At 47.4% G+C, this 142,847-nt stretch overlaps 3 protein-coding genes and 1 long non-coding RNA gene across 5 annotated transcripts in view; 2 read left to right on the top strand and 2 right to left on the bottom strand.

The window, feature by feature from the left end:
• Nucleotides 1-23,428, top strand: part of SCP2 (sterol carrier protein 2) — a 190,413-nt gene extending 166,985 nt beyond the window's left edge. The window contains exon 15 of the mRNA XM_040231168.1: nucleotides 23,358-23,428. Within this exon, the coding sequence (XP_040087102.1) occupies nucleotides 23,358-23,407 (50 nt within the window). The 3' untranslated portion in view covers nucleotides 23,408-23,428. The remainder of the gene's footprint in view (nucleotides 1-23,357) is intronic.
• Nucleotides 23,429-26,915: 3,487 nt separating this feature from the next.
• LOC120856156 lies at nucleotides 26,916-46,076 on the bottom strand. The gene is made up of 4 exons (XR_005719398.1): nucleotides 46,066-46,076; nucleotides 42,288-42,292; nucleotides 36,894-36,900; nucleotides 26,916-26,993 (listed from the first exon to the last, which is right to left on the bottom strand). It is a non-coding gene; the product is annotated as an uncharacterized LOC120856156 (long non-coding RNA).
• Nucleotides 40,789-65,953, top strand: PODN (podocan). Of its 2 annotated transcripts, none has more exons than XM_040231163.1 (11): nucleotides 40,789-40,907; nucleotides 48,155-48,465; nucleotides 49,857-49,950; nucleotides 51,476-51,540; nucleotides 53,034-53,143; nucleotides 54,240-54,396; nucleotides 54,687-54,802; nucleotides 55,344-56,001; nucleotides 59,282-59,430; nucleotides 60,515-60,722; nucleotides 63,196-65,953. In XM_040231163.1, exons 2-10 carry the CDS (start codon nucleotides 48,160-48,162, stop codon nucleotides 60,693-60,695), a joined length of 1,836 nt encoding a protein of 611 aa, XP_040087097.1. In that variant the 5' UTR covers nucleotides 40,789-40,907; nucleotides 48,155-48,159; the 3' UTR covers nucleotides 60,696-60,722; nucleotides 63,196-65,953. The 2 variants fall into 2 exon arrangements, with proteins under 2 accessions (XP_040087097.1, XP_040087098.1); XM_040231164.1 differs by lacking the exon at nucleotides 40,789-40,907 and adding an exon at nucleotides 41,266-41,417.
• Nucleotides 64,035-116,659, bottom strand: SLC1A7 (solute carrier family 1 member 7). The gene is made up of 11 exons (XM_040231169.1): nucleotides 116,510-116,659; nucleotides 108,831-108,910; nucleotides 92,335-92,550; nucleotides 79,630-79,672; nucleotides 76,211-76,433; nucleotides 72,673-72,772; nucleotides 71,782-72,015; nucleotides 69,262-69,456; nucleotides 68,305-68,439; nucleotides 67,743-67,845; nucleotides 64,035-67,142 (listed from the first exon to the last, which is right to left on the bottom strand). The coding sequence occupies exons 1-11, from the start codon at nucleotides 116,642-116,644 to the stop codon at nucleotides 66,924-66,926; spliced, it is 1,683 nt and encodes a 560-aa protein (XP_040087103.1). The 5' UTR covers nucleotides 116,645-116,659; the 3' UTR covers nucleotides 64,035-66,923.
• Nucleotides 116,660-142,847: the final 26,188 nt, after the last annotated feature.

Below are 142,847 nucleotides of genomic sequence, written 5' to 3'. Positions count from 1 at the left end.
AAATCAAAAGCCTCTTGATGAAAGAGGAGAGTGAAAAAGTTGGCTTAAAGCTCAACATTCAGAAAACTAAGACCATGGCATCCGGTCCTATCACTTCATGGGAAATAGATGGGAAACAGTGGAAACAGTGAGAGACTTTATTTTGGGGGGCTCCAAAATCACTGCAGATGGTGAATGCAGCCATGAAATTAAAAGACACTTACTTCTTGGAAGAAAAGTTATGACCAACCTAGACAGCATATTCAAAAGCAGAGACATTACTTTGCCAACAAAGTCCGTCTAGTCAAGGCTATGGTTTTTCCTGTGGTCATGTATGGATGTGAGAGTTGGACTGTGAAGAAGGCTGAGCACTGAAGAATTGATGCTTTTGAATTGTGGTGTTGGAGAAGACTCTGGAGAGTCCCTTGGACTGCAAGGAGATCCAACCAGTTCATTCTGAAGGAGATCAGCTCTGGGTATTCTTTGGAAGGAATGATGCTAAAGCTGAAACTCCAGTACTTTGGCCACCTCATGCGAAGAGTTGATTCATTGGAAAAAAGACTTTGATGCTGGGAGGGATTGGGGGCAGGAGGAGAAGGGGATGACCGAGGATGAGATGGCTGGATGGCATCACTGACTCGATGGACGGGAGTCTAAGTGAACTCTGGGAGTTGGTGATAGATAGGGAGGCCTGGCGTGCTGCGATTCATGGGGTCACAAAGAGTCGGACATGACTGAGTGACTGCACTGAGCTGAACTGAACTGTGTGGGTAAGAGATGTTTAGTGCTGCAACAGGGACCATGAAAATGAATAGGAGAGGTCATATTTAAGAGCTGTGACCAATTTAATTTAATTTACAGTTTTAATTAATTGTGCATTTAATTACAGCTAAACTTTTCTTTCCTTTAGACCACTTCTGAATGTATTAACTTTGTATTATAACATCATATTCACATTATGCAAGACACAGCCTGAGAATAGATTTGCTGCCTTCTTGTCTCACAAGCATCACATGCTGACTGTACCTGAGATGGAACTTTGCTTTCTCTTCACTCCCACTGCATTCTTCCTTTTGGCACCACCATCCCCCCAGTTATTCAGGCCAAACACCTACATCATCCTTGGTCTTCCCCCTCCCCCTTAGATCTCCCTCATTCCCAGCAGCTAGGCGTATGGATCCTATGTCCAAAATATATTTTGAATCCACTTCCTTCTCTTCATCTCCCCAGGCAGACTGCCTCCACTGTAGTCCAGACCACCACCATTTCCTATCTGGACCTCTTCAGCAGCCTCATAATTCTCTCCCCACCTAAGTTCTTGCATCCCAGCCTGGCCACTGCACACTGTTGTAAGAATAATCACAACTATTACACTTTCCTGTTGAATCATTTCAGCGGGTTCCCGAATTCCCTACTTTGGCCTGCATGGTCTTGTCCCTGACCAGTTCTCCAATTTCGTTTCATGCCATTCTCCCCCCATTAACTGTACTCTAGTAACTGGTACTGTTTTACTTTCTTTTAACATAGCAAACTGTTTTCTCCCTTAGGATCTTTGCAGTTTCTTCTTTGAATGGCTAGCTCTTTTTCTTCCATTCATTGAGTCTTAGCTTAAATTCACTTGCTCAGAGACATCATTCCTTGACTGTTTTACCTACAGTAGGCTTCTCTTTTTGTTTGTTTTCTAATACTTGCAATTATTTTTGTGTGTTTACTTCTTTTTCTCCTGGAAAAATATAAACTCAGTGAGGGACTGGGTCTCACTTGTTCACTGTTAGACTTCCAGTACCTCGAACAAGGCTTGGCATGTGGCAAGCAGTCATTAAACATGTATGAAATGATAGAAGGGAAGGTCAAAGAAGGGAGAAATGGATGGAATGTGTGGGGAGAGAGAAAGAGAAAAGGAAGGAGAGGGGGTAGGGAAAGAGGAAAGAAAGGCTTTGCTTACTGAGCAGCTGCTAGGCTCTTAACTCCATCAAGAGTGTATCCATTTGGTGTTTGTTGTTCCAAATCTGGGCCAACCACTACCAGCAAGCTTGTATTATTTCAGAAGAATTACAAATCCTAAGGTGCCTTCATCTTTCACAAATCTTTGAGTCATCTAACATCTGATCCTCTGCAGCTTGTGATAGTCATGGTCGTCATTTTTTACCATGGTCTAGGGTCTCTGCTAGGTACCTTCTCCAGGGGAACTTCCCAACCCAGGGATCAAGCCCAGGTCTCCTGCATGGCAGGCAGGTTTTTTTACCAGCTGAGCCACAAGGGAAGCCCATCTGACTGACTAGGCTATCTAAAATAATCCACCCAACACACAAATATGCTTTCTTTATATTCCCTTAACCTGCTTTATTTTCTTTATAGTAACTATATTCTTCATTTTTTTTGCATATTCATTGTCTCCCCCACTGGCACAGAGGCTTCATGAGGGTGAATTTGTTGGTTTTTCATATTTTTTAAGACAATACCTACTGCCCAGTAAGCACCGAGTATTTGTTGAAAAAAAAGAAAAAAAAATTTTTTTTTTTTTTTTAAGCTTTTTTGGACAATACCAGTTTCCTTTGGGTAAGAGTCACAACATCTCTCAGGGTTTCTGAAAGTTACTACATTTATACAACATTTACTGTATAAGTGTTAAAAAACCTAGTACCTGTGTGAGTCCATGGATTGAAATCGATTATTTTCCACAGTTCTTTTAGAGCTCATCAAATTGAGGCTGCTCCAAACAGTTCTGCAGTTGATTAAGGTAGATCTTGTCTTTATGGAGATTGAGAAGAAGATTGAAGACGTGATTTATGTAAAATACTACCAGGAGGGCCCTGGGCTAGAGGAAGCAGATATAGATTTTGGGTATATCCATGAAGTGGTATAAGTTGAAAATTTATGTCATATTGTCAAGTATTGAGTGTATTTTACATTTCTCAGTGTCTCTTATAGCTTCCTTGTAATTCTGGTAAGAGTGTATTTCAGAAATTTATAAATCTCCAGGTTTCAATTATGTAAAGTGATTCTAATTTATTTTGGTGCAATTTCTTTCTGAATAAAAAGATCTTACCTAGAACTATTCAAAAGAATAATAATTAAAGGAGCCTTAAAAGTGCCTAATGGGTCTTCCCATGTGACTCAGTGGTAAAGAATCCACCTGCCAAACAGGAGATGCAAATTTGATCCCTGGGTTGGGAAGACCCCCTGGAGGAGGAAATGGCAACTCACTCCAATATTCTTAGCTGGATAATCCCATGAACAGAGGAGCCTGGTGGGCTACAGTCCACAAGGTCACAAAGAGTCAGGCAGGACTGAGCACATGTGTATGCAAAGGTACCTAATATCAAAAGTCCTTTTAAAAATAATTTTTTTGTGCTTGAGTCTCAAAGTTTTAAAATCTGTTTTTCTTGTTTTAAAAATGAGCTGATTAAAAGAATTCTACAGAAACATACAAAGAAAAGAAATTTTTAATCTCCTGAAATGCCATTACTAAGAGCTCCCTAAAGTGTTAACAGTGACTGATGTTCTTTCAGACAGCTCTCTGTGTATATGAACATACAATTTCCTGATAACTAGGATCATACAATACATTAGTTTTTAAATTTATATTACATCTGTGGACCTGTGTTTACGTACAGTAATTAGTTCTTGGTAGATAATAATCATACTCGAGCAATCTAACAGTAACTCTTTCTCCAAAAAGAGAGTTGTCCTCTTCAGGCAAAATTAGAGATCTACTTCATTGTTTCAAACTTAAAGGCATCTTGGAATTTCATAATTGAGTTTAATTTTGCGGCCAACAAGGCAGTTACCCAAGAGTCATGTAATTCCAGTTACCCATCTATGAAGCTAACTAGTGGGGTGAAATAAAGAAGATGATTCAAAACATTTAAGGTGTGCATTTCACTTATGTTAGGGGAGCATCGTGAAGACAACCATTGTGCCATGTCTCAAAACTCCCTTATTGTAGCACAAAGGATTTCTTAACATCTTAAATGATTGTGCTGTGGGTGTCATTGTACTGAATAGCTAATGTGACTGACGTGTCTTGACAAAGTACCCTGCATTTCTAGAATTTTCATAATGATCACCAGTCTTCCTCAGGTAGAGAGGGCCAGGGCTGATTGTTCCCAGCAGGCAGGCACGGGCTCAGCAGCTTGCAGACTTATTCTGCCACCATCTTGCCAGGATACACCTGCATTGGTCTACCTGTTGTTTTAGAAAGAAAGAAAGTGAAGTCGCTCAGTCGTGTCTGACTCTGCGACCCCATGGACTGTAGCCTACCAGGCTCCTCTGTCCATGGGATTCTCCAGGCAATAGTACTGGAGTGGATTGTCATTCCCTTCTCCAGGGGATCTTCCCAACCCAGGGATCGAACCCGGGTCTCCCACATTGTAGACAGGCGCTTTACCATCTGAGCCACCAGGGAAGTCTAGAACTTGTTTTAGAACCAGCTTTTATTTCTTCATAGTATATTCCTTGCCCATGAATGTAAAACCTTACCATTGGTTTTAATGACCCCATAGTCCCGAAGAAAGGCAATGCGAAAGAATGCTCAAACTACTGCACAACTGCACTCATCTCACATGCTAGTAAAGTAATGCTTAAAATTCTCCAAGCCAGGCTTCAGCAATACGTGAACCGTGAACTTCCAGATGTTCAAGCTGGTTTTAGAAAATGCAGAGGAACCAGAGATCAAATTGCCAACATCCACTGGATCATGGAAAAAGCAAGAGAGTTCCATAAAAACATCTATTTCTGCCTTATTGACTATGCCAAAGCCTTTGACTGTGTGGATCACAAGAAACTGTGGAAAATTCTGAAAGAGATGGGACTACCAGACCACCTGACCTGCCTCTTGAGAAATCTGTATGCAGGTCAGGAAGCAACAGTTAAACTGGACATGGAACAACAGACTGGTTCCAAATAGGAAAAGGAGTACGTCAAGGCTGTATATTGTCACCCTGCTTATTTAACTTCTATGCAGAGTACATCATGAGAAACTCTGGGCTGGAGGAAGCACAAGCTGGAATCAAGATTGCCAGGAGAAATATCAATAACCTCAGGTATGCAGATGACACCACCCTGATGGCAGAAAGTGAAGAAGAACTAAAGAGCCTCTTGATGAAAGTGAAAGAGGAGAGTGAAAAAGTTGGCTTAAAGCTCAACATTCAGGAAACGAAGATCATGGCATCTGGTCCCATCACTTCATGGCAGATATATGGGGAAACAGTGGAAACAGTGGCTGACTTTATTTTTCTGGGCTCCAAAATCACTGCAGATGGTGATTGCAGCCATGAAAATAAAAGACGCTTACTCCTTGGAAGGAAAGTTATGACCAGCCTAGACAGCATATTAAAAAGCAGAGACATTACTTTGCCAACAAAGGTCCATCTAGTCAAGGCTATGGTTTTTCCAGTGGTCGTGTATGGATGTGAGAGTTAGACTGTGAAGAGGGCTGAGCGCCAAAGAGTTGATGCTTTTGAACTGTAATGTTGGAGAAGACTCTTGAGAGTCCCTTGGACTGCAAGGGGATCCAGCCAGTCCATCCTAAAGGAGATCAGTCCTGGGTGTTCATTGGAAGGACTGATGTTGAAGCTGAAACTCCAATATTTTGGCCACCTGATGCGAAGAACTGACTCATTTGAAAAAACTGTGATGCTGGGAAAGATTGAGGGCAGGAGGAGAAGGGGACGACAGAGGATGAGATGGTTGGATGGCATCATCATCAACTCGATGAACGTGGGTTTGGGTAGACTCCGGGAGCTGGTGGTGGACAGGGAGGCCTGGCATGCTGAGGTTCATCGGGTTGTAAAGAGTCGGACATGACTGAGCAACTGAACTGAGCTGAACTGAAGTACACGTTTGAATATAGGTATCGTAAGCTATTTAACTAGCCTCCTCTGATGAACATCGGGTTGTATTTAAGTCTTGCAAAAAATAAAGGTATAATAAATTTCCTTTTGCACTCATCTTTAAGTACTTAATGCCCTGATCAGCTTAGCACAAACAATTAGAAGGGGGAATTGTTGGGTTGTGAGATATGTATGTCTAGCTTTTTGATACAAATTGCCAGTATATCCACCCAAAAAAAAGGGGTACTAATTTACCAACTCAATGACAATTCATGAGCGTTAGTAGGATATTATATCTCCTTATTGTTGTTTAAATTTCTTTCATTACAAGTGTCCATTAAAATGCAGTTGGACTCTCTAAGGCCTGAAAAAAGTTTTTTCATGCCACCAATATTTGCCTGCAGAATAACCCATAGAATAGTTACTTCTGCCAGGTTGTCCCAGTTTTTCAACATTATCGTGTCCAAAAAAACAGTTTAGAGAGTATCTGATATGGCTGTATGTCAATGATTGAATACTTCATTACTAGAATTAACAGCACAGTGTTGTTTTTATTTCACAGTCTTTTTTAGATTTGCAAATGTATGCCTCTTGCTCCCATTTGAATTCTTCTCCCTCTATACCCTCTCTTGTGTGGACCTTGTCCCCTTATTTTTTCTCTCCTTCCCACGATTGTCAGTTTCCTAAATGTTTGCAGCACTAGAAAGTGAAAGTATTGGAATCTTTTGTCAATTCATACATTTTCTGCTTTAACAAAAGAAGCCTGGCAAGAGATTTTATTTCCACTTTTGTCTTCATTAGCAGTACTCCATTGCCCTTCTTTGAATTCTGTCTTAATTTTTTGTTCCCATTAAGTTTTAGTACAAGACCTACTCCTTGACCTTTAGCTACTCAGAAAGAAGTGCTTTTCTTCAAGCAAGGAGGCACTTAGAACTTTCTTAGTATTTGTGATCTCCAGTTTCGCAAGAGATGTGTAGTTTCTTTATGCTTTTAACTTTGTCCTCCTTGTCCTTTTCCTTACCCTCTCTCAGTTCCTCTTCAAATGAAAATGTTTTATTGACCAAAGGATATGATTTTTTAAGAGGATCTGTTGGTTTTCAAAAAGTAACAGCAACTGCAAAATTAATCGACATCCATCTTAAGGAAGTGGGAGGAATTTCCAAATATTCAGGTAGAATTCCTAAATGTTTGCTGTGTTCTCCTGCTCTAATTTGTTGGTGTCTGCCATAACTATTCCTGAGGCATTGTGCAAACAGATGGCATAGATGCAGCTGGAAGTTCATGGGTCCTTGTCTTCCAGAGGAGGTCTGGCTCTTTGGGTGGTCCAGCACACCATTATTACTAATCTACTTTTCTAGATTACCTCCACAGAACCTTGAAGGATAAAGGATTTCAATGAATGTAGAAAAGACTTTGAACTTTCTTTTAATTTATGTATGGTGACAGAAACTACTTTTATAGGCTAACGTTTGGAAGTATTGATGTAACCTAATTTGCCTTTGGTATGAAAAAATAGAAAGAGCATTGGATTTGGAGTTAAACCAACCTAAGATTGAGTTCTGGTTGTATTGCTTTACTTGTCATATGTCCCTGTCTCTCAGGGAATGTAGAGTTAAATGGGAAAGCAGACAAGAAAAAATTTTCCCAGAAAAAAAACACAAACTGTTTTAACAAGAAACTTGCACATGGGTGTATGTGCAAAGAGCTCTTAAAGTGTCCAGTAGAGACAGAAAAGCCTTTCCAGAGGACTTAGCATGTGAACTGAGACTTGAGTTTATGAAGCTGGGTGGGAATGGAGAATATTAATACCTATCCAACTACTTACAGGGTTTCATGAAAAGTAAAGAAATAATGTTTATAAATAAGTGCTTGTAAACTTTATAGCCCCCCAAAGATTATTACTGTTATTAATTTTTCTTAATGTTAACTTAAAATAATTTGAGTGAGATCTTTTAAGGGAAGCCAAAATAAGAGAATTTCTCTTCTTCACTTTAAAAATCTGACAGTCATTTTGGTTTCTTGATTTAACTAGGAAATGTTGGTAGTTGATTTCAGAACATTCACTTGTAAGATTTGCCTCAATGGCTGTTGAGATAAGAAGGCCTACACTAAATATTTTTATAATAGCTTCTTTGAAGACCTATGACTCAGGGTTGATTCTAGACAGGTTCAGGAGTGTTATCTATGTAGAAGAAAAAGATTTACACACCCACTAAGATGACTAAAATAAAAGAGACATTCATAAATATTGGTAAGAATGTAGAGAAACTGGAACCTTCATTGATTGCTGGTAGGATTGTAATGTGGCGCAACCACTTTAGAAAACAGTTTGATAGTTCCTCAAAAAGTTAAACATCACCTTATGATCCAAATTTCACTTCTAAATATATGCCCTAGAGGAATTAGAGCTTATGTCCATGTCAAAACTTACACACAAAAGTCCATAGCAGTATTATTTATAATAGCTAAAAAGGGGAAACAGCCATCAAAGATGAAAGGCTAAACAAAATGTACTGTGTCCATACAATGGAATATTCTTTGGTCATGAAAAGTAATTAATTACTGGTACATGCTTCAGTGTGGATGAACCTTCAAAGCATTATGCTAAGTGAAAGAAGCCAGTCACAAAAGAATATATATGTTTGATTGCATTTGTGTGAAATATCCAGAATAAGCAAATCAATGAAGACAGAAAGTAGATTAGTGGTTGCCAGGGGCTAGAAGGAGGAGAGAATGGCAAGGGTAGAGGGTGACTGTTAATGGATATGGGTTTTTTGGGGGGGCTGATAAGTATGTTCTAAAATTAGATAGTGATGTTGGAAGGAGAAGGAAGGAAAAAGGAAACCACCCTACAGAGATATGGATCTGAGGTTATTTTTCCAGCCTCATTTCCCAAGATCCAAAAGTAGTTGATGGATGGGATATTACTTGTATAATTCTTCATACAAAACCAGGAAATCCGTTAAACCACTTATCTTTAAATTCTGATTGTGAAACACCAAGAATATATGTGAAATTTACTTGCACACACACACACAAATAGAAGAGTTAGGGTTCCTACATTTTGAGAGGCCGGAGTGAATTTTTCAGACGTTATTGAGACAAACGAAGCCTATTTCAATAGAAAGTGCTGCTGTGCCACCCACTGCCCCATTCCCCTGCCCTTCTACTGGTTGTATCCAGAAAGCCATTTTCATCAGAAGATCTGGCAGATGAAGGATTTGCTGCCTAGTTGCCTTTTGGATGTTTCTGGGTGAAAAATCCTAAGGGAGCCTGGGGACTGCATGCTGATCCAGCCGCTCACGTCATGTGTCTATTTAAACATTTAATTTGGGGAGAAAGCCAGAGGAATGAACTTAATATAACTCTGTGTTGTTTTTCTTTCTGGGAAGGAGAGCAGTTTGTGAAGAAAATCGGTGGTATTTTTGCCTTCAAGGTGAAAGATGGCCCTGGGGGTAAAGAAGCCACTGGGTGGTGGACGTGACGACCAAAAGGATCAGTGCTCCCTTACTCAGGTCAGTGCAGTAATGACTTCATTGATAGGAGCACTGACAAGTTCACAGAGGAAATGGGGGCCTGCCTTGGTGTCCCCAGAGGGCTGGCTTTAGAGTTATAGAACCTTGTCAAAGAACTGGGGAATCTTTGGGAATAGGACTAGGTCCCAGCTGCTTCTTCCCAAAGATTGAGAGGCTCCATCACTGTGGCTAGCCTTATGCTTTGGAATTACACAGACTTGGGTTTAGAGTCCTGGTCCTGTCACTCACAGATTTTGGCCTTAAAAATTATTTCCCTTCTCTGAGCTTTGTTTTTTACATTTGTAAATGGAAATAATAAATGGTACCTATTTCATAGGATTCATCTGTAGATTAAGAGAAATAAGGATCTCCTAACTAACCTGTGAAGTGCATGGTTCAGTGTATGGCTATATGTCCTCAGAAGACCTAACTGTACCCACTGTCTCCACTTCATCTCATCCCAGGCTTTCTTGAACCTACTCCAGTCAGCTTTTGTCAGCTCATCATTATCCCATAACTGTTCTTGTCAAGGTCACAAGTAATCACTGTGCTGCTAACTTCAGTGGTTAATTCCCAGCCCTTATAATATTACTCTTCTAGGCTTTCTTCCTACCTATTGGCTGTTCCTTCTTGGCCTCTCTTCCCATTTTTTTTTTTCTCTTCTCTAAGTATGTAAATATTGGTGTGCTCTATGGCTCAGTTCTGTCTATATTCACTCCTTGGGGCTCTCATCTAATTTCATGCTTTTCAAACCATGTCTACACTGATGACTCCTTCGTATCTTCAGTGTGAACTCAAACACTGAACTCCAGGCATATATTCAGCTGCTTAATGAATGAGTTTACCTGTATACTTAATAGGTTTCTCAAAGCTAATATGTCTGAAACCAAACTGTTGCTCTTCCTCCCACTCCGCTTTAATTGTGTTCTCCTTCCACTGTCTTCTCCATGTTGGTAAATTGCTCTTCTGTCTTACCAGTTCCTCAGTCTAAAATCCTTGAGGTCATGCTTGGCTCTTCTTCTTTTTGTTTTTTGAAATTGAAGTATAGTTGATTCACAATGTTGTGCCAATCTCTGCTATATAGCAAAGTGACTCATTTTACACATATACACCTTTGAATGTTCTTTTCCATTACAGTTTATCCCAGAGATTGGATGTTATTCTCTGTGCTATACAGTTGGACCTTGTTGGTTATCTATTCTAAATGTAATAGTTTACATCTGTGTTGACCTTTCTTTTTCTCACACTCCACAGTCTAATCCACCAGCAAATTCTTTCCTCTGCTACTGCCACTTTGGTCCTCCATCATTTTTGCCTGATCTCCATTTCTAACTTTGCCCCCTATAGGTTCTTCTTCACACACACCAGCTGGAGCGATCATTTAAAAACTCGGATTCTCACCCTTCTCGGCTCAAAACAATTCAGTGACTTTCAGCTCACAGAGTTGAAGTTAGAGTTCTTACTATCACGCTACATAATTGACCCTAGTCTTCTCTTTCTTACTACCTCTTCCTCACTTTGCTCCAGTCACACTGTCCTCCTTGCTATTGCTTGAACATGGGGTGTTCCCAGTTCAGGAGCTTTCTACTGCCTGGGATTATCATCCCTCAGATATCCTCATGGCTGTCCTTTTATTTCCTTTGGATTTTTGCCCAAATGTCACCTCAGTGAGACTTTCCCCGGCCACACTTCTAAATCACACCTCATTACCATTCCCTGTTGTCCTTTTCTGACATATTTGTCTTTTTAGCACTTACCTCCATCTGATATACCATATCTTATCTATTTGCTTTTTGTCTATCCCCCACTAGAGTTGTAAACTGCATGAATGCAGAACATTTGCCTCTTAGGTTCACTGCTGTATTCACAGTACCTAGAATAATACCTGATACCTGGTAGGCCTTCAATAAAATAGATAATAAAAATGAACAGCAGAATGAATGAGTGATGCTTAGGAAGCATTCAGTAAATGGTAGCTATATTGTGTGCTATGTTTCTGTTCTTGGAGAGAGCCTGTTACAGTTAAGAGATGTGAGGGATAAGAACTAGCTTTTTAGAGGGCTACACTATGAACTTTGAAAGTGATTTGGTATATAATCTATCCATTAAAACTTTTCGAGCAGAAAAGAAAAGTCAGAACTGCATTTTAGAGGATGCAGTTGCTGCATTAGACCTGATGAATTAGAAAGGAAGAAATCAGAGGCAGAGAGAGCAATTAGGAGGATGGAAGATACCACCATCTAAGTTAAGTAAAAGGATAGCCCAAGTGTTGGCAGTGAGAAAAAAGGACGTTGTTACATGGCAGTTGCCAGGAGTGTTTGGAGTGAAATTGATGCTACCTGGAAGCTATAAAGTAGGAGGTCTGTCAAAGATGGTAGGGTTCATTGGTGGTGGTGGTTTAGACCCCATGAACCATATCCCACCAGGCTCCTCTGTACATGGGATCTCCCAAGCAAGAATACTGGAGTGGGTTGCCATTTCCTTCTCCAGGGGATATTCCTGACCCAGGGATGGAACCCGGGTCTCCCGCATTGCAGGTAGTCTTCTGCATTTCAGACAGATTTTTTACCGAGTGAACCCCCAGGGAAGCTCAGAGTTCATTACCACAACATAATTGAAGAAGGTCCCGGAGGAGAGGATGACATCACAAACACAGGTGGAGGGAGGGTTAGCCTTAGCAAGGAGGGAGGGATACTTCTTTCTTTGAGAGGGTAGATAAATACTCAGGGGCATTTTGAGGTACAAAGGAGGTTGAAAGAGTTCTTAAACTCGAGTTCAGAGCTTGGAGAAAATATTAAGAGCAGTGTTATGTGCACTGTTGAATAAGGAATTAATTAGAAAAAAATAAGGAATTAACTAGAGAGAATGAAGGAAAAGCTGAGCGGCAGTGAGGGCACCTGGTGTGGGCAGCATTTTTTTTTTCTCAAAATGAGTGGGCAGAAAAATAATTATGCTTGCATTCTATGAGCTTCCATCTAACATAATGTAGGAAGGAAAACTAATGTTTCATCTAGATTTTAGCTTCAAGAACTAACAAGAACTTTGGGGAAATAATGCCGAGTTTTTAAATGACTGACATTTAATGGTTACTTCAGGATTATAAATTGATATGTCTAGACAGATGTAGTTTTTAGAGAAAATTTTTCTTATTTTCTTATTAGTGTTTGTTTGTTTTGAAAGGTTATATGCTTATGGAAACATACTAAAAATTTCAGAAAAACCATGTTCTCTGTATATGGACTCTGGCAGTGAACTCTCCCCACTTTAGGTGCCCCATCCCAAACCTGCAGGAATTTTACTCTGAATTTCTGCTGAAACTGATACTTGTTGGCAGCCGGGAGTGGTGTTGAAATATGGACTTACCAGTAAAAGCTGCCACGGGAAATTGCCAGCTCTTTTCACATCATCCAACAAATGACCATTTGTTAGAGATCAGCTATGTTAAAGCATTAATAACCTGTCCTAGTTTGAACTGACATCTGAAAGAGAATTGTTAATTCTTTTGACATGTACATACTGTTGAGAGGTTTACTTTCTGCAAACATAGTAAGATTTGCTTAAATGTATTTCACTTGCCTATATTCTAAGAGTTTGGTAATGATACAGATGGTTGTATCAAGGACTTTTAGATTTTGTACATTTTCCATACTCTTCTTGCTGCCTGGGTGCTTCTCTATCAGTTCCGCCCCTCCCTCCTCTCCTTTGAAACAATTCACATTGCATGTCTCCAGGAAGCCAACATTGATTAATTTAACATGACATATTATTCTTTCATTCCTACAGTCTGCCCCCTCAGCACCTACTTGCGTTCTCAACCCTGCCCCTTTGTGGGGAACATGATATAGAGAGCCTCAGAGTCTCCCATCCCCAAGGTACAGGAGAAAGAGCATAGTCTTTGGAGATACCCAAACCTGGGTTCAGACCTTGGCTTTGTCACTTATTAGATATAAACTTTTCCTGAGTCCAATTGTCTCACCTACAAAATGGTGAGAATACTGTCTGTCTGTGGAGCAGTTGTGGGGATTAAATGAGATAAGGTATGTAAAGCCCCTAGCATAGTAAGTGCTCAGTAAATCATTACTTCCTTCCCAACCTATAAATTAAACACTAATTTTGCTTAAATGCATTGGAATTGCCTGTGATTCTTTAAAAGGACATAGGGAGCTGAGGAAGCATCTGGGATGCATCAGATGCTGATGAATTGGTGAAGGCCCAGTGAAAACTGAGCTGTTGAATGTTTGTATTTTTCCTGTAACAAGAGGAGCCATATAACTTAGGAGCTGGGAGTGTAGGCTTTGGCAGCAGGAATCTGCTTCCCTACCTAGCTCAGCCACTTACTAGCTGTGTGACCTTGAGCAAGTTGTTTGACCTCACTTACCCTTATAGGGTTATTATTAAGATCAAATGAGTCCAAGTATGTGAAGTTCTCAGCATAGTAAGAGCTCCGTAAGTGCTGGTATAGTAACAGCAGCAGCAACACTTTATTTCCTAAAGTCACTAGGAGTTCTTTCTTGGAATATTAAAATCTAATCCAACTGTAAATCAAGTCCAGCTATCTCAATTTGCTAGCTTTTTTTTTTTTTTTCCTCCTCCCTGCTCTTTGATGTTATATATCTACCAGGGAACTGGTTTTTCCAGACTGGAAATACTTGAATTTTTAAGACTTCAGACCTTTTTTTCAAGTAATAAGAGAAAATTTAGATAGAGGCAGAGATGGAATGACCATTGAGACACAGTCTTTTTAGGGGTTATTTCTGCGTCCTAAGATGTAAAAGAAAAATGTTTAGTTTTGAATCATGTTTTAGTTACTTAATAAAAGGACATGCTATGCTTTAATAGTTTGCCCCCATCCCAGTCTGTTTGTACTGCTGTTTGAACATACCACACCTGGGTGACTCAAAAACAACAGGAATTTATTTGTCATAGTTCTGGGGACTGGAAACCCAAGATCAAGGCATCAGCATGGTCACCTTTTTTGAGTATTCTCTGCCTGGTTCATAGCCAGTGCTTTCTTGCTGTGGACCCACATCATGGAAGGGCTCAGGGTCTCTCGGGAGCTTCTCTATAAGGCATAAATCCCATTCATAAAGGCTCTACCCTTATGACACCCGAAGGCCCTCCCTGCTAATACTATCACATTGTTGTTGTTCAGTCACTAAGTTGTGTCTGATTCTTTGTTACCCCATGGACTGCAGCATGCCAGGCCTCCCTGTCTCCTGGAGTTTACCCAAGTTCATGTTCATTGAATCCATGGTGCTATCTAACCATCTCATCTTCTGCCACTCTCTTCTACTTTTGCTTTCAATCTTTCCCAGAGTCTTTTCCAGTGAGTCGGCTCTTTGCATCAGGTGGCCAAAAGTACTGTAGCTTCAGATTCAGCTTGAGTCCTTCCTGTGAATATTCAGAGTTGATTTCCTTCCAGATTGACTGGTTTGATCTCCTTGCTGTCCAAGGGACTCTCAAAATTCTTCTCCAGCATCACAATTTGAAAGCATCCATTCTTGGCTCTCAGCCTTCTTTATGGTTCAACACTCACATCTGTACATCACCATAGCTTTGACTATACGGACCTTTGTTGGCAAAGTGATATGTTTTAATATGCTGTCTAGGTTTGTCATAGTTTTCCTTCCATGAAGCAAATGTCTTCTAATTTCATGGCTGCAGTCACCATCCACAGTGATTTTGGAGCCCAAGAAGAAAAAAATTTGTCACAGCTTCCACTTTTTCCCATTCTATTTGCCATAAAGTGATGGGACTGGATATCATGAACTTCATTTTTTGAATGTTGAGTTTTAAGCCAGCTTTTTCACTTTCTTTCACACTCATCAGGTGACTCTTTAGTTCCTCTTTACTTTCTACCATTGGGGTGGTATCATCTGCATATCTGAGGTAGCTGCTATTTCTCCCAACAATTTTAATTTCAGTTTGTGCATCCAGTCCAGCATTTTGCATGATGTACTCTGCATATAAGTTAAATAAACAGGGTGACAGTATACAGCCTTATTGTACTCCTTTCCCAATTTTGATGCAGTCAGTTGTTACAGATAAGGTTCTAACTATTATTTTTGGCCCACATACGGGTTTCTCAGGAGACAGGTAAGATGGTCTGGTATTCCCATCTCTTTAAGAAATTTCCACCGTTTGTTGTGATCTACAGTCAAAGGCTTTCACGTAGTCAATGAAACAGAAGCAGATGTTTTTTGTGAAATTCCCTTGCTGTCTCTATGATCCAACAAATGTTGGCAATTTGGTCTCTGGTTCTTCTGCCTTTTCTAAACTCAGCTTATACATCTGGAAGTTCTCGATTCAAATACTTGTGAACCTTACCTTGAAGGATTTTGAGCGTAACCTTCTAGCATGGGAAGTTAGTGCAATTGTCCAGTAGCTGGGACATTCTTTAGCACTGCCCTTGTTTGGAATTGGGATATAAACTAATCTTTTCCAGTCCTTTGGCCACTGCTGGGTTTTCCAAATTTGCTGACATCTTGAGTATAACACTTTAACATCATCCTTTAAGATTTGAAATAGCTCAGCTGGAATTCCATCCTCCACTAAATTTGTTGGTAGTAATGCTTCCTAAGGCCCACTTGGCTTCACACTCCTGGATGTCAGGCTCTAGGTGAGTGACCACACCATTATGGTTATATGAGTCATTAAGACCTTTTTTGTACTCTTGCCACCTCTTCTTAATTTCTTCTGCATCTGTTGTGTCCTTACTGTTTCTGTCCTTTATCGTGCCGTCCTTGCATGACATGTTCCTTTGATATCTCCAATTTTCTTGAAGAGAGCCCTAGTCTTACCCATTGTATGGTTTTCCTCCATTTCTTTGCATTGTTTATTGAAGAAGACCTTCTTATCTCTTCTTACTTTTCTCTGGATCTCTCCATTCACTTGGTTATATCTTTCCCTTCCTCCTTTGCCTTTTGCTTCTCTTCTTTCCTCAGCTATTTGTAAAGCCTCCTCAGACAACCACTTTACTTTCTTGCATCTCTTTGACTTAGGGATGGTTTTGGTCACCACCTCCTGTACAATGTTATGAAACTCTTTCCATAGTTCTCCAGACACTTTGTCTCCCAGATCTAATCCCTTGATTCTTTTTATCACCTCCATTGTATAACCATAAGGGATTTGATTTAGGTCATACCTGAGTGGCTTAGTGGTTTTTCCCACTTTTTAAAAGTTAAGCCTGAATTTTGCTATAAGGAGCTAATGATCTGAGCCACAGTCATCTCCAGGTCTTGTTTTTGCTGACTGTATAGAGCTTCTCCATCTTTAGCTGCAAAAAGAGCAATCAATCTGATTTTGGTTAGGGCATAGGCTTGGGTTACTGTGATGTTGAATGGCTTTCTTTGGAAATAAACCAAGATCATTCTGCTGTTTTTGAGATTGCACCCGTGTGTCCCATTTCAGACTCTTTTGTTGGTTATGAGGGCTACTCCATTTCTTCTAAGGGATCCTTGCCCACAGTGAAAGAAAAGAAAGAAAGAAAGTCTTAGTCATGTCTGGTTCTTTGTGACCCCATGGACTGTAGCCTGCCAGGCTTCTCTGTCCATGGAATTCTCCAAGCAAAAAAACTGGAGTGGGTTGCCATTTCCTTCTCCAGGGGATCTTCCTGACCCAGGGATCAAACCCAGGTCTCTTGCATTGCAGGCAGTTTCTTTACCATCTGAGCTACCAGGAGTAGATATAATGGTCATCTAAGTTAAATTGGCCTAAAAACGGACTCCAGTCCATTTTAGTTCACTGATTCCTGAGATGTCAATGTTTACTCTTTCCATCTCCTGTCTGACTACTTCCAATTTACCTTGATTCATGGACCTAACATTCCAGGTTCCTATGCAATATTTTTCTTTACAGCATCGGATTTTACTTTCACCACTAGACATATCCACAACTGAGCATCTTTTCCACTTTGGCCCAGCTGCTTCATTCTTTCTGGAGCTGTTAGTAATTGCCCTCCACTCTTCCGCAGTAGCATATTGGACACCTATCCTCGGGGGAAGGGGGGAGCTCATCTTCTGATGTAATATCTTTTTCTTTTTCTTTTTATTGTTCATGAGGTTCTCCTGGCAAGAGTGGTTTGGCATTCCTTCCTCCAGTGGACCACGTTTTGTCAGATCTATGATCCATCTGTCTTGGGTGGCCCTGCCTGGCATGGCTCATAACTCCATTGAGTTATGCAAGACCTTCACCTCAACAAGGCATTGATCCATGAAGGGGACTATCACACTAGGTATTAGAATTTCAAAATAAGAGTTTTGGGGTATACAAGCATTCAGACCATATATGGCAAGTCCTATCTTTTTTTTTTTTTAATTAAGGCACAGATTAACTATTGTGCCATGATTTGATATTATTACAATTATTAGTAGTAATACTATTAGAGTATTATTTTTATATAGATTACCCAAAGAACTGACTGCTGAAAATTCTGATTTCTTGGTGAAAATTTCCTTTTGCATTTGAAACTTCTTTTTTGTCCAAGGAAGAAATGGCTGGTTTAGCAATGAGAGTCTTTGTGGTATGGCCTTTTTTCTTTGATTATACTATTAAAATTGATATTTTTAAAACTTTGTTTTTATATAAGTAATATATACTCAAGTGTAAACAAATGAAAAATTACTCTCCTATAATCCCACCCGTCTGTATCATGACTTCACAAATGATGGCCTATGTGCCAGATTCATCCCACCACCTGTTTTTTTTAATTTTGTTTTGTGTAAAAATTTTCTGAAGTTTAGCCCATAAGGAAGGGTATAAATCTGAGTGTTTAGCCTGATAAATGTTAACAAATGAATATATCTCCCAGCTCAAGATGCAGAATGTTGCCAGCACTCTAGAAACCTCCTCACACCACCTCCCATTACTGCTGCTGCTGCTGCTAAGTCGCTTCAGTCGTGTCCAACTCTGTGCGACCCCACAGACGGCAGCCCACCAGGCTCCCCCGTCCCTGGGATTCTCCAGGCAAGAACACTGGAGCGGGTTGCCATTTCCTTCTCCAATGCATGAAAGTGAAACGTGAAAGTGCAGTCGCTCAGTCGTGTCCGACTCTTAGCAACCCCATGGACTGCAGCCCACCAGGCTCCTCTATCCATGGGATTTTCCAGGCAAGAGTACTGGAGTGGGGTGCCATTGGCTTCTCTGACCTCCCATTACTATTCACTCCCAAAAGGAAACACTATTCCAAATTCTACTACCATTGGTTGATTTTATTTTAGAAATTCATATAGATGGAGCCATGCAATATTTACTGTTTGAGGTGTGGCTTCTTTTGCTCATCATTGTAAGATTCATTATCTTTTTGCATGTAGCATTAGTTTATTTTTACTATGTGAATGCACCAGAATTTATTTATTCAGTTAATGGTTGATATATCTTTGCAGTGTTTCCATTATGGGGCCTTATAAATAATGCTGCTGTGAACTTTCTCTTATGCGTCCGTTAGTAGACGTACATACTTATCTCCATTTGTTATATAACCTGGAGTAGAAATACTAAGGGCTTCCCTCATAGCTCAGTTGGTAAAGAATCTGCCTGCAATACAGGAGACCTGGGTTTGATTCCTGGGTCAGGAAGATCACGTGGAGAAGGAACTGGCAACCACTCCAGTTTTCTTGCCTAGAGAATCCCCATGGACTGAGGAGGCTGGCAGGCTACAGTCCATGGGGTTGCAAGAGTTGGACATGACTTAGTGACTAAACCACCACCACCACCACCAGAAATACTAAGTCATGAGCTACCATATAGCCAGGTTTTTGATATGGATATACTATTTACATTCTCCTCCATAATATATGAGAGTTTCATTTGTTCTATATTTTTGACAGTACTTGGTAATGTCATTTTTTTGGTTTGTTTTTAACTCAGGTACACTGAGGAATTATTTATATACAATAGACTCTACCTTTGTAGGAGGTATAATTATATGAATTCAGACAAATGCATACAGTATTATAGTCAGTACCAAAAATCAAGATACAGAAGATTTCCAAAAAATATCCTTGCGTCCTTTTGTTCTCAGTCCCCTACTCTCACCTTAGGTGCTGGCAACCACTGAGCTGATTTCTGTCCCTATAGTTTCACTTTTCCCAGGATGTCATAAGCTTCCAATGGAATCATACTCTTTGTGCCTTTTTGAGCCTGCTTCTTTCATGTATTATCAATAGTTTCTTCCTTTTTGTTGCTAACTAGTTTATCCACTCACCAGCTGGAGTATATTTAGTTTTTTTTCCCAGGTTTTGGCAATTTGAGGAAAGCCCCTAATGAACATTCACGAATAGGTGTGGGTTTATATTTTCATTTCTCTTGGGTAAACACCTATGAATGGCATGTGTGTGTTTAGCTTTCTAAGAAACTTCCAGACTGTTTTCTAAGGTGATTGTATCATTTTAAAGTCCTTCCAGCATTGTGTTGACTTTTCAACTGCTCATCCTCACCAGCACTGGGTATTATATTTCTGAAGCCATTCATGGTAGTAGGTATGTTGTATCTCATCTATACTTTCAACTTGCATTTTCCTGATGACTAATGGAATTGAACACCATTTCATGTGCTTTTTTTGGCTATTTGGAGATCTTTTATATGTGCCTGTTTGCTTGCCCATTTTTTGTAGTGGACTATCCAGCCTTTTCTAATTGAGTGATAGGAGTTTTTTTATATTTTCTGGCTACAAGTTCTTTGTTAGATATATAAGTGGCAAATATCTTCTTGCTCTTGGTCTGCTACTGTTTTGAAAATAGTTTTATTGGAATATGGCTGCATGCATTTGTTTATGTATTTTCTATAGCTGTTCTTGTGCTACAAGTACAGGGTGAGTCACTGCATTAGAGGTCTAGTAGTTTACAACACCTAAAATATTTAGTGTCTGATCATTTACAAGAAAGTTTGCTAAGCCCTGCTATAGATAGCTATTCATCGTCTATTACCACAAATTTAATGATTTAAAACAACACACACATTTATTACCTCACAGCTTCCATAGATAAATTGGCTGAGGACAGCTTAGCTGAGTTCTCTGCATAAGGTCTCGCAGGTTGCAGTCAGGGTGTTATCCAGGGCTGGACTGTCATCTGGAGACTTGGCTAGGAAAGGGGTTTATGTCCAAGCTCAATCATGTTGCTGCAAAAGTAACTTCCTTGGCTCTATGAGAATGATAGCTTAGTTTCTCTGGTTACAGGCCAGAGTCTGCCCTGAGCTCCTACAGGCCAGTACCCTGCCAGGCAGTCCTCTGCATATGCAGTGTGCAACTCACAGGATGAAGCTAGCTTGAAATCAAGGCCAGCAGGAGAGTGAGACAAAAGACACACCCTCAACTTTCTCACATTGTGCAGGCTAGAAGCAAGTCACAGGTCCTGACCACACTCTAGGGTAGGGGATTATCCGTTTAGCTCAGTCATACAGTCGTGTCCGACTATTTGCAATCCCATGGACTGCAGCATGCCAGGCTTCCCTGTGCATCACCAACTCCCAGAGCTTGCTCAAACACATGTCCATCGAATCAGTGATGTGATCCAACCATCTCATCCTCTGTCGTCCCCTTCTCCTCCTGCCTTCAACCTTTCCCAGCATCAGGGTCTTTTCTAAGGAGTCAGTTCTTTGCATCAGGTGGCTGAAGTATTGGAGTTTCAGCTTCAGCATGAGTCCCTCCAATCAACACCCAGGACTGATTTCCTTTAGGATGGACTGGTTGGATCTCCTTGCAGTCCAAGGGACTCCCAGGAGTCTTCTCCAACATCATAGTTCAAAAGCATCAGTTCTTCGTTGCTCAGCTTTCTTTATAGTCCAACTCTCACATCCATACATGACTACTGGAAAAACCATAACTTTGACTAGACAGACCTTTGTCAGCAAAGTAATGTCTCTGCTTTTTAATATGCTGTCTAGGTTTGTCATAGCTTTTCTTCCAAGGAGCAAATGTCTTTTAATTTCATGGCTGTAGTCACTATCTGTAGTGATTTTGGAACCCAAGAAAATAAAGTCTGTCACTATTTCCGTTGTTTCCCCATCTATTTGCCACGAAGTGATGAGACCAGAAGCCATGATCTTTGTTATTTGAATGTTGAATTTTAAGCCAGCTTTTTCACTGTCCTTCCTAGGGGAATATACAAAGGCATTAATGAATACCAGAAAGCAGCAATCACAGGGATCACCTTAGAGCCTGTGTGCCACAGTAGCTATTATTAATATATTGGTCTCCAAGTTTGCAAGTTGGAATCTACAAGTTTATAAGCTTCTTCCTATATATCTATCAGGGCTTCCCTGATAGCTCAGTTGGTAAAGAATCCACCTGCAATGCAGGAGACCCCAGTTCGATTCCTGGGTCAGGAAGATCCACTGGAGAAGGGATAGGCTACCCACTCCAGTATTCTTGGGCTTCCCTTGGGGCTCACCTGGTAAAGAATCCTCCTGCAATGTGGGAGACATGGGTTCTATCCCTGGGTTGGGAAGATCTCCTAGAGAAGGGAAAGGCTACCCACTCCAGTATTCTGGCCTGGAGAATTCCATGGACTGCATAGTCCATGGATTGCAAAGAGTCAGACATGACTGAATGACTTTCACTTTCACTTTATACATATATAATTGAATATCTGTTTTTAAATAAAACATGGGTTCATGCCTACAGTTTGTTTTGAAACTGGTTTATATAACAATCTCTTCAAGAGTTTCCCATCTCTTTAAGAATTCTTAAAGAGATGGGAATGCCAGACCACCTTACCTGCCTCCTGAGAAATCTGTATGCAGGTCAAGAAGCAATAGTTAGAACTGGACATGGAACAACAGACTGGTTCCAAATAGGGAAAGGAGTACGTCGAGGCAGTATATTGTCACCCTGCTTATTTAACTTATATGCAGAGTACATCATGAGAAATGCTGGCCTGGATGAAGCACAAGCTGGAATCAAGATTGCCGGGAGAAGTATCAATAACCTCAAATACACAGATGACACCACCCTTATGGCAAAAAGTGAAGAAGAACTAAACAGCTTCTTGATGAAAATGAAAGAGGAGAGTGAAAAAGCTGGCTTAAAATTCAGTATTCAGAAAACTAAGATTATGGCATCTGGTCCCATCATTTCATGGGAAATAGATGGGGAAACAACGGAAACAGTGACAGACTTTATTTTCTTGGGCTCCAAAATCACTACAGATGGTGACTACAGCCATGAAATTAAGACACTTGCTCCTTGGAAGGAAAGCTATGACCAGCCTAGACAGTATATTGAAAAGCAGAGACATTACTTTGCTGACAAAGGTCCATCTAGTGAAAGCTATGCTTTTTCCAGTAGTCATGTATGGATGTGAGAGTTGGACTATAAAGAAGGCTGAGCACTGAAGAATTGATGCTTTTGAACTGTGGTGTTGGAGAAGACTCTTGAGAGTCCCTTGGACTGCAAGGAGATCCAACCAGTCCATCCTAAAGGAAATCAGTCCTGAATATTCATTGGAAGGACTGATGCTGAAGCTGAAACTGCAATACTTTGGCCACCTGACGTGAAGAACTGACTAGAAAAGACCCTGATGCTGGGAAAGATTGAAGTCAGGAGAATAAGGGGACAACAGAAGATGAGAAGGCTGGACAGCATCACCGACTCAATGGACATGAGTTTGAGCAAGCTCCCAGAGCTGGTGATAGACAGGGAAGCCTGGCATGCTATAGTCCATGGGATTGCAAATAGTCAGACATGACTGAGCAACTGAACTGAACTGAACTATATAACAATATCATGAACTGTATAATGTGAATGTGTCTTTTCAGGTCGTGAAATGTAGATCCTTATCATCTAATGGCTGCATTGTACCCCTCTATATGAATATACCATGATTATTTAATGAATTCCCTCTTCTTAAATATTGCAGTTGCTAGTGATTTATGCCATATTTTAGCAACTGCTGTAGAGTGTATGTGAGTGCCCATGTGCCCACACTAACACTGGGTGTGATTCTATTATAGTCAGTGGCTTTTGATTAAAATATACACATGAAACTGAACACTCCCTTTTTCTTCTTCCTTCTGCACGTCTCCACTTTAGATAAGAAGGCTGACTGCACAATCACAATGACTCAGACTTACTGGCTCTGATGACTGGTAAAATGAATCCTCAGATGGTAAGTATGGCGGTACATATGTCCTTGTATTAGGTGGATTTTAACCTGTTTCACTTCATCACCTATTTCAGCCTCAACCCATAAAGTGTAAAGTGGTCAGACCCACAAAACTCAGTGTTCCCCAAATATTCACTTAATGCATGACAAATAGTTGTGGAGCTAGCCCTGCTGAAAATTCCCAGATGAATAAGAAATAGTTCACATGCTCTGGGCATCCACAGTTTGGTATGAGACAGGTCTGCAGAAGAATAAGTGCAACCAAATATCTGTGGTGCCTTGTCTGGCTTGTGGTTGGGGAGTATGGAAGAAGGAGAAGCCATATCTTCCTGGGCTGTCAGAGAAGGCTTCACAGAGGGAATAATGCTTGGCTTTGTCCTGGGGGTGGTCAGGAGTCATCAGTGCACAGATGGAGAGTAAGAGCCACCCAAATAGAAGAAAGGACTAGTGGTCACAGAGGCAAGACGTTTTACCTTTCGTATCTTTGCCTGTGCTCCTTTTTTGTCTGAGCTGTGATTTCCTTGACAAACTTCTTATCTTTTAAAATGACCTTAGGGGCTTCCCTGGTGGTCCAGTGGCTAAGACTGTGCTCCCAAGTAATGGGGCTTGTGTTCGATCCTTGGTCAGGGAACTAGATCTCACATGCTACAACTAAGAGTTTGCATTCTGCAATTAAAGACCCCTTATGCTGCAGGTAAGACTCAGCACAGCCAAATAAAATAAATGAATACTAATTTAACAAAACAGAATGAACTTAGTTGTTATGTTCAAAGACCTCCTACCACACTGTTGGGGAGCTATCATCAGTACCTCTTCTGGGCCGCTTACTGGACTGCTAGCCTAGCACTTGTCTCATTACACTAGTTGTGATATGCCTGTCTCTTCTGCCAGTAGAGTGTGCATGTCTCAAGGGAACCAACCACGTCTTGTTCATCTTTGTGTCTCCAGAACTTAGCATGATGCCTGGCATTTTTAAACTTTGACAATCACTGGATTAATTTGTATTTCTCTAAAATGTATTCATGGCTTGTATAGATTTTTCAGGCCCCCAGATTGTCAAGGGTCTTCTTATATTCTTCACTGGCACAATGTTGAGCAGACTTGCTATACGTTATCGTAAATAACACAGAGGAAGCTAAGATGCTGCTTCCCATTGTAGCCTTATTTTTTTGTTGTTGCCTCAGCCTTATTTGGGCTTCCCTGATGGCTCAGATGGTACAGAATCTGCCTATAATTTGGGAGACCCGGATTCAATCCCTGGGTCAGAAAGATCCCTGGAGAAGGGAACGGCTACCCACTCCAGTATTCTTTCCTGGAGAATCCCATGGACAGAGGAGCCTGGCAGGCTACAGTCCATGAGATCACAAGGAGTCAGACAGAACTGAAGAGACTAACACTTTCAGCCTTATTTGTTTTAGGTATTGTTCCTGTGGTGAACCCACTCAGTCGTATCCGACTCTTTGCAAACACATGGACACCAGGCTCCTCTGTCCATGGGATTTTCTAGGCAAGAGTACTGGAATGGGTTGCCATTTCTTTCTCCAGGGAATCTTCCCGACCCAGGGATCAAACTCAGGTCTCCCGTATTGTAGACAGGCGCTTTACCGTCTGAGCCACCAGGGTCCCCTCATAATTTTAAAGATTGGATAAAACAACTAAATCTGACTCCTACTTGTATTCCTTTTAAAAATGCTTATCCTAAGCAACTAAGCACATTTCAGCTGACGCATTGACAAGGGAGAGACTTGCATCTATGATGTTTCAGTCGAATAAATACCATGGACACTGACATTTGCACCCACTGCGCCCTCTTCAAAATCTGGACAGAACAGAGGCCACCAGTCCCAGAGCTGGCACGTCCCCCTTCCCACCCACTGCAGCTCAGCCACTGTGCACTCCATACACTTCCTTGGTAGCGTGGTCCGGCTTCACACTCAGCTGCCCTCGTTCTCTCAGTTTATCTGTTTACCACCCATTTGGAGAGTAAAGTGTCAGCTTACTTTTCCTGAACACCTGTTAGCACCCAGAGGAATTAAAGATAAAAATGGGAGACCTTTATGTTAATGTGCTAATGGTCTTCCCTTATGCTCAGAAGAGGATTTGACTGGAAACCGTTAAATGCAGTGGAAATTATAATTTATATGTTTGGCTACAGTTGAAGCAAAGCAATACGCTCTCTAGCAGAAAGCACATATGAAGAGCACCTTAGGGCCCAGATTTAAATGATTCTTTTGTTTGGAGTCTCTAAAAGGTGAAGACTCATTTTTCTCTGTCATCATTAGTAAATAAAATGTAATTTCTTCTTTTAATTAAGAAAAGGGAAATATGGTGAGTTTCTCTGGTAGGAACTACTGGTCCATATTTTTAAAAGACATATGTTAAATATATTGTGTTCTGAGACACTTGACCTTTAAGTCATCAGACAGAAGGCTGTGTGCCATATAGAAAGGAAATATTTAGTTTGTCCAGACAGAAAAGGGGGGAAAAAAAGGAATTAGTCACCCTCACCAGAAGGTGTAGAGAAAGCAGAGCTCTGCGCTTTCCTACTAGTGTGGCAGAAGAGCTCCTCACTTCTTAATATACTTGTTAGGAAGTGAAGGCTACCAGCAACTTTTCCTCTATTTTAAGAATTGAGTAAGAAGACTGAGATCATAGCAGAGAAATCATGCTATGTTCCCAATTTTGCTATTTCTTTAAAGTTTTCCTGGGATTTTGTTACATGATAAATTTAGCAAACATCATGTGATCTAATCCCAGGCAGTTGTTAAGTGGAACAAATTGTGGCTCTGCACTTGGGACTGGTTTGAGTCTCCTTATTGAGCCAAAGATTAACACAGGCACCTCAGCAGGCTGCCTGGCCTCCCCCTGTAGGGAATACATCTTTATCATGTAGACCAAAAAAGGGAGAAAAATGGTGACATTTCATTGCCTAGATGCATCTGTAATCGAATCCCAAGTTTCTAAGTGTGTTACACATGTGCTTTTCCTCCCTGCTGGCAGACCCACTGAATGTGTAATGTTTTTAAACAAAATCAGTCTAGTATGAACCCCCTCTGCCTAATATTTGAGGAAGACAGGTAATGGCAGACTCAATTTCTAAGAGAACAGATTTGGGGAAGCTATGTCTTTTGACTGCTCTGTGTAAAGCGTGACTTTTACAAATTTACCCTTGTGAGGAATCTGGTGCTAAATCTATTCCCGAAAGCCAAGTTTCATATTTTGAAGAAAGTTTAAGAGACTTGGATAAATAAATTATCTTGGGGCTGGACAGTCTAGAAATATTAACAATCTCAAAACAACAAATAATAAATTTTCTTTCTTCTTCCTCACGGGCCTTTTTTCAAGGCAAATTGAAAATCACTGGCAATGTGAGTCTGGCTATGAAATGACAAAGTCTCCAGCTTCAGCCGCAGGCAAAGCTAAGCTGTAAAGAACTCCCTTTGCCTACCTTTGAAAATCAAGTTGAGATATATAGATATACATATATTTCATTGTTAGAACTTAGATTGAAACTACATATTGGGAAATAGCATGAAATTTGTTTTTAAATGGGTGTGACCAATCTCATTTTTCCTAAACCTTGGGTGAATAGAACCTGATGGTTTACTACTGCTTTGCTGAATTGCATACAACTGTGCATTGCAAAGTTAATACGGTAATTATGGTTTGGGGTAAAATTGAATTTTAGAATAAAATTAGGAATAGCAAAATCCAAAAACTATGTAAACAAAAGCTCTCATTTTGGTTATAAAGTACATTTGAGGATTCTTGTGCTGAAGATTCAATTTAAGTTTTCTTTGGGAGAACTAGGGAAGAAACAGAACACCAGTAGCTGGCCATATTTAGTGTTGTGCACTTAATGGCCTCAACCTATTTCCCAGTGACAATTTTTTAAATTCTGTATTGGAATTTTAAAAAAATCTTTAAAATTTTGCATTTCATGCCATCAAAGCAGTATTTTCTTCCCATATTAAAGAAATATGATCAAAGTTTGGGAGTAAATATCTATTTTTAAATGAATTTCTTTCTTGAAAAAATTCAGTGTATTAGAATCATAAAATGCTGCTGTGAAAAATAATTGAAGAAATGAGTTTGCTTTGACATGCACAATTTTCAAAGTATACTCTTGTATTACTTTAATTAAATTTGTAAAACTCTCTTTTCTTTGTTATAATTTTCCTTTTCCATATGTTTAGTTTATAGCCACATTTATCTTCCTAGATTTTCTAATGCTAATGCTGTTTCTATAATTCAGTAAGATATGGGGTAAAATAATGCTTTCAGAAGAATATTTAATAGAAAATTGCTCTTCCTCATCTCCTTTTTTAAAAAATTGTGTATCTTCTTTTTGTTCAGAGTTCTCTAAATGATAGAGAGTAAGAGAAACATTGGGGATTTACAATCTGAGTTATCTAGACTACTATTTACTGCTGCTGCTGCTGCTAAGTCGCTTCAGTCGTGTCCAACTCTGTGTGACCCCATAGAGGGCAGCCCACCAGGCTCCCCCATCCCTGGGATTCTCCAGGCAAGAACACTGGAGTGGGTTGCCATTTCCTTCTCCAGTGCATTGAAGTGAAAAGTCAAAGTGAAGTCACTCAGTCATGTCCGACTCTTAGCGACCCCATGGACTGCAGCCCACCAGGCTCCTCTGTCCATGGGATTTTCCAGGCAAGAGTGCTGAAGTGGGGTGCCATTGCCTTCTCTGACTATTTACTGCTACTTTCCCCTAATCAGTCACTACTAGTTCTTGGTTAGGGACGTGCTGTGTTGTGGTGGAAAGGGACTTGACTAGGAGTCAGGAGTCTTGTTTCTCTTAGGCAAATAAGTAAAGTCTGACAGTTTCTAACCTGTTAAAATAGGGCATTTATGATGGTCCCTAAGGCTCCTCTGCTCTGATAATCCTGTGAGTCTACTCAGAGCCCAGCAGAACTGTTTAGGAGTTATTCAGGCCACGCCTTTCTGCTGTAACACAATTACTTTACCCAAAGATGGGTCAGAGACAAAAAGCTGGGTGGTTTCAGTTGTTTGTTTAGATGTGCAGCATCTCTACTAATCAGATCAGCACTGTGGATCCCATAGCCCTTGGCCATTTAACTTTGCATGTTCTGCAACAAGCAGAACAGTATCTGGGAATGGGGCAATATGGTAAGTTAAGCCAGTATAAGTTGATTTCAGGTTTCCCAGGTGGCTAGGCAGTAAAGAATTCACCTGCCAATGCCAGAGCTGCAGGAGATGCGGGTTCGATCCCCGGGCCAGGAAGATCCGCTGGAAGAGGAAATGGCAACCAACTCCAGTATTCTTGCCTGAAGAATCCCATGGACAGAGGAGCCTGGCGGGCTACAGTCCATGAGGTCTCAAAGACTCATACATGACTGAAAATTTGGACAGGAGCACAAGTTGATCTCAAGTCCTGAAAATGAATTCAGAACACAGACTTACTTCCTAATCATGTTGGCTTTTTATTCTGTGAAGAAAAAAATACTTCAAGAAAAAAGTTCCGACAAAATGTCTGATTTACTTGTAGTTTGGATCTGCTGCATTATTCTGCTTCCTGTTGTTCAGGATAATAGGAGATATTTGTTATAGGCTTTAGGATGAACCTGAAAAAAAAAAAATGAAAAGAAAGGCCAAAACTGGTTCTTGGAGTAGAGATGTATCTATATTTAAGTGCAATTTATATTATTAAAAAAACTAAGATCATGGCATCCAGTCCCATCACTTCACGGCAAATAGATGGGGAAACAATGGAAACAGTGACAGACTATTTTCTTGGGCTCCAAAATCACTGCAGATGGTGACTGCAGCCATGAAATTAAAAGACTCTTGCTCCTTGGAAGAAAAGCTATCACAAACCTAGACAGCATATTAAAAAGCAGAGACATCACTTTGCCAACAAATGTCTGTCTAGTCAAAGTTTTTCCAGTAGTCATGTATGGATATGAAAATTGGACCATAAAGAAAGCTGAGTGCCAAAGAATTGATGTTTTTGAATTGTGGTGTTGGAGAAGACTCTTGAGAGTCCTTTGGATTGTAAGGAGATTCAACCAGTCCATCCTAAAGAAAATCAGTCCTGAATATTCACTGGAAGGACTGATGCTGAAGCTGAAGCTCCAATAATTTGGCCACCTGATGCAAAGAGCTGACTTATTGGAAAAGACCCTGATGCTGGGAAAGATAGAGGGCAGGAGGAGAAGGGGACAACAGAGGATGAGATGGTTGGATGGCATCACCAACTTGATGGACATGAGTTTGAGCAAGCTCTGGGAGTTGGTGATGGACAGGGAACCTTGGCATGCTGCAGTCCATGGGGTCACAAAGAGTCAGACACAACTGAGCGACTGAAAGCCTGCATGCCCTAGAGCCCATGCTCTGCAACAAAAGAAGTCACAGCAATGAGAAGCCCGTGTACTGCAACTAGAAATTAGCCCCCGCTGGTCACCATTAGAGGAAAATGCCCAGGCAGCAGCAAAGACCCAGCACAGCCAAAAACTGAACTGAACTGAACTGATATTATAATAAAAAAGTACTTGATAAAAATGTAGTAACAGTTTAATTTCTAGAGAAGCATCATTGCTTGGAGGAGAGAGGTTAACTGGCCTGAGTTAAAACTAATGCCATTACTGGTTTCGTTACTTGAGCAAGTTGAGCTTCAGTTACCTGACTTAGAAAGTGGAGATACTAATATTGACCTCCTAGGATTATTGAGAATCTAGAGAGATAACACGTAAAGTACCTAAATGAACGTTAGCTATACATCCTCAGTTCAGTTCAGTTCAGTCCCTCAGTCATGTCCGACTCTTTGCGGCCCCATGAATCACAGCACGCCACGCCTCCCTGTCCATCACCATCTCCCGGAGTTCACTCAGACTCATGTCCATCAAGTCAGTGATGCCATCCAGCCATCTTATCCTCTTTCGTCCCCTTCTCCCAATCCCTCCCAGCATCAGAGTCTTTTCCAATGAGTCAACTCTTCGCATGAGGTGGCCAAAGTACTGGAGTTTCAGCTTTAGCATCATTCCTTCCAAAGATATCCCAGGGCTGATCTCCTTTAGAATGGACTGGTTGGATCTCCTTGCAGTCCAAGGGACCCTCAAGAGTCTTCTCCAACGCCACAGTTCAAAAGCATCAGTTCTTTGGTGCTCAGCTTTCTTCACAGTCCAACTCTCACATCCATACATGACCACAGGAAAAACCATAGCCTTGACTAGACAGACCTTAGTCGGCTCTAGATTAGTGATCACACCATCATGATTACCTGAGCCGTGAAGATCTTTTTTGTACAGTTAGCTATACATCCTAGCCATTCTTAATTCCCTTACTGTAACTGCAAGTTCTCTTTTTCTCCCCTCCTTTTGCCTGTGATGTGCAATATGATGCCTATAGTTTTTTTCTTTTTTAATAATTTTATTTATTTATTTTTGGCTGTGCTGGGTCTTTGCTGCTGCCTGGGCTTTCTCTCTAGTAGTGGTGAGTGGGGCTACTTTCTAGTTGCAGTACATGGGTTTCTCATTGCCGTGGCTTCTCTTATTGCAGAGCATGGGCTCTAGGGCATACAGCTTTCAGTAGTTATGGTGTGTGGGCTCAGTGGCTGTGGTTCACAAGCTCGAGGGCACAGACTCAGTAGTTGTGCATGGGCTTAGTTGCTCTGAGGCATGTGGGATCTTCCTGAACCAGGGATCTAACCATGTCTCCTGCATAGGCAGGTGGGCTCTTTAGCACTGAGTCACCAAGGAAAGTCACTGTAGTTTTTTTGAATCTTTTCTCATTTGTTCATTCACTGAACAAATCTATCTTGAGTGCCTACTGTCTATAGAGTACCATATTAAGGGTAATGCTAGGCACTGGAGATAGCAGTGAGCTCCTCCCCTAATAGTGCTTACAGCCTAGTGGGAGAGACAGTCAGTCAAAGAATCATTATTACAGACTGATGTATTTTTCAGGAGATGATCAGGGTGCTGTGATGTAGAGTCACAGTGAGGGGCCACCTTTGAGACAGTGGTTGAGGGAGACATCTCTGAAGAGGTAATATTTAAGCTGAGATCTACAGGGTGAGGAATGAACCATGCAAAGAACCATTCAGGAAAGGATGGAAGATGCTTGGCTTGTTCTAGACATTGCAAGAGGGCCAATGTGAGTGGACTATAGTGACCTGGAAGGACAGCTCCAAGATGATGTTAGATAGACACACAGGAGCCAGTTATACTGGCATTTGTTCATTAAGGTAAGCCATTTGTGTTTCATTCTTTGTGCGTTTGGAAGCTTTTGAAGGTGTAGCACTACATATATTTATTTCTCACTCACGCTATATATCTGCTTTGCCATCATATCTTGTCTAGAACCCAGTCCGATGGAGCAGCAGCTTCTGTCTGGAGCACTGGGATTGTCAGGACCAAGTATGTTAAACAGCTGAAGTACGTGTTGACTCTTAAAATTACCTATAAGTGATGCTTATCACTTTTGCTCCCATTTAATTGTCCAAATAATGTCACAGGCCTCCTAACTTCACAATCTTACCATGTGCCAGAAGAAGGGCATGGAGTTGAACTATTTCTGAAGGAACTGATGACCGTAACCCAAGGGCTCTCAGCAGGGGAATGAAATGATTTAAACTGTCACCGTACCTGCTGTGAGGAGAATGCACTGGGCTACTGGGTTGGAGAATGGAAAGTGGCAGAAGACAGTGTCCTGGACTGGGGTGTCAGTGGTGGAGGTGCTGGTAGACGTGCAAATGCAGGCAGAGGTCGAGCTGACGGAACTTGGTGACCAGATGCAGGGGGCAGAATGATTTCCAGTGACTGGCCAGGTGAATGGTGGGTCATGACTGGAATGACGAAGGGACAGCAGATTTTAGGAGAGTGGTTGAAATAATAAGCTCCAGTTTTGAACTTGTTGTTAACTTTGAGGTGCCTGGAAATATTTCTTGGTAGAGACACCAAGGAGGCAGCTGGATTTATGAGACTGGAGCTCAGAGGCGAGGTCAGCTTGTAGATGTACATTTGGAGGTCTTGAGCAGGGGGTGGTGTGTAAAGCCACAGGAATGGATGGTATTGCCTGGGAAGGGGAGAGAGATCAGGTGGAGGAGGAGGATCTGTCAAGGGGAATGAGAACGAGGGATTAAAGAGGTGGAGGAAAATTTCGCGGGAAGAGAGTATAGCCTAAAAGTGGCAATTGTCGACTGTGTCCTATGCAGGTCGATCAGGACGCTATCTAAAATGTGTCTGCTGGATTAAACTTGGCAACATGGAAGTCACTGGTGATTACTGCAAAATTAGTTTCAGTGCTAGATTAGAACTGGTTTCATAAAGAGCTATGAATAATAAGGACAAAAAGTTCCATTGGGTAGTGATATGTTTGGTTTCCAAGTGATTAATAAAGAGCAAGTGCATTAGCTAATACTCTTAGTTCTAGATTAGGTCATCTTGCACATGCTGCTTCCTGTGCCCACCCTCACCATTCTCTCCCTCTTGTCCCCCGCCTGATCCACTTGGCCAATTCCTTTTCATTCTTCTCGTGTCTTAGCTTTCCTGAAGTTGTCCCTCTTTGCCACACACACACAAACCCACAAAGCAAGCAAGCAAACAGAAAAACTCCCAGGGCTGTAATCATTCCTTTGTAGTAATTTGTTTCCCACTGAACAGAGAGTTACTTAAGGGCAGAGACTGCATTTCATATATCCATTTGACACTTCAGCACAAAGTCTTGGCTTACTGTCATAAAGCGAATGAATGAGATAAGCTGAATAACAATTTTATATTCACAGGGGGCATTTTTGAAGATAAGAACCTCATCATAGAAGTGCATTCTCTATGACAATGACCTTCCGCTGTCCCGATGATGACAGAGAACATTAAAAATTCTTCAGCCGGACTTATCCGGCTCTTTCTTTGAAGATACTTCTAGCTTCTCAGGATAGCCTTTCAATTTAAGATTGAAGCAGCCTGAAGTAATCAGAAAAGTCAGTTTATCTGTAGTTTTAGTACATGTTTATAAAACAAAGTGGCTCAGTGGGTTCTGTGTACATTGAAATCTTAAGTCTTGTTGCCATACCTGTTCAGATGAATTCAAGATCTCAGATTTCTGTAACCCTTGCTGCATATGCAGAAGGACAATATTAGGAAGTTGAATGTGGAGGTGAGGGTGGAGGAGTCACAGAGGTGTGATCAGAAGAATCTCAGATCAGATTCTGTCTGTCTCCTGGAAGCTAAGCTGCTGGTGGTAGTGGTTTAGTTGCTAAATCATGTCTGACTCTTGTGACCCCATAGACTGTAGCCCACCAGGCTGCTCTGTCTATGGGATTTTCCAAGCAAGATACTGGAGTGGGTTGCCATTTCCTTCTCTAGGAAGCTAAGTTAGCTCAAGGCTTTAAGCCTTGCCAGACTCAAGTTTCCTCTTCTGCACAAGGTGGGCAATGCTCATATTTTTTTTTTAAATAGTCTGTGAATACCTTGAAGGTAGAAACTCTGTTATTCATCTCTGCCTCTAGTATTAATACTATGTCTACCAGAGGAAGCATCAGTAAAGGTTGCTCGAACAAATGAAGAGCAGACAACAATCCATTAAAGTTCTTTTAAAATTGTAATATACCTTGTAAAAGGTTCAGTCACATATAAACATAAAATCCTTCTGTTTTCTTCATGTGTTACCTTAGAAAAAAGAAATATGAAATTAAATCCTGTAATTAACTTTAGCAATTAAACTTCAGAAATTATTTCAATTATTTCAGAAAATAATACATCTAGAGCAGCCTGGTATGGTGGGAAAACTTGAGGCCTATCTGATGAGTGTTTTGGTCCTAACTCTGACATGGTGGCTCAGCGGTAAAGAATCTGCCTGCAATACAGGAGACAGGAGACATGGGTTCGATCCCTGGGTCAGGAAGATCCCCTGGAGGAAGGCATGGCAACCCTCCCCCTGGCCTCGCCCCGAGTATTCTTGCTGAGAGAATCCCATGGACAGTGGAACCTAGCGGGCTATATAGTCTATAGCATCACAGAGTCCGGCATGTCTGTGACTGAGCCTGCAGGCACTGGCGCGTGAACATTGGGACCTTCCCTGCGGTGATAATGATTCTGAGCGTGTGTCTCCCTCTCTAAAACAGGAATAATAATGCCTGCCTTGCTGATTGTGAGGATTAGCAATTGTCGCTGTAAAATGTCAGGTAACTCAGTGGATGGTGCCTAATGTTATTTGAAAAATTTTTTTAACATGAAGGAATTTATTCATTGGAACCTTTTATGATAATCCTTTGAGTTCAGATAATCAGCTGACTTCAAGATTGGGGAAAGTTTTCATTTCTCATCTTTACATTTTCAAACTTCATGAAAATTTAATAGTCTTTGTAACTCAGTGAATGAATATAGAATTATTTAGACTTTCAGAAGGTTTTCATTTCAGCCAAAGATTATGGTTCTAGCTGTCCGTGGCATGGTTGCTTTTTGAACACAAAGAAGTTGCTTGATCTTATTGACTAGGGAGAAGAAGGTAATCAGCCAGATTGTAACTCTGTGTAACTTACTCTGTGGGATTGAGTTTGTTTAGAGACCGCACTGATATCAATTAGGAATTTGGGGTATACTACTACATAGCTAATAAGGGTCCTCAAAGATTTATGTGCTATCAGGAACCACAGCCATGTCTGGCCAAATTTTAGAGTTTTTCTCAATAAAGAGTTACAAAATCTATTGGAAGGGTCCAGTATTAATATCTATCTGGAGACTGCTGCAAACAAATGGCTCTTTAGTTCTTGGTAAGAACAGAGAATATTGGGCCAGATTTCTGGCCCTTAAGAAATGTGGCGTCTGATTCCATTTGGCAGGAAGTTTAATCTGGTATGGAACTTTAGCCAGACTTCTTGGAGAAATATTTTTTTTTAATGTAACACATCCAAAACTTATTGCAAGAAGTGGTGTCCATTTAGTCTATCTACGCTATTAATAGTCATTTAAATACTTCGTAAATATTCACAGTGCTGTTTTCAGCAGCGTGTAATAAATGCTTGACCTTTTGGTTCCTGGATTTGTGGCCATAATCTTTTATGTAAAATAGGGGGAAATTCATTGTAGTCTGTTGTTCATTTAAATTGCAAGCAGAGAAGCAGTAAGTGCTACAGTTTCCTAACCAGCTACCAAACAGTAAGTTTTCTTTTTCCTTACAAGTTATTGTATAATTTGCCTTTAAGAATATGGCACCTTCTATAGTATATAGAACACTTGGTTCAAGATGAAACACCTCATTTAGAACAGGAATATATGGAAAAGAATTTCAGACAGGAAGGCAGAGCCATATAAGAGAAAGGTTGACTTAGGCAGACTGAAAGGAGCCTTCCACTTGGCAAAATGATACCCAAAGGCAGGGCGTGATAACAGTTCACAAATATTTGAAAGATGGAAAGACCAAAGGGGAGGAGATTATTTTGCTTACTTTTAGAAATAATGGGAAGAAATATAGAAGGGAAATTTCAGACAGAATCAGTTGAATCTCCTGCCAGTAAAAACTGGTCACGAAAGGACTGAAAGCTCCAACCACAGAGAAGTTCCTAAACAAATCTGGCAAATCAGAGCATTTCATTAGAAGATGTACCTTAACAGTGGCAGAAAAAGCATCTGAATGGGAGATAATATTTTATTGACAGTCACTCTTTTGAGGATTTCTCCTCTTCCCATTTATCAAAATATTTCTTCTATGTATCATAAAGAAGACTTTGACATGTTTTTATATTTACTTGCATATACCCTGACTTAGAGTATATAAAGTCTGTATATTGTCACCCTGCTTATTTAACTTATATGCAGAGTACATCATGAGAAACGCTGGGCTAGAAGAAGCACAAGCTGGAATCAAGATTGCCGGGAGAAATATCAATAACCTCAGATATGAAGATGGCACCACCCTTATGGCAGAAAGTGAAGAGGAACTAAAAAGCCTCTTGATGAAAGTGAAAGAGGAGAGTGAAAAAGTTGGCTTAAAGCTCAACATTCAGAAAACTAAGATCATGGCATCTGGTCCCATCACTTCATGGGAAATAGATGGGGAAACAGTGGAAACAGTGTCAGACTTTATTTTGGGGGGGCTCCAAAATCACTGCAGATGGTGACTGCAGCCATGAAATTAAAAGATGCTTGCTCCTTGGAAGGAAAGTTATGACCAACCTAGATAGCATATTCAAAAGCAGAGACATTACTTTGCTGACTAAGGTCCGTCTAGTCAAGGCTATGGTTTTTCCTGTGGTCATGTATGGATGTGAGAGTTGGACTGTGAAGAAGGCTGAGCGCTGAAGAATTGATGCTTTTGAACTGTGGTGTTAGAGAAGACTCTTGAGAGACTCTTGAAGTCCCTTGGACTGCAAGGAGATCCAACTAGTCCATTCTAAAAGAGATCAATCCTGGGTATTCTTTGGAAGGACTGATGCTAAAACTCCAATACTTTGGCCACCTCATGTGAAGAGTTGACTCATTGGGAAAGACTCTGATGCTGGGAGGGATTGGGAGCAGGAGGAGAAGGGGATGACAGAGGATGAGATGGCTGGATGGCATCACTGAATCAATGGACATGAGTTTGGGTGGACTCTGGGAGTTGGTGATGGACAGGGAGGCCTGGCGTGCTGCGACTCATGGGGTTGCAAAGAGTCGGACATGACTGAGTGACTGAACTTAACTGAACTGAACCCTGACTTATTAGATATCTTCAGAAGAAACAGAAAGAAATGAGTATTTAGAAGCTTTTAAGTTTCCACAGTGTAAAAGTAGCCTCACTTTTTGTTTGTTTTTAGTTTGCATTTTATTTAGCTTAAGTTAGTAGAATCTGAAAGCCACCAAATGGTAGCTGCAATATAAGAGACAACTCTCACTGGATTTGGGACCTGAAAGCCCAAGTTTGAATTCTGGATCAAGTACATACTTATTAGCTGATCACCTGAGCAAGTTAGTTATCCCCGCTGAGCATCAATTTCCTAAAAATTGGGGAATTTTAGGAATAAAGGGGGACAATAATCCCATCATGCTTGGGAAGATTAAGTGAAATGATGTGTGGGAGAATGCTGTGTAGTATGAACCAGTTTTAGTTTTCTGTTTGTGTTTTTTTTTATTGCTACTGTGACACATTACCACTAATTTAGTGGCTTAACTTGACACATATTTATTATCCCACAATTCTGTAGCTCAGAAGTCTGGGTGGGTTCAGCTGGTTTCTCTGCTCCAGTTCTCATCAGGCAGAAGCCAAGGTGTTGGCTCCCCTGAGCTTTCATCTGGAGGTTCTGGGAGAGGATCTGCTTCCATGCTCATTCAGGATGTTGGCAGAATTTGGCTGCCTGTTGCTGTGGAACTGAAGTATCTGTATCTGTGCTGGCAGCCTGGGATTGTTCTCAGCTTCTAGAGGCTGCCTACATTCCCTTCATCTCTAAAGCTAGTCAAGTCCTTGCATTTCAGGTCTCTCTGATCTCCCCTTCTGCCTCACCTCCTACCTCCAGCCAGGAAAAGTTCTCTGCTTTTAAGAGCTCATGTGATTAGGTTTGAATCATCTGGCCAATCCAGGATAATCTCCTTATTTTAAGGTCTATAACTTTAAAACATATCTGCAAAGTCCTTTTTGTCATATAATGTAACTAGGGATTAGTGTATGGACATCGTTGTGGTTCATTCTGCCTACTACAATGATGCTATTTTAGGGCTAGAAAGGGGCCTTACAGAACATGAGATGAGGTTCTTGCCCTGGAGGGTTTACAATCCAGGGGGAAAGAGATGAGAAACATAATATTCAGCAAGAAAAGTCCAATAATAAAGAGTTTGCATGGAATGTTATAGGAGCCCAGAAGACTTTTTCTGTACCTGACTTGGCCTGTGGTTTTTTTCATCATTCCTTGCTTATCTTTTGATGTTTTTTTATCACGATCCTTCAGATGGAATCCATATATACAGAAACCACCATGCAATTTAATTTCTAAATGTCCAGAAAATTAAGCTGCTGCCATAGATCAGTCTTTACTCTGCTATTTAATAAGGAAAGATCTTGAGGTTTTGAGTAAGAGGAGTTATTTTCTTCTCTGATGATGAAGTAATATAACACCACTTTATCTTCCCTTACCTTGGTCCTGATTGCTTCTTTGTCCTCATCAGCTCCATCTTGAGTGCCTTCTAGTCCTTCATTCCCAGCTCTCTCTGCCCCTGTGTACATCTTACTCCTCCCCTCTTTCGAGTTTTCTTGTTTTGTATTGTTTTGAATTAGAAGACACCCAGGGCCATGTGGAGGTTTCTGTTTAATTCTCGCTACTTGTCCTTCCTGCTTTAACAACATTTCCTGGATGTTTAGTTGGATCTCAGTGATAGTTTTTTAATAATATCAGCTGCTGTTTATGGAATGCTGACCATGTGCCAAAGGCTGTGCAGAGTCCTGTACTTCTATCTTCTCATCTAATTTAAACATTCTGTGAGGTATAGGCAATATCTTTATTTGAACCCAGATCTAAATCCAAAGCCTGTACTTGACACCAGGCACTCTAGGAATAGCAGTAGCTGAAAAGGAGGGGCAGCAGGAAGGCACCAAAGCCGCACAAGCAGATTCAGAAACCTCAAGTCTCAAATTCCGCTCTGTCTTTACGGCCCTTGTGCAGGTTAGAGGATCTGCTTCTAGAACACCAGGATTGTCTCCATTTTCCACTGGAAACACTCAGAGTGGTTCAGACAGATGATCTGAGCGTGTGCCTACAGCACTGGGCCGCCACAGAGCCTGTGTGAGCCCCAGCTTGGCATCCCACTGAAGAGCCTACTTCTCTGAGGGGAGGGGAGGGGGTAGGCGGGGCATGCAGTGTGCCCTGTGGCTGGAGAATACCTTCCCTACCAGGCTGCAGTGATTAAAATCTCCATAAATTTAACACACTCGGTGCTCAGCATATGTGCTGATTCAAGAAGGCAGTCTTTAGTTGCTGTGTATTCCCACAGCAGAATCTGCTGTTCTAGCTCCACTGAACTAGGCTTAATGTTGAGAAGACATGAGATGCAGCTCTGGGTTGGCTCCTGCCCAAGCCTGTGAATCATACCAACTCTCTTAAGTTTAAGCTCAGAGAGAACTGGAATTTGAGGCCAAAGAAGGCAAAAATATTTCCCTTTCCCATTCTTGAGTTCTTGATGTAATGGAAACAGACAGTCCTGGGTTCAAATCCAGGCTCTGCACTTGCCTGCTTAAGTTACCTGCTGATCTCCATCATGGAAAGAACTTCAGTTGTGGAGGAAAGGACACCTGGCCATTTTATGCAGTCATTTATCCTTTCTAAGGATGTCTCTGTATCTGTAAACAGAGGCAGTAGCAGTTCTTACCTTACGGGGTTGTAAAGGTTAGAGAGTAACGCCTGTGGTGCAATCAGGATCCAGTAGCAGCTGCAGTGAAAGGTCTGGAGCCTTTACATGAGCTGTTCATTCATTCAGGGCTCTGGCAATTGAAGTTGAACAAGTAGTCCCAAGTTTGAGTTACTTATCCTTTCCCCTCTGCAGCAGGAGGGCAGCCAGGTAAGGTAGCTGTGAGTGCTCTGCCACAGGCCAGGGCAGGTATGGGGGAGAGCCTTGTTAGGCAGTGGAAGTGCCAAGTACCACCTAACCTAGCCTGATCGTGTTCCACCGCCAAAGACCCTGGCGCCAAACAATGTTGCTTCAGCTGCTAGTAGTTAATACTCCTTGACTTGGAAACGTCTTCAGCTCCTGGGAGCAGTATGGTGCCACGATGGCTCACGGCTCACCCCCTTAGTCTCTCTGCGACTGGGATTCCTATGCACCCTACTCTCAGCCCAATTTACCGTCCTTCAAGGCTCACCAGGCTGTGGGCGCAGGGCCAAGGTGTAGGGAGGAGGCTTGTGGGGGGGAACTCTTCCGGGAAGGGGCACAGCAGTGTGTTGGCTCGCTGCCCAGTTAGCCACGGCCCAAGACCCCAAGGTAGGAGAGTGAACGGAAAGGTACTCTTGCCTGGAGCGGTTGCAAAATCCTCTCCCCGGAGGGAGGTAGAGCTCAGACGCGCTTGGTGGAAGGGGCCCGCTCTCCCGCCCGCCCTTCAGGTGCTGGGGCCTGGAGGGGGTCCGGTTCCACGTGGGAAAGCTGGGAACTAGGAAGCGTCGCAGGCTAGGCACCCCGCCTTCCCAGTCTCCTAGAGAGGGGTGGGGGCGTGGTACGGCGGCCCCGCCAGGGCGGAGAAGGGTGAGGGGTCTGTGCGGCGCCTCTTCCTCCGGGGGAAGTGGGGCTCAGCCCGGTCCAACGCCGGGAGGGGCAGGCCCTCCCCTGCCCGCGCCTGCCGGGACCCTACGCCTGTGTCCGGAGGAGGCCGGCGTCCAGCAGATGCACGCGGGGGGGTGGGGCCGGGGGAGAGGCGGGGAGGAGAGAATCCACAACAAAACTTGCGTCGGTCGCCGAGCGCACGGCTCGACTTGAATGGAAGGAGCCCACGCCCGCGGAGCGCAGCCGAGACTCGGGAGAGCGCGGTCGGCCGGCGGGGCGCAGCAGGTACCGGGCGCAGGCGGCCGGGTGGGCCGAGGGCCGGGACCTGGCTGGGCAGCGGACTCGAACTTCCAGCCCTGGTACGACGGCCCCAGCAGCTGGCCCGGAGGGGCCGCGCATCTCGCCCCCTCAGTCAGAGCCCTACCCGGAGGGCGCAGCCGAAGAGATCTGCCTCAGGGGGCGCGACCCTCCGCGATCCCGACCTGGCAGGGGCCTGTTCTCATCTCCGGCGGGAGGCTGGTCCCAGCCCCGGCCCCTCCCGCTGCGCACATCTGGAAAGAATCTGCGGGCGGATGGGAGGGGGGAGTGGAAGGACGCGCGCAGGCGACAGGGAACGCAGGGGGCAGGTGGAACCGGGGAGGGTAGAGGAGCCCTGTACTTGGAGCCTGGTCGCTGAGTATGCCCGTGTCTTTTCACGTCAGATCATCCCAGGTAGCCCACTCTTCGACCCCTTTACAGACAGAGAAACTGAGGCCTGAAGCGGGGCAGAGATCTGCTCCCAGAACGCGCGGACAGGTGAGGCGGAGCCGCGCGTCCCTGTGCCAAGCCGCTCTGGGCTTGGCTTCTCAGCCCCGCGCCGCGCAGTCGCTGAGCCAGAGCTCTCAGCTGGGGCCCTGGTGTCTGTCCGTCTATCCGGCTGCCTCCCCGCTGGGACAGCGGGACTGAGAAGGGGGTTGAGAGATGGCGGCGGAGTGCAGGGTCCGGGGCGAGGCCGGCGCGCCGCGGCGAAGGCGCTCAAAGCTCCCAGGCTGCAGGTCCTTAAACCTCCAGGCTGGCCTGGGCGGGGGATGCGATCCGGCATTAGAATACCTGATGCGCCGTCAGGTGGAAGAGGGGGCGGCGGCGAGCTGCTGGTGGCCTCCGGGCCTGGGGCTGAGGCTGGGGGTGGGCGGTAGCTGCAGCCTGAAGTTCAGGAGAGGAGCAGACGCAAGCGTGCTTGCGGCAATGATCGTCCGGATCCGAGTCCGGGATGCCCAGAAGGATGCGCACCCTGCACCTTGCAGAGCATCATGGAAAGATGGAGGGCCACACAAACTGGAGCGTCTACCCTTGGACTTCAAGCTGGTCCGGGAAAGTGATGCTGTGGTCAACCCAGCTACAGAAGGCCCCACTGGGAGCCCCTGGAAGGTCATATCCCCTTTTAGGGTCCAGGGCCAGCCTATTCAAGTTAAGAAATGTCAGATTCACATGAATGCTTTCATGAAATCTTGAGGGAGCATCTTTGTCCCTTCTATCTGAATCTTGGGACAGGGGTGACTTAATGGTTGCACCTTTAGGCCTGGTAAAGTCCTGCATAAGAGCTCTGACCATGATCTGCTTAGAACCCTTGATAGCTCCCTATCAGCAACCCCTTAGCAGAGTGCCTGATGCCCTTGGAAACTTGACTTTTCCTTCCCTGTTTACCCTTCCTTAAACACACCTCCCTCTTTACCCTCCCCACATTGTGCCTTTGCTCATGGCTTGCCCTCTGCCTTGAGTGCTTTTTCCTCCCCTTTGTCCACCAGGAGAATCTCTGCTCAGTCTTCAGGACCGGCCCAAGGCTCTGAGCAGGAATCAGAAGACACAAAATCTAATCCTGGCCTTGCCTTTAAAATACTAATGAGTAAACTGAGGAAATCAGACCAGATAATAATAATGTAGATCTTTCCAAGTCTGCCTTTTACAAATACATTCCTTCATTCAGCAGACATTTCCTGAGCACCTGCTCCTTGCCTAGGGAGTCAGGGAAAGCTCAGCTGAGCCCTGAAGGGTGCTGTGGGAACGTCACGGAACTCCCTAACCCAGCAGGAGCGGCTTCCCAAGGCAAAAGCATTAGAGTAGCTGCTTGCTGGGAATGGACAACAGTGGGAGCCTCTTTGTGCTTTAGTTTTCTCCTCTGCAAAGTAGGAAGACTAATTCTTAGTCTTGGGATTTCTGTTGTAGTCAGTAAGATACAGCTTTGGGGGCTCATCACAGGGCAGATTCTCAGCAAATCTACACTGAATTTGAGTGGAGGAGGGAGGTGGTGCTGGGGGCTGAGGATTGACCTCCTGATTTGGATCTCCCTTCACTCTCCTTCTTCTAGTCCTGCCTTAACCCCTGATTTAAGCAGTTCTGGGCCTTAAGGTTTGGTTCCCAGGGGGTAGGGGTAGGTGGGTGACAGTGGGTTCCAGCTATTTCCACAGTAACAGTAACCCCAAGTATGTTGCTCTTGCTGGGTTCCAGCATCAGCTGGCCACGTCTTTTCATTGACTCCTTATGAGGAGCTCTTGTCTCATTGCCTAGACTAGTAAACAGAGGCTCAGAGCACTGAAGCGACTCATCCAGGTTCACACAGCAATTCAAATTGGAACAACTCCCACAGACTGAACTGTCCCTCTCGCCCAACAGTGGGAGCTCTGCTCATCAGGACTGCTCACTCTGGGGACTTCCAAAGCCTCGAAAAACTGTTTTTCCACACACAGGTCCAACATGGCTCAGCACAAAGAAGGGACTTGGGGGCTTATCTTGGTCCACGTTCTTAGAGAAACAAAACAAAAAAATTGAGACTCAGATGGGTCGATGATGTCACCAAAGTCACAAGCAAATGAGGTGATGGAACTGGAGCTACCCAGGATCCCAAGGCCCTCAGGGTGGCTGGCCAAGCTGGAAGAAGGGGGACAGAGAACCGGGGCCACCACTCTCCAAGCCCTGTCTGTTACTCCTCCCACTCCCTTGAAACCACCTCTTCCTCTCCATCCTGCAGCTCAGCAGCTCCCTCCGCCTAGACTAGTCTTATTATCCCTTGCATGCAGCACTGCACAGCCTCTATGAGCTCCCCGCTGGTCCCTCCGTAAGCCTGCCTATGCCACACTCCAGTTCTTCAATAACCTCTCATCTCTCCAAAGATAAGGCTTTCGACTTTTTTCTTGGCTTGGACCATGGCCACTGCTCCGTCCTCCAACCCCCACAGATACTCTAGTGAGCTTTGTAGAGGTCACGTGAGTGCTCTTGCCCCAGGGCCTTTGCACAGACTGACCCCCTTGCTTGTATCACCCATTTCCTTTTGCCTGATAGTCATCCTTCGTGGCTAGATAAAGCATTGCTTTTTCTTGAAGTCTTCTTGGCTTTGGATGTACTTAGGCCTCCTCTGGGCCCCTGTGGACTCTAGGTTCCCTCTATCACACCTCTGATGACACTGGTATTATAATACTCAATTTACACAAAATGTCTAGACCACCACTGACCAACAGAAATATGAGAACCATCAATGTAAGCCATGTGAGTGACATAAAATTTTCTAGAAGTCATGTTAAAAAGAGTAAAATGAAACAGGTAAAGCATTTTTTAAAAAATTAATTTATTTTTAACTGGAGGATAATTGCTTTACAATATTGTATTAGTTTCTGCCATATATCAACATAGTTATAAATATGCCATAGTTATAACATAAATCAGCCATAGTTATAAATATGTGCCCTCCTTGAACCTCCCTCCCACCTTCCACCGTGTCCCACCCCTCTAGGTAGTCACAGAGCACTGGGTTTGAGCTCTCTGTGTCATATAGCAAATTCCCACCCAGCTATCTATTTTACATACGATATTGTATATGTTTCAACGCTACTCTCTCTATTCATCCCATCCTCTCCTTCCCCCACAGTGTCCACAAGTGTGTTCTCTATGTCTGCATCTCCATTCAGTTCAGTTCAGTTCAGTTGCTCAGTCGTGTCCGACTCTTTGCAACCCCATGAACCGCAGCGTGTCAGGCCTCCCTGTCCATCACCAACTCCTGGAGCACACCCAAACCCATGTCCATTGAGTCAGTGATGCCATCCAATCATCTCATCCTCTGTCGTCCCCTTCTCCTCCTGCCCTCAATCTTTCCCAGCATCAGGGTCTTTTCCAACGAGTCAGCTCTTTGCATCAGGTGGCCAAAGTATTGGAGTTTCAGCTTCAACATCAGTCCTTCCAACGAACACCCAGGACTGATCTCCTTCAGGATGGACTGGTTGGATCTCTTTGCAGTCCAAGGGACTCTCCACTACTATCCTATAAATAGGTTCATCAGTACCATCTTTCTAGATTCCATATATATATGCATTAATATATGATAGAAACAGGCAAATTTTTAATAATTTAGCTCAAATATGCAAATATTGTCATATAATACTATAAAAAATAAATGAGATATTTTATGTTATTAATATTAATGAGATATTTTACATTTTTTGTACTATTTGGAATCTATATACACTACATTTTATACTTATAGCACCTCTCAGTTTAGTGTGGCCACATTTCAAGTGCTGATAGCCACATGCAGCCACCATATTGAGCAGTAGCTATGTGAGGATTTTAAGGGCAGCAGCCATACCTGAGTCACTTGTTTGGGTCCTGCGTGCCCAGCTGTGCTTGGCCCAGGGAAAGGCTCCATGGTTTTGTGGTTAAGACCCAGGCTGGGAACTTGGCCTTGCCACTTAACAGCTGTGTTGTATTGGCCAACCCCATTGGGCCTCAGCTGCTTATCTATAGTGTAGTGGTGATAACATTTTCAATCTGGTTTGTATGTTAATATAAATTAAATATTTGTATAGATACAGTGTACAGATCCTTACAGATGCAAAACTGAAGGTGAAGGAGGAGAACTAGTTGGTCTAGTGAGTGTATAAGATTTGTGGGGAGGATCCTTCTTGGCCTCCTGCCTTGATTGAGTCTGGGGCCTGTGCCTGTGCCCATACTTCACCTCCCAGAGTTTGGATCTACAGTGGGGTCCAACAGGCGGACAGGCAGGCTAGGGAGACTCAGGTGGCTCCAGGGGCTGGAAGTTTTGAGATAGCTGGAGGGTTATAACGTGCCCTGGGAATAACGGTCAGTAGGCTGGCCAAGGATTTATTGCCAATTTGGTCAGGGCATGAGGCAGAGGGATGTGGTAGGGCAGGCAGGGCCAGGCTGTAGCATGCATCCATCACTGCTGCTGATGGAGCCTGGGAGCCGTGTGTGCTTGGGCCCCCTGGTTCTCTGCTGCCTCAGGGGCCTGAGTCTGCCGAGGCCTTGTGGACCTACCTATGGGGTCAAGCTAGTCTGGCTGCCAGCTCTCTTCTCCCTCTTCACAGCTTTCTTTCTGGGGCCTTATGCCCCTTTTACAGGGCTCATGTAGGCTGGTGGGCAGTGGTTATTTTACTGGGGTCTGCTGCCTCTTGGAGACTAAGGGCAGGGACCTTATCTACTTTACCTGTATCCCCCAGGCCTAGCACAGGGCTAGATGGGGCCTCACCTTCGAGAGCTGGCTGAGCCAACGAGTGAGGTAAAGCAGTATCTGAAATACCGCAGCAGCCATGGGGCAGCAGAATTTGCTGAAGAATAGAATGTGCAAATCTTCAGTGAGGAGGTGGGCCTAGCACTGGACCAGAAAGGCGCAGTCAGGAGCTATGCACTGGAAGGGGAAGAAGCAGGGGGGTTCTGAAGCCGACAGTGTTGTGGTTGGGACATCAAAGGTGCCCGTGGATTGGATATTAGTGGTGGAGCTAACCAGCAGGGAGCTAACATTTATTGAGCACTTACTGTGTGCAGTACATGCATCCCACTGATTCTCACAGTCTCCGCAACAGGAGAGCTCTGTGCCACCCAGTTGGATGGGGAGGAATGTGAGATTTAGAGGGTGGCAAAGCTTGCCCAGAGTCACAGGACTGATGAGGACCAGAGCAGAGCTCACAGCCCCGTCTCTCTGGCTCAGAGCATGCCTGCTTAACCAGACATCAGTATCATCATCAAGTTCCCCGTTTGCTCAACCCTCCCAGACCCAGCATCTCATCAGAGCTTTCTAACCAATGGGCTGTGATCCCTGGGCTCATGGTGGGAAGAGATGCTCAGGCTGCAGAGTGGGTGCACCCAGGCTTGGACGCCTGTCATGTACCTGCGTTGGTAAGCATCACAATAGTGAGAGCAGCCTCATCATCCAGTGGGTGCTGGGGGCTTTGCATCTGCTCTCTTGCTGACTCCCTCCAGGAGTTCTGAGGTTAGATCTGTTATCTGCATTGTAAGATGAGGAAACAGGCTCAGCAAGGTCAGTGCCACCAAGCAGCAAAAGGGACCTAACCCCAGAGTCTGTGTACCAGAGCTACCACTTGTCCCAACTTACCACACGCCAGAGATGTTTGCTAAGTGAGGCTCTTAAAGGGAACTCCAGGGACCAGCCCAGAGCTAAGCCATGCCCATGGCTGCCTTGATGATGGAACCCCAGCATCTTCCTCAATGGCCCAAGGCCATCCCTCTACCTGCTCCTTGCTGCCTGAAGGGACCATGCTGGGGAGAGGTCTCTTGCAGGTGGCAGTTGATCACGTGAGCACCGCAGGTGCTGGTGAGGGCAGCTGAGGGTGCAAACACCAGAGACAGGACTTGAGGGTTTTTCAGGCAGTAGCGGCTCCATTCACTAATGACTACTCTGTGCACAGCATGCAGGGACAGAGAATGGCTCACAGCCCTGTGTGGAAGAAACACAAAACATCACATTTTCAACTCATGCCAAGCCCTGGGGGAATGAAGTAATACAGAGGCCTGCGGCATCTCATATGCCAGGAGACCTAACACTGGCGTTAGTTCTTGGAGAAACTGCCGATTGCACAAGAGGCAAGGGGGCGGTTCTGGGCAGAAGGAACAGCACATGCAAAGGCCTGGAGGGAGGAACACGAAACAGACAATAAGCAGGGCAGGTGAGTGTGGGAGCTGGAGGAGAGGCAGGGCCATGTCCTGAAGATCCTGGAATGGCAATCTGAGGTGCTAGGACACCTCAGACCTGTGGTGTCCCAGACCTGTTGCTGGCCCACCGTGACCTGTGGCTGCTCAACCAAGGACAGGCCCCTCCCAGCACTGCCTGTGCCAGGATAGCGAAAGCTCAGCCAAGTCCAAGCCAAGCCCTGCAAGTCCGAGCTCTTCCCAGGCCTCAGCTTTCCTTTCTGTGAAATGAGGGTACAGATCTCTTGAGGCCAGGCCCAGAGAGGGTTCTGGGAGGTTTTGCAGATCTGCTTAAGGACAGGGATTCAGCTCACCTGCCCCCAACTCCCAAACCTGCATCCCCCTCCCCAGCCGCCAGAGGGCAACGCTGATAAGGGGGTGTGGATGGGAGGGCTGCAGCCACCAGAGCTGGTGTGTGCAGAGGACAGGGTCCAGAGGGGCTCTGCCCTGTGGCGTGGAAGGCCCCAGCATGACTTCCATGGGCCCTAGTCCCTTGGCTGCGCTACCTGATGGGTTAAGTCAGCCCCGGCCTCTGGGTAAGTCTGAATTGACCCCTCCTGCAGGTACCATGGCCCAGGGCTGGGCGCTGCTGCTCCTGCTGCTGTTGCCGCGGCAGCTGGGAGTGTTGCTCGCCGTGAGGGCCCCAGGGTTTGGCCGAGGCGGCGCTCGCAGCCTGAGCCCCGAAGAGAATGAATTCTCGGAGGAGGGGCCGGTGCTAGTCCTGAGCCCTGAGGAGCCGGGGCGCGGCCCAGCCACCATCGGCTGCCCTCGAGACTGCGCCTGCTCCCAGGAGGGGGTCGTGGACTGCGGCGGCATCGACCTGCGCGAGTTCCCGGGGGACCTGCCTGAGCACACCAACCACCTGTCCTTGCAGGTGAGATTGGGACGCTGTGCCGATGGTCAGGGTCACCGGGGGCTGCCCCGCACATGGTGGCTCCCATCCTGGAACCACACCACCCCCACCACAGTCCTTGCCCGTGGCCTCCCACCCTCCGGACGCAGGGCGCTAGGGCAGGTCAGACAAAAGGATGGCTCCACCAGGGGCATCCCGGCTCTGACATCCCGGGCACAGAGCGCTGTGATGTTATGACCTGCTTTGTCTCGTGGGAGGAGTCTGGGCTGAGGCTGTCTGTAGAGTCCGGACCTGTCTGAGCTCCGACACAGACCTGCCCTCAGCTGACCCTCTGGGAAGACAGGGTACCTCAGACACCGTTACAGACCAGGAAAGTGAACACACAGCAGACCCCCGAGGAGGACCCTGGGGGCTCGAGGAGTCCAGCGCTGTCCCCAGCTGAGGCCCAGTCTAGATTTTAGAACCTCCCGAAGTGGGACACAGCATTCCAGATGAGAACTCTGGGGGCACTGATGTGACCGTAATCACCTTCATGTTGCCCTGAGGAACAGGGAGGGGCTGCCGCACCTGTTTCCAAAGGAGACCAGGCCCAGAGGAGGACAGTGACCGGCCCATGGTCACACCACCCCCGTGGGTCTGCACTGGCGGTGGTGGGAGCCCAAGAGCAAGGGACCCTGAGGGAAAGAGACACGCTGAGGACAGGCCTCACTGTAGGTTCATCCACCAAGAAGCTCCTGTGAACCAGCGCTATGCTTCTGGTCCTGTGTGGGCTGCTGGGCAAGCAGGGCGGTCTTGGACATGTATTGCCTGTGAGGTGCTCACTGTCTACCTGGGAGACAGAGACCTAAACAGGTAGAAAGAGCAGACAGAGGCTGAAGGACTGGTGCTGTGAGGCCAGAGCAGCTCCTAGTCCAGCCCCCAGTCCAACCCAGGAAAGCTTCTGGAGGAGGTGCTACCTGACCCAGGTATTAAAGCATCCCAAGGGGAAGTGGGGTCCCCTGGGCCGGGAACCAAAGGTGGGATTCTGGCTTGGGGAAGGGGAGAATGGGCTGGGGACACTTGTCACTAAGTGGGAACAGTTCTGGAGGGAAGACAGCATTCTAAGTTTGAACTGCCTGTGGATATCTGTGTGTGTGTGTGTGTGTGTGTGTGTGTGTGTGTACGCCTGCACTCTTAGACGGGGGGCCACACCTCTGCTGTGGTTACTGCTGTGCCTGCAACACTCGCACCTGGGCCTGGCTCAGAGCCAGTCCCCAGGGTCTGTCCACCGTGGGGCAGAATCCCAACGGAGGGGCCCAATAGAGGAACTGGCTCCTGGGAACGTACTGCGGTGGGTGCAGGCCTCTAATGGGGCAGGAGCCCTGGGCGCCCTCTTGTGTTGCCTCCTCACCGTCCCCACATCTCCCCCCTAGAACAACCAGCTGGAGAAGATCTACCCCAGAGAGCTCTCCCGACTGCATCGGCTGGAGACACTGAACCTCCAGAACAACCGCCTGACTTCCCGAGGTGAGGGATCGCCCAGGGCTGGGGGCTGGGACCCCAGGCAGGAACCTAGGTGCCTATGGGGAAAGGCCCGCCCTGCAGACCCTGGCATGTGGGAAAGAGCAGGCCTGGGGTGGTCTGCCCTCCAGATCCATGGCAGATGCTCCCTGTGGTTGCCTAACAGCCACCGCTGGGTGTTTCTGAGACCGGGTGGTCTGATCAAAGGAGAGGCTTCAGAGCAGCTCAGACTCCAGTGTCTGAGGAATCACAGAAGGCCTTTAGAATCAAAGCGTGTAGAATCCTGAAATTTTAAAAGTTTTTTTTTTTTCTGGTGATGAAAATAGTTTTTAATTATAGTAGAAAATTTGGAAATATAGAAATTAGAATACAAAAAAACCCACTCATTATCCTGCCACTGCCACCTGAAAAGTGAAAGTGAAGGTCGCTCAGTCGTGTCTGACTCTGCAACTCCATGGACTATACAGTCCATGGAATTCTCCAGACCAGAATACTGGAGTGGGTAGCCTTTCCCTTCTCCAGGGGATCTTCTCTACCCAGGGATTGAACCCAGGTCTCCTGCATTTCAGGTGGATTCTTTATCAGCTGAGCCACATGAAGTTCATCACTATTGACATTTTGGTTTATTTCTTTCCATTAAAAAAGCATAATTTATACACCATAAAGTTTATCCAACTTAAAGGTATAATCTGATGAGTTTTTATAAGTTTATATGTTGTACAGCCATCACCACAATCCAATCCAGTCCTTTTGGTTTGTGTTTTTAATTCATAGCTGTACTTATAGTATCGATACTATAACTGTTATAATTGCTTTGTTTCACTAAGCAGTTAGCTCAGCAGCATTTTTCATGTTGCTGAAAACTCTCCACAGCCATTATTTGACACAGGGTATTCCACAGAGGGATGCCGCGCAGTTTATGTAACTGTTCCCTCTTGTTAGATACTTGGGTGAGTCCCAGCATCTGAGGGTCTGGGAGCTCAGAACCGAGTGTCAGAGGCCGACCTCAGGACTGGAGAAGGGCCATCCTGGCTGGGCTCCCGGTGACAGCCGGCTTCTGACAGCACATCTGCCAGATGGGGCAGGAGAGGGCCAGGTGCAGGGCGGGGGTGAGAGGGGGCTCAGAAGCCATCGCCCTGCCCTACCCTGCCTGGGGCTGGGTGTGAAGATTCTCTCTGACCCTCTGGAGCTGTCCCCAGGGGCACACTCCTTCTTGGCAGCTCCTCTGCCCTGTGGCCTGATCTTTTGGGTGCCCATGCCTACCCAGGCTGCCCTGAGAAGGTGAAGGATCAGCCATCTCTCAGCGGACGCTTGCCATCTGCTCCTCTGAGCCTGAGCCTCTGAGAGCAGGGCTGGGGGTGGGGTGGCACTGGGCAGGCCTGTCGGGACTGGCTGTGTAGGGCCAGAGCCACGTGTGCCCCGGTAGGGCCGCCCTGGCCTGGCAGGCGGGGTGGGTGTGGGGTGGTCAGTGCTCAGTGCTCCCCTAGCGTCTCCTTCACCCAGGGCTCTGACCGATGCCTGTCCTTTGAAGGGCTCCCGGAGGAGGCATTTGAGCACCTGACCAACCTCAATTACCTGTACCTGGCCAATAACAAGGTGAGGGGCCCGCAGCAGGGCAGGGCGTCTGGGGCTGAGCTCAGGGGACTTTCACCAGGGCCTCTTTTGGGCCAGCTGCTGGGTTCCTACTGGTGCTCGGACACAGTCCAGACCCCGCACTTTAACACAGGGCTTCAGAGTGGTCAGATGATGACTGAGGCCAAGGCCTGCATCGGTGTAGTGGGCTGAGAGCTCATCCCCACGGGGAGGGGGCATTGGAGGGCTTCCTGGAGGGACCGCACTTGGAGGGCCATGAAGGGTAACGGGATTGCAACCAGAGGCCTCAAGGGGGAGGGCGCTGCCGTAAAAGGGACAGCATGAGTGAAGGTACAAAGGCACTCAGCCTCGCAATATTCGAGCCATCCCAGGGCTCTGTCCTGGCCCTTCTGTCTACACTCCTAAGGTGACTATCTCCTCCTTGGTCTATAACACCCATCTACATCAAGGCCATGTCCAGAGGTAGTCTCCAGGCTTTCCTCTACTCCCATGGGAGACTCAAAGATCCAGCTGCCTCCTCAGCATCTTCCCTGGATGTTTGATGGAAATAGAACTACCCGCGCCCCATCTCTGGAAGGGGCATCTCCAACCACCTGCAACGCCACTGGTCAGAGCCATGGGTCCAGGAGCACTCAGCCACGTCTGCTCTCTCTACAGCTCCCCAACTTCCTGTGCTGCCCACCAGCACAGGACAACCCACCTTCTCCTCTGTGGCCCTTCTCCTCAGAGCAGCCAGAGGGGCTTTTCAAAATCTTGCCCCACCCTAGCTCTATACTGTCCCCTCCCCACTTAAAACCCTCCCAACGGCTTCACCCTCTGCCCAGGAAGACACCCACACGTCTCCTTGAGGCCTGCTGACCTGTGTCCCCGGCCCTCCTGGCTTTCTTAACTCATCTCCCCACTGGCTCCCACCCCCAGAACCTGGCGGATCCCCCCAACATGGGCCTCTACTCACTGTCCTTTAGACGTTCATCGTCTCCAGTCTGTTTGAATTCCCAGCACAGCAGTGATCACTCTTGAAGCTTTTATTCCTTGTGTATCATCTTCTCCACTAGGATGTAAGCTTCTGGTGTGGGTGGTGTGGGCAGGGATCTGTGTCTTGTTCCCTAGGACATGTCCAGGGCCTGGAACTCTGCCTGTATATTGCGGATTTCAGGGAGTACTGTCGAATAAATGAAGGGTGGATACCGTGGACTGGGGCTGAAGAAACATGGGTGCTCACTGTGCCTGCACAGAGGGCCAGTGTCAGGGGGCAGTGAGGGATGAGGCCAGGAGAATGGGCAGGGCAGGGGACAAGATGGAGAGATTTAAATGGCAAGCTCAGGACTATGGGGAGCCATGGAGGTTCTGGTTTTTTTATTGGGAACTTTAGAAAGATGGCTCTAGTCACGGAGAGGAGACAAACTGAAGGGGCTCAGATGAGCAGCAGGCAGTGTGACTCCATGCTGGCCTCTCACCCTCCACTGGTCTTTCTACCCCAACTCTTCCCTTTCCAGCTGACCTTGGCACCCCGCTTCCTGCCAAATGCCCTGATCAGTGTGGACTTCGCTGCCAACTATCTCACTAAGATCTACGGGCTCACCTTTGGTCAGAAGCCAAACTTGAGGTCAGAGGTCAGAGGGGGACCCTGGGCTTAGGTTGGGGAAAGGGGAGGAAGCTGAGGCAGAGGCTGCAGGCCCAGAGTGGGGTACAGGCAACCCAGAGAAGAGGGACGGACAGTGCATGATGCCCCATGCTCAGGGCTGAGGTGACAGACACCCAGGGCTGCAGGGGCACAGGGTCTGGAGGGCTGACCCCTAAAGGAGGAGAAGCAGTCAGTCCAGAGGTGAGGACAGAGGGTGGTGTCTGGGGAACTGTGGGGAGCAGGTGAGGGTATTTCCCTCCTTGCCTAGCCCCCGGGAAGGAAAGCCTCTTCCAATAGGCAGAGCTGCTCTGGGTGAGGCCCCACAGCACAGGTATGTGAGCGGGGGTGGGGGTGGGGTGCTGGGGAGGAGAAGGTGCTGACAGCCTCAGATGCCACTCTGTCCCTGAATCTGTCACCTCGATTCTCTCCATTCCCCAGAGAAGCCAGTGCTGCTGTGTATGGCTCTGTCCCACAGATGAGGAGACTGAGGCCCAAGAGAGGCCATACAGCAAGGATGAACTGCATTGCCTATGAACTTCTCTTATTCGTTGTCTTCTCTCCTTGTAGTATGTTAGCTCCACGAGGGCAGGGACTTGTTGGTTCTGTCCACTGCTGTATCTTTAGAATCTGGAACAGTCCTGGCACATAGGGACACTTACTGTATGCTTGCTGAATGAATGAGGGGTCATCTCCTCTGAACCCAGATTCTGTGCTGGGCACTGGGGACAAAGAGGTGACAGGGACAGGCTCCATTCTCGAGCGGTCCCACAGAGCTCAGAGCCAGCTGTGTGGACAGGCAGGGACTCCAGGGCTGCAACACTTGGGGAACAAGTGAGAACCGTGAAGGTTATGGAGAAGCAGGGACTGGGGATCGGGAAGTCTTTTTCTTCCACTAACTTGTGGGGTGGTTCCTTCATCCCCTCGGCTATGTAGGGGGAACTGGATTTGGTGGAGTCTGAGGTTGTTGAGATGGGAAGAGGGTGCCCTGGGCCACAGGCCCAACCTGAGCAAGGTCTGGAGGCTCACCAGGTGAGCTGGTGTGGGGATGGTTGAGGGACAACCTGAGCCTCGCCCCCAGGTCTGTGTATCTGCACAACAACAAGCTGGCGGACGCCGGGCTGCCGGACAACATGTTCAATGGCTCCAGCAATGTTGAGATCCTCATCCTGTCCAGCAACTTCCTGCGCCATGTACCCAAGCACTTGCCACCCGCCCTCTACAAACTGCACCTCAAGGTGGGAGGGAGAGGGCAGGGAGGAGCACTACCCGAGCAGGGGGAGAGCCCAGGCCCACATGGGCACAGCCGTGAGGCTGCGGGCCCTGGCACGAGCTGGGGGGCACAGAATCCACTGCAGAGAAGCAGATAAAGACCCAGACACCTGGCCGTCAGCCCCACACTGAGTCCTTTAGGCCTGGGCCCTCTCCCCATGGCTCCCCCAGACCCCTCTCCATATCTCATCTCAAGGCTGTGTCCTTGCCCCTTGGCCATCCCTCATGCCCCCTTTCCCACTCTCCCATCTCTCAGAACAACAAGCTGGAGAAGATCCCACCAGGTGCCTTCAGCGAGCTGAGCAACCTGCGTGAGCTGTACCTGCAGAACAACCACCTGACTGATGAGGGCCTAGACAATGAGACCTTCTGGTGAGCCCCTTCCTGGCCTCCGTATGAGCTCTGTGCTCAGGAGGCCCCTACCAGGGCTCACCTGGCCAGGTCCTTGCCCACCTGCCCCTGGCCAGTTTTCTCGGAGAAGGAACTTTAAGGCTTATGCCTTTGCTGACACTTCTGTCGCAAAGAATAGCGCTGTGTAAGTCCTGCCCAAATTCTAGTAAGGCAAGGAAGTGTTTGCAGAGGCTGGCTTCTTGGTGCAAAGTAGAAACTCAAGCATTCTTGTTGAAGGCAGATCTATTTTCAAGCCCAGGGTAGCCTAAAAGGACAAAAGGCTTTAAACAGTCAGTCTTCAAACAAATCCTGTGTCAGAAACCATGCTAGATCCTTCTTTCATCAGTGTATCATTGAGTCAAGCCACTGAGAGGCTGGGGGAGGACTGAGTTCCCCAGTCAGCTAGTGGCAGAGCTGGGATGAGTTAGAGGGAAGTCTCCTGCCACCTCCCTTGGGAGTAATGTTGGAAACAAGTGCCACGTGGGCTCCTGCCCACCGACTTAACCCCCCCACTTCCCTCCAGGAAGCTCTCCAGCCTGGAGTACCTGGATCTGTCCAGCAACAACCTGTCGCGGGTCCCGGCGGGGCTGCCGCGCAGCCTGGTGCTGCTGCACCTGGAGAAGAACGCCATCCGGAGTGTGGGCGCAGGCGTGCTGACTCCCATCCGCAGCCTCGAGTACCTGCTGCTGCACAGCAACCGGCTGCGCGCGCAGGGCATCCACCCGCGGGCCTTCCAGGGCCTCAAGCGGCTGCACACGGTGCACCTGTACAACAACGCGCTGGAGCGCGTGCCCAGCGGCCTGCCCCGCCGCGTGCGCACCCTCATGATCCTGCACAACCAGATCACCGGCATCGGCCGCGACGACTTTGCCACCACCTACTACCTGGAGGAGCTCAACCTCAGCTACAACCGCATCACCAGCCCGCAGGTGCACCGCGACGCCTTCCGCAAGCTGCGTCTGCTGCGCTCGCTGGACCTTTCCGGCAACCGGCTGCACACCCTGCCGCCTGGGCTGCCACGCAACGTGCACGTGCTGAAGATCAAGCGCAATGAGCTGGTCGCCCTGGCGCGTGGGGCGCTGGCCGGTATGGCCCAGCTGCGAGAGCTCTACCTCACCAGCAACCGGCTGCGCAACCGGGCCCTGGGACCCCGTGCCTGGACCGACCTCTCGGGTCTGCAGGTAAGGGGCCAGGGCCGTGCCCATACAGGGTACTACTGGTCGGGCTCCCCTGAGCCCACCCATCTGCTGGGCCCGGGTGAGCGGGGAGCAGGCAGGCAGGGCCTCTAGAGAAGGGCCTGCTGGGCAGCCTGGGCATTAGGGTATGGAGCCTGGGCCATGCCAAGTGTCTAGGCTCATGGTACAGCAGTGCAGGGCAGAGTTCAGCTGGCAGGCAAGGCAGAGCTTTCCACCTGCAGGGACAGGCTTGAGGAACCCCATAGGGACAAGGGGAGGTCATGGCTGCAGGTGGGGGCTCATTGTCCAGGAGGACTGAAGGACAGGGACAGTTCAGGTAGCATGAGAAAGCAGAGCTCACCCACCTGTGGGCATAGGATAGGTGCCTGGAGAAGGCTGAGCTTGGGGGAGGGGAGGCTGGCAGGTGCCCGAGGTGGGCTAACCTCACCAGGCTGCAGAGTCTAGAGGAGTGAACTTGGGGCTTCTGGGACTGAGACAGGAGGGCTGTGTGGCCATGCGAACTGAGCCTCCTTGGTTACAAGCGAAGCCTCCTGACCCAGTGTAGGGCTGAAAGGGAACTTCATTAAGGAACCTGGGAGGCTCTGCTGTTTTACCAGGCCCCCTCTCCCAAATGTCCTCAGGCCTTGCTCTGCCCTTTTTCGCAAGGCTCTGCTCAAATATCTCCTCTTTGGGAGGTCTTCCTTCACTGCCTGCCACCTTCCTCTGCTTTGTTTTTCTTCATAACCTCTTCCCTCCGACAGTAGGTCATCTGTTTACTTGTTTGTTTTCCGCTCTTCCTGCTAGAACAAGGCGCAGGCGTTTTAGTCTGTTGTGTTCACTGCTGGACCAGGGCCCTGGTTGTGGGAGGCACACAGTACATGCTTGTCAGGGGAGCTGTCAGGGTGGGGATGTCTGAGGGGAGTGCAGGGGAGAGGCCCTGAGGGTGGGAGGCAGGGAGGTGGGGCTGAGCCCCGAGGGTGAGTGGTGGGAGGCGGCTGGTCCTCCAGGAGCAGCCAGGGTCTCCCCCACCCAGAGAGCCCAGCTGCGCGTCAGACACCAGGGTCCAGCCACCTGTGCCAGTCTCTCTTGTGCCACTTCTTAAGGGGCCCCAGCCCCATTGCCCTCTCCTCCACACCGGCTCCTCCTGCTGCATTGGCTAACTTGCTGAAGGGGGTGACACCCACCTGGGTGTCCACAGGAAATGTGGATGCTGCCCTGCCACCCCTTTTTCCATACCGTCTGACCCCCACTGCCCATTGTTACTGAACCTGCCCACTCTATCATGACATCTCCCCATCTCTCCACTTCTCTCCATCCTACTGGTCATATCAGAAGATCAAGTCACCCCCATTTCTTCCTGGACCTCAGCTTCCTAGGAGCGTTTCACTCCTATATTCCACATGCAATCAGCAGGTATCTTGAAAACAAACAAACAAACAAACATGCTCACTGTATACCCACCCAGAACCCTTCTGTGGCTCCCCTTTAGAACCCAGACGAGAATCCTGGCTGTGACCTTCAGCGCCTGGTCTGCCTCTGCTCCCAGCTGAGCTTCTTGGTTTCCCAGATGCCCTGGACTTTGTTTTCACTGTCCCTTCTGCCGGAAGGCCAGTGACACCTACTCACTCATTCATTCTACAAGCTGATACCGAACCCTCACCACATGCAGACCCAGTTCTAGAAATGAGGACCTAGAGGGGAATAAGACAGATCCAGAGTCACTGCTGCTGCTGCTGCTGCTAAGTCGCTTCAGTCGTGTCCGGCTCTGTGTGACCCCATAGACGGCAGCCCACCAGGCTCCCCCGTCCCTGGGATTCTCCAGGCAAGAATACTGGAGTGGGTTGCCATTTCCTTCTCCAATGCATGCAAGTGAAAAGTGAAAGTGAAGTTGCTCAGTCATGTCCGACTTCATGACCCCATTTTCTGCAGCCCACCAGGCTCCTCTACCCATGGGATTTTCCAGGCAAGAGTACTGGAGTGGGGTGCCATTGCCTTCTCCGCACTGCCCTCCTAGAGCTTATCATATACCTAGGACTCAGCTCAGTTGTCACCTCCTCCAGGAAGCCACCAACGATGGGCAGGTTAAATGGCTGTCTGGGTGAGTCCAGTCAGGAGTTGGGTATTTGGTGAAGACCTTCCTCAGCCTGTGGGATCTTTGTTCAAGCAGCTGCTCTCACTGCTCCAGAGCGCCCACCTGTGTTGGCTGCTCCCCCGACCCTGACTGGGCTGGGTTGGGCCCCTCCCCAGCCTCCTTATCTCAGCCCCCTTCCGCTGCCGTCATTGCCAGTGTTGGGACCATCTCCCCTGCCAGCCTGGCTTCCCAGCACAGAGGAAGTGTCTCGGGGATTCCACGTCCCCGTTGGCCACGGGCACTGAGGAGGTCTAGAATGAATGAGGAAGGCCTGGATCCATGTGGAAGGAACCCAATGGGGAGCAGGGAGCCCTGCTGGTAGAGAAGGTAACAGGGAGGCTCCCTAGGGTGCCTGAATCGTGTGCTTCCCTGAATCTGGAATCTGGATTTATGGCCCCCCGTTCCCTGGCCCTGAGCCCCAGCCTGTCAGCGTAAGGAGGGGGCTTGAGATGATGGAAGCCCACCCGTGGCTACACAGGTGTGTATCAGGTTAAGGGTGCTGACAGCCCGAGGTGCAGGCAGTGAGCCAGGCCCGGGCACGTCCAGGTCTCCTTCCTGTGGCAGCTGTGCTCTGCTCCCTGGGAAAACCACCCCATTTCCCTGGCCACGTGCTTCCTGGACTCTAGGCCTGTGGTGGGTCTGACACTGACCAGCCTGGGGCCTGGTTGCCACGCCAGGGTCACCGTGGCCCTTGGATCCTGGCCCTTGGCCCCTGTCCACATGTCCCTGAGGTCCACAAAGGGGCAGCCCCGCCCCCATCCTCATCTGACAAAGCTGGGTTGCGATTTAGACTGGAGGACACCTAGTCCTTGCCCTTCTGGGTCTTTAGTCTCAGGGAGGTGACAGGTATGTTAAGGAGGACGGCCTTTAGCACCCAGACACTGTGGCCGTGAATTCATATGGCCGGGTGGAAGGAGCAAGGTAGGCTAGACGCCAATTAGAACAAGGATTCGGAGTCACAAGCCCCGGCTTCCAGCCTCTGCGGGCCCTATGGCCTGCAATGGATCTCTGAACCTCTCCGAGCCTCTGTTTTCCCGTCTGGAAATGGGGATAGTTATAGAGCCCGCCTCATGGGATTATGAGATTTGAATGCTCCGGGTCAGTGGGAGCTTGGCAAGCTGTCAAGTGTTGTATCTGCCCTGCTCACCCCTGCAGCTGCTCGACATTGCTGGGAATCAGCTCACAGAGATCCCCGGGGGGCTCCCAGAGTCGCTGGAGTACCTGTACCTGCAGAATAACAAGATTAGTGCCGTGCCCGCCAATGCCTTTGACGCCACACCCAACCTCAAAGGGATTTTTCTCAGGTAGGAGGCCCTGCCCCTGCCCCTCAGGGGGCTGCCCAGCTCCAGCAGAGGGGTCAGGGCCCATGGGAACCACTCACAGGTAGAGGTCAGTGCTTGAAGCAGTGCTTCCATTGAGCAGAGCCCTGGTTACATCACAGAGCCCCAGTGAGCTCCTGTTCCCTTAGCTCTCAAGGGTAGAGACAGTCCTGGTCAGGCCTGGTGAGGTTCACTGGTTTGTGAAAGGGCTTTGGAAACTTTAAAAAGCAGAACTTGTGGGCATTCCTGATGTTCCTATGGCAGGAAGGGACCACAGAGAGCATCTCCCCAATTTACAGCTGGGAAAGCTGAGGCCCAGAAAGCACAGGTGACTGCTATGTCCACAGCCAGACAGGCTGGGCCTGGGCCTCAGACCCAGGATAGCAGATGATCAGGTCATCGCTGGGTTCTGGGGGTTTAGGATGATTCAGGGGACCCAGCTCCCCAAGGAGAGCAGAACCAGAGTGGTTCTTCCCACCATCCCCCCTCCAAGCCAGACAGATCAGAGAAAGGCAGCATGTGCACTCCCAGGGGCTTTGTGGCCCAGAAGGCTCAGGCTGGGTGACATCAGGGTGCAGTGTGACCTATGCCTCGGCTCCTGCAGGAGACTAAGGTACAGAGAGTTGAGGGGGCCTGAGATCAGAGCCCAGCCTTCCTCTTCCCAAACATGTGTCCCCAACCCACTGTGGCCCTGGCCTTTCCTGTGCCCCTCTACACCCAGCACCAAGGTGACTTCAGGCTGGCCACAGAGCATCCTCAGACCTCCAGGTTAATGCCAATGGGCAGGCAGGGAGGACTTACCTGTGTCTGCCACCCACCCTCAGATCATAGTAAGAGCATGTACGGTGGAGGCCTTCTCTCCTCTGTACAGGGTCACCCTTCCCTGCTGCAGTAGCCACACAGAATACCTTGAGCTCCCTGTGATGGCCTGGACTCCTAAGCCCCCTTCTTTTGTGCTTGCTGCCTGTCTTCCTGGATGGCCTGTCCCTTCCACCCCCCTTCTGGACTGGGTCACTGTGGGGACACTGTTCAGCTAATGGCACAGACTTCACGTGGGTGCCCTGCACAGGTTTAACAAGCTGGCCGTGGGCTCCGTGGTGGAGAGTGCCTTCCGGAAGCTGAAGCACCTGCAGGTCTTGGACATAGAGGGCAACTTTGAGTTTGGTGACGTTTCCAAGGACCGGGGCCGGTTGGAGAAGGAAGAGGAGGAGGAGGAGGATGACGACGAGGAGGAAGAGGAACGGCGATAGTGACTGGGTGGACGGGATCTGACACAGGTGGGTGGTCTGTGTGGGCTCCCTAGCCTGCTGCACCACATTCCTGCCCCTGACCCCAGTCTAGAGTCTTTCTGCCCATTCTCCACCCTCTGTACCCTGCTTCATTGTTCATTTTGCAAATCTGTTAGAGCTCTCAGTGTGCTCAGGCCCTGGGTGTGAGGTTGGGGATGACAGCATGCCAGCGGGAGGCTGGGCCCGTGCCAGGGCCTCCATCCACAGCGATGCGTCCCTGATGGGACACACCCAGGGACTGGGACGGAGGAAGCAGGGGATGGATATGGGGGCCCACAAGGAGGCTACTGCTGCAACCCAAGCCAGAGATGCTGGAGATGGGGAGTGAGGATGCAGACAAACAGATGGGCCAAAAGGAGGTCTGGAGGTGCAGACTTGAGGGGCCCAGCTAGTCCTTCTGGACATTGGGTGAGGGAGAAGACAAGATCCCAGTTCTAGCCTGGAATTCCAGGTGAATGATAATACTAGGAGGAACAGGTCTGGTGAGGGGAATGGTGAGTTTGGAGGGCACTGGGGAGCTGCCCAGGGTGGACTGGCTATTTGGATCTGGGGCTCCAGAGTGAGATCTGGCTGGAGAGGGAGGTCCAGGAATCATAGGCCTTGAAACAGTCCCTGAGGTCTCAAGAGGCTGGAGGAACTCTCCAGGGAGAGAGGAGGGCAGGGGATTGCCAGCTGGAGGGGAGCGGCGGGAGGAAGGGGACAGAGCACCAGGGGACGGAGGCAGAGCTGCAGATAGCCCAGGACAGAGAGCCATCACACACGCACACAGTGCCCCACGTGCACACACTCACACTCACCTAAGCATGCACACAGATGCACAAAACAGACACTCAAACACACACCGCACATGTGCACACACAGACACACTGGCATGTACTTTATTGTGTATTCACAGATGCAGGACAAGCACACCATTATATATACTCATGTGTGCATGCCTGTGAGTATACATACACACATGCTGCCCCAGGCACATATGACCTTGTGTGCACATGTGCACACACATATATACACATGCATGCCTGTTATGCATCCATGCACAGGAAGTGGAAGGAATCAGCTGTGTGAGCACAACTGAGAGACTTATGGAGCTGAGCATGGCCACGGACCCACTGGACTTATCTACAGGGAGGTCACCGTGACCTTGTAGGGAGCAGTTTCAGGGGCAAAGAGGGTGGAGAAAGTGGCTGGAAAGGAGAGGGTTCAGGGATTATAGACAAGTCTGTCGAGAAGTTTGATTGTGAAGAGATGAGTGAGGCTGGTGGTGGGAAGGATGCATGAAGCTCAGGCAGGATTCTGTTCACTCTGGGCCCTTTTTAGGCAACAGAGCTGGTCTGAATGCCAATGGAGAGGGGCCCATGTTGAGGGAGGAGTTAAAGGCATAGGAGAGGAGAGCTGGGTGTAGCCACACCTGTGCAAGCAGGAGGAAGGACTGGCTTGGGCAGGAGGGTCAGTTCTCCAGAGGCTACAGTCACATGCAGGTCAGCGGCTTCGTGGCTGGATGTGAAGTCACACCTGCCCGATGCCTTCTGGTTTCTGTGTGCAACAGATACTCAGCAGACCAGGGTGGGTGTGGAGACGATGGCCAGTTGGATCCATCCATGGCTGAAGTTTTGACCAGAAGTGTGAGACAGGAAGGCAAGGAACAAGGAAACTGAGGGTGCTGGCAAGAGAGAGGCTGCCTTGCAGATGCTGGGGCTCAGGCTGGAAAGGGAAGGGGTGCAGATGGGAGGGGTTGGTCTCCTGGGGGAGGAGGTTGGAGGGTGGGCATGGTGGTGGGGAGTAGCCAGGAGGGGAGGTGTGGTCAGGAGAGATATCAGAGTAAGCTGAGCTGGGGGTCCAGGGGCCACTGGTCACTATTAGGATGTTGAATTGAAGTAAGGTCTGAGACAGAGAGGGGTCTGAGTGGGGTTGAGGATCCTGCGGAGAACATAGGGAGGAGGGAACAGGGGTCTAGCTGATGGCAGAGAGAGGGGTGAGTGTGCTGGGCTTGCTACCTGATTGTGGAGGGTGACCCCAGAGGCAGTGCTTGGGAGTCACCTTTCTTGACTCCTGGGCCCAGGGGCATGAAGACAGAGCCCCTTATCTCCGTGCATTGTCCTTGGGCAGAGCCAGGGGTCAGTGACTGGGGTCACTAGCCATTCAGTGGGGGTGCTGGGGCTCTCGGGAAGGCACTGTGGGTCCCAGGGTAGAGAGAATCTGCCCCTCTGGAGGACATTGGCCACAGTCAGCAGCCCCAAGAGAGGCCAAAGGGGTCCAGAGGTTTCCAGTCCATACCAGGCCCCCAGGAGCACCTCCCAGTGGGCGCCCCCCAACTGGCTCTGGACTCCCAGGGCAACTTTCCCCTGGGCCTGCAGTTGCTTGACCCTGCCAGGGCCCCAGCCCTAATCCCCTTGGCCCCAGCTGGGCTTGGTGGGCAGGTCTGCCTTGGCCTCCCCTGACTTGCCCGCATGTTCTGCAGGACGACAGACCGCTGGAGCCTTTCTACAGCACATGCCTGAGCCCTGCGTGCCCCCACTCTGCCTTGCTCACAGACACTTCCAGCGCAGCGCCCACCAGGCCCCACTCCACACATAGGCTGGACGCAGTCTCCCCTCCCCACCCCTTCCTGCAGTCCATCCACAGCCAGACACCCACACATAGCCAGCTGCACAGCGTCTTCCAAACTTTCCCCTGTCGGCCCCACACTCAATGCTGCCCTCAGTCCCTGGGTCCTACAGATGAGGCAAAGGGTCTGACCAGCCCCAGCACTCATGGGTACCTGCTCCCTGCCCTGTGGACACATGTACACACACACACACACACACACACACACACACACACATCACATGCAAATAGCTCTTCTTGGCCTCTGCCACCAACAGCTCTTGCCCCAGCCAGAAATGGCCAGCTCGCCGTCTGTCTGTCTGCCCCTTCCGTCTGTCCCCTGGAGAAGACACAGAGTTATCTCCATGCTGTCTGCGGCCAGGTGCCTGCACCCTCTGGAACTCAGACTGGGTTTTCTTCCTTTCTCTCCATTTGGGGAAAAGAACCTTCAGGACTGCTGCCTTGGCCCACCGGTCATGCTCCCCAAGGCCGGGGCAGTCATTCCCTGCCAGGCCCTGGCTGGGCCCAGACACAGCTTTGCTGGATGAGCCCCACTGAGGCCAGAGGGAAGGTCTGAGGCTGCTGAAGTCTTGGGCTGGAGCTCGGCAGAGGTGGCGGGGCTAGGTGGAGCAAGAGCGAAGGGCCCAGCTGCACCGATGAGAGAACTTTTTTATTCTTTGGGCCTGAGGGGGGTTCTGGGTGCCTTTTTTTTAAAATTCTTTTTTAAGGAAAAAAAATGATAAAAACTTCAAAGCTGATTTTTCTTGTTACAGAAAAACTAATATAAAAGCATTACCCCTGTCTGGCAGCCTGTGGCCATGTCTGTGTGTGCTTCCTGCCAGGTGCTGGGCTCAGGCCTGGCCGCCGGGCAGGACCCAAGCACTTCAGCACCTTCTGACCAGCAGGAGTCAGCGCAGAGTTCAGTTCTGGGGGCCCACAGAGTCATCACATAGAAAGAAGTCCAGTGACGCAGGGTTTAGGTGAAGGTGAGGTGGCCTGGAGGCACGTGCAGCCCCTCAACTTGGTGGGGGTCAACAGCTTGGGCCGGGACCACCACACAGAGCCTGTGAGCCCACTCTGTGCTCCCGAGGGGCTGAGCATCCAGGTAGAGGACCTGCAGGCTTTGGGCTGCTCAGAGCTCCTGGGCACTGTGTGGGCATGACTGATGGGGTCCGTCCCATAGCAGACGCTGGGATGTGAAGAGGGCTGGAGGCAGGCCTGGGAGCTGGAGCAGAACCCACCTCAGGGCCTTGGTCCCTTCAGGCTTGCCCAGAGGTGGCAGACTAGCCCAGTGTGTCACCATCACCAGTGGGGCCAGAGCTGGGCCAGAAGACAGCCCCCAGCTCAGAGCAAAGAAGAACATCTGCCAGGCAGAGCTGCCCCACAGTGGATCACATGCCCCGGAAGGGGTGGCCCCCCACCACTAGAGGTGTGTAAGCATGCTGCTGTTGAGCCCAGTAAAGAGCAGCTTCCTGACCCGTATGGAGCAGACACCATTGCTCAAAGAGATGTGCCACAGGAAGGGGGCCAGTAAGGCAAGCCACACCATGCAAAGAGTTAGCTGGACATTTGATCTGTCATAGGTGATTAGGCCTTAAGGAAGGAAGGATGCTCCCAAGGTGGATTCTACAGCCTCTAGCCCTATAGTGAGAAGGAGAGCCTAGGGCCCTTCCTGGACTCTTCAGACTATGACTCTGGGAGGAAGATGGAGGTAGTTCAGGAGTGGGGCCTGGGAGGCAGGTGGCTGTTTTTGTTCAGCCGACTCTGGGCGACCCCATGGACTGCAACATGCCAGGCCTCCCCATCCTTCACTGTCTCCTGGAGTTTGCTCAAACTCATGTCTATTGAGTCAGTGATGCCGTCCTACCATCTCATTCTCTGTTGCCCCCTTCTCCTCCTGCCTTCAATCTTTCCCAGCATCAGGGTCTTTTCCAATGAGTCGGCTCTTCGCACCAGGTGGCCAAAGTATTTGGAGCTTCAGCTTCAGCATCAGTCCTTCCACTGAATATTTAAGACTTGATTACCCTCCTGATTCTCCCATCCCCTCCCCCAGCTTCATGGGCTCCATGGTGCAAAACCCTGGGGCTGTATCTTCTCCCCAAAGTGCATCCAGAGCAGGCTGTGGGTCTTCTGTGTCCCCTGCGAGCCTCCTGGAGACACTGTGAGGCTGAAGAGAGCAAGGGAAGGAGAGTCTGAAAACTTCTTGGGCACATCCCCTGCTTAAAGCAAAGCATTCACAGATGGGAGCCAGGCTGGCTGAAGAAGTGTGTTTCTTTTGTGAGGACTGACCTCAGGGTCCTGCCTGTAGAACCCAGGCTATGAGCAGAGTGGTCTGTCCACACCGTGGTTCCCGGGCAGCCCAGCATGTGCTCTGCTTCCTTCATGTAATGGCTCAAGCAGGCCTGTCCTCACTCTGGCCACCAGGACAGGCTCGTCCACACTCTGGCTGCCCAGGCAGGCCCGTCCACACACTGACAGCCCAGACAGACCTGTCTACACTCCAGCTATGCAGACAAGGCTGTTTACATTCCGGCTTCCTGGACAGCCCCGTCTGTACTCGGACTGCCCAGACAAGCAAGTCTGTGCTTTGCCTGTATTAACCCAATAAAGAAATGCTGGTTTGGGTATGGTCACTAAGCCTACAAGATTTGAAAAACAAAATACCTTTATTTAGTTAACACTGAACTTGCAAACACAGAAAGGAGTAGAAAATCTAACTCCTCTTCATCACATGGGCTTTGGGGCGGGGGTGGGGAGAAGGCTGACCCCAGGGCCATCTGGGCAGCTTGACTGAAGCATCCCAGGTGAGTCTGTGTCCCCAGTCCTGGCTGGCTCACCTGTCCAGTGAGAGACTAGCTCGGGGGTTTCTAGGGGCCCTGAAGCTCTGGTGAAGACATCTTCATCTCCGCATCAGATGAGTGCTATGAGACAGAACTGCTAGGTCAGGAGATGGGATGGGCTGTGGCACGTGGAAGGCAGTGGGTCTCGGCTTTAGGCTGGGCCCATCCTTGGGGAGAGCTGTTGGTCTGAGGCCACGTGTTATGGGGCTGGGTGGGGGCGGGCCTGGGCTGGGACACAGCTGGGGCAGAACCAGGACAGTGCTATGTCTTCGTAAATTGAAAGCAGTGGTGGCTCTGGGGCTCCTGGAAGGGGCAGAGCCTCCTTCTCGGCATCTGACCCTGCAGCCATCCCTGTCCTCTGGCAGGGAGTGGCCAGGGCTTGAAAGACTTGAACTAGAGTCCTAGTCCTGATATCACTTGTTCCAAGAACTGGGGCAAGTGTTTTCAGCTTCCAGAGCCTCAACTTTGTGATCCAGAAAGTGGGGACCATACCCCTGCCTGCCACCCGCGCAGGCCAACCCAGTGGAAATATCACAGTCGGGGCTCAGGCTACTCCTGCCTGTAACTCTCCAGCTGGGAGCCCCACGTGCAGTCTTTCCCCTTTCTAACACTCCACTTTCCATCAAGTGGAGCCCATTCTGGACCCTCAAGGGTGGGGAGATAGTGTGAGCCTGACCCTTGTGCTCAGGAAAGTAGTGAATTGAGATCCTGCCCTTGGCCCCTAACACTGGAGGACTTCCCCAGGCCCTGTAGCTCCTCAGGCTCAGACATTGGTCTCAAGCTCGCTGATCTCAATGGTGCAGTGGTCCAGACTGGTGGTGGCTGGTTCCTCATCCTGTTCCACCTGGACGGGGACGTGGTGGGGACAGGAGGGGCCCAGGGTCAGCTCTGCGGCCTCAGCCACGCTCTTCACACAGCCATTCTGCTGGGTTGCCACGATCTCCTGGAGGCTCACAGGCTTGGTCTCACAGGGCAGCAGTTTCTGGGGAGAGGAAACAGGTCTTGGCAGCAGCAGGAGGGACTGAGGTTAGACAGTAGGGAGGACTGGACAGGCAAAGGGCTGGGGACAGTCTGATTGGTTTTCCTACAGACATGCTGTGAGAACTTGCTAGGTCATAGGGCCTCTCTGGGCTCCAGTTCCAAGTTGTCCTGCCTCCTGGGACTGCCTTAGAAGAGGGGGCACCTGCCCCCCTGGGATCCAGTGTGGGAGTGGGCAGCTCCCCTGCCTGAGCCTCAGCGTCCTCCCCATGGAGTGGGACAGCCGCTCCAAGTGGTTATTGAAGGAGCCCTGAGGACCGTGAAGCTCCCAGCAGACATGTGAACGCTGGCCTTGTTGTCAGCAGGACACTAGGGTATGGCTCCCTGAGGATGCTGACCATGTTCACCACCGGCCATGGTGGGTGTTCAACAATCAGTGATGAGAGGACTCTGTCACTCGGGTGCCTGTGAGGAGATCAAGGTGTGGAGGGATCGGTGGAAGGCGGCCCAGCTGGTGGGTAGCTGATGTGCTGCCCTGCCCACCACTCCTGGCTTCACCCTTGGGCCTTTGGGCAGCCTGGCCGGAGAGAGAGGGTGTGCTCACCTCGGTGCCCGTGTCCTGAGCGAAGTCTTTCCGGCAGACGTGGGCCATGATCCCAGCAGCCAGTGCATCCCCCAGCACGTTAATCATGGTGCGGAAACGGTCCCTGGTGGGCCAAGGTGGGCGGTGAGCGGCAGGCCCTCTGTGTCAGGGGAGCTGGGAGAGGGCGGTCCCTACTGGGCCAAGGTGGGCGGTGAGCGGCAGGCCCTCTGTGTAAGGGGAGCTGGGAGAGGGCGGTGCTCACGGGACGGGTGTCTCCTGGTCCTCCTGGCCCGGCACCCCCTGGCGGTGCTGAAGTGGGTGATCCAGGCATGTGACTGTGTGGTGCCTCAGGGCCTGTGTGTCAAAGGGCTTGGGCTCGTGCTCTGCTCCCACCCTCCTGAAATTCTTTGTAGTTTTTGAACAAGGGCTCCTAGGTTTTCACTTTTGAAACCTGGGCCCCACAGATCATGCAGCTGGGCAGGTGTCAATGAGCACCCACTGTGCCAAACCATGGCAGCTCCCCGGTCCATTGTGAGCGCCTGCCTCCCAGGGGGCAGGAGAGGGTGGGGGGAACCCCACTCACAGAGCCCAGTCGACAGCGATGATGAGGGTGATGTCGTCGGTGGGAAGGCCCACGGAGGTGAGCACGATGACCATGGTGACGAGCCCGGCCTGGGGGATGCCAGCTGCCCCGATGCTGGCTGCGGTGGCTGTGATGCTGCAGGAGAGGGTAGGCAGCACTGTTGGGTCCTGGACCCAAGGAGAAGCCAGAATGCCAGAGCCTCTAGGGACAGCACTGTGGAGCAGGCATTGTTAGGAATGCCACAGCAGGGCATTCTTGGGGCAGGGGCATGCCTCTGCCCAAGGTCCTGTGGTCCCAGAGGCTGTATCCCTGGCCTCAGCAGAACGTCCTAAGAAGTCTGTGGAAGGCCCTATGTCTGGGTTTGATCCCCGGGTTGGGAATATCCCCTGGAGGAGCACGTGGCAACCCACTCCAGTATTCTTGCCTGGAGAGTCCCATGGACGGAGGAGCCTGGCAGGCCGCTGTCACTGTAGGATTCCAGCAAGTTGTCCACGGGTTCCCATCGTCCACTGTCCTCGGGTCCCCAGGGTCAGACTTGTACCCTCAGGCTGGCATGCGAGGCCTTCCCCTTCACCTCTGTCCTCACCTAGCACCGTCCCCCAGCTCCAGCCACACCAGCAGCCCCTCCACTGTCCTCAGTCCTGCCTCTGGCCTCTGCTTGCCCTGTGCCTGCCTGCAGTGTGCTCCCTGCTATGCATGTCCCCACTGTAGGCCCTCCTCTGGGCCCTAGCTTCCCAAGTTGCTCAGAGCTCCCCACCTGCAGGGCGGCCCTGGGGAAGGAGCCTGGTGCCCTGAATCATGATACCCCAGCACTGACTTGCTGTGTGGCCTGGAATGAGCCCCTTGCCCTCTCTGGGCCTCAGAGACCACATGGGATATGGGAGTTCAAGACTCCTGAAAGCCCTTCCAGAGCAACCAGCCCCAATCCACACTGGGTGCCGGGTGTCAGGAGCACACCTGATGGTGATGATCTGGCCGAAGTCCAGCTCATAGTTGTTGACCTGGGCAATGAAGATGGCAGCCACGGCCTCGTAGAGCGCGGTGCCATCCATGTTGATGGTGGCGCCCACGGGCAGCACAAAGCGGGCAATGCGCCGGTCGATGTGGTTGTTCTCCAGCAGGCACTTAAAGGTGATGGGCAGTGTGGCTGAGCTGTGAATAGAAGGGCCAGTGTCTGCCCATCACCCTCCTCCAGGATGGTCAGGGTCCCCAGGTTGCCAGCTGGTTGGTAACAGAAGCGCCCCCCCCAACCCCCAATGCCAGGCAGCTGGCCCATCTAGGGTGAACAGACTGAAGGGGCTTTTAAAATGGTCAAGTGGCCAGACTTGCCCAGGCTCAGGGCCTTAGAGACCCCCTGTGCACACTGGTCAGGAAGGGAGTGACCGCCAGCAGGGCATCTGCTAGGTGCCGGGTGCTGCGCTTTACACCTCATGGCTTCCTGCTAGGAAGGTTTTGAGTTCCTTTAACAGGTGAAGAAATGAAGCCCAGAGGGGAGGAGGGGCTGATGCCATGTCACATGACTATGAAAAGTGGAGATGAAGTGGTCAACAGCAGGGCTCTGGGTGGGAGCACTGGCTTCAGATTCTAGCTTCCCACTAGCTTAGTGGCCTTGGCACCTCCTCAACTTGTACGTGCCATAGTTTTCCTTGTCCCAAACAATCGGTACACTACGGAGCTATTAGGAGGATTCAACAAGAGAGTGCTTAGAATAGCGTCTAAATATTGTAGGTGGCACCCCTGGTGGTTCGGGCTTCCCTTGCAGCTCAGCTGGTAAAGAATCTGCCTGCAAGGTGGGAGACCTACATTCAAACCCTGGATTGGGAAGATCTCCTGGAGAAGGGAAAGGCTACCCACTCCAGTATTCTGGCCTGCAGAATTCCATGGACTGCATAGTCCGTAGGGTCACAAAGAGTTGGACACGACTGAGCGACTTTCACTTCACTTCCCTGGTGGTTCAGACAGTAAAGAATTTGCCTGCAATGCAGGAGACCCAGGTTCGATCCCTGGGTGGGGAAGATCCCTTTGAGGAGGGCGTGGCAACCCACTCCAGTATTCTCACCTGGAGAATTCCATGGACAGAGGAGCCTGGCAGGCTACAGTCCATAGGATCACAAAGAGTCGGACAGGATTTAGCGACTTAGCAAGCACCCATCGTAGGCACTCAACCAATGGTAGCCCTTGCTCTTGTAGCTGTGTTGCTACTGAGCTCCCAGTAGCAGTGCTGGGCCTAAAATTCAGGTTTGCATAGCCCCACAGCTCTTACTCCCCACAGGTCACTGCCTGGGAGGCCCAGGTACACTTGCTAGAGCCCCTCATGGGCCCCAGGCATGCTGGACCCGAGCCTGCGGTTCCTGCAGGAACCGGCGAGTGCTGCTGGCGCTGGTGGGCTTAACCAGCAACTGGGGGAACAGCAGCTGCTTGGGGCTTCATCTTTCCCTCTCGCCTCCTCCCTCTGCCCCGATGGGGTTCCCAGACAAGGCTTCTAGGCTTTTCCTCACTGGCTCTGCTCCTCCCGAGTCCTGCATGAGTTGCTTCTGCTGCCAAGGGTGGGTTATGTGGCTGCAGGGGAAGGAGGTCTGTGGTGGTCCTTAATCCCATTTCACAGACTGGGGGACTGAGGCCTAGGGAAGAGAAGGCAGTAAGGGTTGGAGGGAAGAGTCAGGCCTTTGAAGCCAGAGACATGGGCTCAGGTTTAGGTGACTTCCTTCGTGTAGAGCTTGGACACTCACTGTGGGGAGAACCACTCTTTCTTCACAGGGTTAGATGCCCAGAAAGTGACCACCTCCTTCCCTTCTCCTCGCTCAATAGCAGAATTTGCATGACTTCATCTCCCTGGGTCTTCCGCACTCAGTTGCGGTCTGGGATGCTTGAGGTCAAGTATTGCTTCACCAAGCCCAGAATGGCCTTAGTGGGTTATCTCCATCAATCACACAGCAACTCTATGTGCCAGAGGCCACAGTGATCCCCAGTCTGTATATGAGGAAACTAGTCGCACCACCCGGGGAGGTGGAATGGCTCGCCCACAGTCACAGAGCTAGTGGGTAATGGAATCATGACTCAAATTCCCACTGTCTAGAGACACTGCCAGCGTTGTGACAGGGCCACCTGCCAGTAAACAGGCAAAGTCCCTGAGGAGCGGAGGGCCTGACCCCAACAGAAGCACCACGTGGTGGTGAAAGGTGGCAGAGACTGCAGACCCGTCACTCTTCAGCTCCACCTGCCCCTGACACGTGGAAGCCAACCCCCATGTGGACTGAGTGAACACTGGGGATGTGGAGGAGGGCTTGCTGCCATTCGGGAAGGTAGGGGTTCAAGCATTTCAAGAATAGGTCTTGTTACCAAATCCTCCCCCAAGTTTGTGAAGTAGGTCACATCGACACTTTCCATGGTTCCATGGCTACAGACAAATGATGGCTGGACAGAAAAATAGCTTTCAGCCATGGTCTCCTCCCTGACACTTTCACCGCCCAGGGCTACCTGGAGGAGGTGGCCAGTGCGATGAGCAGGGCCTGGAGGATGCCGCGGATGAAGACGATGGGGTTCTTTTTGGTGATGAAGAAGTAGAGCAGGGGCAGGATGAAGAGGCCATGGACGACCAGCCCGCACACCACGGTGACTGCATAGAAGCCCAGCTTCTTTCCTACGGTCGTGGGGTTGTCCATCTCTAGGATCTTGCCAGCGATGAGAAACACAATGCCAAAGGGGAAATACCTGGGGTGGGCAGGGCAGCCGGCTCAGCACCAGGCAGGCAAAGACCCTGGGAGGCCCCGGGCACTACATAACTGCTGGGCCTGTCTGCCCTGAGCCTTCCAGGACTCTTGTGAGGATAGAAAGTGACTATGTACCCGAGTACCTGGCATATGGTGTCACCAATGCCCCCTTAACCAGTCCAGCCATACACAGCCCTCACCCTTCTGCCTTCCTCTGCAGGCCCACATTTCAGCCCAGCAGTGAGACAGCCTCTATGGCTGACCTTGGCAGGCCTCTGCCTTACCCTATCTCACTGTGCAGGGTTGGGCTAGAAGATTCCTAAGATCTGAACTCTGAGCCAAGGAGAGGCAGCTGGCTGTCCCTTCCAGTGTCTCCTTTCTCCAAAAGCTGATCTAATGAGGCCCCGAGAGATGGGGAAACAGCCTGAGAGGTCAGGGCCAGGCGGATTAGCTCTTGGTTTGCCTCCAGTGGGCCTGACAGGGCCAGAAGTGGCAGGGCCGGGGCTGGAACTTGACCTGGTCAGGGCTGGGGGTATCCTCCTGGGCAGCTTTCTGCTCATTCCTATGGGACCACGGGGTCCCTCCAGCTTCCCAGGGCAGGGCTGGAAGGGGGTGGAGTGGGTAGGAGTCCACCCTCGACCCCTACGACGAGGCTCACCACACAGCCACGGCCACGATCTTCATGACAGACTCGTTGAGGCACTGGCAGAAGCTGACCAGCGGGGCCCCGCTGTCACCCATGCGGCCCAGCATGATGCCTGCGGAGGACAGGGACACAGCCAATGACAGACCCGGCAGAGGGAGGCAGACCTGCATGACACCTGTGTGAGCCAGCACGTGCTGTGGTCAGGCACGGACAGACCATGGGCACACACAGATCTCAGCGCCTGGCCGACAGCCCAGCAGCCTCTGCCACCCAGCGCTTCCTCCCTACTTCCCCTCCCTTCCCGGCATCCCCGCTGGAGAGGGCTGTGACCTCCCCACAGGGCTCCATCTCTTCCTCCTCTCTACCCAGCAGCACGTGCCTCCTTCTAAAAATAAAAATGCTCCCTGCCGACACTCCCAGCTGCCTTTCCTGCGCATAGAGACCATAACCAACAGCCCACCCCTCTCACCCTGGCTCAGGCCCCACTTGGCCTGGCCATGCCTCTAACTCACACCTCTGTCTGGCCCTGCTTTCCCTTCCTCACTCTGTTCCTGCATCGTGCCTTCCTCACGTTTCTAGACTACACCAAGCTCTTGGCTGTGGTGGGGGCTTTGTCCACTCAGTTCCTGATGCTTGAAGCCCTGGCCTGGAGGCCTGCACCTCCCCATTTATTCTCTAACCCATCTCTTTCTGATCTCCTCGTATCACTTCTTACAACAGTCATCCGTTGTGTTCTGTCTTCTCCAATAGAAAGTTAACCCACGAGGGCAACTTATCATTGAATGAATGAATGAACAAGGGAATGAATGACAAAGCTTTTTCCGAAGCCCCTGTCACCCTGCCCTTGGGATTCTGAGCTCATGCAGGTAACCACAGTCAGGTCACTCCTGGGACAGTGGCAAGCAGCTGCTCTCCCACTGGTGACACAAAGATGGAGAGCATAATATACACTCTGTGTCCGCCTTCATGGAGCTTACTGTCGCCGTGTCCAAAAGGTTCATCCACTGACTCAGCCGGTGAGGGGCAGGATCTGGATCTTGGCCTCTGGAACCCCAGGGAAGAGCTCTTTCCCTGCCCGGGATGCCCCGAACCCATGCAGAACAGGGAGCAGCTACCACGGGGGAGGGGAGTGGAGCGGCCCTACTGGGGTGGGCGGGAGAGGCCAGAGAGGCAGGCGACCCTGGGTCCAGCTCTGTCCCTCTGGCCTGTGGAAGCCTGGCTGAACTCAGAGCCAGGTTCCCCGCTGACTCTGTCCCTCCCCAGCTATTCCTGCTCCTCATCAGGCCCCCTGTTCCACCCCCAGGCTCTGGCTGGCTTGGAGCAACTGTACATGGGATGCGGAGGGTGGCAGTGGGCTTCCTCCCACAAGCAAGGCCAATGCCACCTTAGCATCAGCCGCATCCCAGCACCAGGGAGAAGATGGGGAAGGAGGCTCAGTGAGGGGAGCAGCCGCGCGGGTGTGCTCACGCACACTCAGGCGGGGGCACACAGAGACATTGGCACGGCTAGAGCTGAGGACACACCGACTTGCGGACAGTGACATACGCTCAGTAAACAGCGAAGCGAGTTGAAGGCTCTCAAAATTTTCTTTAGTTCTGCTAATAGGTGTCCTTTTTGTATGCTCCCAGCCCTAAGACAGCAGTGATGGCTGGGGAAAAGGAAGAAAGTCCAGGGCGGGGGACAGATTATCAGAGGTGCTGGGGATGCTTCCAAACACCAGGGTCTCTGCGGTCCTGGCCCCTGTGTGTGCCTGCCTGGCCTTTTGACCAGGATGAAAAGAGCTCCATTCCCCATTGTCATTCATCTGCCCATCCACCCATCTTTCCCAGTTTACCGAGCACCTACTCTACCCAATCACATGGTGGCTGGGCTGTCTCTGCCTGCATGGAACGTACACAGCTGCCGCGCAGGCATTAAACAGCCACACTAACAAGTAGGTAGTTGTATTGGGTCAAACAAGGAATAACACAGGACATCTGACTGGGGTTAGACTTTTCCCCAGAATGGGATGCTTATACTGAGCCCCCTCAAGGATGAGACAAGTGTAGCTGAGAGGGAGGGGCAGGAGCAGCCTGGCTGAGGGAGGCGCCTTGCAGGAACCGACAGGCAGAGCGGCTGGGGAAGTGAGCCGAGAGGGGCAGCCTGGCCGGAGCTCACAGGCTCTGTAGGTCACGCAGTGTTTGCACCCCTCTCTGAGGACAGTGGAGCCGGTGGAGGCTTTACATGGGGACTCAATGACCCTGTGAGGAGGACACACAAGGACAGGGGATTCTTGGGGGAGTTTTTCCAGAAACCAGGTGAGAGATGACAGCGGCCTTGGCTGGGGCAGTGGGCAGAAGGAAATGCAGAGGCTGGAGAGATTTCAGAGGCAGACCTGATGGGATTTGGGTGTGAGTTGGAGCAGAGGGCAAAGTAGAAAGTAACCCCCAAGTTCCTTGCCCAAGAAACCAAGAAGATGGGAGAATTTCCACTTAAGGAGAAAACCCTGTGTAGGAGTTGGAAGCTGGAGAGTGCCCCACTAGGCCCAGGGCTGGGGCTGGGGGAAGGGGCTGATAGGATTTTATAGTGAGGCTCCTGGTGACCCCTGGCATGACCTAGAAGGACAAGGTGGGACTGACAAGCTAGATAGTTGTGGAGGGGTTAGGAATTCCTAGACTCCAAAAAAGGAAGAGGACTTCACTGGTAGCTCAGCTGGTAAAGAGTCTGCCTGCAATGCAGGAGATGCGGGTTTGATCCTTGGTTGGAAATATCCCCTGGAGAAGGAAATGCAACCCACTCCAGCAATCTCACCTGTAAAACTCCATGGACAAAGAAGCCTGGTGGCCTATAGTCCATGGGGTGGCAAGAGTTGGATACAACTTAGTGGCAAACCACTGCTACCAAAGAAGGAAGAAGGCTGTGTGCATATGTCGGAGTGGGTGGTCAAGGGGGGGGACGCTGCAGGCAGAGGCATCATCAGAGGTTTTGTAGGATCTGAAGTTTGCACAGTTTGGAGCCTTCTTCAAGAAAAAGAACATAAAATTTAAAAAAGGAAAAAGGATGCAGGCCTTAGAAGGGACCTGTGCAAGTTAAACTTCACCTGCTTCATGGTAAGTAGCCTGTGGCCTTGGGGACCCAGCAAAGGAAAGGGTATGGTCACATGCCCCCAGAAATGGCACAGACAGGTCTGTAGAGAGAGGTGGCCACTGAGAAAGCCTTGTGGTTGAGGGTGGAAGGGAAGAATGAGGGCTTTAAACAAACAGCTGCTGGCAAGGTCAGAGGCATGGCCTTCTCAGAGAGAGGACCAACACCCCTGGAGGCAAATAGCACCCAGGCATGGGGAATTCCGTGAGGAACAGCAGCTCCAACTTGGGGAGGGCTGGGGACACCCCCTTGTCCCTGGGTAATGGAATAGGGACTTGAGTCACTCCCTAAGAAAAGGAAAGGAAGGAACCTCCTGGAAGATGGGGAGACTCCAGGCTATTCAGGTTACTGGACACGGGACGCAGGGAGGGGTAAATGCAAGGAGGGCCAGGCTCCAGGGCTTCCTGTGGTGGTGGGCAGCACATACCCATGGTGGCAGAGAAGATGACGATGCCCAGCACGTTCATGCCATCGCTGGTGCCGGGCTCTGACTTGTAAATGACCTCTGGAGGGGGTGTCAGGTCCAGGGCGAAGTTCTGCACACGAGAGCCATTCTCCTCCTGGACCCCGTAGATGAGGATCCGCCGAGAAGGGGCCTCCTCTGATGCCACCGTGGGGGACTTGACGACGGGGGTGGTCTTGGTGCGATACTGGTGGGCCACACCCCAACCAGGAATGAGTCAGGACCAAGCATAATATCAACAACAATAATAACAACATCTTGGAAGCACATCTGTATCCACTCATGAACTATGTGATTGACAGTAACCCTGTGACATAGGCAGGACAGGGATTATTACCAATATTTTACCAAAAAGCAAAACTGAGATTTGTTCGTTCGCCCACACACTACCCAGGCACACCTCCCTCCATCCCTCCTCCCCTCTTCTTTCTGTGCATCATCACACCTACCTGTGATAAGTCACTTCAGTCACGTCCCACTCTGCGAGACCCTGTGGACTGTAGCCCGCCAGGCTCCTCTGACCATGGGGTTCTCCAGGCGAGAATACTGGAGTAGGTTGCCATGCCCTTCTCCAGGGGATCTTCCCGACCCAGGGATCAAATCCGCGTCTCTTACATCTCTTGCACTGACATTCTTTACCACTAGTGCCACCTGGCTGGGACCCTCTCTAACCATCCATCCATCTCCTACACAGATAATCTGCCTGGATAATCCTCCATTCACCTGTTTGTCCTCTTTCAGCCACCCACTATCCATCTGCCTAACAGCCAGCCAGCCCTGCCTTCCACTGAAGGAAACTTGGACCTTCTGTTAGGAAAGCTTAGTTTGCCCCGAGCTTTCTTGATGAGAGGAGACGCCAGCTGGGGAGAGCTGGGTGACTGAGTCAGCTACCCCTCTTCCTCAGCCCTCAGGACATTTCCAAGACTTTTCTTCACATTCCTCAGGCACTATGAGCCCAAACAAGGGCTCCTATCTTCCTAACTCCAAGTATCAATAAAGCAAAGTGTCTGGGGGTGGGTGGAGAAAAGGAGCCACTCAGGAAATATACCTAAAATGTCAATGCTTCAGTTCCCTCATCTGTGAAGTGGGGTCTTAATAGTTCCTTACCTCATTAGGTTAAATGAGGTGATATATGTAAAGTTCTGACAGTGGTGCCTAGCACATGGTAAGCCTACTGTAACCATCACTGCTATCATCACTACCACCACCATCAGCATCACAACCACCGTCATCATCCCAGTGTTGAACACTCTGCACCAGGTGCTGATTCTTGAAGGATGGGTAGGAGTTTCCCAAAAGATAAAGGGCATTTCAGATGGGGTAGAAAGTAGAGCAATGTTCTCTTTCTCTCTCACATCTTCAGTAATTGCCCATCACTTTTGGGATAATATCCAAACTCCCTAGCCTAGCATTCAGGGCCCTTCACCACTTGGCTCATTCCATAAATGAAGACACAGGAGGTGAGGGAAGATATAGGGATTAGCTCAGGCTTTCACAGCTCCTGATTTTGGAGCCTCTCCTCCACCCTCAACCACCTCTTGTGTGTCTCCAGGCTCAATACAGTGCCCACCACAGGGAAGATCAGGAAATGCTTGTTGGACTGAGTCAACCAGACTGACATTTTAGAAGGGAAATTATTAGAAGTGCAAATAAAGATTCGTGTACAGGGTTGTTGGAAAGTGACCCTGACTGTTCATAAGCTCCAATTCTTTACCCGCTTGATGTGAAGAGCCAACTCACTGGAAAAGACCCTGATACTGGGACAGACTGAAGGCAGAAGAAGGGGGCAGCAGAGGATAAGACGGTTAGATAGCATCGCTGACTCAGGGACATGAATTTGAGTGAACTCTGGGAGACAGTGGAGGACAGAGGAGCCTGGTGTGTTATAATCCACGGGGTACAGAGTCAGACATTACTTAGTGACTGAATAACAACAAGGCTGTTTTGGTAAACAACCAAAAGGAGAAATAGGCAAATAAATTACAGCCTAGGCTTACATCAGGCTATGACATCATCAGTAAGCATTGTATTTTTTGTTGTTGTTCAGTTGCTCAGTCATGTCCCACTCTTTGCGACCCCATGGACTGCAGCACACCAGGCTTCCCTGTCCTTCACCACCTCCCAGAGTTTGCTCAAACTCATTTCCATTGAGTCAGTGATGCCATCCAACCATCTTATCTTCTGTCACCTGCTTCTCCTCCTGCCTTCAATCTTTCCCAGCATCGGGTCTTTTCCAATGAGTCGGCTCTTTGTTATCAGGTGGCCAAAGTATTGGAACTTCAGCTTCAACATCAGTCCTTCCGGTGAATATTCAGGATTGATTTCCTTTAGGGTTGACTGGTTCGATCTCCTTGCGGCTCAAGGGATTCTCAAAAGTCTTCTCCAACATCACAGCTTGAAAGCGTCAATTCTTCAGTACTCAGCCTTCTTTATGGTCCAACTCTCACATCCGTACATGACTTGTATTTTTAAGAAGCATTAATAACCATGTAAAGTGCTCAAGATATAATGGGAGTGGGGAAAAAGGCAAGATGCACACTGTGTGTGTACTGTGATCCTAATTTTATTTTTTAAAACATTTCGACAGAGAAAAAAAAGATAGACGCATACCATCTACTATCACTATTGCTAGGTCCTGGAACTACAAGTATTTTTATCCTCTGCTTTGGGCTTCCCTGGTAGCTCAGCTGGTAAAGAATCTGCCTGCAATGCAAGAGACCTGGGTTCAATACCTGGGTTGGGAAGATCCCCTGGAAAAGGCAACTGCTACCCACTCCAGTATTCTGGCCTAGAGAATTCCATGAACAGAGGAACCTGGCAGGCCATAGTCCATGGGGGTCACAAAGAGTTGGACACAACTGAGTGAATTTCACTTATTTATTTTAGTATTTCCCTAATATTTTACAGTGAGTATTATTGCTGTTTTTATTACAGGAAAGGATTATTTTAAAAAGAAAGAGAAAGCAGGCTTTGATGCCAGCAGGTCTGAGTTCACCTACTAGTTCTGCCATTTACTAGTGATTTAGCCTTGGGCAAATCCTTTAACCCTCCTGAATCTCAGTTTCCTCATCCAGGAGATGTCCTGGTCCTAGCCCAGGGTAGGGTTACTGTGAGGACTGAGAGAGACCCTGTGCATGAGTATGGGCGTAATCGCGGGTGGAGCCAGCACTCAGTGGGGGCTTCCTTCTCCCCTCATAATTCTTCCTCGTGAAAAGTCAGAACCCAAGGCAGGGGTACAGCCACAGGAGGCTCTAAAGATCTAGGTCTTCCCCCCCAACCCTCTCCTGTAGCATCCCACCCCCAGAGACAGGGAGACTTACCAGCCAAGCCAGGCCCAGGCTGGCCCTGCCTGCCCACCCTCCATCGCCCAGGAACCCACTCACCTGCTTGAATGTGGCTTCCACCAGGTTGGCTGGGAACATGTTCCTGAGAAGAGAATCAGTAATTGAAGAATTCCAGGACAGGAGGGCCCTTTGGGTCACCTGAACACCTCCTTTGGCAGTGGAGACCTTCCATGACCCCGCCCTACCTGCCCCTGCAGTCTTGCCTCTTTCCATCACTCCCATCTCAGGACTTAAAGCTTCAACACCAACTGCATACGGTTCCCCAAATACGCTGCATACGTCTCCAGCTCCAGGCCTTTGACTGCTGTTCCTTCTGCCTGAAATGCCCTGCCTTCTTCTCTGGCTGATTCCTACCCCAGTCAAGCAGAGACTAAACCTTTTGCAACTGCTCCAAGCAGACTCCTTGGCCCCTTCCCCTATAGTTATCTACGCTCCAGCACGCTGCTGGTGGCACTAGTCAGGTGTCTGCCTCCCCATTGACTGGCCTCCTTGAAGGGGGGACTTGGTCATTCATATCTTATCTGTGGCTCCCAACACAGGACCTGGCATATAAATGGGATCATTATTCTTATTAACATAATCTTCATCTTCTAAAGCAGGAGGGGATCGTGTCCTACCAGATGTGAAAACATGTTGTAAATATGCAACTCTCAAAACAGTGAGATACTGACAGCCATCAACAGAAAAATCAATGTAATGGAACCTATACCTGGAGACAGAACCTGGGACATCTTAGTATTTCATATTCTATGGAAGTCACTTCACAGATCGAAGAAAGGAAGGATCCATTCTAGAGAACTGCATAGCTGACCAACTATTCAGAAAAATAAACACCAGGTCTTGGAAATTCCCTGGTGGTTCAGTGGTTGGGAGTTTGCTTTCCAGTGCAAGGGGTACATCAAGGCTGTATATTGTCACCTTGTTTATTTAACTTATATGCAGACTATATTATGCAAAATGCCAGGCTAGATGAATCATAAGCTGGAATCAAGATTGCCAGGAGAAATATCAACAACCTCAGATATGCAGATGACACCACTCTAATGGCAGAAGGAGAAGAGGAACTGAAGAGCCTCTGGATGCAGGTGAAAGAGGAGAGTGAAAAACCTGGCTTAAAACTCAACATTCAGCAAACTAAGATCAAGGCATCTGGTTCCGTCACTCCATGGCAAATAGATGGAAACAAGTGGAAACAGTGACAGATTTTATTTTCTTGGGCAGTGATTTCAAAATCACTGTGGATGGTGACTGCAGCCATGAAATTAAAAGACACTTGCACCCTGGAAAGAATGTTTTGACAAACCTAGACAGTGTATTAAAAAGCAGAGACATCATTTTGCTGACAAAGGTCTGTCTAGTCAAAGCTATGGTTTTTCCAGTAGTTATATATGGATGTGAGAGTTGGATCATAAAGAAGGCTGAGCGCTGAAGAATTTATGCTTTTGAACTATGGTGCTAGAGAAGACTTTTGAGAGTCCCTTGGACTGCAAGGAGATCCAACCAGTCAATCTTAGAGGAAATCAACCCTGAATATTTATTGAAGGGACTGATGTTGAAGTTGAGGGTCCAATACTTTGGCCACCTGATGTGAAGAGCTGATTCACTGGAAAAGACTGTGATGCTGAGAAAGATTGAGGGCAAGAGGAGAAGGAGGTGACAGAGGATGAGATGGTTGGATGCCTTCACCAACTCAAAGGACATGAGTTTGAGCAAACTTTGGGAGACAGTTTGAAAGCAGGGAAGCCTGGTATGCTGCAGTCCATGGGGTCACAAAGAGTCAGACAACCCTTAGCAATTGAACAACAGCATGGATTGCAAGTTCAATCCCTGGTTAGGGTGCTAGGATGCCATGCATCTCACAGCCAAAAAATCAAAACAATAAAACAGAAGTGATACTGTAACAAATTCAATAAAGACTTTAAAAAGGTCCCCTTAAAAAAAAAACTTTAAAAATAAACCCTAGATCTTTATGCTGTTGTTTTTGTTTAGTCACTAAGTCATGTTGGATTCTTTGTGACCCCATGGAGCCCACACAGCTTCTCTGTCCATGGGATTTTCCAGACAAGAATGCTGGAATGAGTTGCCATTTCCTTCTCCAGAGGATCTTTCCAACCCAGGATCAAACCCGTGTCTCCTGCTTGGCAGGCAGATTCTTTCCCACTGAGCCACTTAGGAAGCCCTAGTTCTTTACATGCACTGCACCCAAATAAATCCCAGATGGCTGAAAGAAATAAATAATTTAGAAAATGAAACTATAAATATCTAGAAAAAATACAGATTAATATTTTATCAGATCTCAGAATGTGGAAGGACTTCTAAGAACAAAATGAGCAATTAAAACAAATCAATAGATTTTACTTCATTAAAACTAAGAACTTCCTAAGTGCAGCTTAGTATCCTGGATTGGATTCTGGAACAGAAAAATAGGACACTAGTGGAAAACTGGTGAAATCTAATGAAGCAATTTAGTTAATACTGTTGTACTAATTTCATGTCTTACTTTTGACAAATGTGCCAGATGTAGGTTACTAACGTCAGGGGAAGTTGAGCAGAGCTGGGAACTCTCTGTACTCTGCAACTTTTCTATAAACCTAAAATCAGGCCAAAATCAAAAGCTAAAAAATTAAGAGGCTCTTTAAGACAGATTACAATACAAATAAAATAATAAAGCAAACAAACTGGGGAAACTATACAACAAACTGTTACCATCTTCAATCTTTAAAGAGTTTTTACAATTCTTGGCCTTGTTTCCACGTTCACTCTCTATGTTTTCTCGCCAGAACATCAGCTCCCTGGAGGGTGGGATCTCTGCTTTGTTCTCTGCTATGTCCCTAGCTCCTGGAAGAGTGCCCAACGCATAACAGGCACTCAGTAAATATTTGCTACATAAATAAATGGACCACAAAAACATTAATACCTCAATAGAAAAATGATCCCCTTCATGGATCACAGACTTGTCATGGCAAAAGGGCTTGCATAACTCTGTGAAGCCATGAGCCATGCTGTGCAGGGCCACTGAGATGGGCGGGTCATAGTGCAGAGTTCTGACAGAACATGGTCCACTGGAGGACGGAATGGCAAACCACTCCAGTATTCCTGACGTGAGAACCCTACGAACAGTATGAAAAGGCAAAAAGATATGACACTGGAAGATGAGCCCCTCAGGTTGGAAGTTGTCCAATATGCTACTAGGGAAGAGTGGAGGGCAATTACTAATAGCTCCAGGAAGAAAGAAGCAGCTGGACCAAAGCAGAAACAACACTCAGTTGTGGGTATGTTTGGTGGTGAAATTAAAGTCTGATGCTATAAAGAACAATATTGCACAGGAACCTGGGATGTTAGGTCTCTGAGTCAAGGTAAATTGGATGTGGTCAATCTTCCAAACAGGAGATGGAAAGAGTAAACATCAACATCTTAGGAGTCAGTGAACTAAAATGGATGGAAATGGGTGAATTGAATTCAGATGACCATTATATTTACTACTGCAGGCAAGAATCTCTTAGAAGAAATGGAGTAGTCCTGATAATCAACAAAAGAAGAGGCTCCAAAGCATTTTCCAAAGACAAACTTGCACACAAACAAAGGTCATAGTCACTGTTTAGTGGTCTGCTGCCCATCTTATCCACTACAGCTTTCTGAATCCTGGAGAAACCATTACATCTGAGGAGTAGACTCAGCAAATCAACGAGATGCACTGAAACCTGCAATGCCTGCAACCAGCATTGGTCAACAGAATGGGCCCGATTCTTCTCCATGGCAACGCCTGACTGCAGATCACACAACCAATGCTTCAAAAGTTGAATGAGTTGGGCTACAAAGGTTTGCCTCATCTGCCATATTCACCTAACCTCTTGCCAACCGATTATCACTTCTTCAAGTATCTCAACAGCTTTTTGCAAGAAAAATGCTTCCACAACCAGCAGGAGGCAGAAAATGCTTCCCAACAGCTCACTGAATTCTGAAGCATAGATTTGTACACTACAGGAATAAACTTATTTTTCATTGGCAAAAATGTGTTGATTGTAATGGTTCTTATTTTAATTAACAAAGATGTGTTTGAGCCTAGTTATAGTGGTTTAAAATTCACAGTCTGAAACCACAGTTATTTTTGTACCAACCTAATAGAGCTAATAGAACTTCTCCCTGGAGAAGGAAATGGCACCCCACTCCAGTACCCTTGCCTGGAGAATCCCATGGACAGAGGAGCCTGGCAGGCTACAGTCCATGGGATCGCAAAGAGTCGGACACAACTGAATGACTTCACTTTCACTTTAATAGAACTAACATCAAAAAAAGATGTCCTTTTCATTGTAGGGGTAGGGTTTGGAATGCAAAATTAGGAAGTCAAGAGATATCTGGAATAATAGACAAGTTTATAGACAAGTTTGGCCTTGGAGTGCAAAATGAAGCAGGGCAAAGGCTAACAGAGTTTTGTCAACAGAACATGTTGGTCATAGTAAACACCCTTTTCCAATAACACAAGAGATGACTCTACACATGGATATCACCAGATGGTCAATACCAAAATCAAACTGATTATGTTCTTTGCAACTGAAGATGAAGAAGCTTGATACAGTCAGCAAAAACAAGACCTGGAGCTGACTATTGCTCAGATCATGAACCCCTTATTGAAAAATCGAGGCTTAAATTGAACAAAATAGGGAAAACCACTAGGCTATTCAGCTATGACTTGAATCAAATTCCTTACGATTATACAGTAGAGGTGATGAATATATTAAAGAAATTAGATCTGGTAGACTGCCTGAAGAACTATGGACCAAGGTTCATAATATTGTACAGGAGGCAATGACCAAAACCATGCCAAAGATAAAGAAATGCAAGAAGGCAAACTGGTTGTTTGAGGAGGCCTTACAAAAAGCTGAGAAAAGAAGAGACACAAAAGGCAAGGGAGAGAGGGAAAGATTTACCCAATTGAATGCAGACTTCCAGAGAATAGCAAGGAGAGTTAAGAAAGCCTTCTTAAGTGAACAATGCAAAGAAATAGAGGAAAACAATAGAATGGGAAAGACTAGAGTTCTCTTCAGGAAAACTGGATATATCAAGGGAACATTTCATATAAGTATGGGCATGATAAAGGACAGATATGGTAAGGATCTGACAGAAGCAGAAGAGAGTAAGAACAGGTGGCAAGAATACACAGAAGAACTATACAAAAACAGTCTTAATGACCTAGATAACCACAATGGTGTGATCACTCACCTACAGCCAGATTTCCTGGAGTGTGAAGTCAAGTGGGCCTTAGGAAGCATTACAACGAACAAAGCTGGTAGAGGTAACGGAATTCCAACTGAGCTATTTAAAATCCTAAAAAATGATGCTGTTAATGTGCTGCCTTCAGTATGTCAATGAATTTGGAAAACTCAGCAATGGCCACAGAATTGGAAAAGGTCAGTTTTCATTCGAATCCCAAAGGGCAATGCCAGAGGATGTTTGGTGACATGGACTCCCTCACACAGTTCTGGCAGCAAACTATAAAGCAATATGCAATTTACAGTGAGGGCCTCTGCCTTTATAATCTGCCTTAGGAATCTATCCTGAATCAGAGATGCTCACAAGGATTTTTGTCCCTGTGCTAGCACTTCCCTGAACAGTCCAGGCGCCTCGTGTTCATGCCGTGTCCTCTACCCGGACCCTCCTTCCCGCTCACTCTTGTTCTTGGCGTGTCTTTCCTTTTGCAAGACTCAGCTTTCATATCCATGGAGTTATACATGTGAACATGAGTGTGGGTTTTTTTTCTTGACTTTACACCCCAGCAGTCAGTGTTGAGAAGCAGAAACTATAATTTTTTTCACTGCTGCTGAAATACAGGTTCAGGGTAACCTGTATTTTATGTGGTGGTTAGAAGAGGACTTACAATGAGCTGCCAAGGCAGAAAAGTGGTAGAGAATGGTCATGGTTTTCCCCACTGATTTCAGCATTGTCATAAGGGAGAGGGAAAGCAGGGTCAGGAGCTGAGATTGCAGAAGCTCACCTGAGGATTTCTTTTCAATAAGTGATAAGCAAATTTCTGCCACCAGAACAATGGTTGCCAGCAAGGGCTTTGGAAATCAAGCAGAGCCAAAGCTCACACCAGGCACACTGCCCTGAGCACTCGTGACCAGAATGAAGGATGTCTACACCGCGCCAGTGATAACAGTTCGAAAACGTCTCCTGGGCACAGTCCCAGTAGGTTCAAGTGACTAAATGTTTCTCTAATAAAACTTAGAAGGAAAGCCACTGTAGCCTGAGCAGAAACCAAGAGCATTCAAAAGGCCACATGTAAGAAAGCGAACGGAACTTATACCTCATGCGTTCATCTCTTTACAACATCCTTAACAATGGAAATAATTTAAAATATGTGCTGTGGCAGGGATGACTAGCTGTCTACCCAGTCTCCATTCTTTCTTCTCACTAACAGAGACTGAAGGCTGTTACAGGGACCAAGAGGGCCCTGACAATAAGCCCTGTTTCCCAGCCTCTCTTTCCAGAGGAGTGGTCAGTGCAATATAAGTGGGAGTGATGGGGTGGCATTTCCTGGAAAAAGCTTGCAAAGATGCTTATGCAGCTAGGACCCTTTGGTTCTTTCCTGCAGCTCATTTCTTTCTGCCCAGAACATAGACATAACAGGTGGAGCTTCAGCAGCTTCACTGCACCATGAGACACTGGTGAGAAAAACCAAGCGCTAAATAAATATGGCAAAGCACAAAGGTGGAGGGAGCATGGGCTCCTGGTGATCCTTGCCACCTCTGGTCTGCTTATTGGAGAGAAAATACACGTTTTTACATTAGTTAAGCCTCTGCTGCTTCAAGTTTCTCTTAACCAGCAGCCAAAAGCATTTCCTGATGCGTGAGGTTGTATTATTGTCCACAAGCTTATCCTCAGATTTTTTCTTAGTGTGTTTAAAACTATCTGCGGGGGTAGGCTGGGTCTTTGTATGGTGCACGGGCTTCTCATTGCTGTAGCTTATCTTGTTGCGGAGCACAGGCTCTAGGCGCACAGGCTTCGGTAATGGTGGCCCACAGACTCAGTTGTTATGGCGCGTGGGCTGTGTTGCCCCTCGATATGTAGGGTCTTCCCCAACCAGGGATCAAGCCCATGTCCCCTAGACCACCAGGGAAGTCCTAGCCTCAGATTTTCATAAAGAATTATACTTTTGATTATTAAATGAAAAAACATACATTTTCTTTTGGTTTTGAAGACCCATGGGAAGCCTTCCTTTTTTCCCCGGGAGACCTGGGTTCCTGGTGGTAGTTACAAAAAATTCAGAATGTGACTGGGAGATATTAGTAGGCCGAGACCGTACACTCTGCCCCAGGCCTCCCTGCATGTCTCCTGGGGCAAGGCCACGGTCCACCTCACTTAGTATTTGTAAGTTCCCAAACTCACTCCTAATCCCATGTCCCCAGCCCAAGCTCCAAAGGTGGGAATTATTCCTTTCCAAGCACAGCTCCCAAGAGCTTCATCCAATGCCTGAAGGGGTGACTGGGGGCTATAAATAGAGCCAAGCTGACTTAATCTCTCTGGTGTTTTTGAAAGATTAGAAAACAAAGAAGGGGCCCAGCTCTGATTGGTGTTTCGCTTGGGTTTGTCCCAGGAGGTTGCCCTGTGAGCAGACGTCAATTTTCTGGAGCCCCCACTTGGAGTTCTAGGAAATGAACTCATGTCTTGGAGAGTCATCCAGGGACATGGCCTGTTGTGTTTCTCTGGAAGCATCTCAGAGAGACATAACATATATCTTCCCACCCTGAAGGATGCTGTGAGCCTTATTTTCCTGTTCAGTTGAAGCCCTCATCTTTCTGACTTTTCCGTAGTCACGTTTGCCTCCATTTCCCAGTTCCCTCTCCTGGTCACCCGTACTCTTGTTCTGTTTCAGCACTTGGTAGGCATCTACTCTGGGCCAGATCAAGGCTGAGGAGGCTGCTTTAAGTTCCCTGCTGGTGTCTTCATTTTCTGCACAGCCTCTTAGAACCTCAGAGCTAGAAAAGGATGCTGAGAATGGCTATCCAGGGTGCTCTTCCGATCTGTCTGTCCTAAGATGATTGACGGCTAGATGCAGGGAACGTTATTCTCCTGCCTTCCCCACTGCACCCCTCCCCTTGCCCTCCCTCCCCACCAGCTCTCAGTCCAACTCTGCCCAGAGAAGTTACTTAATGAAAGTGGGCTGAATGCAACTGAAGTGACTACACCCCTTCCCAGGGCATCCCCATGCCTCCAGGCACATCCTGCCCACTCCACGCTACCCTGCTCTGATCCATCCTTCCCAAACCCACTGGCCTCCCCCTTCTCAAGTAGAGCAGCCACCCTCTCAGCCTGGAATCAAGGTCTGCAATGTTGAGCTCTACACCATCCTGCCAGCCTTGTCTCCCAGAACCTGCCTCCAGAACTTTCTGCCCATGCCCAGAAGCTTCCTCACTGGCCTCTAGGCCTTTGTGTTTCAGAACCACAGAGCTAGAAGGGATCTTGAAACCCACTGGGGAAAGAGGCTCGGGGAGGGGGCTGTCCCCCGGGAGCCACACAGCAAACCCACAGAGCTGAGATGAGGGTCTCTGCGGGAAGCACGTGATCTTCCCTTGCAGCCCCACTCTCTGACTGAAGCATGGTGACAGCGATGTCCAACCACCCAGCTTTGCAAAAAACACTTGCTCAGGACTGAGAGCAACTGGGGAAAAAACCTCAAACCCAAAGTATCAATTTTCACCACGTGAAAAGCAGCTGAGAGCAGGGACTCCTCCTGGAACATTTGACTCTGACATGTGTGTCCAATCCAGGGCCCTGAGCCCCTGAGCAGGGGAGGCCATTGGGGAGGGCGGGGGCTCCCCATGCGCCAAGCCTCCTTCCACCACAGGGAAAGGCTGTTTCGAATCATAGGCTCCAAGAAATGATGACTCATAGGCACCAAATCTTAGAAATAGTGGATCTTAGACATGAAACTTCTCGAAATTCCTCTACCCTTTGCTTTCCTGGTTTTCCTCCTGCTCCAGCAGCTCTGCACCGTCCTCCAGGGTGGCTGTGGGTAGAGACTCATCCAGGCCTTGACACCTCGTGCTTGGCTATTTTCTCCATGTCAGTGCCTCAAACCCCACTGGGGCTTCAGGCCCCAGCACAACAGATGTCCCTGCCTCCCACGTATGCAACCAGGAAGCACTCAGCACCTCTGCTGTGTGGGTCTGCTCTAGGCTCCAGGATACAGCAGGATGGTTTTTAAACAACTGGCCCTCCCAGAGCGTACTTTATTCCAGTGAGAGAGACAGAAATACACAGATAGGGTAATGTCAGGCACTAAGACAGGCTATGAAGAGAGAGGGGCTGGGAGGGCCCTCTGCAGAGGTGTAAATGGAGCAAGGGAAGGACTATCCTGACAGAGGCAGCGAGGAGGACAAGCTGCTGAGACAGGATCCTAAGGACATTTGGAGGACTGTATGGAGGCCAGCAGGCTGGAGCCAGGAGAGAGTTGGAGTGAAGGTCAGAGGCCCGACCTGTACGTGGTGGGGTGGATCATGATGGGCCCATAGGCCACAGTGAACACTGTGGATTTTGTCAACCTGTGACAGGTTGTGAGCAGGTTTATAAAGGATCCATCTGGCTGTTGTGCTGAGAACAGACTTTAGGGAAGCAGAGAGAAAGCAGTGACCATACTGGACCCTCAAGAGAGAGGTGATGGTGGTCTGTGTGATGATGGAAGTGGCAGAGGGACAGGAGGCATAAGGTTTAAGATATTACAGAGCTGACAGAATTTGCTGAAAGATTGGATGCAAGATATGAGAGAAAAAGAAACACAGACTAAGATGGGAGGACTGAGGAAAAGACAGATTATGGGGAAAATCAAGTGTTGAGCTTTGGATGTGCTCATTTTGAGATGCCTTTAGACAAGTGCATGGAAGAATCTGGGGTGCAGGTGAGAGGTTTCTGCTGGAAACAAAATTTGGCACTGTCAGTGTACAGAAAGTGTACACCAACGTGCTGATGGAATCGCCAGGCAAGTAAAGGTAGCTACACCAGACCCTGCCTGGATCTCTCTAACTCTTGGCCCTGTGGGGTCAAGAACACAGCAGGAACAAAACTGCAGGTACTTCTGTGATCCTTAGCTCATCACATATCCCAAAGGATTAAAAGAACCTGGAGAATGGAGAAGAGGGAGGGAGTGGTCGCTTGATTGTACTCATGGCCTTTATTCACTGATGCCTTGTCATGCCTGGATACTGAGGTGGCTGAGTAGTAGAGAATCTGCCTGTCAGTGCAGGATGATGCAGGAGACATGGTTTGATCCCTGGATGGGGAAGATTCCCTGGAGTAGGGAATGGCAACCCACTTCAGTATTCTTGCTGGAAAATTCCATAGACAGAGGAGCCTGGAGGGAGGGCTACAGTCCATGGGGAGACAAAGAGTCAGACAGGGCACAACGACTTTTTTTGCCTTGACATTGCTATCCCTTCCCACCCTAAGTCTGGGCATGGCCACATGACTCGTCTCAGCTGATAGAATGTTAGTGGACTCAGCAAAAGTAGAGACTTACAAAACCTTGGCATGTTTCTGTTTCCCTCTCTTGTTCCTCTTCCTTCCTCATAAGAACATGCCCAGACTAGCTCTCCCTCGGAACCCCATCGCCACCATGAAATAAATCCAGGCTGGCCTGCAGGAAGATGAGGGAACATGAGGAGCACAGCTAGATCTAAGCCAAGGTCATCCTGTAGCAGCTCTTCCCCGGTGGAGTGGCCAGCTGCCTGCAGACACATGAGCCAGCTCAGCTGAGCCCAGTCCAAGTCAGCGGGAACTTCCATCTGACCTGTAGCCGTGTGGTTGTTGTTTTAAGGCACTAGGTCTTTGGATGGTTTCTCACACAGCAACAGCTAACTGATACAGAGGGCAAGGGTTACTTGAGAGAAAAAGAAAGGGAGAGAGAGGGATTGTATGCTGGGCATCTACCCCCATAGGGGACGAGAAGACTGCTTCTCCTTCACTTTAAGTCAAGAGAACTACTCAAAGACCTTGGCTGTGTCCTCTAGGATCTGTGGTGTGTAGGACCTGGTGCCTGACTCATGTCCACAGGACCTGGGAAAGGCCTGCATATCCACAAAGCATTCGTGCACGCGCGCGCGCGCGCGCGTGTGTGTGTGTGTGTGTATGTGTGTTCCACAGGCCAGTGTGAACTTTGCAGAAGGGACTCTGCCTAAGAGGATCCCTGGAGTGAGTGGTGGTGAGGTGTCTCCAGACACCAGAGGTCAGGGCTGAGGAGGGCATCCTGAGCAGCCAAATGGTGCAGGGAGTGTCTGAGTCAAGGCGATAACAGGTGAGAGATACCTGTGATAGGAGGGGCACCAAAGAGCTCACAAGGCTCCTCTGTGAAGGAGGACTTTGCTAGCCATCCCTCTCCCTCTCTGCTGTGCAGCCCCAGAGCTAGCAACAGGGAAGTAGATGGAGCAAGAAAGAAGGAAAAACCTGCTATGACTTTCTTCCTCACTCCAGTTTCCACGTCTGAATCAGCAAAGGCTAGGACAGGATCCATTTTAAACGGAGTGAGTTTGGAGTTTTACTGTTGGATTGGACTGGATTTCTTACAAAAATTTTTTTGGGGGGTATGCGGTATGTCACATGGGATCTTATTTCCTCAACCAGGGATGGAAACTCTGCCCCCTGCGCTGGCAGTGGGGAGTCTTAACCACTAGACCTCCAGGCAAGTCCTGAACTGGATTTCTTATATCTGAAATTGGCAAGAAAATGGGAGGGACCGGAAGAAGTCCACAGAGCAAGTTTAATGGGACACCCTGTTGAGCCCAATAAACTGTTTCCAATGTGGTGCTTCCCCGGGCTTGGTCCCAGCCCTGTTGTCCATACCCACACTGTCCTGGGAGACCCCTTTGCCATCGGGGTCTTCTTAAGGCCTCTATCTGCTGTTCTCCCAACCTCCATCTCTGGCTCAGACTCCCCACAGCATTCAGATCCAGCAGCCAACCACCAGGAGATCCACACCTGCTCTACACTGTCCTCTGGCCTGGTGACCACGCTGCTGTCCACTCAGGTGCCCAGGCCAGACACCTTCATGCCCTTGAAATCAGCAGCCCCACCTCCTCCACTTCTCCCCCCATCTCGCCATCTCCTGCTGATTTTACCTCCTGTGCGGCCTTCAGTCTTGCTTCTTCCCCCAGGCCCGGGGCTACCACCCTGGCCCCATCCCTTCCTCTGTCTCCTCTCTGCCATGCGCCCCCAAACCTATCCATCAGCACTCTGGCAGACAGAGTAAGCCTTCTGAATTGGATCATGGCACTCCTATGTCTAAAACCCATTTCCTGTGGTCTTTAGGATAAAATGTGATTTTTGGTCTGGTTCCCAATGCTTTTCATGGTCTGACCCCAACTGACTCCTCCAACAATGACTGTCCACTTCCCCCTTTACACCTCAGGACTCAGAATGGCCCACGACCTCTCCCTACAACACCACGCCCAGCTCAGAACTTTTGTGCAGCTGTTGCCTTCCTGAGGAATGTCCTTACTGCATCCCCTTTGCACGTCTGCTCGTCCCGTCCTGATGGGGGTGAACAGTTCAGTGTGAGTCTGCGGGGAGCATGGGGTGGAGGGACAGACTGTGGCCTCTGTGGCTGACCCTTTGTGACCACGAGCGATCAAGAGAAGACCCTGAGCACCCATCCCCACCCCCTCTCCCGCTCCTTGGGTGACAGGCAGGGCTGGGCCTGTGGGCAGGCCCACCGGGTGTGGCATTGCCAAGCAGGGTGCTGGCCGCGGGGGTTACCGAATGAGGTCCAGCAGGGGGTCGGCTGAGCTCATGATGGGCTTCCCGCTTTGCTCAGTCATCTCCTTCTGGGCTGCGCCACCAGGATGGATGATGGAGACCATGATGATGCCCACGATGACTGCCACGAAGGTAGTCCACAGGTAGTATGCCACGGTGAGGATGCCCAGGCGGCTGGAGGTCTTGGCATCCAGGGAGGCGAGGCCGGACATCAAGCTGGGAGAGCGGTGGGTGTCAGCGTCTGTGGGTGGGCAGGCCAAGCACTCAGGCGCACCCACTCTCACCCCCTCCTTGCTCTGCCCGGCACCCTCGCAGAGCTCCTGGGAATGAGCAGGCACGGGGATCCTCCCACCCCTAATCCCCTGGCTCCATCGAGCCTCCCTCTGCTCTTGTGCCCTTGCCCAGTGTCATCAGTCAAGCCCATTCACACTTCTAGACTTTCCCACCTGCTCTTTCTTTTGTTTTCTGTCCTCTTAGAAGCTCCATTCAGTTGCCCAGCTCCTACCCAGCAGATGAGACCAAGCTCAGGGCAGCCTCTTCAGTGAAGTCTCTTTGGACTACCTGCCTCTCCTCCAGAGTTAGGGCCCCATGGGGGAGAGTCCCCACAACCCCTGGGCTGCCCTCTCACGACCCTGGTTGTCACTGTCTGTCTCCCTCATCAGACTGAGGACATGTGAGCAGAGGGGCAGGTCTGACTCCCCTGTGTCTCCTTCGTGCCCAGCATGAGTTTTCGGTGCTGCCCCAGGCAGGTGGTTAATGCAGGCTTTTGAATGAACTCATGGCTGAGACTGAATGAGGGAGTTAGAGCCGTAGGCTGGGAGTCAGTGATCTGGCTCTGTGACCCAGGTGTCCATCTTTGGACGTCAGGAGCTGCATCTATAAAATGGAGCATGGTTAGATTTTCCCTGAGAGGTACCACCCTGTGGCCGGCTTGGGTTAGTGCCCTGGACCAGATTCTCCACGTGGGAGGTTGTGAGAAGGGTCTTGTGGGTCTCATTCCTCTTGACTCCTCCCCACCTCTGCCTGCCACCCACCAGAGCAGGTCAGCCCTGGAGCTATTCTTCTCACAGCTTTTGGGGTGGGGGAGGGGGTGGGGGGAGTTTGGGGGTGTGGGTGAGGGGGTTGAGGATGTGGGGGGAGCAGGTGAGGTCAGTTAAGGAGATGCTTGCACTTTGCTTTGCTGCCAAAAGGATTTTTCCCCAAAGCCCTTTCATTCTTTCAGATAAAGGAAGTATTTGTCTGGTTTTAATCATGTAAACAAGAGCAGATAATCCCTTCCCATCCACCTCCTCTTATCATTAGACTGCAGCAGGCATCATTTAGCATCAGAGCTGAGCACAGAAAGCCTCTCCCCCACCCCAGGCTGTAACCGCTGCCTGTGAGCACCCTGCTCTTCACTGTAGCAAAGGCCCACTCCTCTTTTAAGACACAGTTTAAAGGTCTCCTCCTCCAGGAAGCCTTCCCTGACCATCAGATAGGGGTAAGACCCCTTTGCTGGGATCCCACTATCCCTGTGCTGTCCCAGTACCACCTCACTAAACTGTCGACTATTTACTGAAAGCACCTCCAGGGCTGAGCCTGGGTCTGATTCAATGCTGGGCCCGTGGAGCCAGAACCCTCACTCCAGAACTGCTAGAGTGTAGTCTGCTGAGTGAAGGAGTGAATGAATGAATGAGTCAATATTTACTCCATTCATGTCTGTCTGCCAAGATACCATATGTTAGTGATGGGCTTAGGGTGGGTCTTAAATGTAAATCCTGAAGGGCTGGTAATGAGATTGAATGGAGAAATGAGGGGCTGCTCTGTAACATTATCCATGAGAGAGATTATCCCCAGACGAGGGCCAGCACATCAGCCCAGGGCCAATGGGCCTCTGACCGTAACAGACTCCCCCAGAGCCAAGCCCAACTACTGCAGGCCATAGGGAAGCCCTGACCCTGAGCCAGGACACTAGAGGCTGGCTGGACCAGAACTCAGTCCCTAGCTCCAGGCCTGTCCTCTTTCACCCATGTAGTTATTTAGTCCTTTAGTGCATGTCCTTGGAGAAGGCAACGGCAACCCACTCCAGTACTCTTGCCTGTAAAACCCCAAGGATGGAGGAGCCTGGTAGGCTGCAGTCCATGGGGTCGCGACGAGTCAGACACGACTGAGTGACCTCAGTTTCACTTTTCACTTTCCTGCATTGGAGAAGGAAATGGCAACCCACTCCAGTGTTCTTGCCTGGAGGATCCCAGGGACAGGGAAGCCTGGTGGGCTGCCGTCTATGGGGTCGCACAGAGTCGGACACGACTGAAACGACTTAGCAGCAGCAGCAGCAGCTGCAGTGCACGTCCACTCTGTGCCATGCCCTGTGCCCACAGAAAGAAATCAGAATCAGTCCCTCAAGCAGCTCCTGCTCTGGCAGGGGGGTGGGGAACAAAACAGATCTGGACACTCGAGACAGAAGTGGACTCAAGGACATGATGCTTGCATCAGTACCACTAGGGAGGGGACGAGGACACGCTGTCTTCATTCGGAGGAGGGAGGGACCACTTCCAGCTAGGAGAAATAAGGAAGGGCTGCCTGGAGGAGAGGGCACTGGGAGATGAAGATCTGGAGATGCCAGGCAGTGGGACACCAGAAGCCAACAGGGAGGCTGAGAGGGCTTAATGACACTGTGGGGCTTAATGTGGTCAGAGCTCAGGTCATATTTTAGGTTGGGTGACATCGGGGCAGAAGAGACGGACTAAGCTCAGGTGTGGGAGTGGCCTTGAGTGCCGGCCCAAGGAGAACACAGAGGAGGGTAGGGTTTAACAACAGGTCTAGTAGGATTGGCTGGAAGTCTGAAAAGGGAAAGTAAACATTCCTTAGGCCTGAGAATATGAAAGTAAACAAAGTATATAGGGAAGTAGTATTTGTAAGAGCAAAAACATGGGGCCATCTTAAATCACTAAGGCAGATTAGATTAAAAGTTACAACCTATCCATGAATAGGGTTCTATGAAGCCATTAGAAGTGATGGTTTCATTGGAAACGCGTTCCTATTTAATATCAAGTGGGGAAAGCAAAGTATGAGATACTTTAGCTCTCTACAGGGTACCCTGGAGCTTCTGTGGTCCAGATAAACATAGATGTGCTTGAGGGATTGTGTAGGAGAGGGGTGTAGGTGAAAATCAGATCCCAGAAAGAAGCAAGGGTCCCTCAGTAGGCCACCCCGAGGAAGAAGTCTCACGCGGGGTTAGTGCCCTCTCAGGAACAGACGAGATGTGGTAAGATAGGGAGTGCCAGTTCTAGATACAGCCAGAGGGGACCCCTGACACAGGGGCTCTGGAGAGGAAAGGGCTACTGGATCAAATGAAAGAATTCCTCCACCCGGCAGCCAGGTGATTCCGCTCAGGAGCCGCGCTCCCAGCCCCTCGCACGGAAAAGCTTTCCCTGCTGGCTGAAGAGAAGGGGCAGCAGCTGTGAACTGCTGGCATGACAGAGCAGACCCTCGGCTCCCCTCCCCAGGCCGGTGCCGCAGTACTGGGGTGACCACAGGTGATGGCAGAGGCCGAGGAGAACAGGAGCCGAGTGCAGGAGGCCCGGATTTCACAGGAGACAGCGGCCATTCCTGGAATTCACGGTCACAGAAAAGGAAGTTCAAGGTCCTGTCGTTCAGCTGGAGGGGGCTCCTTGAGGTGTAGACTTTGAGGCCAAGTCATTAAAGTGGCCTTTCTGAGAACCTACAGGCTGGGGTGGGGTGGTCTGCACAGAGTGTTAGGTCACGTGGTCATGCACAGGGGCAAAAAATGAGAAAATTTACCAGTAGCTGTCTTTGGGTGCTCAGATTATGGGCAATTTCTGTTCTGTTTTTATTGTTTTTCCACATTCTCTATTATTTCTAGAATGAGCATGTCTTGCTTGTGTGATGAAAAACACAACCTCAAGTACCAGCAGCCACATAGACCATAATTTGTCTGGACCTTAACTGTCCCCAAACACCTGAACATCTGCTTCACTGGATCCTTAATCTCCTGTATCAGGGTTGCCTGATGGGATGATAAGGTGAACTACTCTGTAATGTTAAATTTTTTAGTAGTCACAGTAAAAAAAAAAAAAAAAAGTCAAAAGAAACAGGTGATGTTCATTTTTGGTGGAATTAACTTTAATATTTTAATCCAGTATATCCAAAATATTATCATTTCAATGTGTAACCAATAGAAAAAGCTTAGAAAAACTACTTCTGGTTTTAAATTTTTAATTTAAATCAATTAAAAACAAAAAGTTCTGTTTTTCAGTTACACTTAGCCACATTTCAAAGGTTCAGCAGTCACTTATGACTAGGGACTGCCTTATTGGGCTGCACAGTTTAAGTTACAGATAAGAAAAATAAGGGGGTGGAGATGATTGACCAAACTGCCCAGCTGGTCAGCTGTAGAGTTAAAATTGGGACAGGGGTTTGGGGTTCAACCCTGTGGGGTTTCTCTTCTCCCATAGTAACTCCCCAAGGTACAGATCTGGTTTAACTCCTATGGAAGTAAAAGGCCTTCCAGATTTGGCTAATCACAATTTTAGTGTGATTCAGTCCATGTAATACCTCTTTAGTTCAGCTCTCAGAGTTCTCAGGTCTCAGAGACCTGCCCCGTGGCCACTGCCCTCAGATTTGTGGTAGTGAGCTCCCCATCTTTGGAGGTCCTGGGTAGCCACCTTTGGAATGCTATATCAAGGCTTCCAGACTTAGTGGGAGATTCCATGAGGTTGACTTCAAATGTTCCTTCTGGCTCTGTAATTTATAGTGAGGGAAGACTAGGTAAACTTGCCTTCCCAACTCCCAGAATGGTGGTGCTCCTGGGAACCCCCCACATCCTCAAGGGCCTTGGAAGAGCTTCAGGAAGCCCAAAAGTCTGGGACTCCCTCCTAAGCCATCTGGCCACCGTGCTGGGCCTGGGATTGTGTTTCAAGAGATTGATGTGATTGGGGAGCTGACTGGCCCCTGGGCCCAGCCTGTTCAATCTGGTAATCTGGTAATTGCTCCACTTGCAGGGGTAGGGAAAGGGAGGTGCTGTTGCCAGGCTCCTCCAGGAGGGAGAAAAAAGGCTGCTGCTGACCCTCATCTGTTCTCATGCACACCCCTGAGTTGAGTATCGTGACCCTATATAACCGGAAGAGGTACCCACTGCTCCCTGCACACTTCACTGTGGAGAGCGGACAGACTGCTCAGACTGCTGGGGGCCCTGCCCTGTTAGAAGTCCATGGTGTCTCCCTTCGGCCCTCAGGAACCATCCACACTCCTTCAAGGCCTTAGAATCATTCTTCTCCTCACTGGTACCTCTCCGGCTACCCCGTTCTCACTGCTGCTCCTTGAACCACCTTTGCGCTGGTTGTTCCTTAAGCCTGGTACCCCCCTACCCCACCCCACGCACATCTCTCCAACCCAACCAGTTTCCAGCTCAGACCTCACTTCCTCTGGAAAGCCTTCCCTGATTATGGCCATCTCATTCACTTCCCCAGGGCACCCTGTACTTCGCAGTTTGTTCCAGGGCACTCTGCTGGCACACTCACTTCTGAATCCCCAGGGACCAGCCAGCTCTGGCACTGGGCAGGCTGGCAGGAACATATGCTGAGTGGCACAGTGAACAGTGAGAGGACGCTGCTGCCTTGCCCCTGCCCTCCCTGCTTTTTTTCCAGTTCTCTCCTGCTGTTACCCATTTTTCCAGTCTCCACTCAGTACCTCCTCCTTCTGAGGGCCTCCTGAGCCCACCAGACCAGGCCGGGCAGCCCCTGGTTGCCTGCACACAGCCTTCACTGTGTGGGAGGCTCGGGCAAGTTCCTGAGCCTCTGTGCACCTCAGTTCCCACTGGACGATAAAATAGGGATGTGCTCAGTCCCTCGGTCATGCCTGACTCCGTGACCCCATGGACTGTAGCCCACCAGGCTCCTTTGTCCATGAAATTTTCCAGGCAACAATACTGACGTGGGCTGCCATGTCCTTTTTCACAGTGAGGGCAGTGACAGTTTACTGTGAAGTTAGTCTAGGTTTAGAATAGTGACTGGTACATAGCAAGTAGTCAGCGCATTCCAGTTACTAGCATACCTCTGTGCTGTCATCGAATGTTCCATGGCCACCTGCCGGAGCAGACCGTGAGCCCCTCTAGGGAAGAGTAGAATCTGGCTCAGTTCTAGGTCCTGAGAGCTCAGGGCCTGGCTTGGCCTGGGTGCAGGTTTGCTGGTGTGTGTGTGTGCGTTAAGCCAGGGTGAAATTCCAGACAAGATTGGGATAGGGGGTGACTTCTGATGACCATGAGCACCCACTGTGGGTTCTGGAGAACAAGTCACCAGGACCAGCCCTGTTTCCCTTGCCAGCTTAGCAAAGTGCCCCTGGCACTGTGTGTCCATGTGACATTGAGGTAGTTGGCACAGGGTCTCCTGAGAACTGTGAGAATGATTATCGCAGGCAGAGCCCTCTTCTGAGTACTGAGAACCCGGGAGGGCCTCTGGAGCTGTGCTTTGGAGCTCTCCCTTTAGCCCTCTCCTTCCCTGTTGTTTTTATCAATGGCTTGGCCAAGGGCACTGACAGCATGTGGATCAGATTTGAGGAGGATGGGAAGCTGGGAGGAACAGCCAATGTGCTGGATGAGGGAGTTGGAACTAAGCAGAACTCAGGCTAGTTTAGACTGACATGATAAAGATGAACATGGACACATGCAAAGCCATACTTGGCTTCAACACCCTAGAGAGCACAAACACTGGGGCGGAGGAGGGCTGAGCCCCAGCAGCAGCACGCGGAAGGGGGATTTGAGGAGTTTGTTTGCCGCCAGCTTGGTGAGTCAATGGGGAATGAGGCTGCCGAAGGGCAGCCTGTGTAGCTAGAAGCCTGGAGGGCTTGCAGAAGAGGCTACAGACCTGCCCTTGACATTGAGACCCAAAGGGACAAAGGAGGGAGGTGTGTGCCCCAGAGAGGGCAGCTGGGGTAGGTGGTGGGGGACAGTAACGCCAGCCTGGAGGGCGGGGGCTGTGGAGCATAGCAGAGCAGACCCTGGAAACTACTCCCCCTGGGATCCATGGGGAAAGTCATGGGGAAGCAGAGCTCAGCTCAACCCCAGGAATAACTTTCTAGAGACAGCTGTCCTGCCCTGGAAGGACCTCCTTGAGAAGTAGTGAGCTCCTAGTCACTGGAGGTGTGCAAGCAACTTGCTCAAATCACATAGGAAGTAAGTAGATTTGAACTAGTAAGTAGATTTGGTTTACCAGCATGACAACTTCCACAACATCCTGCACTGGGAAGTTAAAGACAGGAAGGAGTCAAGTCCTTGGGCTCTGGCCTCGGCTGACCTAGTCAGGGAAGCTCTACTAAGCTTGCCCCTGGGTGCAGCTGCAGGCAGTTCACCCAACAGGCAAAAGATGGAGGCATCCGGGGGTCCGTGGGAGTCCCGTCAGCCCTACCAAGTACTCAGGTCTTTTTCCTTGCCCCTGAGCAGACCATAGGCCTGGCAGCTGACAGCAAGTGCCACGTTAGCACCGAATTACACTTCCCAGCTGTCCTGGCCACAGCCCCACCCTCAAGCCAAACTTCTTCTGAGACCTAAGGCAGGATGCCTAGGCTCCCACTTGGCTAAGGTCTAGGTCTTCTGGCTCCAGCACCCCCTTCCCAAGGGTGGGAATTACTCTACCATCTTTGTTTGCATACCTCAGAGGACAGAGAACTCACTACCTCCACTGTGGGCTAGTTATACTTATTAGTATGACGTCTGCCTCCAGGGAAGAGAATTTCTACACTGAGCCCAGCCCTGCCCCCCTGGAGCCACGCAGACAAAACCTCTTTGGTTCCACTGTAGATTCCATGGGACCGGGGTGAGTGGGAAGGTGGGGACTAAGTTCAGGGCTCAGAGTGTGGGAGGCGGGATGAGAGAAGGGGGAGTAGCGGTGGCAAGGAGACAGGCATGGGTCTGGGGGTGCTGCTGTGTTCCCACCTGCCTTCTGCAGGTCCCCCTGCCCAGGCCCCTGGCCATGAGAAGGGGATGGATTGGGAACTTGCAAATAACAAGCTTGAACTTGGACAAAAACCAAAGCTGGGAGGAGCCTCATTTGCAGCCCTCGAGAGCCCATGTCTGACCGTATGTCAGTCTCAACCACTTTGCCCTGGGAAGGCTGCATTCCCAAGAGCAGTAAGGGTCCATCCAGTTTCCAGTCCCCTACCCCTTTATTTTCCGCGAAGCAAAAAATATCAGGTGGAGGGAGCCAGTGTTCCCAACAGGTGACCGTGACTCGGCCCTGTGGTCTCAGGTAGCCACGTCCACCATTAGGAATGGCTTTCCTGGGATACCCATCATAACTGGTTATGACCAGCGCCCCCATGCCATGTTTAGGAGGGAGAGAAAGCACCCACCCAGAGGATATGGGAACACAGGTCCCGGACCTCCCCTCCTTCTACCAGAGGGGCAGCTAGTGTCTAGTCCAGCTGGGCCCACCTGCCCCAGGCTCTCGAACTTCCCTCCCCATACAGTGGTTGTCCCCAGAGGAGAGTAGCTTTTTCAAGACCTCACCCACCTCCCCAGACTCACACAGGTCCCCAGAATGCCCCATGTTGAACACTTGCTCTGCGTGCTGTGGGCTCCTAAAAAGGAAGGAGGAGGGTTTGTGGTCCTCAGGTGGGTGGAGAGACCTGCAGGGTGGACATCACAAAGCCCTGGGGCATGGTTGGGTTGAGAGTGGTCAGAGCAGGGGTCTAGCCCAGCCTGGGAATCAGGCTAGTGTTCCCCTAGGAGGTGGCTGCTGAAAAGATCCTTGAAGGATAAGTAGGAATTCTCTAACTGGAAGGGGAAAAGAGCCTGGGAGTCTGCGATGGGTGATAAAATCTGGACGTTTTTTGGAGTCACCAAGCTGATGGTCTGACCCCACCCATAGCCCCACAGCTGGGCTTTGTTTCCCCTCCTGATGAGTAAGGTGATCAGCTGACTGGGCAAGAGGGCCAAAGAGTGATCCCAGGGCTCCCATCAGCGAGGTCAACAGAGCTCTGCCAAGAACAGTTGCCCCATGGCTTGTGGGGCAGAGTTCAGAAGTGCAGGCTGCCCATTCCTCCTGCCTCCCTCCCACTGACTGTCTACCCTGGGACGCCCCGGGCAACTGCCCCCTGTAGACTGGCTCTCAAGCCAGATTTCAGTGGCGGCTTGGCCCAGGACCATCTCCAGTAAGTTAGAACGTGGGTGTTTGGGAGTTGTCTGCCAAACTAGAGTTCCTCAGGAAGGGGGAGAAGGGAGGGTTGAGTTTCTTTGGCCAAACAAGACTTCCTCATTCTGAGAAAAATCAGTCTAAAATTCTTACAATAGAAAAGCAATACATATACATGTGCACACATACATTCACACAATACACGTGTGTAAAGCCCTACAACACACATTTACATATTAACCCACACACCCGTGGATTTCTCTGCTATGATGTGGAGCTAATAAAACATTCTGCCATGTTCGGCATCAATGAGTCACAAACATATGGATTCAGTTTTCCTTGAATGATGCCTGGTTTAAGACGTTGAAGAATGAGGGGAGAGGAGAGTTTTTGGCAAAAAAACAAGTGGAGATTTGGAGTCCCTAGCTGGATCCAGACGCTGATTTGACCCACCCCAGGTTCCTTGCATCACTCTTGTCTGGGGATGTGTGAAAACAAGGCTTAGATGACCTCCCAACATTAGAAGCAAAGTCCAACCTCACTGGGGCCAAAATGGTCCCCACCCCCTTCCCCATAGCACCTGCTGGGAACTTTTTTGTAAGTCTGCAGATAGCATTGTGTCTATTTTATGGTCGAAGTGAAGAGTGTGGTAAATAACAGATGCTGGGGTAAATCTGAGGGCTTCCTTCATGGCTCAGGCAGTGAAGAATCTGCCTGCAATACAGAACTGGGTTTGATCCTTGGGTTGGGAAGATCCCCTGAAGGAGGGCATGGCAACCCACTCCAGTATTCTTGCCTGGAGAATCCCCATGGACAGAAGAGCCTGGCGGGCTACAGTCCATGGGGTCGCAAAGAGTCCAACATGATGGAGTGACTAAGCACAGCATAGCAGTGAGGTATCTTCCAAGAACATAAAGGAACAGAAAGTTGCCAATATTCTTTGGATTAAACCATAAATGTGAACTGGGTTAAATAATAAATGTAAAGCGAAAGGGATCAGGGTAGCAACAAGTGATATTACAGGGAGAAAATGGGAAAGGAAGGCTCCAAAGGCTTGACTTTTCTAATGAAAGAAGGTGTAATTAGCATGGAATCAGTCAGCAGTGGAGCACAGAGAAGACAGCAGAGAGTGGTAAGGTCCTTAGCACTGTCCAAGTACAATGCCATGGCAGGTCCTAACCATCAGACTGCTAGTTCCTATGCCAATGTATGGGGCAGAGCTTTCTAAATTCTGTCTGAGGCTTCTGTGTTCCTTGCAGTTGTCATTTTTAGAATTTTTCAAGTGGCAATTGTAAGGCAAGAAGGCACACATTGTGCAGGGGAAGGGAGAGACTTGCAGTTTGATGGAAGTGCCCCTCCTTGAGACCTTAAGATCTGCCGAGTTATGGAAAGGGGCACTAATCTGCATGAGAGGCTCAGGGGCCTTCCGAGAAAAAAGAGACGAAGACCCCAACCCCTGCTTCTTGCACTTTGAAGTTGGAATCAGGGTTTACTAGGGCACCCACGACCAAGGTCTGTCAGCACTAAAGACCTCCAGGGCTAACTCACCATGGGGGAGAATGGACTCAGAGCTCAACCACAGTGAGCTAATCTCAGAGCATGACTGAGGTTGTTTTGAAGAACCATGACTGAGCTCTCTCGTATGACCTGGGAGCCAGAACTGAGCATCCCTGTGGCTTGAGCAGGTACATGTACCTGCGAAGGGCCATGCTTAGGCTTGAACCAATCCATGCAGGACTGTGCTCAAAAGAGACACTCTGTGGAAGGAACCAGAGCAACAGGGCTAGTGGCAAGATAAGATGTTCCCGTTCTCTTTTTACCTATTAATACTTATAAGCTGATCTTGGCCAATGGGTACAGGCCTCAAAAGGAAGAAAATGGGCTTCCTGCTTGTGTATATTTAGTCCTCAAGTCAGTACATAAAGCAAAAACCATTCATAATTAGATTTGCCCTTGAAGATCCCTTAAATTGTTCATAAAGTTCAGGAGGTATATACTTTCATTCAAGACAGTTTTGGGTTGCTGTTTCTTCAGGTGATCACCAGCTGAAGCGGACAGCATTCACTTGGAGGCCATGATGTGAAAAAGAAACCATGCAATCCTCTCTTCATGGCCTAGACTCACCGCAGCCATGTGGGGAGATGCTCCCTCTGCAAGACATGTGGGAACTGAGACTGGCTTAGAGTGGGGACCCAGCTCCCCCACGATACAGGCACCCAGGACATAGGTCTTTGAATGGGGGAAGCCATTTGTCTCCTTTAAATTGTTTTCTCTCTTTTTCATACCACATGTAATTGAATTCACTAAATTTAAATGCATGTAGGATGGAACTCCACCACCTGGGCCCTGAAGACTAAAATTGGCAAATCTAGACTCATACTGGTTATTATATCGTTAAATAATTGTCCTGCCAGCAAACAGATTTAACCACTGAGGTCCCCAAGCGATGAGCCAATAGGGAGAAAAGCTCTGGCCAGAGGCTGTGTGCATTTGTCCTCCTTGGCAATTGTATTTATCTCTGTGGATGAACAAATTGATATTTGGTTTATTTGGTTGCTTCTTTCAGGTATCAGAGGACAGGCATGACCAATTCAGGGGCTCAGATGAGGTTGAGTTTCTAAATCAGTAAGCCAAGGACCACACCCTGGGCCTAGTGAATTCACTACTAAGAAAGACAAGAACAAACATTTTCAGGAAAAAGAATAGGGGCAGAATTAGGGATGTGGAATGATAGGATTTTTTGTTGTTATCCACAGTGTTTGTAATTTGCTTATGTAACTTTTAAAAGTGCAAACCATTTTAAAAAGATAACTCCAAATCATTGTCCAAGGGTCAGTTCAAATGTTGTTCATAAACCTTGCCTGAATTCTGCCTCAACTTCCTTCCACTGCTCTTTGTTCATTTAAAAAGCATTTCTTAGACACATACGATGTACCAGACCCTGTGATGATGTCCCTGAGAGAGAGATGAATTCATATTCTTCAGGATCCTTTTTATGGTAAGGAGGTTGTCCATGTTCAGAAGAAATTCCTTGATGAGCCACTAGGACCAGAAGCTGGGCAGCACCTCCACCCAACCCCACCCCAGGAACAGGGCGTGAGTGGAGATGACTTTTAAAGACAAGGAGGGTAGGATTTCTGGCTGGTCTTGAAGGGGTAGGAGAAGGAAGGTATGGAGACAAAAAACAGGTGGACACACCCTAAGGTGACCCCTAGTGATCCATGCACTTGTGTACAATAGAGGGGGACTTAATTAAGAGGTGAAGAGGGCACTCGTGGGAGGGGAGCAGCCTGAGCAGAGGAGGTAGGTGGCATGCTTAGAAATTAACAAGGGGACCAGCCTGATGCCAGGGGCTTGGTATAGGGAAGGGAGGCAGATTCTCCAGGAAGAGGGGAATGGGTGCCAGGCTTTGGGACCCCAACTTGCAGATTACTGGAATGGAAGCAAATATGCCTTGATGTGTATCCTTGCACTGCCCTGGAGCAATTTACATGGCAGGAAGCCTCCATCTCCTGAGGGTACAGCTTGGAGGCCCGGGAACTGAAGAGCAACAGCCCTCAAGCCAGGCTCTTTAGCTATTCAGCCAGAAGTTCTGATCCCAAGCCATCAGGGTTTCTTTTCAAACCATTAGAACACTTGCAGAACTTTTAAAACAAACCCGTTTGGGCCCTTTGGCAGTTCTGGTTCAGCAAGCCGGGAATGAGACCTGACAGTTGAATTTTCAAAGCAGCTTTGGTGATTTTACTCTGTCCTGAGTGACAAGCCCCAAACCAGAGTGGCTGCTCCTTGAGAACAGAAATACCTGGCCCTGGGCTGGCCAAGAGCAAGAGCTCAGGGAACCATGGGTAGTGGATGGACAGATGGATTACAGACCAGCTGAAGCTAAAGGAAGACAGGCTCAGGGATAGAGCAGTTAGGGGCTCAGAAACGTGTCATTTTCTCCCAAGAAGGTTTAATTCTCCCTTAATAGGAAAGTTTTAAAGCACTTCCATTTTTCAGTGACACAGTTGCTCTGCACCAGCCCAAACTATATAATATAAACACATGAAATATAAACACGCACTGGCTTTTCTAAAGTTAATACCACATTCCACTTTCAGCCAAGAGAAAGCGCTTGAGTCTGGTGGCGTGAGACCAGGCCTTTGAGAGTCAGGACTCAGAGAGCTGGATGGGCCTAAAATCACTGGGTAGCCTGGGTAAACTGAGGCCCAGGTAAACTTGCCTGCCCCAAGATCACATGGTGATTTGTGGCAGAAGCTGGCCTAGGACCCAGGCCTTTGACTCTGACTTCAGGGTTTTGTTTTTTTTCTTTTTAAGTTAAATAACTTGCCCAAAGTCACACAGCTAGGAAATGGCAGAGCCAGGATGTGAACCCAGGCAGGTCTGCCCGACTCCAGGCTCCATGCAAGGGCCACTTCATTCAGAGTGTTTCTGTTAGGAGTAAGAGGCCACACCCTGGCAGTGAGTAAGGTCAACAGCAAAGGGTGATGAAGATGCCCCATTGCTATACAACTGGGGTAAAGGAAGCAAAAAAGCAGAGTCCTGTGTTCCTCCGGCAGCGTGTTTATTTGGCTGTTGTGTAATAGTCTGTTTCCTCATCAGTCTCCCTCACAGCCTGTGAGCTCCTAGTGAACAGACCCTCTCTGCATCTACAGCACTCAGTACAGGGCCACGTGCCAGAAAGCGCAATTGTTGAACTCATTAATCCACTCAGCCAGTATTAATAAGCACTTTTAGCGTGCCAGGCATTTGACAAGTTCCTGGGTGGAACCTCAACAGAATATTGCCTCTGCCTTCACAGAAAGTATAGTCCAGTGGAAGACAAACAAGTTAACAATGAAATACATATAGAATAATAATACATAGTAAGTGCTAAGCAAGAAAAGGGAGAGGGCATGATGGGGGGGAGTGCGAGTGGTAGTGACGGGCGATGGGTGGGGAGGGCCTTTCTAAGGCGGTGACATGGAAGTTGAGATCTAAAGGAAGGGGAAGGGGAAGACATGGAAAGTCCTGGGGAAGCAGGCTCCAGGCAGAAGGAAGGTCCTGAGATGTGTAGGACCCTGAGATGTGGAGGGTTTGGTTTGCTTACAGAGCTAAGAGGCCAGGATGCTGGAGTGAGTGAGGCACGAGGCGAGCTGGAGCACAGGCTTGGGAGAACCCTGAAGGGCCTCCTACTTAGGTTAAGGATCTGAAGTAAACTGGGAGCCACTGAAGGGTTTTAGGTGAATGAATGGCATGGCCGGATGGGCTTTTCATGAGACCGTTCTGGACACCAGGTGGGGAACAGATGGGAGGGGAACAAAAACCCAAGCCTGGAGACCAGTGATGTCACAGTGGAGTCTGCACCTGTGGTGGGGATGATGATGGGTTCTAGTTGTGCGGAAGAATCAGCTGGAGTCGCTGACGGATGAGCTGGGGTGGGGAAGAGAATAAACACAGGCTTGAATAACTGGGTAGGTGGAGTTGCTGCTTACTGACAAGCAGAAAACAGGAAAAGGAATGGGTTTACAGGGTAAAATCTCATGTTGATTACGCTAAATTGAAATCCTCATGAAATATCAAGTGGCAATGTCCCAGGTGGTACAGTGGTAAAGAATCCACGTGGTAATGCAGGAAATGCAGGAGATATGGGCCTGATCCCTGGGTCGGGAAGATTCCCTGGAGCGGGAAACGGCAACCCGCTCCAGTATTCTTGCCTGGGAAATTCCATGGACCGAGGAACCTGGTGGGCTACAGTCCATGGGGTCTCAAAGAGTCGGACATGACTGAGCACACACATACACACACACACAGTGACAGGTAGGTAGTTTGAGTAATTCTCAGAAGAGAGGTCGGGGAGGGAGATCTATAAGCTGGGCTTATAGGTGGTATGTTAAAGCCATGAGGACAGATGAGAAAAGGCCTGAGAAATTGCAATATTCAGAGGCTGATTAGAGAGGGATGAGACTGGGATGAAGGGGCAGAGAGCAGACAAAGCTAGAGGGAGTAGAGTCATAGGGAGGAGTGTTTTAAGAGGGAAAGAGTGACCAACCATTGTATCAAGTGTATGAAATGTTCTGAACAGGTCATGCAGAGCAAGAACACAGAGTGTCCTTTGGATATAGCAATAGGGAGGCTACTGGGGACCTTGACAGATTCCCTGACTCAGCGAATGACTCAAAAGATGCATGAAGAGGAGGCAACCACTGAAGAGGCTTGAGGAGTCAGGGAAGGCTTCTGCAGGGAAGTGGCCTTTTAGCAGAGCCTTGAAGGTTGAGTCCTGAGAGACCCAAATGCTGCCTGCATGAAGCTGAACTGAGCTTGGCAAGGCTCCTACAGGCAGCAGAAAACACCAGTAGCTGGCCTTTTAGATAATGGGGGACCATTATCTCTGCCACCCTAGAGGGGCAAAGAAGAGGAGCTGGCTCCCTCCTTAGCAATAAGGAGGCTGAGAAGGCTAATGACCCTGGCCAAGGGGACAGAGCCCCCTACATCCAGGCGCCACCTGAATCCAGGATTCAGAGGCTTGTCCACTTCTCTCCCTGCACACAAGTCCTAGGAGGTTCTAAACCCATGGTCTCAAACTGAAGGGCTCTTGGACACCATCTGGAGCCACCAACTCATTATACAGCTGAAAATTCCAAGACCTAGAGAGGACCAGGGCGTTGGTCAAACTCACCGGCACATCTATGGTAGACACCAGGTGACCTCCAAGTATTTGCACTGGCCCTCACCCTAGTGGGTAAAGACTGAATGCTTTAACCTGGCATTCAAGGTCTTTTGTGATCAAGAACCCATCATCCAGCTTCATCTCCCACCTGTCTGCCCTCAAAGTCTGTGCTCAGTCCCTGAATGTTTAGCAAATAGACAGCCTCCAGTGGTCCTCACAGCAACTTTTTGGAGTAGGTGTTTTTATTCTTATTTTACAGATGAGGAAACTGAGGCTCAGAGGCGTCTGACAACTTGCCCTAGTTTCTGCAGCCAGTACAGCACACAGCTGAGCCAGGATATCACCTTGTGATCGTCTCCAAGGTCACCTTTTCCCCCGCGCCTTGCTGCATTCACCACCTAGAGCCTCTCCTTGGGAACAGGGCCTTAACTTCCTGACCCTGAGTTACCCTGGAGTCAGGTCAGTTTCTAGGACTCCAAATCACTTGCTCAAGTCAACAAAGTGTCCACTGAAAGGGATCGAAATAATGGGTGCCACTGAATGAGCCAGACTCCAGCAGCCCGTGCCACAGCCTACTTCCCATAAGGGCCCTACAACCATACCATCCAGAGCCTGCAGTCCAGACACCCACCGCGGGAGCAGGGCCCAGACGGAATCTGTACAGAAGCCTCTCCCGGAAACCGCACCCCAGCCCTCCCAGCCGAACACCTGCCCCTCACCTGGAGACTACCAACGGGAGAATCAGCATCTTCAACATCCTCATCAAGAGCTCTCCCGGAAACTGGAAGTAACTAATTTCCTGAAAACACAGCAAGAGCTGAGGTTAGAGCAGACGATATGGACTTCACAGTTAGTTTACAATCTTCCGAGCACCATTTCACCCATATTCTCCTGTCTAACACATGGACAGCAGAGTCCATGGAGAAAACACTGGCTCTGGAGCCAAACAGACTTGGGTTCTAATCTTGACCCCCTGTAAGTAGCTTTGTGGCCTCAAGCAAGTTACTCAGCCTCTCTGAGTTTTTCTCATCTGTAACATGAGGGTCATAACCATTTTCACAGGGCCACTGGGAGGCTTAAATGAGAGGATGCATATAGAGCACTTGGCAGAGAGCCTGGATGAGAATAAATGGTTAGCAATGACATTAAATCATCTCTCTCCCCCAACTCTGTACATTCATCCTCCTAGCCTTGCTACAGATCTGTCTGAAATGATGATATGTGGCAAGAGGGCAGGGTTGCATACTGTTCACACATTCGTTCAGCCCATACTGTGCCAGACTTCATACTGGGCACTCAAGAGTCAATGAGGCACAGTTTCTGCACCAGAGAAGCTGTCGGTCTACTTTATGAGAACACTGACTCATAAACAGACCACAGCATTCTTGAGTCAGTTTCCCTTCTGTACTGGGTCCCCTCACCCCACATTTTCATGAATGCTTACCAGCCCTTTGAAGCAGGGCTCACATTTACAATGCTGAAAGAGAGAAAATCAGATTGGTTGGTGAGACACCACTCTCTGAATTAAAGAGCCCTCCCTGGGCACAGTTCTTAGAAGCAGCTTCCTCATAACCTGCTGGTTTCCCCCTATCTGGGGGCCCTTGGATTAGAGCACCAGGTCCTTGCCCAATCTGCTGTCTCCAGAGTAACTGGTCACATAACTGGAACATGATAACTGAAGAGGAAAGTGCCCCGAGGGCCAGTTAAGTTTGAATTTCAGATAAACAACAAATATTTGTTCTTTACTTATACTAAAAATTATTTGTAGGTGATTTTTTTGCTTTTGTTTGTTTGTTTTGCCCCAGCCACACAGCTTGTGGGTTCTTATTTCCCCAACCAGGGATCAAACCCATGCCCCCAGCAGTAGAAACACAGAGTCTTAACCACTGGACCACCAGGGAATTCCTTTTTTCGCTGTTGATCTGAAACTTGAATTTAACTGGATGTGTTCTTTTTAAATTTAATTTAATTCAATTTTGTTATTTCTGGCAATGCTAGCTTGAGTCCACTTTCCTCAGAGGGTAAGCTTGTGGGTGAGGCCAGTACAAGACTTTGAAACAAACACCATATGACTTAAATTTTTGTACTTACAAATATTTTTTGTAAACCCAAAGCCAAATATAGCGGTTACTGGTCTGATACTTTGAAAAGCCCAAAATTATAGAATGTTGGTGCTGAGAAGGGGTTTTAAAGATCTTCTAGTCTAGCCGCTGACTCATTTTATAGATGAGAAAGCTGAGCCAGGAGAGGGAGGTGATTTGCCCACAGAGTGAGTTAGCACAATAGTGCAGGACAGTCCCCTTCCACTACCGTTTCCAAAACACCCGAAAATCTACTTTTAAATATATGCCCATTATGACTTTGTCTTTTGAATTAATTTTAATCCATGTATATTGTTGTTCAGTTGCTCAGTCATGTCCAAATCTTTGCAACACCATGGACTGCAGCATGCCAGGCTTCTCTGTCCTTCTCCATCTCCCTGAGCTTGCTCAAACTCAAGTCCATTGTGTCAGTGATGCCACCCAACCATCTCGTCTTCTGTTACCTGCTTCTCCTCCTGCCCTCAATCTTTCCCGGCATCAGGGTCTTTTCAGATGAGTCAGTTCTTTGCATCAGATGGCCAAAGTATTGGAGTTTCAGCTTCAACATCAGCTCTTCCAATGAACACCCAGGACTGACCTCCTTTAGGATGGACTGGTTGGATCTCCTTGTAGCCCAAGGAACTCTAGAGAACTCTCTAATACCACAGTTCAAAAGCATCAATTATTTGGTGCTCAACCTTCTTTATGGTCCAACTCGCACATCCATACATGACTACTTGAAAAACCATAGCTTTGACTCGATGGGCTTTTGTCCAAACTAAAGTCTCTGCTTTTCAACATGCTGTCTAGGCTGGTCATAGTTTTTCTTCCAAGCAGCAAGCGTCTTTTAATTTCCTGGCTGCAGTCACCATCTGCAGTGATTTTAGAGCCCAGGGAGATAGAGTCTGTCACTCTTTCCATTGTTTCCCCCTCTATTTGCAGTGAAGTGATGGGACCAGGTCCCATGATCTTTGTTTTCTGAATGTTGAGTTTTAAGGCAGCTTTTTCACTCTCCTCTTTTGCCTTCATCAAGAGGCTCTTTAGTTCCTCTTCACTTTCTGCCATTAGGGTGGTATAATCTGCATATCTGAGGTTATTGATATTTCTCCCTGCAATCTGGATTCCAGCTTGTGCTTCATCCAGCCCAGCATTTCACACAATGTACTCTGCATGTAAGTTAAATAAGCAGGGTGACAATATACAGCCTTGATGTACTCCTTTCCCAATTTTGAGCCAGTCTATTGTTCCATGTCCGGTTCTGTTGCTTCTTGACCTGCATACAGGTTTCTCAGGAGGCAGGTAAAGTGGTTTGGTATTCCCATCTCCTATATATTCTTTACTTTAGATAGCACTATAATGAGACGTAAGATACTCAGGTTTGATCTCCACGTCGGGAAGATCCTCCAGAGGAGGGCACGGCTACTCACTCCAGTACTCTTACCTGGAGCATCCCCATGGACAGAGGAGCCTGGCAGTCTACAGTCAATGGGATCACAAAAGAGTCAGACACAACTGAAGAAACATGCCACATAATGATAAAAAACAGCCATTCCTCATCCATCTTTATCCTCAACCCCAACTTCCCAGGAGTGCCCATCCTCAACTGCTCTAGCCGTTTCTCCTTTGGTATTGTCATTTGTAAATAATATGGTTATGATGCTATTCCCAGACATGTCTTTGTGACATCTGTTAACTCCCAGCCATGACGGATGAGGGCTGAGTTCTTACTCCCTTTTCCCTCCTATCATTTCACCATTATATCGTTTTTTGGTTAAACTAATTGCCAAGATTTAAAAATTTTGGTCACAACATATTGCTCACTGTTGAACCAACCATGGCCCTCTTTTGTACAATCTTCATTTACTTCCTGAAATTAATAACTGAGTTTTCATTTACCTTGTTTTCTGTGAACCATTCATTAGTTTCTTCAAAAGGCTTTAACATCTCTTTTAAAATGCCTACCAATAGTATTTCCTATATACTCAGACACTTGGGTCCCTTTTTAGGCTCCTGGGGTCTCAGTCCAAAAGCTCTCCATCCTGTTTTTCCAGGCTGTGTAGACTGCTGTCTAGGGCAGTGGTTGTCACGGGTCTCTTCTTTGGGACTTTGTCCTGTCTAGGATCCCTTCTTTCCTGGATCCTTGTCTTCTTGGTTTGCCTCCTTGTTTTGCTGGAGCATCTCCTTTGGTAGATTCCTATGAACTGTAGCCTGCCAGGCTCCTCTGTCCATGGGATTCTCCAGGCAAGAATACTCAAGTGGGTTGCCATGCCCTCCTCCTTGAGATCTTCCCGACCCAGGGATCGAACCTGTGTCTCTTATGTCTACTGCATTGGCAGGCGAGTTCTTTACTACTAACTCCACCTAAGAAGCCCATTCTTCACATTAGACCTGTTATATTCTCTCAGAACCATTTTAGGGTCGTTTATTTATCTCTAGCTTTTTGGGTAATTTTCATGGTAATGGACCATGGTATGAGCATCTTTTTAAAAAAAATTCATAGTACTGTGCTTATACCTTTCACTTCTGAGAAATAGTCTTGTTTTCTTTGTGAAATTGTTCTCTCCACTTTTTTTCTGTTAGCTCTCTTTAAAACTTTCATTAGTAAGTTGAGTGTTGGACATTCTAATTTTCTTATATATTCTTTTTCTATTTTCATCTCTTTTTGTTTTACTTTCTGGAGTAGCAGCTTTATCTCAGCTGTTGACATTTTATCTTGGCTCATCTACTTTTAATTTCCAAAATCTCTTTCTTATTATTGAATTATTCCTTCCTTTTGCATGCTGTTCTGTTTTATAGTCACTGTATCTTCTCTCATATACCTGAAGCACTTAAGAAAAGATTAGAAAGTGTTCTACGCCTGGCATTGCCCATGCTTTACTAGGGCCCCTCGGTGCTATTTGTTTGGTCTCGCTATCTTCCATATTAGCAGGTTTGAGTTTGCCTTCTGCTTATGTGTAAGTGTGAAGCACTAAACTTCTGTATGAATGAGTGGAACTTGTCAGCTGAAGGCTCCTCAAGGAAGACTGATGGGCGAGGATCTGGTGGTTTCACGGGGGGAAGGATTCTCCTTCACAGCAGAATTTGGAGGTCTTTCCTCTGAGGCTTCACTGAGAAGTCCCTTTCTACTTCTGGCTAGGTGGAGGTGTGGCTGTGCCTAAGCCCAGCTGACAGCAGTCATGGGTGGGCCCCACACTCGAGATGCGGGTGTTTGTTCACTAATTCTCTTGAAGCATGAGCCTCATCACCTCCCCTCTCCCAACACTTATAGGTGGGCCTAACATCTCTTAGTCAAGCTTCTCTGGTTCCTTGTGTCAAGCAGGGGGAGGGAGATAGTAGATAAGGAATCCCCTGATTACATGAACTGGAAGGGACCTAGGGGTCTAACTGCTCCAGTTACAAAATCCTGGCCAGCATCCCTGATTTCAGCAGCATACCTGACCCTTGCCTCCTGCAGCACCCTGTGTTTTCAAGTCCTGAGCCCTTCTGGAGTTTTCCAAGACAAGCTCAAGTGGTATCTGCTTCTACAGACACCGGAATTCAGCTTTCTGTGCTCTACTAAATAAGAGTATTCAGCTCCATCCACTTTTCATCTAATGTATTGTAATTCCTCAACTTCTTTTTTAAGTGTCTCCTTTTGTATCGTCTTTGTTCTTGGGAGCTTATATCTTTAAACAGTCCCATTGCTACAGTTTTAGTGGTATCCCAGAAAGGAAAGAAAAATGGGTACAATTACAAATTTACCATGGTTTAACTGGAACTCTCAAAATGATCTATGTTTTTAAACAAGATACCCATTTCCAAAGATAAATCTTGTGACTTTGTAAGTTCTTTTCACAAATAGGACATTCTACCCTTTTGCGTATTGTTTATGATTTTTGCCTTGTTGCATAAGCTTACAAAATAAGAAGGGTTTGGTTTCTGAGTCACAGGCAGAGATCAAACAAACAACTCCTGGATTTCAAAGTAAGATGCTGAGAAAGCCAATTCCTGCAAAATAATTGTTCTAAGACTCCACATCCTTCCTTCAGTTTATCTGGCAGGTTAATCCAGACCGGAACACGTTTGCATTTCCAAACAGATGGGGAAGGCAGCTTTGGCAAAGGAGGCCCCAGATGAGTCTGGCTTTTAATAATAGGCATTCCAATTTGTTTTCACAAAATAATCTTCCTGCAAGAGAGATATATTTTAGCTGCTGAAGAAAATTAAAGTGGCTTGCAGATGGTGCCATTGCCAGCTTAATTCAGCAATTAGTTGAGTGTTCTCCCTGTGACACAGCTAGGCTCGCATTTTGGATCAAGAAAGCCCATATGATCGTCAACAAGTCAAAATTTGATGGGAGAAATAGATTCTTCACAAATGACTCTGAAGCAAGACTGCCAGTGGCTGGGCTCCAGTGGAGGGATGAGCCTGGGGTGAGTGTGGGAGGAGAATGTAATTTCAGATGGGAGCAGGTTTGGAAAAATTTCTATCAGATTCGGGATATATGAGGTGGTTCTTGGTAGGACCTGGACTCGTAAGTAAGGGAAGGAGGAGTGAAGTAACGCTCACTAAGCACCCACTGCATCTGGTCACTGAGGACTCCCTGTTTACCCCTCCCAGCAATTCTAGCAGACATATAGTCCCACCTCCTCCATTTTGCAGATAAGGAAACTGAGCTTCAGAAAGGAGATAGGATTTTGCCTATGGCCACACAGCCATTACTAGTAGAGTCCAAGTTCAGAATTCTCTGCCTCCAGAGTCCATGCTTCTCCCTAAATAACTGACAGCAGTTTAACTGTATCACTATCATAATAGTGGGCTCGATTCCCAGAGAGGGATGTTTTCCTTCTCCTGGATGATGAAATCTGATGCCTTGAGCCCCAGTTGTAGAGATCATATTAAATATCCCTGAACTGCAGAGACAGGAATTCTATGAGATAGGGAATCTTCCAGAAAGCCACTGACAAAAACTCTCTCCATGACCAAATGTTAGACAGGTTATTCTGAGTCCTCTTTTCAACTGAGCCTCATCCTTGGGCCTTTTCTTCATCCTGCTTCACCTATTTGTAGCAAAAATCCTGCTAAGTCAATTTAGTGAGAAGCCCCCGACTCTGCCTTCAGCAAGCATCTTGTTAGTGGGTTTAGCAAGAATCCCCTTACCCTACCCTTGATGTCTCTTCTCAGTAGCTGTCTGTTCACTGACCTCTGCACTGTGCCCGTCAGCTGAAAATCCCCAGCTGCCGTCGTTGTATTTGGGGTTGTGCCTGATCATTCTCCCCTCCTGCCGTGGTCTTGACACCTATCACAATAGCGCTGAATAAAGTCCTCCATACCATTTTAACAGCATCATGTTAGTTTTTCCTTCAGCACCATGAGAGTCCCTCCCTCTCCCACGGGAGCTGGGTGCTAACTGAGAAAAGGGTCCTTCCTCAAGCAAATCGTCATCACCCCTGCTGTTACACAGGCCAGAGCCCCGAGGGCCTACCTTATCTCCCTGTCCCCCAGCCCCACATGCAATCAGCCACCACATCCTGGAGCTTCTCCTTTGGGAAGCCATTCTCATATCTGCTCTGTCCATCCCCACTCTCATCCCCTCATTGCCCCCTGCCAGGCCTACCGCTACCTGACCCTGCACTCAGCACCAGAGGGATGTCTCCAAGCTCAGGGCTGACCATGTCACTGCCCTGCTCAGAGCTCCTCGAGGTTGCCCCACGTCGCCGCTGGGTGATAGGATCTAGAAGCCTGATGGCGTTTGTGCTCCAGCCCCAGCCTCACAGTGTCCATTCCAGCTGCTGTGAATAGTTTTCTCCGCTCCCCCCTCACAAGTCTTCCACGCCCCTCTGTCTCACCACTCTGCCTAGGATGCCCATGAACTGCTTTAGGAGGTGTTCTCTGCTTTGCACACTTATAGACTCCATTCTGCGTGGACCGATTCAGCGGACACGAACTTGGGCAAACTCCAGGAGATGGCGAGGGACAGGAACACCTGCCGTGCTGCAGTCCATGGGGTCACAAAGAGTCAGACACGACTTGGTGGCTGAACAACAGACTCCATTCTTCCCTGCCCCACAGCTCCTAGCCAGTGGGTACTCTCACAAGGCACCCTTGCCTCTCATTCACCTGGAGATGCCAGTGTGCAGCCACTTCCTCTCGCACGCTTGTCCTGCAATGCATAGCCCACTCCACTTGACAAATGAGAAAACTGCGACCCTGAGAAGAAAAGTGACTCACCCACTGTCACGTCACCCGGGAGCCATGGAGTGGGGACGTGACCCCCAGATCCCTCAGGCCCACCCAGCCCTCTGAGACGGGAGCCCATGATGCCCCACGTGGCTGACCTGGGGTGAGAGGCGCCGGGTCCTCAGGAAGAAGCCAAGGAGGCAGCCCACGGTGACAGAGAGCACAGACAGGATGAGCAGTCCATTCCGCTTGCACACATCCCTCCCACGTGCCAGGATGGCACCCAGCACCATGGTGAGCCCAGCCTGCTGGCCCGGGGCACAGCACCATTCCATGCACGGGAGGCCAGCCTGGTCACAGGGTCCTGGCTCTGGCTCCTCAGCAGGCAGGTGGTTGGGGGTGCTAAGCGCCAGTCGCCAGCCCCACAGCCATGGCCTGTGTGGCTGCCCCAGAGGGAAGCCACAATCCTATTACCAGCTGCATCATTAGGAGCTAGGAGCAGATTAGAGCCTGGGAAATTAGAGCAGGCCACGTGGTTGGGGGTTCAGACCTCAAAGCCAAGTGCTCCTCTTAAAGAGGGGAGATGTCCAGGAGCTGGTGGGAGAAACCAGAGGAACGTTTGGTTGGTTTGATTTTTACTTCTGCTTCATTCCAGAAAGAACTGAAGGCAAGACAATACGTAGCAGTAATAAGCAACAATAAACTAATAATAATAGCTACCTAGCAGAGCTAACAATCACCAACATTAAGCATTCACTGTATGCCATGTGCTGTTCCAGGTGCCCATGACTTGTATTACCACATTTAATTCTAACACCAATCTCAAGAAGTAAGTACTGTAAGCATCATTTTACAGATGGAGCAAAGAGAGGTGGGACAAAAGGAGGCATGCTGTGTGGCAGGCCTGTTCAAGTTGTGTTATCTGTGTGAACCATCGGGAATCATCCCAACAGCCCCAGGGTTCCAACCTTCATTTTACTGAAAGGGAGACTAAGACTCCAGGGAGCCAGAGTCCCTTGGCCACAGGCCTAGAGCTAGTAAGTAGCAGAGTGGAATTCATTGGTTTGGTTTCCACCACATGGACAGGTGGATGGGTTCACTGGTGCTTCCCAGTATTGTAGGGAATGTAGGATTTTTTTGTAAATTTTTTTAAAAAGTAATTAATTTGGGGCATTTGCACTGGGTCTGCATTGCCGTGCACGGGCTTTCTCTAGTTGTTGCAAGTGGAGGCTACTTTCTGATTGTGGTGTACAGGCTTCCCATTGCAGTGGTTTTCCTTGTTTTGGAGCACAGTCTCTAGAGCATGGACTTCAGTAGGTGTGGTGTATAGGCTTAGTTGCCCTGTGTCATGTGGGATCTTCCTGGACTAGGGATCAAACCCACGTCCCCTGCATTGGCAGGCAGATGCTTAGTCACTGAACCACCAGGGAAGCCCAGGGATGGAGGATTTGAGTCCAGGGGACCTGAGTTCAAACTTAGGCTTTGCTACCCATTGCCCTTCAGGGTCCTTTAAGCCTGAACCTGGGAACCCTGGAGGATCTCAGGGCTTATTATTTTTTAGAGATGACAATGTCCAAGGGATCTACATTCAAGTCCCAGCTCTGCCACTTGCTAGCCATGTAATCCAGAACAGCCATTTAATCACACAGGGCCTCAGCTTCCCCAGCAAAACGGACTTAATAATCAGCATGTACTTCCTTAGGGCTGGTGCAACATTCCACTCAGAGTACATTCGTGAAAGCAGGGGTGAGCTGTAAAGTGCCTGGCAGGGAGAGGGCTATTAGGATTATCATCTGTGTTCAGCATTATAGATAAAGGTGGTTTTTGTTTGTCTGTTTTGAGGGGGTTTGTTTATTTATTGGGCTTTTTTTTTTTTTTTGCTATTTCTTGTGGCCTGGCCTGCCCTTTAAAGCCAGAGGGAATTAACGCTCTATTTCACTAGGAGTCTGTAATCTCATTAGGGGCAGTCAGGTGACAGCAGAGAGCTCGGGTCTGTGGGTCTGCGGTGGGTGGTGTGTGCACAAGTTTGCCTCCCCTGAAAAGGGTGACAGGGCCAAGGAACTGCTGGGGGTCTTGGGGGAGGGCACAGTGGTGCAGACCTTGAGGCCTTGGGCAGAGCCCCCAACAGGGAAGGGACCCTCAGGCTCCAGTCTCAACTTGCTCTGTGACCTTGCCCTCTCTGGACCTCAGTCTTGTCTTCCACAGAATGAGACAAACATCCTAGGTGCTTTCTAAGGATCCTTGGTGCCGTAAGCCAACCTTCCAAGTCTCTTCCCTGGTAGCTTAGTCAGTAAAGAATCTGCCTGCAATGCGGGAGACCTGGGTTGGGAAGATCCCCTGGAGAAGGGAATGGCTACCCACTCCAATATTCTGGTCTGAAGAATTCCATAGACAGAGGAGCTTGTGTTTTTTCCCTCCAACTCCTACTCTTAAAACCAAGAATCTACTGGTAACACCTTCAGCTCCAACAAATGTCTCATTTTCCAACTGACCAGGTGATTTAGTTGCTGCCTAGAAGAGAAAACATTCTGAGTAGACATTTGGATTTGCATTTCGATCAATGTGCGGTTCAGTTCAATTCAGTCGCTCGGTCGTGTACGACTCTTTGCGACGCTATGGACTGTTGCACTCCAGGCTTCCCTGTCCATCACCAACTCCCAGAGCTTACTCAAACTCATGCCCATCGAGTCAGTGATGCCATCCAACCACCTCATCCTCTGTCGTCCCTTTCTCCTGTCTTCAATCTTTCCCAGCATCAGGGTCTTTTCCAATGAGTCAGTTCTTTGCATCAGGTGGTCAAAGTATTGGAGTTTCAGCTTCAGTATTAGTCCTTCCAATGAATATTCAGGTCTGATTTCCTTTAGGATGAACTGGTTTGATCTCCTTGCAGTCCAGGGATTCTCAAGAGTCTTTGAACCACAGTTCAAAAGCATCCATTCGTTGGCATTCACCTTTCTTTTATAGTCCAACTCTCATATCCATACACGACCACTGGAAAAACCATGGCTTTGACTAGATGGACCTTTGTTGGCAAAGTATTGTCTCTATTTTTTTAAATGCTGTCTAGGCTGGTCAATGTGCAGCCCTGGCCTTTAGCCACGAAGTAGGTGAGTCTTGCTTTCCGTTTTGGCTCCAAGACTTTAGATTCCCATGGTGTCCCCACAACTATTCCCATCTCCTGTCCCTCATGCTCTGACACAACCACCTCCCAGGCTCCAGGCCTTCCTTTCCATTGCTTCCACTGTCTTCAACAGGGGAAGTTACAACTCATTCAAGCAAATATTCTTTTTTAGCTAATTAATTTACTCACATATTTTTTTATTTTTGGCTGCACTGGGTCTTTGTTGCTTTCACACAGGCTTTCTCTAGTTGTGAAGAGTGGGGGCTACTCTTCACTGCAGTGAGAGGGTTTCCCATTGTGATGGCTTCTGTTGTGGCAGAGCACAGGCGCTAGGGTGTGCAGGCTCGGGAGTTGTGCCACATGTGTTTAGTTGCCCTCAGCATGTGAAATCTTCTCAGATCAGGGATTGAACCCATTTCTCCTGCATTGGCAGGTGGATTCTTATCCACTGGGCCCCCAGGGAAGACCCAAGCAAATACTCTTATAGCACCCTCTCATGTCATCCCTGCTGGGTACTGGAGACATAGCAATGAGTTGATACAATACTTGCTTTCAGGGAGCTTATAAGAATATCGAGGTGCTGTAGGAAAGGACTTCTGTAGGAAAGGACTTCTCACGTAAGAGATTTGGATTTGATCTCTAGGTGGGGAAGATCCCCTTGAGGAGGAAATGGCAACCCACTCCAGTATTCTTGCCTGGGAAATCCCATATACAGGGGAGCCTGGCGGCCTACAGTCCAATAGGGTTGCAAAGAGTCAGATACGACTGAAGCAACTTAGCACGCAGGAAAAAACTAATTCACACTAAAGTATACGTGACCGATAACGAGCATACTAAGGATATTTACAAATCAAATAGAGAGGCTCCTGGATAAGAACCCTTTAAAAGCTCCGCATTGTCCACAGAATCAATTGCCTTACAATGTTACCAGATGTGCAAAAACTATAATTTGGATGCAACAAAGTTAAGCTAGTTCTTTACTCCAGGAAGCTCAAAATCAGACTACTCAAGTTCATATCTTAGCTCTACCACTTACTGGCTGTGTGACCTTAACCTCCCTATAAAATTTCTTTACCTCTTTATAAAATAGGAATAATAAAACATTACATAGTTTATAGGGTTGTGATCGAATTCGGGTCAAATTCGGTGATGCCTGCTTAGATGTATGCTTAGAGAGCATTGCCTGGGTGCCCTGCAGACACCCACAGGAATTTACTATTAGTTTTAGCAGAGCCTTTATAAAACTAGCATATGTTAGAGGAAGTCTCCACAGGGGGGTGCAGAAAGCCAGCCCTCTTCTGGAGCTGGGAGTTCCATGAGTCTGGTGTTTGGGGAAAGCACATCGGAACACTGAAGCCTCCAGGCAGAAGTCTCTGGTTCTGAGGTCCTCAGGGGCTTGCATGCGCTCACCTCTCCAGCCCACCTCCTCCTCCTGCTCAACATCATACCTTAGGCTCCTGTAACCGCAAACAACTTTGGGTTCCTGGAGCCCTGTATCTTCTCTCAGGCCTCCACATCTGTGCCCATGCTATTTCCTCTGCCTGGAATGTCTTTCTCTGTCTCCAAAGTCACAGATCAAATGCCACATCTTCCTTGAAGCCTTTCCTAATCACCCCAGAGGTACACCCCCTTCCTTTTCTTCCCACTAATTCAGGCCCTTTCACAATCACCACTGGGGATTAACTGCAGTTCTTTTTTTTTGTTTGCCACACCACATGACTTGCAGGATTTCAGTTCCCTGACCAGGGACTGAACCTGGGCTATGGCAATGAAAGCCTGGAATCCTAACCACTAAGCCACCAGGGAAATCCCTCCAGTCCATTTTAGGTGGCTTGGACAATGAAGTAAAAATCTGTGTGAATAAAATTAAGTCTCTGTTATCATGTTATTTGAAAATACCTTGCAGGATCATCCTCAAAGTTAGACACGGGTCTGGGGGAGCCCCAAGGGGCAAGGAGTTGCCTCCAGAGCAGCCGAAACTGATGGGCAGCAGGAAGCACGGGAGATACTTCCTGGGAGATTTGAGCCACACTGATTAAAATGCTGTGGACAGAGAAGATAAACAATGTTGTCAAAAAAAAGAGTCCTGATCACAAGGACAGCTGTTGCACTCTGCATGAATGAGTTTGTAGTCAGGCTGGTTCTCACCATGGCAACTCTGTGCAGGATGTATCACAGTAGAGAGTTGCAGGGTCTATTTATTTGCTAATTATTAACGATTCTCCAGGGCCAGCAGAGGGGCTGACTCAGCCAGGGAAGGTGTGTGTAGGAAGGCTTCTTGGAGGAAGGGTCATTTAGTCAGAGACCTGAATAAGCCAGGAGTTAACCCAGGGTAGGGAGTGTTGATCAAGGGGAAGGCATGAGAAGAGCTTGTTCCAAAGAGGGGCCCAGGTTGGGGATTCAAGAGCTGCTCCCAAAAGGGAGACCTCAACACAGTCGGAGCGGCTGGCAGGCCTGGGGCCTCACTCCTTCCACTGTGTATCAAAGTGAGTTTAGGTTGAGCTGTCTGAGCTCCCAGCCGGGTTTATGGTGATGACAGCTCTGGGTTTGTTGGCTGCTTTTCAGAGACATACCAGAGGCGCCTTCATCTCCTCCCTGACGCATCTCCCAGCTCTCTGTAGGCTGGGCCCTTCCCGGAAGGTTTTCTGTGGACAAGTAACCCAGCTGGGCATGGATTCCTGTGAGCCTTAGTCACTGAGGGGCTGTCCGACCTCTGCTAAAGCTGGTCCTTTCCTGTGTTTGCCTCAGAGAATGGTTACCCCATTCTCTGCGACTCTTCTATGACCTTCCTTCTTCCCTGTCCAGCCTCTTGTCTAGATTCTTCATCTTTAGAAGTTGGCCCTGCTGCTGCTAAGTCGCTTCAGTCATGTCCAACTCAGTGTGACCCCATAGACAGTAGCCCACCAGGCTCCCTCATCCCTGGGATCCTCCAGGCAAGAACACTGGAGTGGGTTGCCATTTCCTTCTCCAATGCAGGAAAGTGAAAAGTGAAAGTGAAGTTGCTCAGTCATGTCCGACTCTTAGGGACCCCAGGGACTGCAGCCCAGCAGGCTCCTCCATCCATGGGATTTTCCAGGCAAGAGGACTGGAGTGGGGTGCCAAGAAGATGGCCCTAAACACCCTCAAAACCAGTTGCTGTTTGTTGAGCATCTACTGTGTCAGGCTCTGCCAATGAGCCTCACACCAGAGGGAGCCAGTGAGCAATTCAGCCCCTCCAAAGGCATCACTGTGTCGGATCAAGTGCTGCAGGACTTGGGGACAAGTGCAAGGGGAAGGGCACAAGTTTTGGATCTATTCAGTCCAACACAATAGCATTACTTAAAATGAAATTAATGGAACATAACATTTAAAATTCAGTACTCTTAAGATGTGATGAGATGTCCCGCTCAAGAAATAAGGCAGAAAAAGGGGGCGAATTTCTTTCCTGTGCCCTTTTGTTCTACCCTAGCCCTCAACAGATTGAAGGGTACCCACCCCCACTGGGGAGGGCAATCTACTTTCCTCTGTCTGCTGATCCAAATGTTAATCTAAGCCAGAAACACTCTCCTATACACACTCAGGAATAATGCTTAGCCAGATATCTGGGCATCCTATGATCTAGTCAAGTTGACACATAAAATTAACTATCACAGTCCCTGAAAAGAATTTCTGGTCACCTGGTGTATGTGGACTTCGACAAGGACAGGTGGTGTCAAAGCAGTGTTGTCATCCCTTGAGCCACTGAATCAAACAAATGGACTTCTGGCTGCACCCACATAAATATAGGACTAGATTTGTTCAAGAACACACACTTAAACTTAACTTCAGTAGAGACTTCTTCACTGGAAACAACACTAATCACTTTGTAATGAGATTAAAATGTTATGATAACAAGAATACATGTCCTGCTATACACAGGAAAAAAATGAATTCAGTCACACTAGCCATATTCCAAGGGCTCAGTAGCCCCATGTGGCTAGTGGCTACCATATGGAACAGAGCGATTACAGAATATTACAGGATCACCGAATGTTCTATTAAGCTTTCTAGCGTCATGATCAGCTGGATTCAAGACTCAAATCTTCCCTTGGAAGCTGTGTGACTTTGCCCAAATTGGTAAGCCTCTCTGAGCCTCTTTTCTACATCTAGAAAAGAGCTTGTGTTCTTTGCTACATCTGAAAGCCTGTGTTCTTTACATTGCATCACACTTCCACCCACTTGAATATAATAGTTGGAGCAAAATATAAAGTTAAAACCCCCAGCAAGTTCAGATTAAGTTTCCAAATCAAAGGCTCTTGTTAGCAAATAACAGGAAATTAAATCAAGCCAGTTTCAGTTAAAAAAAAAAAAATTATAAGCAAAGTTGACTTGATAATTTGTGGGGCCCAAAGCAAAATGACCATGTGAGGCTTTTTGTTCAAAAAGCAGGGGGAAAGTTCATTAAAAGTACTAAAACATGAAGCTTTTTTCTTTTCTCTACAATGTCTTTCTTATCATAGTGTTTTTTAATTTGTTATTTAATGTCTTAAGTAAGTAAAAATAAAAATCTTAAATTACTAACATGAATTTTCCCGTTCATGCTTAAAGATATTTGCAATGCCAGTTTCAAAATATAAGAGCTTTTAACTAGTATGCAGAATCACCAAAATTACACAGTCTATGTGTAGTGACTCTTACATGTATATGTATTTTGTTCTTAACCAGAACAGTGGAGACACTGGACAAAACAAATTCAACTGTATTTCACCTCTTGACACATGTGCGTTCTACAGGTACATCCTCTCCCTTTGGCTCACTGGTGCGTGAGGAAGGACGCAAGGGACTCTGTGGTGGAGAGTGCGCCTGCCAGTGCAGGAGACGGGAGTTTGACCCCTGATTTGAGAGGACCCCACGTGCCTCAGATTAACTACGCCCGTGTGCCACAACTACTGAGCCTGTGCTCTAGAGCCTGGGAGCCACAGCTGCTGAAGCCCCCACTCTCCAGAGCTCGTGCCCTGCAACACGAGAAGCCAGTGCAAGGAGAAGCTTGTGCGTCACAACTAGAGAAAAGCCCGAGCAGCAACAAAGACCCAGCCTAGACAATAAATAAATAAAATTATTTAAAAAACAGAGGAAAAAAGGGAAAAGGAACTATGAGCACTTCCCTGGCAGTCCAGTGGCTAAGACTCTGAGCTCCTAATACAGGTGGCCTGGGTTCAATCCCTTACTAGGGAACTAGATTCCACATGCTGCAACTAAGACCCGGCACAGCCAAATAAGCAAATAAATTAAAAATAAATATTAAAAAAATAAAAATAATGTCACCTTTGTTCTGTTCTCTATAGTGGCTGTCACCAGTTTACCTCCCACCAACAGCATAGGAAGGTTCCTTTCAAAAAAAAAAAACTATGGGTAGTCCTGTCTTTTCCTTTTCTTCTGTATCATTTTCAATATAGATAGTTGGCTAACACAGTAAGAAAGGATATGTAACTAGAGAACAGTATGGAAATTCCTTAAAAAAAAAAAAACCTAGGAATAAAAATGCCATGTGACCCAGCAGTCCCACTATTGGGCATATATCCTGAGAAAACCATAACTGAAAAAGACACATGTACCCTACTGTTCATTATAGCACTATTTACAATAGCCAGGACATGGAAGCTACCTAGACGTCCGTCGACAGATGAATGGATAAAGAAGTTGTGGTACATTTACACAGTGGACTATTACTTGGGCGTTAAAAGGAACACAGCTGACTCAGTTGTACTGAGGCGGATGAACCTAGAGCCTATTATACAGAGCGAAGTAATGAGAAAGACTAACACCGTATATTAACGCATATACATGGAATCTAGAAAGATGGCACTGATGAGCTTATCTGCAGGGCAGCAGTGGAGACACAGACATAGAGAACAGACTGGTGAACACATGAGGGGAAGGAGAGGGTCAGAGGAACTGAGAGAGTAGCGTTGAAACATGTGCCTTACCATATGCAAAGTTAGATAGCCAGTGGAAATTTGTCATATGACAGAGGGAGCTCAAACCTGATGCTCTGTGATAACCTAAGTGGTGGGATGGGGTGGGAGGGATGGATGATGATGATATTATTATTATCAATATTATTATTATTACAATATTCAAGAAGAGGGGGACTTACATATACCTGTGGATGATTCATGTTGATATATGGTAGAAACCAACACAATAGTGTAAAGCAATTATCCTCCAATTAAAAATTAATAAATTTTTTAAAAAAGAAAGTTACGTAAGGTTCCTTCGTTGTTTGTGTTTCTTTGAATACCACTGTCTCCTTTCTGTGTTTGTAGCAAGTTTCAGTTTAAGGAAATGGTGTTTTCTCAGCTCTCCTACTTACTCAGTTGCAGACATAACATGCTCTCCTTGTACCCGCTTTGAGTCTTGCTGAATTCCCAAGCATCTCCAGTTTACCAGACTTCTGAGCTCATGGGGCTTCACATACATTGTGCGTGGGTGCAGACACCGAGGACAGTGGAGGACATTTATACTACACGCATCTTCTCGGCTCACGTGCATGCTTCGTTGTCCTGTGAGACTTTTGCTTATAAAACAGGTTCAAAGATAAAAGTAATAAGAATTTAGAGGTGGCGATAGCAGAGCATTAACCCATACATGGGGCCCTTCTGATGCCCATGAAACCAGTCCTGTTTACAAGACTGGATGGCGAGGCTTCCACAGAGCCCAAGGGCAAGAATAGCACGAAGCTGCACAGATCCTCTGAGCTAGGCGGTCAATTGTTACAGAATGCTCTTCCTTACCCGCTCTCCTTTCTGCCTGCCTGATCCATTCATTCATTCTTCATTCATCACAAGCTTACTGAGACTTGGTGTCAGATGGTGATGAGGAGCACACACTTTGAAACCAGATAACTTGAGTTTGAATCCCGGTTCTTAGACCAATAATCTGTGTGGCTTTAGGCAAGTTTCCCCATATGAAATATGGAGATAATAATGTTCTATCCTACAGGATTGTTGCATGGATTAAATAAATTACATGTGTGATGTAGATAGGACAGTTGTCTGGTCACAATAAGCACTATATACACATTCCTATTATTATCATTATTACTATGTGCCAGGCATATCCTAGGGATACAGCAATACACAGAAATAGTCAGCAACCTCTGCTCTCACAGAGCTTACACTTTGGTGGTGACATCTGGGCTGCATTATTCTTTCTTCAATAGAGAAAACACAGCATTTCCACTTTTCTGGTCCGGGTGGAGGAAACATGGTTACCAGTAGCTCCCTTTAACTCCAAGTTCAAAGTTGCCAGGAAAGTTTCTAATTGGCCTGATTTGGACCAACCATCTGTGGTTAGTAGGGGCAGGGGGCAGGGGGCAGGGTCACATTGTTTAAAATTGCTGCCCTCGTGGTAAGCCTGTAGATGTATGTGGTAGGAGTTAGAAAAGTGGACTGGGAACTTCCCTGGTGGACCAGTGGCGAGGATTCTTTCCTGCCAGCGCAGGGCATCCAGGTTTGATCCCTGGTCAGGGAACTAGATTCCACACGCTGCAAATAAGACCCTGTGAAACTAAATAAATGACTATATTTTTAAATAGTTTCAGTAAATAAAAGTGGACTGAACAGACACAGCAAAGTAGTACATCTTCTTAGTCATTCAACTCTTGGCTTTCTTTTCTTGTATAAAATGTCTAACATCTTATCCCCTGTAAGGCCAGCTCCAGAACTTAGGATCAGCGGCTCAACTTTCCTCATTGGTCTTTCTCTGATGTCTACTTCTCCCCTTTATGGCAGCAGGCCTGGGGCCACATCCACAGCGGGCTAGAAAAGACTGAAGGCCACTGTCTGGTCCAGGTGATTTCTTACTTCTTCCCAGCCCACTGCTTCTTGCTTGTCTGGGCCCACAAAGCCACCAACTTAAGGAACTCACATTCAACACCCAGGCTTAAAGCCCACAGGGAGCCCTGGACATTATGGAACATTCTCTGAGGCCCCAAAAGAGAAAGGAACCTGGAAACTAGGCATCAGGTTAAGAACAAAACTGGGCTCTTCCTCTCTCTACAATTCAGCCCTCCCTGAAGAATCTTTCTGCTGTTGGCTGTTATTTTGAGTCTTTCTCCTTTATGATCTAGACTTTGCTCCATCTCCTAACCTGCATGGCAGTAACTGTGTGGACCCTTTCTGGAACGATTCCTCCCCCACTCCACTCCAGCCTACTAAGTCCTATGCAACCTGTGTCCAGGCTCTTGGTACCTGCTGCCTCTGCTAGCCAGACGCTCATTTCCTTTGGGAAGGGGCTGAGGTCAGTGGTTAATGAATGGGGGAAGCAGAATGAGGGAGAGAGGACAGCTGTCTTCAGAGTCATAGTGGTCAGTGACTGGGGAAAGGCTGATTTAGGGCAGTTGGGACCACAGATGCTAGCAAATCAGATTAAGAAATTAAACAAGGAATGGATTCAGCCTTAATTTCTGATGAAAGTCAAGGTGAGAGTGGGCCAGTGCATGGAGGCTCTGGGTAGAGGGTGAAAAAGTCAGAAGAAGGGCCAAGATTTAGGTTCTTATTCCAATACTGAGGAATGCTCTCAGGGAAGTCATTTGACCTTTCTGAAGCTCAGCTTTTTCAACTTAAAGATGACTCCTGGCTTCATGAGACTACAGTGAGGCTGTAAGACAGACAAGCACAGTGGTAAGGAGCACGGCTTTGGTGTCAGACAGACTTTTAACTAGCCATGTGACTTCTTAGGCATGTTGCCTCACTGCTCTGAATCTCTATTTCCTCATTTGTGAAATGAGGATATTAATTATATATATAGCTCATAGGGTTTGGGGATGTTTCAATGGAATCTTACATGAATAATAATTAACACAGAGGCTTGGCATATAGTAACTGCTCAATAAATGGTTGCAAGTTATAGTGACTCCAAGGAAGAAAGCTTAAGCTTAAAAGAGCAATTTATTCAAAAGCTCTTGGACCTTCCCTCCTTCCTACCACATCCCTATTTCAATATTCCACAGCAATTTTGGAACCTGACAATCATAAATGTTTATGGATGGAATAGGCTATATCTGAAAGTAGTAAATTCCTTGTTCCCAGAGAAAAGCCAACAAAAGCTAGGAAATGTCTTGGAGGGCACATGGCAGAAGGGATTCAACTGATAGAGTGAAGGGAGGAGGGCACTGGGTTATAGCCATCAGCAATCTTTTCCAGACCCTCTCTCACACTGCCCACCCACCCCTAGGGTGGGGTGGTGACCACTGAAAATTCTCATCTGGACAATGGTGGCTCAGACGGTAAAGTGTCTGTCTACAATTCGGGAGACCTGGGTTCGATCCTTGGGTCTGGAACATTCCCAGGAGTAGGAAATGGCAACCCACTCCAGTACTCTTGCCTAGAAAATCCCATGGACAGAGGAACCTGGTGTCCATGGGGTTGCAAAGAGTCAGACACAACTGAGCGATTTCACTTTCTTTCTAAATAAAATCCTGCTGAAAATTGGCTGTCCAGAAAGTCCACTATAAACAGGTCTCTCTGCATCACCACACATGCCTGTGTTTGGATTTCATATTTGTACAGTAGGGGACTAGTCGTACAAGAGAAAATGGCACAGACAGCTGGCCAGTTGCCTCCTTCAGTGAAAGCCTGGCCAGAGAGGGGTCTTCAGTGATCACTGAGAATCTCCCCGCCAGAGATGAGCCTTCTTAGGAGCAGGAATGAGAAGCTCAGGGAAGCAGTTCACAAACCTCACCTCCTGGGCCTTCTCAGATACCCAGACCAGACACCAGAGGTGAGCACAACCGTAGACTGGTCATCTGATCAAGTGGTTCTCCGCTCAGGGCGGGAGAGGTAAAGCATAGTCCCTTGAGGGGTATGGCACAACCTCTGAAGGAGGTTTTGCTTTAAAACCCATACTCAATAATTTCATTTTTGACAAATAGACACAAATCCCCTTTTCTTTTACTCTATGAATCACAGAGTAAAGCTCAACAAAAACATCTTGGCTAGAGGAGCTGTTTCTACCTAACCCCACTGGCCGAGAAAATCCCAAAATGTTGTGGGAGAGAGAATGTTCCCCTGAAAGGTCCATATCATTATCTCCAGGGCCGTGAAATTTTATGTTTCTCCAAAGTGAGTATGTATTCAAATGAGTCAAGTAACTCTGACCTAGAACAAGCAATGTTTTACAGAGGAGGGGAGAAATGTCAGCAAAGGAAAGGGATTTACCCAAGGTCAGAAGTGGCTTTGATTAACTGAGTTACAATTAAACCTCATCTTTTCTCATTAAGTCCAGGACTCCTTAGTGCATTGATTGAGATGAATGTGGCACTCGAAGACAATATGAGCAATGGCGTTTAGAATCTTAAGTCATTAGGTCAAGGCAAGAAGTCAAGGTTGGGGTTGGCTCCTGTTGGGGTCAGCAGGTTGGCTCAGCTACTTAGCCACTGAGTAATCTGAATTACATCCAAATTCTTAAGAAGGGGCAAGTTTGCTCTAGCTGTTGTGCTTCCACATCAAGCTATGATCAGTAAAATCTAATGATGCCATAATTAAGAGCATAAGTCCTAACCATCTCTCATGGTGACTAAAGAGGAGTTTTTATTTTATTTTCTTCCCAAAGTGACCACTCTCCAAACTTTGTGTTTTATCATTCCACTCCTTTCTTTATGGGCTTTCTTGGTGGCACAGGTGTAAGAATCTGCCTGCTGTGCATAGATTTGAATTTATTATTTAGTTTTACCTACTTTTGAATTTGTGTAGATGTATGCCATCGAATTTTTTTCACTTAACATCATGCTCTACAGATTCAGTGTTATTGAGTGTGGCTATAATTTATTTTTTCTGTTATGTAATATTCCATGGTATGAATGGAATATTTTTTACATATATGTTATAGATGGACCTCTGTGTTTTGGTAAGTTTTGCCTATTATAAACAATGTCATTATAAACATTCTTTACTACGATTGCAAGTGGGGAAGATTCTAGGTTACATACATAGCAATGGAATTATTAGGTCATAGGTTATGCAGATGTTCAACTTTACTAGGTAATGCCACCTGTTTCCAAATTACTTTACCAACTGATACATTCATTCACAGTCTATGAAAGTTCCTTTGCGCCACATGCACACCAACATTCGGTGTTGATTAAGTGTTAACTCTTGCCACTCTGGGAGGTATGAAATAGCACTACATTATGGTACATATTTGCATCCTCATTACTGAAATGAAACATATTTTAATGCGTTTGTGAGTCATCTGTGTTTCCTTTTCAGTGAAATTTCTGGTTTGTTTGCCCATTTTTAATTGGGTTGTTTATTGTTTCTTATTGATTTGTAGATCTTCTTTATATAACCTGAATATTAACTCTTTATCATTTCTATGTATTTCCTTATTTATGACTTATCTATGATATTTTTAGATAAAACATAACTATTAACATAATTGAATGTATCAGTCTTTTCCTTTATTATTTGTCTCTCTTATTCTAAAAACATACATATCCTTGAATAAAATTACTCTGTCATCTAAATTTCCAAGAACTGTGTACTTTTACTTTACTTATACAGGTCTGACCAATCTGGTTAAAGACTGATTTAAGAGTCTATCATGTTTTAATAAACTACATGAAAAAGCTATAAAAAATACAACTGCTGCTGCTGCTGCTAAGTTGCTTCAGTCGTTTCCGACTCTGTGCGACCCCATAGACGGCAGCCCACCAGGTCCTCCATCCCTGGGATTCTCCAGGCGAGAACACTGGAGTGCGTTGCCATTTCCTTCTCCAATGCAGGAAAGTGAAAAGTCAAAGTGAAGTCGCTCAGTCGTGTCCGACTCTTCGCAACTCCATGGACTGCAGCCCACCAGGCTTCTCCATCCATTGGATTTTCCAGGCTAAAGTATTGGAGTGGGGTGCCATCGCCTTCTCCAAAAAAAAAAAAAAACCCCACACAACTAGTGGGTTTAGTGGCAGCTAAACAATATGCTACTAAATAACCAGTGGATCACTGAAGAAATCAAAGAGGAAATTAAAAAATACCTAGAGAAAAATGAAAATGAAAGCACAACAGCCCAAACCTATGAGATGCAGCAAAAGCCATTCTAAGAGGGAAGCTTACAGCAATACAATCTTACCACAAGATACAAAAAAAAAAAAAAAAACTCAAATAAACAACTTAACCTTACACCTAAAACAACTAGAGAAAGAACAAACCAAACATAAAGTTAGTAGAAGGGAAGAAATCATAAAGATCAGAGCAGAAATAAATGAAATAGAGACAAAGAAAACAATTGCAAAGATCAATGAAACTAAAAGCTGCTTCTTTGGAAAGAAACAAAATTTATAAACCTTTAGCCAGACTCATCAAGAGAAAAAGGAAGAAGACTCAGATCAATAAGATTAGAAATGAGAAAGAAGTTATAGTTGACGACACAGAAATACAGAGGATCATAAGAGACTACTATGAGAAACTGGATGCCAATAAAAAGGACAATCTGGAAGAAATGGACAAATTCTTAGAAAAGTACAGTCTCCCAAGACTGCACCAGGAATAAACAGTAAATATGAACAGACCAATTACAAGCACTGAAATTGAAACTATGTTTAAAATACTTCCAACAAAGCAAAGTCCAGGACCTGATGGAATTCTATCAAACTTTTAGAGAAGAGCTGACACTTCCTTGTGAAACTGCTCCAAAAAGTTGCAGAGGAAGGGAAACTTTCAAACTGATTCTATGAGGCCATCTTCACCCTGATACCAAAGCCAGACATAGATACCACACACACACACAAATTACAGACCAATATCATTGATGAACATAGATGCAGAAATCCTCAACAAAATACTAGCAAACAGAATCCAGCAATAGATTTAAAAGATCATGCACCAAGATCAAGTGGGGTTCATCCCAGGGATGCAGGGATTTTCCAATATGCACGAATCAATCAGTGTGATACACCACATAACAAACTGAAAAATAAAAATCATATGGTCATCTCAAACAAAAAGACTATCATGTTTCACTCAAGATTAGCTAATTGTCTCAGTACCACATGTTGAAAAATCTATCTTTTCACTGAAATAAAATAAATTTTACTGCTCTGTCTTAATTACTATAAATTTATGATAATTCTTGATACTTTGCCAGGCAAGTCTCTTTTTCTTCCTTTTCAGGAATATAATAGTTTTCAACAGAGGCACGAAAACAGTTTAGGGGGAAAAATTCATCAATTTCCAGGGGTAAAAAATTGTGATTTTTATTATACTTACATGGAAACTCTCAATTTGACAGATTTGATATGTTTATGATTTTGAATCTGCCAATTCATGAACATAATATATCATTCCATTTATTTAGAAGTTGTTTCTGTCAACAAAAACTTAATCAGTCAAACTAAAAAAGAAATGGGAAATTTTATTCAAGCAAATTTGAGGATTATAACCTGGGAAGAGCATCTCAGAAAGCTCTGAGAACTGTTCCATGCATTAGAACTCAAGAAACAGTTATGTAAGTTTTTGAGACAGAGGACTGTATATCAAACAATATATGTAGGGCTTCCCTGCTGGCTCAAATGGTAAAGAATCCTCCTGCAATGCAGAGACCTGGGTTCCATCCCTGGATTGGGAAGATTCCCTGGAGGAGGGCATGGCAACACAATCCAGTATCCCAGAGGAGCCCGACAGGGTACAGGGTTTTTTTGGCCATTCTGTGCAAACTGTGGGATCTTACTTCCCCAACTGGGGTGTGCTCATTGCAGTGGAAGCACAGAATCTTAACCACTGGACCTCCAGGGAAGCCCAAAATGACGTTACTATTGACAGTTTACACAATCGAGATCTAAGCGGCATCGTAGTAGGTCATGTGACCTCTTACAAGCTCAAGAAGGAATGTTTTCAAGTTTTGTTTTTTTTTTTTACTTTACAATATTGTATTGGTTTTGCCATACATCAACATGAATCCACCACGGGTGTACACGTGTTCCTCATCTTGAACCCCTCTCCCTCCTCCCTCCCCGTACCATCCCTCTGCGTCATCCCAATGCACCAGCCCCGAGCATCCTGTATCTTGCATCAAACCTGGACTGGTGATTCCTTTCACATATGATATTATATCTGTTTCAATGTCATTCTCCCAAATCATCCCACCCTCGCCCTCTCCCACAGAGTCCAAAAGACTGTTCTATACATCTGTGTCTCTTTTGCTGTCTCTCATACAGGGTTATCATTACCATCTTTCTAAATTCCATATATATGCGTTAGTATACTGTATTGGTGTTTTTCTTTCTGGCTTACTTCACTCTGTATAATAGGCTCCAGTTCATCTACCTCATTAGAACTGATTCAAATGTATTCTCTTTAATGGCTGAGTAATACTCCATTGTGCATAAGTACCACAGCTTACTTATCCATTCATCTGCTGATGGACATCTAGGTTGCTTCCATGTCCTGGCTACTATAAACAGTGCTTAAGCTGTATTGTTGGTGCTGGGAAAAAGGTTGCTCGTTATGGCTGAGCAGGTATCCCCGCTGATGGAGGAGGTTTGGTCAATGCATAACGCAGATGCGCGATGAACAGTGAGGGGAGAAAGTGAAAGTGAAAGTGAAGTCGCTCAGTCGGGTCCGACTCTTTGCGACCCGTGGACTGTAGCCCACCAAGCTCCTCCGTCCATGGGATTCTCCAGGCAAGAGTACTGGAGTGGAGAGATGAGGTCAAAGGGCAGAGAGGAATGTTTTACATTTAAATGTTTCTTGTCTTGACATAAAATATTAATTTTATTTCACAGTTCAATAGTTTTATCATTTTTCTCCATGTGCTAAAAAGATGTTCCTACATACTTTATATTTGTTGATGATATTGTAAGTAATATCCTGTTTATTGCATTTTCTACTTGTTTCTGGTGGCTAGAAATACAACTGATTTTTGTTCCTGGATTTTGTATCTTGTTGACTACCAAATTCTCTTTGGGGTATTCCATGTAGACAAGCATATGATCAGCAAATAATGATAGCTTTGCTTCATCTGTTTCAATCCTTAAACATTTTATACTTTTTTTCCACTTACTGCCATGGTTAAGACCTCCAGTACAAAGTTGAATGAAAAATCATGATTTAGGGGCATCCATGTCTTATTCCTGATCTTAGAGAGAAATGTTTTCAAAATTGTATCATAAATATTGCTATTGTTATAGTTTTTTGGTAGATAATCTTTTTAAGATTAAGGAAGTTCTCTTTCTCTTTTATTCCTCACTTAATAAAAGGATTTTCCTTTTGTTTTGCTTTTGCAAGTATGTTTTTTTAATCTTCCCAGCATAAGTTTTCCTATTTATCTTTTTTTAAAGCTCTATTCAGGTGTAATTTACATGCCATATGATTCACCCCTATGATGCGTAAAGGATGCGATTCGATGTTTTTTAGTAAATTTACTGAATGTGTAATCATCACAGTTCAATTTTAGAAGATTTCCATAACCCCCCCAAAGGCCCCTCATGCCCATTTTCAGTCAAACCTCAATCCCCAGGCACAACACCATACCACTTCCCATATCCATAGCTTTACCTTTTGTGGATATATTATATAAATGGAACCATAAAATATGTGATCTTTTTTCACTTGACTTTTTCACTTAGCATAATATTTCTGAAGTTCATCCATGACTGTAGCATGTATAAGTGGTTCATTCTTCTTGCTGATGACGTATTATACGTATTGTACAGATGGAGCATGTTTTATTTTTTCCCACTCATCAGTTAATGGGCATTTGTATTATTTCCACTTTTTGACTTTTATGAATAATGTTGCTATGAACTTTCCTGTACAAGTGCTTTTGTGGACACATGTTTTCATTTATTTTGAGTCAATGTCTATGAGTCAAATTACTAGGTTTTTAAACATAAATTTATATACTAACTTTTTAAGAGACTGCCAAGTTATTTTCCAAAGTGAATATATTATTTTACATTCCTGTCAGCAAACTATGAGGATTCCAATTTCTGCACATTCCTTCCCACAGTTATTATTGTCTGTCTTTTTGATTATAGTCATCCTAGTGGCTATGAAGTGGCATCTCCTTGTGGTTTTAATTTGCATTTTCCTAATGACTAGTGATGTTAAGCATCTTTTAATGTGCTTATTAGCTATTCATACATGTCCTTTGGTGAAATGTCTGTTTGAATCTTTTGTCTATCTAAAAAATTGGGTTGTTTCCCTTATTGAGTTGTGAAAGTTATATTTCAACACAAGAAAGACCTCTATCAGAATTATGACTTACAAATATTTTCTCCCAGTTTGTGGTTTATCTTTTCTTTTTCTTATTAGTGTCTTTCAAGGTACCAAATTTTTAAATGATTTTATTTATTTTTATTTTTGGCTGTGCTGGGTCTTTATTGCTTCTCATGGGCTTTCTCTAGGTGCAGGACTACTCTTCACTGTCATGCACAGGCTGCTTGTTGCAGTGGCTTCTCTTGCTGTGGAGCACAGGCTTTAGGCACAGGGGCTGAGTATCTGGAGCACACAGGCTCAGTAGTTGTGGGAAGCGGGCTTAGTTGCTATGCATCATGTGGAATCTTCCTGTTCATTTTTTTTTTTAATCAAATTTGTTAGTCACTCAGTTGTATCTGATTCTTTGTGATCCCATGGACTGCAGCCCACCAGGCTACTCTGTTCATGGAATTCTTCTGGCAAAAATGCTGGAGTGGGTAGCCATTTCCTTCTCCAGGGGATCTTTCTGACCCAGGGATGGAACCTGGGTCTTCTGCTTTGCAGACAGATTCTTTACCATCTGAGTGACAAGGGAAGCCCATGTACCAGGGATCAAACCCTTGTTCCCTGTATTGGCAGACTGATTCTTACCAACTGTGCCACCAGGGAAGTCCTAAAGTACATTAAAAAAAATGACTTTTATTATGTATTTTACTCTTTTTCTTTTCTGGCTGTGCTGTGTGCCTTTGGGGATCTTGGTTCCCCCACCAGGGACTGAGTCTGGGCCTTTGGCAGTGAAAGGCCAGAGTCCTAACACCTGGACGACCAGGGAATTCCCCTAACTTTTTTATTGTCAAATTTATCAATTTTTTCTTTTATGGATTTTTATCAATTTTTTTCTTTAGTGTCACATCCAAGAACTCTTTGCCTAATCCAAAGTCAAGAAAATTTTCTCCAATGTTTTTTCCAAAATTTTTATAGTTTTAACTCAAATTTTGGTTGATGGTCCCCTTTGAATGAATTTTTGTGTGAGTTAAGGGTAAAATTAATTTTTCTTCATGTGACTATCCAAGTTTTCTGGCACCATTTGTTGAAAAAGCTTGTTATTCTTTTCTAATAACCCTACTGTGAACAGAGAAGGAGGATCTATGAAAGTAATCCTTTGGGTTTGTAGAGATTTGCTTTATGACCCAATGACTGTTTGATTTTTATAAACGTCCAACATGTGCCTATAAAGAATGCATATTCTGTAAATGATGAGTGCAGTATTATATATGCATATATGTATCAATTCAGTTCAGTTCAGTCGCTCAGTCGTGTCCGACTCTTTGCGACCCCATGAATCGCAGTATGCCAGGCCTCTCTGTCCATCACCAACTCCCGGAGTTCACTCAAACTCATGTTCACTGAGTCAGTGATGCCATCCAGCCATCTCATCCTCTGTCATCCCCTTCTACTCCTGCCCCCAATCCCTCCCAGCATCAGAGTCTTTTCCAATGAGTCAACTCTTCTCATGAAGTGGCCAAAGTATTGGAGTTTCAGCTTCAGCATCAGTTCTTCCAGTGAACACCCAGGACTGATCTCCTTCAGAATGGACTGGTTGGATCTCCTTGCAGTCCAAGGGACTCTCAAGAGTCTTCTCCAACACCACAGTTCAAAAGCATCAATTCTTCGGCGCTCAGCTTTCTTCACAGTCCAACTCCTCACATCCATACATGACCACTGGGAAAACCATAGCCTTGACTAGACGGACCTTTGTTGGCAAAGTAATGTCTCTGCTTTTCAATATGCTATCTAGGTTAGTCATAACTTTCCTTCCAAGGAATAAGTGTCTTTTAATTTCATGGCTGCAATCACCATCTGCAGTGATTTTGGATCCCCCCCAAAATAAAGTCTGACACTGTTTCCACTGTTTCCCCATCTATTTGCCATGAAGTGATGGGACCAGATGCCATGATCTTTGTTTTCTGAATGTTGAGCTTTAAGCCAACTTTTCACTCTCTTCTTTCACTTTCATCAAGAGGCTTTTTAGTTCCTCTTCACTTTCTACCATAAGGGTGGTGTCATCTGCATATCTGAGGTTATTGATATTTCTCCTGGCAATCTTGATTCCAGCTTGTGCTTCTTCCAGCCCAGTGTTTCTCATGATGTACTCTGCATATATATGTATATACATACTTAAATCAAACTTGAGAATACATTAGTTCAAATCTTCATCTGTATCCATTTTCATCTCTGTTTGACCCAGCAGTTACTGATGGATGTTAAAATCTACTGATGCAGATTTGTCTTTTTCTTCTTGTCTATTTGATTCGTAATGTGTATATTTTAAGGCTGTGTGGTTAAGTTTCATACAAGTTTTCCTTATGATTTCATCATTTTATCACTAGGTAGGGACCCTCTTTATCACTATCAATATTTTTTTGCCTTCAAGTCTATTTTGTCTGATATTGATATCTTGCAGTGAAACAACCCAGGAACTGTATACGTGGAAGGATTTACTCTGGTGGAGTGATAAATACTGCCTAAAACATAGCTCTGATCTTTCCACAGCACCTTCCCTCTCTTTCCCTTCCAGCCAGGCTCACATCCTTATATTAATCTAAGGACAACTTCACTGAACAGGCAGCATCTTCTCCGTGGGATGTCAGAGAGCACCAACAATTTTAACAGGTTATTCAAATCAGGGGTTTGGAGTATAAAAAAATGTAAACATGACAGAGAAGGAAGGTTCTGTCTTTCAAAATCCGGACAGACCTTGGAAACTTACTTATGTAAATAGATGTACATACCAGAGGAATGCAAAATGTTTGGGCTTCTAGATTTCTTTTTAAGGCCCATTATCTCCACAAATGTGTAAAGCACTGCCAGTTTCTCCTGCAGTCTGGCATGGACTCAACAGAAGGTGAGGACAGCCATATTTTAACAGACTCTGAAACTATCGGCCAGTAAATCAGGGTGAGGCTTTCTCTCTGCCTAGAGGTCATCCCCTTCACCCAAGGAGAGGACACCTCCTCTTCATCACTGGTTGATTCAGAGTAACTTTCTTGGGTTAAGACAGGAAACCCCTGCATCCTAGGAGAAACACTCTCTCCCAGTGTGGATGAAAGTCCTGGTTTCAACCAACACACCAAAGAAAGTCTCCTTATTTTTTTAAAATATTTATTTATTTATTTGGCTGTGCTGGGCCTTAGGCACCCGACTCCAGTACTCTTGCCTGGAAAATCCCATGGACGGAGGAGCCTGGTGGGCTGCAGTCCATGGGGTCGCTAAGAGTCGGACACGACTGAGGGACTTCACTTTCACTTTTCACTTTCATGCATTGGAGAAGGAAATGGCAACCCACTCCAGTGTTCTTGCCTGGAGAATCCCAGGGATGGGGGAGCCTGGTGGGTGCCGTCTATGGGGTCGCATAGAGTCGGACACGACTGAAGCGACTTAGCAGCAGTAGCAGCAGGGCCTTAATTGAGGCATGTGGGCGCTAGTTCTGTGAGCAGAGACGGAACCTGGACCCTGCGCTGGGAGAGCAGAAACTTAGCCAACTGAACCGCGAGGGAGGTCCTGAAAGCCCATTTATTCAGCACTGCTTCTGTGCTGCATGCTCGGCAAACTGACTCCATCTGATCTGTGCAACAACCCCAGAGGAAATATTGTCATCATTGCTTCACAAATGAGAACACTTAGACCTAAATAGACTGATTTTCCAATGGATGTTAAGCTAGTAAGTAGCTGAGCCAGGATTTAAAACCCAGCACTTCTTACCTTCCTAGTCACAGGAGAAGCCAGAGAACTAGGCTTTTGTAGAGAAGAGTTTTCTATCCATGGGAGTTATCTCCCATCCAGGAGATGGGGAAGGAGGAAGGAGAGGTGGTGGTGGCCACCTTCCCTCCCTCTCCCTTCTGAGCCCTAGTGCTTGGTATAGGAGGACAAGTGGGCACACAGTGGGTCCACGGGTGACCCAGACCTAGGTGTCAATCCTTCTCCAACACCCTACCAACTGAATGACACTGGGGAGTCACTTAACTGCCCAGGAGCCCATCAGCAACTAGTGGAACTGATAATAGTTCCTTGTTTGGAGGGCAACTGTGAGCATGAAATAGCGTTATACACAAAGAACACTTGTGTTCCGACTGTGTCTCCTTAGGTTAGTATTTGTCTTTTTTGCATCCATTCATCACAGGGCCAATTACATTAACTATATTTTCTTGTATTCTTAATGCTCTGGCATTTAGGGCTTTTACAGATCAAGGAAAAAATTGCCCCTCCCAGGGCTGGCTGATTCTGAGACATAATGAGCATGCCTTTCTGAGTCTATACCCTCTTAACCACCTTTTTATCTAACTCTTAAGCTTGAAGCCAATGTTTTCCTGGCCCTAAAGTATCTCGGATTCAGGTACCAGGCAACTGGAGACCACACCTACTGCCCCAAACCTGCCAGAATTATCTTAATTGTTTACCAAGCCCTGCCTTGACTTCACTGAAAAAGTGAAAATCACCCTGTTGTGTATAACCTCCAGGCTCCTCTGTCCCTGGGATCTCCCAGGCAAGACTACTAGAGCGGGTTGCCTTTTCCTTCTCCAGGGGATCTTCCTGACCCAGGGATCGAACCCAGGTCTCCTGCACTGCAGGCAGATTCTTTACTGTCCGAGCCACTCCAATTAAAACTCTGCTCTAGACTTTTCCCTTGCTCCTTTCCATCTCCTGACTAACACTAGTACTTTCCCCTGTGGCTGCATGGAACCTTTCTCTGGGGTCATGAGCATAATAAACTTTTTCCTTTCAAGACTATTCTCTTTCCTCCCATAGCCACGGTGACTTTACCATCTCATATCTAACATGGACATGCTTACAACAGCCTAGCAGTTTAAAGCCTGTAGTAAACATTCAATAATTGTTAGTTATTACTTTTACAGTATTATAGACCAGCTTCTTGTTAATAATGTGACCCTAAACAAGCCCCTTTCTTTTCTGATCCTCAATTTCCTCAGGCTACCAGTGGGGATTCATGATAACCCCAACTTCAATGGAATGGTTTTGAAGATCAGATATGTAAAATGTGAATATTAGTCTATTTTCTCTCTTTCTTTTTAAATGTCTGCTTCTAGAAGCTTCACAGAGAGAGAGAGATTTTCTTGAGCTCATAGTAGGTTTCATAGGCTAGCAATCACCTACTTTTCATCTGCTGCCCCTGGTTCCTCGCAGGACCACTGTGCACAGGGACTGAGATCCAGAAGTGACAAGGCCCTCAGCTTGGGCCCCACCCCAGGGAGCTGGCTATGGCCTGAGCTTCAGAGAAGGGGTACATAAAAGGAAGCCGGACCAAGAGAAGAGCATGTGCATAGATGTGGACACTTACCGACATGATGCACTCCATTAAGCCACCTTCTCCATGACTGATCAATTAGTAAATTGTTCCCAAGTATTTAGGGAGCACTGTGTGGGACCTGGTCTCTGCCTTCAGAGCTTAGTGCTAAGCTGTAGACATAAAATGTACCAACGTGTTCATGAACCTGTAAGCATTCCAGGATTTCACTTGAAAATCAGTGTCAGGCTCTCACAATAAGTTGTTCTTTGCTGCTGCTGCTGCTGCTGCTGCTGCTGCTGCTGCTAAGTCGCTTCAGTTGTGTCTGACTCTGTGCGACCCCACAGATGGCAGCCCACCAGGCTCCTCCATCCCTGGGATTCTCCAGGCAAGAACACTGGAGTGGGTTGCTAGGGGGATAAAAAAAGTATACACTGTACTATGTGGGCCTTCCAGGTGGCACTAGTGGTAAAGAACTTGCCTGCCAGTGCTGGAGACATAAAAGAGATATGTTCGATCCCTGGGTCAGGAAGATTCCCTGGAGGAGGGCATGGCAACTCACTCCAGTACTCTTGACTGGAGAATCCTACAGAGGAGCCTGGCAGGCTACAGTCCATAGGGTCGCATAGAGTCAGACACGACTGAATTGACTTAGAAAGCATGCGAATACTATGTATTACATTTCTGTTCCCATCCATGGAAAAGTATTTATTTAATATATTATTCCATATAACATCTTAAGGAAAAACCTGAATGAACATTTTGGCCAACTCAATATATATAATTACATATAGTGACATATCTTTGTAGTAAAAATTGTAGGAAAAATAAGCAGCTAAAAAAAAAAAATGCCCATGTTGTTTGGGTTACCACGTAAATGTTTGTAGTATCTACCTAATAAACATAATAAGTTTGTAGGTACTACATAATGTCTGTACACAAAGTAGATACTACATAAATATCTATAGACAAAAAGCTAACTTGTTTTTGGTCTCAGTTGTTTTCCTTAGGATTTGGCCACTTGCTTCTGATATGTCCTGGTGAGCCTTGCAATTGATTTTGAATGTTACCAAATTCAGATTTTCAAGAACTAAATTTTAGGTAGAAAACAATTATTAAGATTAAAAACAAAACTTTTAAAAAAAAACCCTCCATAACATCAAAAGGCAAGTGACAAACTGGAAAAAATTATCTGCAGTTCATATCACAGAGGACTTGTTGTTCAGTCACTAAGTTGCATCTGACTCTTTGAGACCCTATGGACTGCAGCACACCAGGCTTCCCCGTCCTTCACCATCTTCTGGAGTTGGCTCAGACTCATGTTCATTGAGTCACTGATGCCATTCAACTGTCTCATCCTCTGTCATTCCCCTTCTCCTCCTGCCCTCAGTCTTTCCCGGCATCACGGTCTTTTCCAATGAGTCAGCTCTTTGCATCAGGTGGCCAAAGTATTAGAGCTTCAGGATCAGTCCTCCCAAGGAATAATCAGGGCTGATTTCCTTTAGGATTCACTGGTCTGATCTCCTTGCTGTCCAAGGGACTCTCAAGAGTCTTCTCCAGCACCACAGTTCAAAAGCATCAATTCTTCAGGGCTCAGCTTTCTTTATGGTTCAACTCTCACATTCATACACGACTACTGGAAAAACCATAGCTTTGACTAGACAGATCTTTGTTGGCAAAGTGATGTCTCTATTTTTTAATATGGTGTCTAGGTTTGTGATAGCTTTTCTTCCAAGGAGCAAACATTTTTTAATTTCATGGTTGCAGTCACCATCCACAGAGATTTTGGAGCCCAAGAAAATAAAATCTGTCACTGTTTCCATTTTTTCCTCATCTATTTGCCATGAAGTGATGGGACCCAATACCACAATCTTAGTTTTTTTAATGTTAAGTTTTAAGCCAGCTGTTTCAGTTTTCTCTTTCAC

This window comes from Oryx dammah, unplaced genomic scaffold (genome assembly GCF_014754425.2).
Source record: "Oryx dammah isolate SB20612 unplaced genomic scaffold, SCBI_Odam_1.1 HiC_scaffold_28, whole genome shotgun sequence".
NCBI lineage: Eukaryota > Metazoa > Chordata > Mammalia > Artiodactyla > Bovidae > Oryx > Oryx dammah.
The sequence above is the reverse complement of the archived record's forward strand: the minus strand, read 5'-3'. Positions and strand labels throughout refer to the sequence as shown.

What these genes read in the sequence shown, in the direction of transcription:
- SLC1A7 (XM_040231169.1), bottom strand. Translation starts at nt 116,644, where the DNA reads ATGGTGCTGGGTGCCATCCTGGCACGTGGGAGGGATGTGTGCAAGCGG. An exon ending in CCCGGCGCCTCTCACCCCAG is followed by an intron (nt 108,911 to 116,509) that starts GTCAGCCACGTG and finishes CTGTGTTTTCAG; the next exon opens with GAAATTAGTTACTTCCAGTT. An exon ending in TGGAAGCCACATTCAAGCAG is followed by an intron (nt 76,434 to 79,629) that starts GTGAGTGGGTTC and finishes GTGGCCCACCAG; the next exon opens with TATCGCACCAAGACCACCCC.
- PODN (XM_040231163.1), top strand. Translation starts at nt 48,160, where the DNA reads ATGGCCCAGGGCTGGGCGCTGCTGCTCCTGCTGCTGTTGCCGCGGCAG. An exon ending in TGTACCTGGCCAATAACAAG is followed by an intron (nt 51,541 to 53,033) that starts GTGAGGGGCCCG and finishes TTCCCTTTCCAG; the next exon opens with CTGACCTTGGCACCCCGCTT. An exon ending in TCTACAAACTGCACCTCAAG is followed by an intron (nt 54,397 to 54,686) that starts GTGGGAGGGAGA and finishes CCCATCTCTCAG; the next exon opens with AACAACAAGCTGGAGAAGAT.